This window comes from Heteronotia binoei, chromosome 15 (genome assembly GCF_032191835.1).
Source record: "Heteronotia binoei isolate CCM8104 ecotype False Entrance Well chromosome 15, APGP_CSIRO_Hbin_v1, whole genome shotgun sequence".
NCBI lineage: Eukaryota > Metazoa > Chordata > Lepidosauria > Squamata > Gekkonidae > Heteronotia > Heteronotia binoei.
In genome coordinates, this window is record NC_083237.1 from 50,914,484 (window position 1) to 51,057,012 (window position 142,529).

The 142,529-nt window shown below is 47.3% G+C and overlaps 4 protein-coding genes and 1 pseudogene across 4 annotated transcripts; 2 read left to right on the forward strand and 3 right to left on the reverse strand.

The window, feature by feature from the left end:
- Positions 1-4,653: 4,653 nt before the first annotated feature.
- On the reverse strand, positions 4,654-40,235 carry CDK5RAP3 (CDK5 regulatory subunit associated protein 3). Its single transcript, XM_060255914.1, has 14 exons — positions 40,148-40,235; positions 38,444-38,489; positions 38,106-38,237; positions 37,834-37,934; positions 37,712-37,760; positions 31,920-32,098; positions 29,195-29,331; positions 27,886-28,030; positions 25,093-25,215; positions 22,310-22,394; positions 12,786-12,874; positions 10,771-10,976; positions 7,576-7,747; positions 4,654-4,960 (listed from the first exon to the last, which is right to left on the reverse strand). The coding sequence occupies exons 1-14, from the start codon at positions 40,151-40,153 to the stop codon at positions 4,895-4,897; spliced, it is 1,536 nt and encodes a 511-aa protein (XP_060111897.1). The 5' UTR covers positions 40,154-40,235; the 3' UTR covers positions 4,654-4,894.
- Positions 40,236-40,415: 180 nt separating this feature from the next.
- On the forward strand, positions 40,416-66,636 carry PRR15L (proline rich 15 like). The gene is made up of 3 exons (XM_060255756.1): positions 40,416-40,498; positions 46,059-46,155; positions 65,967-66,636. Exons 1-3 carry the CDS (start codon positions 40,426-40,428, stop codon positions 66,316-66,318), a joined length of 522 nt encoding a protein of 173 aa, XP_060111739.1. The 5' UTR covers positions 40,416-40,425; the 3' UTR covers positions 66,319-66,636.
- Positions 66,637-80,758: 14,122 nt separating this feature from the next.
- Positions 80,759-81,525, forward strand: LOC132583617 (large ribosomal subunit protein eL29-like; annotated as a pseudogene).
- Positions 81,526-84,997: 3,472 nt separating this feature from the next.
- Positions 84,998-97,367, reverse strand: PNPO (pyridoxamine 5'-phosphate oxidase). Its single transcript, XM_060256144.1, has 7 exons — positions 97,087-97,367; positions 95,777-95,901; positions 95,564-95,663; positions 94,045-94,098; positions 90,705-90,833; positions 89,863-89,933; positions 84,998-87,607 (listed from the first exon to the last, which is right to left on the reverse strand). The coding sequence occupies exons 1-7, from the start codon at positions 97,219-97,221 to the stop codon at positions 87,442-87,444; spliced, it is 780 nt and encodes a 259-aa protein (XP_060112127.1). The 5' UTR covers positions 97,222-97,367; the 3' UTR covers positions 84,998-87,441.
- A 10,795-nt stretch (positions 97,368-108,162) lies between these two features.
- SP2 (Sp2 transcription factor) lies at positions 108,163-130,312 on the reverse strand. Its single transcript, XM_060255510.1, has 7 exons — positions 130,194-130,312; positions 120,512-120,588; positions 117,866-118,831; positions 115,516-115,831; positions 113,384-113,558; positions 112,020-112,213; positions 108,163-109,873 (listed from the first exon to the last, which is right to left on the reverse strand). Exons 2-7 carry the CDS (start codon positions 120,572-120,574, stop codon positions 109,773-109,775), a joined length of 1,815 nt encoding a protein of 604 aa, XP_060111493.1. The 5' UTR covers positions 120,575-120,588; positions 130,194-130,312; the 3' UTR covers positions 108,163-109,772.
- Positions 130,313-142,529: the final 12,217 nt, after the last annotated feature.

Sequence of the window (142,529 nt, forward strand, 5' to 3'; positions counted from 1 at the left end):
ATCAGGGGTGCGTGGCCTAATTCGCAAAGGAGTTCCTGCTAAAATTCCACCCCTGGTGACATGAACATGTGAGGCACATGGAAACTGATGTATCAGCACTGGCCAAGATATATTGTGGAGGACTAAACCCAATGTGCGTGTGGTGCGGAAAACAGAATTTGCAGTTTTGGCCACTGCAATGCCAACTTACCAAGCACATTAAAGATGTTGTGATGTTGTTAGCCGCCCTGAGCCTGCCTCTGCGGGGAGGGCGGGATATAAATAAAATGTATTAGTATTATTATAAAGAGGTGTAATGTTAAGAATGTTTATGTAGTAATTGGGATACCCAGGTTCAAATCCCTACTCCAACATAAAAGTATAAGAAGAGTTCTGCTGGTTCAGACCAGTGGCCATCCAGTCTAGCAGCCTGTCTCACACATTGGCCAACCATTTCTTCTGGAGAACCAACAACAGGACATAGAGGCCGAGGCTTTTCCCGATGTTGCCTCTTTGGCCCTGTGATTCAGAGGTTTAGTGCCTGTGAATATTCTCCTCAGTCACCATGGCTAATAGCCACTGATACTTATCCACAAATGAATCTATCTAATCGCCTTTTAAAGCTGTTTATTCCTCTGGTCCTCGCAACATCCTATGGCAGCAAATTCCACATTTTAATCACTCTTTGTATAAAAAGTATTCCACATTTTAATCACTCTCTGTGTAAAAAAGTATTTCTTTTTGTCTGTTACCTCAGATGATCACTGAGTGACCTTGGGCAAGTCTCATGCTGTCAGCCTAACATAACTCACAGGCTGGTTGTGAGAATAAAATGAAGAGAAGAATAATGTTGTAAGCTACCTTAAGTCTCCCCAGTGGGGAGAAAAGTGAAGTGTAAAGGAAATAAAAATGTTGTGGAATAGATGGAACATAGAAGGGAAATACACTTTCAGAAATGTAGCAAGAATTAGAAATGGTAATCAAGCAAGCAGGAACTTTGAAAGCGATTGATCACCAGGTTTCGGACTTTGTTTTTTTTGGAACAGATTGATAAGACATCAGGAAACACCTTAAGTTCTTTGCACAGCCATAATAATTATTACTAGTCTCTCATGGCAGTGGATGTAGACCCAAAGGTTGTGGCAGCCTGAAACTCCAGCTCTTTCTGTGGTGAGCTAGGTTTAATTTGGGGGCTGAGAGAATTATGACTGGCACAAGGTCATCCAGCTAGCTTTAAGTGAAGGACTGGGGAATCAAACCTAATTCTCCAAATTAGAATCTGCTACGCTACTACACCAAACTGCCATATATGATGGGAAACTGATAATTAAAACAGGAGGGCTTGAAGAACAAGAAATTTGCAAGTATGCATATATTCAGGTGGGTAGCCACGTTAGTCTGAAGCAGCAGAACAAAGATTGAATCCAACGGCACCTTTATCTGAAGAAATATGCATGTACACTAAAGTTTATACCCATATATCATATTGTTATGGCAGCCCCGTGGCAAAGAGTAGTAAAGCTGCAGTACTGCAGTCCAAGCTCTCTGCTCATGACCTGAGTTTGATCCCGGTGGAAGCTGGGTTCAGATAGCTGGCTCAAGATTGACTCAGCTTTCCATTCTTTCCGATGTCAGTAAAATGAGTACCCAGCTTGCTGGGGGAAAAGTGTAGATGACTGGGGAAGGCAATGGCAAACCACCCCGTAAAAAAGTCTGCCGTTAAAACATTGTGATGCGGAAACAACTGGTGCTTGCACAGGGGACTACCTTTACTTTTTATAATATTGTTCCTTAACAGGCAATTTTTTCAATGGTTAAAATATGAAGCTTTAAAGGCTGACATTCTATATGGTATGGGAAATCACTGTTCTTTTATCGTCCTCTGGAATACATCCTACATTTTTTACATTTTGGGATGGTCATGTGGGAGAGCCAAACAGGTAAAAAGCTAAGGACGCCTCCTTTCCTTTCCCTCATGGAAACCTCTCTCTTCTGTTACTGACTCATAAGCAGGGCTCTTTTTTCTTGTAGCAGGAACTTCTTTGCATATTAGGCCACACACCCCTGGTGTAACCAATCCTCCTGACGCATACAGTAGGCTCTGTACCAAGAGCCTTGTAAACTCATGGAGGATTGGCTGCATCAGGGGTGTGTGGCCTAGTATGCAAAGCAGCTCCTGATACAAAAAAAGCCCTGCTCATAAGAAATTTTTTCAATCCTCTGGCAAGCGGAATGGTCCACTGGAGGAAAAACTGACTGCTTGCCTGCTCTTGGTGCATGCAAATTAGAAGACCACGGCAATCTCTGGTCTATCCTTTTTAAAGCCCGAGTATTAAGAGCATTTGATGGTCATGACCTTAAACTGTTAAGCAGGTCTCCTTCCCCAGGAAAACTTGGGAACTGTAGTTCTGCAGAGAGGAGACAGGCAACCGCTGACAAAGAGTTCTCAATCACATCACTAAATCGACATCCGCAGGATTCTTTGGGAATGTCCTATGAAACAACAGGGGTGGAATTCTAGCAGGAACTCCTTTGCATATTAGGCCACACACCCCTGATGTAGCCAATCCTCCAAGAGCATTTTTGTAAGCTCTTGGAAGATTGGCTACATCAGAAGGGTGTGGCCTAATATGCAAAGGAGCTCCTGCTAGAATTCCACCGCTGTTATTATATATGAAATAACTGGGAGGGAAATAACTTGAGGGTTTCCAAAGTTTTCAAGGGGTATGTCTAAAAAATGGGTTTGGAATAGGGCCTATGTTGAGAAGGAACTGAATATTGCTCCCTTTGGTGGTGGCACCAATCACATGATGAGGTTCGGCTCATCTCGTCCCCTCCCAGAAGGCACTGGCTTTGAAGTCAGAGGCCAAGCCCTGCAAAGATTCCAGCCAACGATCCCAGGGCGCGTCCGTGGAACCGCAGTCTCCGGTTGCTTTCTCTCTCCTTGAGCCTGCCTCCGCCCCACCAGAAGAGATGTCCACCTCTGGAACCACAAGAGGGTGAAAGCGGAGAACGAAGGAGGGGCCGAAGAGTCCCGCTTGACATTAATTGATTGGAGCGGCTGTTGGTGCCTTATCTCTCTCCCCTTCTCTGCCGGGTAGCGTGTGTCCGCCAGAGTCCGCGGGGTCGGTGATTAATAGGGCCCATCACTCACTGTCCGGGATGGCTGAAAGGCGGCATGGGGGGGAGGGGGCGGCCCTCCCCCCGCCGCTGAGATAACAAGCAGCAGGAATAATGAACGCTGTCATTCCACTTTTCATTTTGATGGAAAGTCATTACGAGAGTCAACACCACCGACAAAGAGCAATGAATCAACTGCTCTCCTATGAAATTAAAATCGAATCACCTCCCTACCACCACCCCAAACTGATCACCCTCTCTTTGCCCCCCCAAATGGCAGGAAAGTGTGTGTGGGGGGGCGGTTTGAGGCTACTGTGGCATCCTCTTGCCAGGATAAGAGAAAATGGGTGCAAACCCCGGGCCAGACAACAGCCTAGCCATCACCTTTGGTGTTCCCCCTCGCCTGTCATCTGTCGCTGCCCGTCGACTCAATCCAACTACTTCCTGGCGGCCAGCAGCAGCTGGGTGGGGCTGGATCTGCCAAACATCTGGCTACGTTAGAGCTTGCTTGGTCTTCCAACAGCTAGGCTTGCTGGCAGGGCAAAATGGAAATGCGATGTTTAGGAAAGGAACATCCCCTGCCTTCCCCCTCCTATATGGGAGAAAATGCTGCTAATATGTCATGCACTGGGTAAGAGATATCTCAGCAGGGATCCGTTGTCTCAAGCCTATGGGACAGCTTTAAAGGGGCATATGTCTGAAAATGGGTTTGGAATAGGACCTGTGTCCAGAAGAAACCGCATTTTGGAGAAATACTGCATACCCAAAGTGTGAAGGCAGCATGCACGTTATCAAACATGCGGCCTCGTTTGTTCGGGGTCCAGGCTTGAGCTCTGGTTCCTTGTAAAAGTACACTGGGACAAAGAAGAAAGAAAAACATTAAGGTCTGCCCTGTATGATGAGTGAAAGAGCCCACAAATTTTGATTCCCATGTGTGGGGGGGAAACAGAGCCAGTGCCCCACCAAGAAAAAAACTTGGGCTTGATCTTGGGCTGAGGATGCAGCCGTGATATCAGAAACCGGTAACAGGAGACAGGTCCTAAAAACAAATGGGAGAAGAACATACCCTGGTGGGACCTTTCCACCTCAGGAAGGTCAGGAGCTGAATCCCAAAAACAGACAGAGGGACTATTTGTTTCCCAGAGGCAAGCCTCGGATTCAGCAGCTCACAGGAGCAGAGCTCCTGAACCTTTCTGAGGGTTCCACCTCCTCCTTCCCACCCTGTCCATTGAATAGTAGGCGCAGCTACATCACAATCCCTGGATGAGCTCCATCACCTATTTTTCTACAAAACGACCCCTGCCCAGAGGTATTAATAAATAGTGGAGCGCCCCAATAATTGGGCTGGCAATTGCAGCTTCTACTCTGGTTGGAATATTTGTCTTAAGACAAAACCGAGAACTAATAGTCCAGCGCTCCCCAGAAGGGTCTCTGCCACCAGGTGAAGAAAGTGCACCCGGGGAGGCAAGAACAAGTTTCATAAGACATCAGAGGCAGAGCTCTTACACCTTCATTGGCCAAAGAATATGGCTGTGAAAAAATGTACAGAGGAGCTCATGGTGGACGAGGCAGATTTATTCAGCCCTCGGGGATTTGCTAACACGCTTCTGGCTCTATGTGGAAAGGAGGTGGTGGAATCCTTTGCGCTAGCTGCTTCCCACTCCCGGGTTTGGCAGGTCCGTTCTCCTCAGCTCTTACAGTCCTTGGTTCTTCCCCCTTAGCCTTGGTTGAGGATGGGATTCATGCTGTGCTGCTTCAATCCCAGAAGGGGTGTCGGCGTGGGGAGGAGAGGGGCTCAGAGGGAGGTACCCATCAGGTTCACTGGTCGGCCACTGTATCTTTTAGAAATGTCGGCTTCAATCTGAAAAGACAGGAGCACCCATTGGCAGGAATGGATCAGCAAAACCTCAGCTCTTAAAGTGTCCACAGAACATGCCTGTTTTTTTCTGGAAGGGCCAAGAGCCTAGAATTGCTGCTGAGTGTTCCAACTGACTCCCTTTGCAAGACTTTCTGATTGGCTGGAGGCCACAATTCAAACTGCTTTCTTAAATATGGCTTGGCTGTCCACGACGCCAGTCTTTTACGTGGAAAATTGCAGTGCCAGCTTTCCCATCTGCCAGTAATTAAAACACTTCTCTAAGGTGTTTCCCTGAGCAAGTCCCACTGAAATATCTAGGGAGTGTGGGAGGGTCCCTCTTATCTAAAATACAGGTCTTGCTTTCATTCCTCTTTGGACCTTGGTGAAAAGTCATGGCTTGGTGGACACACAATAACATGAAACCATGGTTTATGTAACCACAGTTTGGGAAATTAGGATTTGGTTCAGAGACAATCATCAAAATTCTGGTTTATCTGGGTTCGCTCTTTCCCCTGTCGCTTCAACAGACACCTGCAATGTAGGGGAACGATCCAGGATTCAGCCCAGATGTCTGTGTTCGTATGTTGTATGAAACCATAGTTAAGGTTTCCTATGGTAAATAAACCAACTTTAAACCAAGGTTTCAGATCTTGGTTTTCATGGACCCTAGCTAATCATAGTTAGTGAAGTGTGCTGAGTTTGGATGATCGCACTAACTGTACTTAGTGGTTTAATTAAACCAGAGTTTCAGGGGACATCTGAACTAAGCCTGAGACTTGAAAGTAGGGCTTGAAACTTGTTTCAGATCCCAGCAAGCAGCAAACCTGGTTACTGTCAGCCATGGTTAAAGTTAGCAAGGGCAAAATAAGGGATAAAGCGTGAAGAGTGAGAACAGGCCACAGTTCTGCAGGGCCTGTAAGGCCAAACTGTTCAAACCCACTTTCAACGGTTAAGGGAAGGTGGCTACTATACCACAGCACCGACAATCTCACTGAACCAATATAACCAGAAACATCAGAATAATCAGAAACATCAACGTGCACCTTGGATTTTTAATAATTGTCAAATGTATGGAAATGATTTTATTGCATATTCTGTTTTTTTAATATTCTATGTCGTTTTTAACTGTTGTTAGCTGCCCTGAGCCCACCAGGAGAGGGTGGGATATAAATTTGATAAAATAAAATAAATAAACTAGGCAGAGGCAGTGTACAGCTCTGATCCCTGATGCTTTAACCATGGTTAGGAGAAGCGTCGTAAAGTTACAACTGGCACAACTCCACTCCCAGCAACCCCCCCGAGAATTCTATGAAGAGTCAGGCTGTTAAGCCCTGACTTGGTTAGCCGAACAAGCCTGATCTTGTCGAATACTGGAATACCGGAAGCTAAGCCAGGTCAGCCCTGGCTAGTATTTGGAAGGACAACCTCCAAGGAATACCAGGGTTGTGATGCGGAGGCAGGAAATGGCAAACCACCCCTGAAATGTCTCTTGCCTCCAAACCTCACTAGGGGTCGTCTGAAGTCAGCTTGACTTGATGGCTGTTAGTCCACAGAGTTCAGCCTTTTCTACTACAACGGGCGGCACCCAAATCTCAGACAGAGGTCCTTTCTTTGCTCAGCTACCAAGGTGCCTTCCATTTGACTTGCTAGGAATTCCACTTGGGACCTTCAGCATACAAGAAATGGGTCTGCCTTATTTCAGTCATCTGTATTAACTGCGCAAAGTAGCCAAATTTTGTTTATTCCGCTTCTGCTAATCATGGGCTGACACAGAGATACGGACAGCACCAAAACTTTTTGAAGTGTATCTTCACAGTCTAAGAAACTTGCCACAGAAAGCAAGCGGAACTGTGCACTCGGTACTAGAATCCATAATGGTAGTGAAATGTTACGGAACTGTGAAAACACGAAGAGTTTCGGGGAGATCAGCGAAGCCACAAGCTGCATCTGAACATCGCAATAAGCTAATTGGTTGTAATGCTGATTCGTCTACCAGGCCAATTGTGCGCTGCCTGGCCTTACAAAGTCCCCAAATCTGATGTGGTTTAATTAAATTAGTCCTTAGTCTAAACAAGTTATTGGGAGGGGACTGAATACCAAGACCTATTTCTCTGCCTGCTACCTTCCTGCTCACTGACTCCATTACTTCCCAGGTTACCTGTCTACTAAGCTTCACCTGGCCCTCCAAGTAGGGTTGCCAAGTCCCTCTGCCGCTGTGGTACCATAGTTTTACCGCAAATCCTAGAGTGTACCCGGTGCAATGATGTCCTTTCTGGCTGACGTCATCACGCAGGGCACGTCGCACAATGATGAGGCTCTCTGGGGGCAGGGATCCCCCGGGCAACCTGTTCCGCTCAGAGCCGGCAAATTGGGGACCCCCCCAAACTGAGGGATCCCCCCGCCATGAGCTTGGCAGCCCTACCTCCAAGGTCTGATGGGAAACCACTCAGGACTTTCCTGAAAGCTCCTTGTGTTGGGTGTTCCACTCTGGGCAGAGAATGTACACTGGGCTCAGAGAAGCATGGCTGAAACAGAACTGAACTCTGGACTTTTAAGACTGGGCAGAGATGGGATCTCCCCCCACCCTTTCCCGCTTTGTGCCCTCCCCCTGCACTCACCAGTTTCTGCAGCTCCTTCGTTTTCTGCACAAGAAGGTCGAGTTTCGGCTCCAGGGCAGCCTGCTCTTCCAGGGCTTCCTGCCGTTTCTGGATCATCAGGTCTTTCTTTAGGAGCAGCAAATCTGCCTGCTTTAGCTTTTGGCGGAGGAGTTCCGTCACACGGTCCACGTACCTAAACCGACAAGAGTCACCAGGTCAAACATGCCAGCGAGTTCCTCTCCCCTGTAATTCCTAAACTGCTGTAATTTCTGATCACTCTCCTGAGATCCCAAAATTGTAAGATGTATAGGTGTTGGGGGAAAAAGACAATCCACTCTGAGGGTCCCCAACCTTTTTGAGCCTCTGGTGGGCACATCTGGAATTCTGACAAGGCACGGTGGGTTCGGCAACAAAATGGCTGTCACAAAATGGTCGCCGTCAACACCACAAATTTTTAACTTTGGTTGGAGGAAGTGACTTTACAGGAAGGGGTGGAGTTGGACGTACTGACCTTTGACCTGAGACAGAACGTGCCATCAGATCACCAAACTCTGTCTTGCCCAAGTACTGCCTGCAAATCTGTGGAAATTTTTCAAGATGGAGGTAACAACCCTACGTATAAGGTTAGGGGTCTCCAATATATTGGCTCAAGCTTTGTACCCATGTGACCTTTCACCTTTGACTCCAGAGTGGGATCACACAGCAACAAAATGGCTGCCATAGGCGGCAGCACCAGCCACAAAATGATCGCCACAGTTTAACTGCAGTAACACCATACAGATCCTTGTGCTGCAGTGGCAGCTGCCGCCAAAGCAACGTTTTTTTTTAAATGTGCACAGCCAATCAAATCTCTAATAGCTCATTGGAAGCGCTACCGGGTAAAAGCCCTACCTGGTTCCACCCACTTCCTAAAAATAATTGGAAGGTGCCAGAAAAGGTGTCAGAGGGCACCACATTGGGGACCCCTTTCCTACACAAAGCAAAATCATCCCTTTCCACTCATGAGTGCTCTCCGATTGACTGCTTGATTTGCAGAAACCTGGAAGTTTTGTTTGTTGTAAGCAACTGTGTGGCAGCAGGAGAAAAGGTAGGGAATGGGATGAGAGGTGTTTACACCTGGAATGGGCTCATCAGCAGAACAACAGCACAGGCAGAACAGGATTCAACTGTAAGTCACATCTTACTGCCACTGGTCCTTTCCCTCAATACTCTAAAACAGAGTTGGCCAAACTGGCTCGGGAGCGACATCTGGCTCTTTCACACATACTGTGTGGCTCTTGAAGGCCTCACTGCCCCATCAGCCAGCTTAGAAAAGGCATTTCTCTCTTTAAATCGCTTCTCCAAGCCGAGCCAGCCAGTGGCTTGAAGAATGCATTTAAAGTTGCTTTCTTTCCACCTCTCCCTCTCTCCTCCCACCTCCATCTATTTGCCTTCCTTCCTTCCTGTCTTGCAGCTCTCAATCATCTGATGTTCATTCTGTGTGGCTCTTTTGTTAAGCAAGTTTGACCACCTCTGCTCTAAAAGCAATGCCTTAGGTACTGCAGTATATAAACATATTTAAATTCAACACAGATTAAATTGATTGGTTAAGTGGTTACTGTTTTTCTTTTGCTTTCTTTCTTTTCTTTTTTAAAAAAACCCCTTTAAATTAGTTGGCAGTTATAATTAAGGTACATCGACACAAGTTTTTTTTCAGCTTGCACTTTAACAGATAACCGGAATTGTAGGAAACTGTGCCAAGGAAAAGAGTGTACGCTGCAATGCAGGGATATTTCCACAAATACTGCATTCTCCTTTATCAGGAATGCAGCAGACAGTCTGAGGTGTTCGGCATCTGCAATGCAAATATCCCAGAAAGGGGTTCGGACAGCCTGTTTGTGGAGGCTGTTCAGGGTCTTGGGTGCACTGAGTGAGCACATCTGATAAACTACCCTGAAGCCCTCTCTGTGGCAGAAGAAAGGCCTTCAGAAGACTTGGAGAATGACGCCACAAAGGACACAGACTCTTTAGGCCTGAGATTTTGGTATTTTTTTGTATTTGTGTGTGTGTGTGCGCGCGTGTGCAAGCCTGGAAGTCATGGCAACCTCTAGCTGACTGACCCTACTGGGGACATGGAAGATATTCAGAGAGGTGGCTGAATAAAGCCTGCCCCTGCCTCTGGTATTTTAAGGAGGTCTCCCATCAAAATACTTGCCAGAGTCGACCCTGCTTAGCTTTCAAGATCTGGGCTATCCAGGTCAGGGCTAGAATGTTAGAGCCCTGATGGGGTTGGACCCAACCAGGTTTTCCACAGGTGAAAAACAAGGGCTCCCTGTTTATCACCCCAAAAGCCTATATCGAGAATCATGGGACCTGTATGTGGAATGGGGGGGGGGGGGGTGGGAACTGAGTGAGATCAGATGACAGCTGGTGGGATACAACCTTTAAGTTTCCAATAATGAGGGCCAGAAATGCGTGTTTCCCTGTAATCAAAAGTGGAGATCCTTCACCACATCTAAACGCTGTGCCAAATTCTGGAGCCTGGGTGGCCAATAAAATCCATGTTCTTCCTACCGAACCATCCCTCATTTCCCCTCAGTAGGGATTTAAACCTTGGCCTACCTCTACTAACTGATGCTGTAACCTGGGGTTGTTTTGTAGAAAATAGGGGGTGGAGCTCATTAGCATAACTCAGCATGCGCCGCCGCCGCCCCCACCAGCCAAAAGCAAACCGCCGCAAGAAAAGAGAGTCCTGGGAGAGCGAGGCCTGCTTGGGTTGGCTAAAGATCCAGCCGGCCCAAGCAGGCCTCGCTCACCTGGGGCTCTCCTTGTCCACCCCCCTCCCCACAGTCAAAAGGCCAGCAAGCCACCCGCTGCTCAGAATCACATAAGAAGTGGAGAGAGGGTGGCGTGGGCTTCTGCAGGGGTTATTGAGGGCTGCTGGGGGTGTGGCAAAGCTCCTGGTGACTGGCTGGCAGCCCGCTGTTCTAATCCAGGGACTGTTATGCAGCTGTACCTACTATTCAATGGGCAAGGTAGGTGGGGAGGAAGAGGTGGAGTCCTCAGAAAGGTTCAGGAGCTGTGCTCTTGTGAGCTCCTGCTGAATTCAAGGCCTGGCTGTAACGATCAGGAGTGCAAAGATTAAAGGGAGGGGGGCTTTTGTTTTGCAGCAAAGCTAAAGGAGGGGCCCTGATTTTGAAGGGAAGGATTAAGTGTAGGAAGGGAAACTGCACCAACCTTGGGGAGGCTAGGATCATGAAAAGATGCTGCATTCTCAAGCTAGTCATCCGGCCGATCAGGTCTTGGAGGGCTGCGACCCTGGCTTCTAATTTCTCTTTGGTCTGGTCCTGCAGGATGGGCGGGGCTAGCTGGAACTGGCTGACGGACAAAATGTCTGCCTCTTCGCTTGTCTCGACAATGCGCTGGGTCAGGAAGATCTCTAGCTGGGGGAGAGAAACAAGAAGTGTGAAGGCAGAGCCCCAGTCATCAGCCAGCCAAGGAGCCCTCTTCTTTTAGGCCGGATCTGGTTTACAGGAAGGCAGTGAGGTCACAGTAGAGACCAGCTTCAGTGATTCATATGATTTGGAGTTGTACTACGCTGTTCTATCCCAGATCTTGTTTTCAGCGCCGGAACAATTCCAGAATATTTAGTGCAATTGAAAGGTATACCTCTGAGCATATGCAGGACATTTTAACAAGGCAGGATAGGGATAAATATGCAGTACACAGAAATATGCAGATTGTAATGATCTCTGTATGGCACTGGAAACATCCTCCCTTCTGCCCCTTGAAACTATAATTGCTTGAAGGGTGGGGTGTAGGAAGACAGAGAAGATTTATAGAGGACACTTGAAAAGGGCATCTCAGTCTGTGTATGAAGACAGACAGGAGGGGTAGCAGTAGCACCCTTCCTCTTTACACAAGCACCCTTAACTGCAGCTTGTTTCAAAAAGCAACCAAAAATGGTGGTTGTATGGGGGCTCCACAGCTCATGGGTTGAAGCCCACTGTTCTGAAGCATAGGGCAGAGATGGTGTCTCAGTGGTAGAGCATCTGCTTGGTTAGTAGAAGGTCCCCGGTTCAATCCCTGGCATCTCCAATAAAAAAGGGTCCGGGCAAACAGGTGTGAAAAACCTCAGCTTGAGACCCTGGAGAGCCGCTGCCAGTCTGAGTAGACAATACTGACTTTGATGGACTGAGGGTCTGATTCAGTATAAGACAGCTTCATATGTTCATAACAGTGACTGAAAACATGGAATGTTTTAATCCAGTGGCACTTTTTAAGACCAACAAAGTTGAATGCCGGGTGCAACCTTTTGTGGGCATCCACACTTCTTCTGAAAGCTTGCACCCAGAATTAAACTGCAATGGTCTTCAAGTGCTGCCAAATTCCAACTTTGTTCTATTGTTTCAGACCAACACCTGTTCTACTGCTTCAGACCCACCTGAGTCTATGCAAATATGGAGACAGAGAGTTGGTTGCCTCCTTGGGTTCACTAAGGGCCAAACTTGATGTCAGGGCTGCTGCCATTTTAAAGCCTAAAACAGGCAACTTTAAAATGCTTCCTGTCTCAGGTGTTACGTATCAGGTGTGGCCAGGGGGTGCAAGCCCTCAGATCTTAGTTTGCGGCTTCTGCCCTGTGGCCTCAGGTAGCCGGTTTACTGGATTCTGGCTTGGCCACAAGGTGTTTGTTCCTGTCGTCTTTTTCTATAACCTGGAATTTTTTTTTAAATACTGGCCACCCAAGGAAGGGACTTCTTGGTCACAGCACCAAAATTATGAAATCTCCTCCTACAGAGATTCATCTGTCCCGCTCTATTCGTTGTGTTCCGCCAGTGGGTAAAAAACCTGTCTGTTTCATTTGGTGTTGCCTCACTGATCCTCTCTCCTGTTTTATTATTCAGTTGTTTTAAATTCCGTTTGGTGTTCCCTCACTGATCCTCCTTCCGGTTTTGTGTTTTTTGTTCAGCTGTTTTAAACCGTCGGGTGCGTTTGTGTGTGTATATTTAGAAGCTCGTTTCCTGATTGTTTGCTGCCTTGGAGATCCTACGTTGGGTGGAAAGGATGTTTTAAATAAATAAATAACTTGGGAATGGAGCTTTTTGGGGAAACGGATCCCCAGAATTTAGGCCTGGTGAAAGAGAAATACATGGGAAGTTTTTCATAATACTGAGAAGCCCAGCAGAGGGAGTTAACCATGTTTTTTTTTTTTTAAATCTCTTTAAAACGAGTACAGTGTGATCTCCCATTACCTCCATCAATTCATCAACGAACTGGTTACGAGTGTCCAGGGTCTCCAGCAGGCTGAGAGCATCAGGTCCTCGAGCAATTCCTTCTGGGGCTGGATACAGAAAAGAGATGGGGGAAGATATAGAAAATGATACAGACACAGAAGACAATGGGGGAAGGAGAATTAATTTGTTATCACACATGCCAAAAGTTCTGATGCAACTGCTTAGCCCTGCTTCCTCACCCTAGTCCACCCCACCCCCACACACAGACACAAAATAAGAGGGAAGAGGCCCCATTCTGCCTGATTCTTATGGTCCCACTGCATCATCAGCTTTTGTTTTTAAGCCCAGGTAAATGCTCTAACCTTAGAGATTCTGTCCATGAGGAAGAGCAGATACTGAATCATTGGGTTTTTCCGCATTCTCATTTTAAGCGCTGTTAAGTTCCTGTTTCTTGGGGGGGGGGGGGAACGGTTTCTTGTGTATGTGTTTTGCTCCCTCTAGTGGTCAATTGGGGGGTGGTGGGGGGTGGGCTCCCTCTGGGAATCCTACCCCCCCAGGGAAAGTGCATGCGCAATACATAGCCTCTCCTCTCCCGGTGTAGTGAACGCCGCGTGGTCACTGTCTGGCTATGCCTGGCAGATGGTCACTGCAATGGCCTCTCCTGCATTACTGCATCCGTAGCAACACCTTCTCGCTGGTCCCCCCCGTTTTCACAGAGTTTGCTACGTCATGGTGCGACCGAATTGTCCGGCGGTATAACCGGATGGGCAGGCTGGGCCCACCAACCTCGTCAGCCTAAGAGAAGGAAAACTCTAACATCAAACCCGGGCAGATAGAGCTCGTTAATGTAACACCTACCACCTGGAGGACTCACTGCCGGCGTCCCGGCTTACTGGGCCATGGCAGATGACCCCCAGGTGAAAGGGTGGAGCCAGTACCGCGCACACTGCGCTTCACCTAAAAAATTCCTCTGCGCAGGCCTGAAGGGCATATCCACACACACAACTCACAACGCATCAAGTCCTGCAGCGATAGGCAAGGGGCGAAACGGCAGGTGGAAGGTGCCACTGGAAGCCGCAGTCCCGATCCTGCATGTAGGCGGTTCAGAATATTGGTCGCCTGATGCTAACCCGGAGACGAAAGCATCTTTCGGCAGCACCCTGAACGACCAAGCAGCCTTATCTAGGGACAGCACTGCTTGCTCCACACGGAGAGGGGCCTAGAAAAGGTGGCCTAAACAAAGCTCGTCTCCCCCACCCCAGTTGGCTAGCCGCGGTCAACGGGCATCCTTACTTGCGGTCGAAAAATAACAACGAAGAAAAGGCATGCACCTGCCTCACAAAGTGTGCAAAGACTAAAGCTTGCGTGTTGGAACATCAGAACCATGCTTGACACAGTAGGCAGTGGTCGCCCTGAACGACGCTCTGCTCTAGTTGCCCACGAACTTCTCAGGTTGAATATCGACATAGCAGCTCTCAATGAGGTCCGTTTCCCTGAGGAAGGTAGTCTTCAAGAACACGGTGCTGGCTATACCCTCTACTGGTCGGGTAAGTCAAAGGCTGAGAGCCGCCTTTCTGGCGTTGGCTTCATGGTCAGGAACTCCATTGCCTCCAAACTCGAAAACCTTCCAACAGGTCACTCAGATCGCATCATGTCCATGCGCCTCCCACTTCAAAACAAGCAGCATGCAACACTCTTCAGTGTGTATGCCCCAACCCTTCAAGCAGATCCTGCAGAAAAGAACAAGTTCTATGCTGATCTACGCAACCTCGTACGGAAAACCCCTACAGAGGACAAGGTGATCATCCTTGGCGACTTCAATGCCAGAGTAGGTAAAGACTCGGAAGCCTGGAAAGGAGTACTTGGCAAACACGGCATTGGCAACTGCAATGACAACGGGCGCCTCCTGCTAGAATTCTGCATGGAGCACCAGCTCACCATCACCAACACTATCTTCCAGCAGAAGAACAGTCTGAAGACAACCTGGATGCACCCACGGTCCAAGCATTGGCACCTTATCGACTACATTCTGGTGCGCCAGAGAGACCTTCGAGATGTCTTACACACCCGAGTAATGCCCAGCGCAGAATGTCATACGGATCATCGTCTTGTACGCTGCAATCTCCGTCTTCACTTTAAACCCACACCCAGGAGAGGAGGTATCCCTCGGAGGAAGTTTCAGGTTGGCAGCCTCCAGTCAGCCGAAGTTAAAGCTGCCTTCCAGGCAAAACTCCAGTCAAGAATTGAGGACCTCAGTTGCCCCACAGACCCTTCTCCAGAAGCACTCTGGGAACACCTAAAAACTACCGTCCTGCAGATCTCTGAAGAAGTCCTCGGGTTCTCCACAAGGAAGAACAAGGACTGGTTTGATGAGAACAATCAAGAGATCCAAGAATTACTGGCAAAAAAGAGATCTGCCTACCAAGCACATCTTGCTCAGCCCTCCTGTCCTGGGAAAAAAGCAACCTTTCGCGCTGCATGTAGCAACCTCCAGCGCAAGCTTCGAGACATTCAGAACGAGTGGTGGACCAAGCTTGCAGAGAGAACCCAGCTGTGTGCAGACACTGGTGATTTAAGAGGGTTCTACGAAGCCCTGAAGGCAGTATATGGTCCATCATATCAGGCTCAGAGTCCCTTGCATAGTGCAGACGGCCAAGTGCTCCTCACAGACAAGGCATCCATACTGAACCGGTGGTCAGAGTATTTTCAGGTTCTCTTCAGTGCCAACCGCGTAGTTCAAGATTCAGCAATCCACCTCACCCCACTTCAACCGGTGAAAACAGAGTTGGATGAGATCCCCACCCTAGAAGAGACTGTTAAAGCCATCAAGCAACTGAAAAGTGGCAAGGCAGCAGGAGTTGATGGAATTCCACCAGAGATCTGGAAGCATGGGGGCACAGTACTACATAGCTCACTTCACAAAGTACTTGTCACCTGCTGGGAACAAGGCAAATTACCACAGGACTTTCGCGATGCAATCATCATTACCCTATACAAGAACAAAGGGGAAAAGTCAGACTGCTCCAACTACCGGGGGATAACCCTGCTCTCCATCGCAGGCAAAATCCTTGCCAGAATACTCCTGAACAGACTGGTGCCCACCATTGCAGAAGAACTCCTCCCAGAGAGCCAGTGCGGCTTCAGAGCTAACAGGAGCACCACCGACATGGTATTTGTTCTCAGGCAGCTCCAAGAGAAATGCAGGGAACAGAACAAGGGTCTGTATGTGACTTTTGTCGACCTTACCAAAGCTTTCGATACCGTTAGCAGGAAAGGCCTGTGGCAAATCTTGGAACGTTTAGGATGTCCCCCAAGGTTCCTCAGCATGATCATCCAGCTACACGAAGACCAGCGAGGCCAAGTCAGACACTGCAACGACCTCTCGGAGCCCTTCCCAATAGGCACAGGTGTAAAGCAAGGCTGCGTTCTCGCGCCAACTCTCTTTACGATCTTCTTTAGCATGATGCTTCAAAGAGCCGCAGTAGATCTAGATGAGGACGATGGTGTCTACATCCGCTATCGCACCGATGGCAGCCTGTTCAACCTGAGGCGACTAAAGGCACACTCCAAGACAATGGAAAAACTCATCCGAGAGCTACTGTTTGCTGATGATGCTGCACTCGTCTCCCACTCGGTATCAGCTCTGCAGCATATGACGTCCTGCTTTGCAGAGGCTGCCAAGCTATTCGGCCTAGAAGTTAGTCTGAAGAAGACAGAAGTTCTCCACCAGCCTGCACCCCAGGAAGATTATCACCCTCCCTGCATCACTGTGGGTGAATCAGTTCTGAAGACAGTCCAGCAGTTCAGCTACCTGGGGTGCATCATCTCCTCAGATGCCAAGATCGACAAGGAGATTGACAACAGGCTGGCAAAGGCAAACCGTGCATTTGGCCGACTGCACAAAAGAGTGTGGAGCAACAAGCATCTGAAAAAAGGCACAAAGATCAATGTTTACAAAGCGGTTGTGATGACAACCCTCATCTATGGCTCCGAATCGTGGGTTTTATACCGTCATCACCTGCGACTCCTTGAGCGCTTTCATCAGCGCTGCCTTCGCACCATCCTCAACATCCACTGGAGTGACTTTGTGACCAACACTGAAGTCCTCAAGCGGGTAGAGGTTACCAGCATCGAGGCACTGCTGTTGAAGACGCAGCTGCGCTGGGCAGGGCATATTTCTAGGATGGAAAACCAACGCCTTCCCAAGATTGCCCTGTATGGCGAACTCTCCACCGGCCATCGAAATAGAGGGGCACCAAAGAAGAGGTACAAGGACTCCTTGAAGAAATCCCTTAGCACCTGTCACATCAACCATCACCAGTGGTCTGACCTAGCCTCAGATCGCAAAGCATGGAGGCACACCATCCACCAGGCTGTCTCTTCCTTTGAGAACACACGCATAGCTGGTCTTGAGGACAAAAGGAGATTGAGGAAGAATCGCACTGCTACAGGACCAACCCTAAATCAGACTTTTCCCTGCAGCCGCTGTGGCCGGACCTGCCTGTCCCACATTGGTCTTGTCAGCCACCAGCGAGCCTGCAGCAAACGTGGACTATTGCACCCTTCTTAAATCTTCGTTCGCGAAGCCAAGCCGAGAGAGAGAGTGGTCAATTTGACATACAACAGGTTTATTTCCAATTTATTTCCCTGCCGTTCCAGGGAAATGAACTAGAAATAAACCTAGATTCAGGTGTGTAGTCATGTTGGTATGAAGCAGTAGAACAAAGTACGAGTCCAGTGGCACCTTGATTAAAACTCTGTTGGTCTTAACTGTGCCACTGGACTCAAATTTTATTCTGGAAATAAACCTGTTTGATGTCAAACTGACCACAGGGAGGGAGCAAAAACATGTGCAGAACAGGAAAAAGCCAAACGAGTAAAATGAGAATGCGGAAAAGACTATTGGCTCATTTTTTCTTTAGTTGTAGTTTGGTGTAATGGTGAGAGCCAGTTTAATGTAGTGCTTGAGTGTGTGGACTCTTATCTGAGAGCACCAGATTTGATTCCCCACTCCTCCACATGCAACTGCTAGAGTGACCTTGGGTCAGTCATAACTCTGTCAGAGCTGTTCTGGAAAAAGCAGTTTCTGTCAGAGCTCTCTCAGCCCCACCTACCTCACAGGGTGCCTGTTGGGGGGAGGAGAAGGGAAAGGAGATTGTAAGGTGCTCTGAGACTCCTTTGGGTGGTGATGAGCAGGGTATAAATCCAATATTTTCTTCTTATATTCCACTCAAAGGGCTTGCTCTATAACCTCCCTTGTTGCCAAGTTTCCTGTCCCCACAAAATTTTCACTTCCTGTTTCTTTTGACTGGCAGGGAAAGGGAAACCACATTATCTGCAGTGAAATTTATTCTTTTTGCTCTTAAAATCAGGAGCTTGTATTTATCATCTAAGCCCAAAGATTTAATTTTTTTCACTATTTAATGATTTGGGACTTCTTTTTTTTAATTCCCCCATGTGCTATGGCACAAAGATGCTCAAATTTCTGAACAGGCACAAGAAAAGACCATCACTTGGCACCCTGTTTTACAGGACAAGATAGGACAGGCAGGCAAGTTGTGCTGCAGAGAGACGGGATACTGCTGAACGCAGAAGTCAACATTCTGAGAATATCTACGTTCATTTTGGTTTTAAAACCCTACATGTTTCTAGATCCAGAAGAACAGACATAGATGTTTTCATAAGCCCTTTTTTTCTCATGTTTCAAGAAACATGTCTGAAACTAGAGCAGTCTCTTACCTGACCCTGTTTGCAACTCCTGATCAGAACTCAACTTCCAAATTTTATTCTGGGGAAGCCTGTGTGTGTGAGAGTGTGTGAAGTGCTGTCAAGCCACAGCCGACTTAAGGCAAACCAGAGCAGGGTTTTCAAGGCAAGAGACATTCAGAGGTGGTTTTGCCACTGCCTGCCTGTGTGTCATGACCCTGGTATTCCTTGGAGGTCTCCCATACAAACACCTGCCAAATAATTTAGAATCCTAGAGTTGAAAGGGACCTCCGGGGTCATTTAGTCCAACCTCCTGACCAAAGCAGGAAACTCACAAAAAAGCTCCCCCTACATTCACAGGATCTTCATTGCTGTCAGATGGCCATCTAGCCTCTGTTTAAAAACCTCCAAGGAAGGAGAGCCCATCACTTGCTAAGTCTCTGAGCTCTGGTGAGACTGGGCTAGCCTGAGCCATCCAGGTCAGGGCAAGGGGAACTCTGTGCCTCAGTAAAATGGCAACCTTTTCAAGCAATGTCTTTCATGATACACACTAGGGATGGCAGGGGGGAGACGGTTCTTCCTCACCTTGCCACATGAAATAACAGCCAACCCCCAAATAAGATCATTTCCAAGTGTGCTGTTTCAAGAAGCAAACCTGCAGTCCCACCCCCAGTCTCTGGGCGAACACCATTTTATTTAACAAATAACAGGGCTTTTTTGTAGCAGGAACTCCTTTGCATATTAGGCCACACACCCCTGATGTAGTCAATCCTCGGGGAGTTTACAGTAGGCCCTGTACTAAGAGCCCTGTAAGCTCTTGGAGGATTGGCTACATCAGGGGTGTGTGGCCTAATATGCAAGGGAGTTCCTGCTACAAAAAAAGCCCTGACTTATAATATTCCACATAAGAAGGCTGTCCCTGGGTCTGCTGATGGCCCCGTTTTGCTTATGAGTATGTCAATGCAGAAAGGTACATAAGAATGCAAGAGTGGCCATGCTGGATCAGACCACTGTTCCACCTGGTCCAGCATCCTGCTTCACAAAGGGGACAATTGGCTGCACCCAGAAGACCTGTGCAGCACAGAAGAAAAAGCTCGTCCTTGCTGTTGCATTCCAGCACTGATTCAGAGGGTTACTGCTCATAAACATGCAGCTAATAACCATCGATGGGCTTAATTCTCTCCTTTCTGTGCCTTCTTTACAACAACTAAGAGTCCTGATGGAACAATATAGGGCTGATTTCACAAAGATATGGATCTTTTGCTTTGCTGCAAAAATTAAGTCAAGATCTTACTAACCTCCACTGATATGCCTAATTCCCTTTTAAAGCCAACTAAACTAGCAGCCCCCACTATATCATGGGGCAGCAAATTCCACACGTTCATTATTCTTTTCATGAAGAAGTACCTCTTTTTGTCTTGCCTTGAATATGCAGCACGTCAGATTAATTGCATTCTATGAATTCTATATTGCATGACAGAGGGATCAGTTTTCTCTCAGCTATGAGTTGGGACATTTTTGCATGTTTGGGAGTGGAGCCTGGGTAGGGACTTCAGCAGCATATAATTGCATGGAGTCCACCCACCAAAGCATCCGTTTTCTGCAGAGGAACTGATTTCTGCAGCCTGGAAACCAGCTGTAATTCCAGGAGATCTCCAGGCCGCACTTGGAGGCTGGCAAAAGCTATTCTACACATTTTCTTCAAACCTTCCCTAGCACAGATCCAAGTGAGCAGCCGAGTTGGTGTGAAACAGCTGAACAAAGCAGGAGTCAAGGTGCACCTTTAAGACCAACAAAGCTTTATTCAGAATGTAAGCTTTCGTGTGCTAAAAGCACACTTCTTCAGACGAGGGAATAGGGTAAGAGAGCTTACGTTCTGAATAAAGCTTTGTTGGTCTTAAAGGTGCCACTTGACTCCTGCTTTGGTCAACTTCCCTAGCATAACTTTATAGACCTGCATCAAGCTCCACTTGACTTCGCTTTTCTCTGAACACCCCAAATCTCGAAGCGTACATATGTACCACCAAGGCAGCACAGGAATGAACAGTGTAAGAAGCAGGACAATCTCAACACACAAAACCGGTTTATAGGAAGTCAGCTATGGATCCATCTAGTTCAGTTCTGACCAGCGATGGCTTTCTGAAGCTCACACAGAGAAAAGCCTACCCTAACACTTGGCTACTTGAGATTCTTTTAACTGGGGATACAAGCAACTGAACCTGGGACGTTCTGCCTGCAAAACAGGGCTCTAACACTGAGCCACAGCCCTATGAACAAACAGAGGAGAAATAAAATATAAATAAAATAAATGCGTCAAGGCAAACCGGAACGAGCTTGTCTTGCAGACAAGGACACCAGGCAGCAAGGGGAAACCATGTGTACAACAGCACCCTCGTGTGGTCTGATTCTTTCCTGTTTCTCCTCCAATTTAAGCACCAGAAAGGAAGACGTGTGCATACGCATGAAAGCGGATATCCAGAATTAAAACGTTGTTGGTGTTAAAAGTGCCGCTGGACTCAAACTTTGTTCCAGGACTTCAGGGTAGAATGACATGCCATCATAGGAATCACCTGTTTCCTACGGTAACATGAATTCAGGGGCAGAGAGAAGGAAATGAAACACCTGGAAGAAATATTTTCCCTTGCTTTCACCACATTCAGACAGGCAACCTGCTAAGAATCACAAGTCCTAAGCACTCCACTTCTTCCATCTTCCAGCCACAATGCAAATCAACCCAGGCTGCGCCAGCTGAAACATTCCATTTGCAGGCTGCATTCATTGGGGAGATTTAAAGAACGATTAAGAAACAACCAGGAATGAGCCAAAGCACAGACTTCTGGAGCAGCAAGAGAAGGGGATGGCCTTTGGGTATGTACAGAATGCAGGCACATATCACTGCATAAGAACAGCCAACACGTGCACAGCAAAGATTAATCAAACCTTCCAGGCAGACTAGAACCTCTCTTTTTAACAAAAACAACTGGTTAGTGGCCTTACCAGCATCTTGAACAGCCCAGACTAGCCTAGTCTTATCAGCGATTGGAAGCTGGGTTAGCCATGGTTTGTATTTGAATGGGAGACCACCAAGGAAGACTGGGGTTGCTATGCAGAGGAAGAAAACTGCAAAGGAAGACTTGGGTTGTCATGCAGAAGATGGCAATGACAAAGAAGGACTTGGGTTGCCATACAGAGCAAGGCAATGGCAAAGGAGGACTTGGGTTGCCAAGCAGAGCAAGGCAATGGCAAAGGAGGACTTGGGCTGCTATGGAGAGAAGGCAATGGCAAAGGAGGACTTGGGTTGTTATGCAGAGCAAGGCAACGACAAAGGAGGACTTGGGCTGCTATGCAGAGCAAGGCAATGGCAAAGGAGGACTTGGGCTGCTATGCAGAGCAAGGCAATAACAAAGGAGGACTTGGGTTGCTATGCAGAGGAAGGCAATGGCAAAGGAGGACTTAGGTTGCTATGCAGAGGAAGAGAATGGCAAAGGAGGACTTGAGTTGCTATGCAGAGGAAAGCAATGGCAAAGAAAGACTTGGATTGCTATACAGATGATGGCAATGGCAAACCGCCACTGATCATCTCCTTCCCTGAAAACTCCGTCATGGGGTGGCCATGAGCCTGTTGCAACTTGATGGCACACAATAAAATAAAGTGGCCTCACCACACTCTTCCAACAGAAGGAGACCAATTCAGCCTTTCCCACTGCCGTGAAATCGTTTTCAGTTTATCCATAAGTTTTCAACTTCCCTCTTTCTCCCCAAAATGTCTTTCACCCCACCATGCGGTTATTCTCCTCTTAGAAACAAGAAGCCACAGGGTGGGTGTGGGGGCTTACCCTCGCTGCCACCATCCAGCACCACAATCTGCGCTGCGTCTGCTACACTCCTGTCTCCCTCGTCTAGGCTGCTGGTACCGTTCTCCTGCAGAAAGGGAAACCCAGAACCCTTCAGTGACTGGTACCTGTATGGATGTCGGCAAAGCAGCATTAACAGTAGTCCCCAGTATCTCAGTCTTTATTTACTATACACAAAGTCATTAATGTGGAACATTTTATAGGCATTGTAACACGGCCGCACATAGGCCTTTGTTTAAACCAGGGGTAAGTAGCACCTATCTCTTTTGATCATGGGAAGATGGCTGCCAGGTGTGTAAGATCCAGGTTGAACTCCTGTTTCTCCCCTGCTGCAGGTACTTTAAAGCCTGGGCATGGCCAAAGGTGTGCGATTTTGGATATGAAATAATGGGCAAGAGATCACAGGCTCTTTGCCCATTGCAAGCAGCTTGTGGCCTTGATGAAACAACCCAACAGATCTCATAAGAATGTAAAAGAAGCCATGTTGGATCAGGGCAATGGCCCATCCAGTCCAGCACTCTGTGGTCATAACCCAGATTCCATCAGGAGGTCCACCAGAAGGGACAGAACTCCAGAAGCCCTCCCACTGCACCCCGCCCAAGCACCAAGTATACAGAGCTTCACTGACTCAGACATAGGGTTTCCATCTATATCTTGTTTGAGCCAGTTTGGTGTAGTGGTTATCTGGGAGAACGGGGTTGATTCCCCACTCCTCCACTTGCAGCTGCTGGAATGGCCTTGGGTCAGCCACAGCTCTTGCAAGAGTTGTCCTTGAAAGGACAGCTTCTGTGAGAGCTCTCGGAGCTCCACCCACCTCACAGGGTGTCTATTATGGGGGAGGAAGATACAGGAGATTGTAAGCCACTCTGTGTTTGATTCAAAGAAAAGGGTGGGATATAAGTCTGCAGTCTTCTTCTAATCTCAGACCAGATCAGGATGCTACCTTTATTGTTTGTTCATACTGCATTCTATTTAAATTGGTATTGTTTCGTAAGCCACTCAGGGTTCCTCTTGGAGAAAAACAAGGCTACGAGAGCGGGCAGCTCCACTGCCTGCTGCCACTTCAAGCAGCAACCAGGGGAAAAAATAATTTTAAAAGACTGCATTGACTGTGCTGCAATGTCACTTCCGAGCACAACCCAGAAATGGCAATGGAAAGTTCTAGGAATGGCAGAAGCTCTGTGGGTTTATCACAGAGTTTCCAGCAATTCCTAGAGCCACCCGAAGTTGCTTCTATGTTTTCCCAGAAGAGACATCATGGAGCAGATGCTGCTGTTGCCTCCCCCCATGTCCCTGCCCCTGAAGCTCCCACCAACTGAGGCATGGCCTAGGAACCCTAAGAAAAGTGAAACTGCAAATGTCCTAGATCAGGCGTGGCTAAATTTGCTTAGCATAAGAGCCACATAGAATAAACATCAGATGTTTGAGGGCCACAAGACGAGGGAGGGAGGGAGGGAGGGAGGGAGGGAGGGAGGGAGGAAGGAAGGAAGGAAGGAAGGAAGGAAGGAAGGAAGGAAGGAAGGAAGGAAGGAAGGAAGGAAGGAAGGAAGGAAGGGAGGGAGGGAGGGAGGGAGGGAGGGAGGGGAGGAAAGAAGGATTGCAGATTTATACCCCGCCCTTCTATCTGAATCAGACTCAGAGCAGCTTACAATCTCCTAGATCTTCTCCCCCCACAACAGACACCCTGTGAGGTGGGTGGGACTGAGAGGGCTCTCACAGCAGCTGCCCTTTCAAGGACAACTCTGCGAGAGCTATGGCTAACCTAAGGCCATTCCAGCAGGTGCAAGTGGAGGAGTGGGGAATCAAATCCAGTTCCCCAGATAAGAGTCCACGCACTTAACCACTAACCAAACTGGCTCTCCAGAGGAAGGAAGGAAGGTTAATAGAGGGAGGAAGAGGTGGAAAGAAAGTAATTTTAACTTTAAATTTATTCACCAAGCCGCTTGCTGGGATGGAGAAGTGATTTAAAGAGACAAATGCCTTCTGCAAGCTGGCCAACGGGTGGTGGGGGAGAGCCACACAATAATGTGTGGAAAAGCCACATGTGGCTCCCAAGCCACAATTTGGCCACCCCTGTCCTAGATAAACTAATCTGTGAGATTTCAGTATGCTAGTGATGAAAAGAAAACATGAAGGTTGTGCTGGCTACAAAGGAAGCTCTGCTTGTGGTGTGGGGTAGACAGCAAGCAATCTCCCACACCCACCTCATGATCTGAGCGCAGGCACTGACAAGAGGTACACAGTACAGCACCAATCACTAGGGTGGGGCTGATGGAACTTGAGTGGGAGCAGAAAGAGCTCTAGTGGATGACATCACCACTTCTTCCCCACCCCATCCCCAAGTCCCAAAGTTGTGCTCCAGTCCCACCTGATTCAACGACACTTTTTTTCTTGGGGGAAGAGGAGATAGCTGCTAAAGTCGCCTGCCCCCAGTTTGGATAAACATATGGAGCAGAGGTCCACCAGTGGCTATTAGCCATGGTGTATTGTTGGAACTATCTGTCTGGTGCAAGTGATGCTCTGTATTCTTGGTGCTTGGGAGGGGCAACAGTGTGAGGACTTCTAGTGTCCCGGCCCACTGATGGACCTCCTGATGGCACCTGGGTTTTTTTGGCCACTCTATGACACAGAGTGTTGGACTGGATGGGCCAGATCCAACATGGCTTCTTTTATGTTCTTAAAGGGTCTCCCTGAAACCAGAAGAGATGTCCATGCAAAGTGGGGGGGACCAAAGACACGGGCAGGCAGCTAGAGAAACTACCCACCTGTGCATTCGACTCCAGAGAAATCCCCCAATCTATCTCTTCACTGGCTTCTTCAACGGAGATGCTGTAATCAACCATCTCAGGAACGGACCCTGACTCTGTTCCAAAGTCGCCCCAGTCGATCTGCAACCAGAAAAGGGGAAATGTTAACCAGGCCCTTTGGAAATTCAGTGTGGTCTCAGCAAAGATCATTTGGGAAGAGTCACTTGAGATTCCCCTGCCCTGACTCAGGATATATATACATACCTGCCCCCCCGGTTCGAATTTACAGTCACTATCAGATTTTTAAATCCTGTGATCGTGCATGAATCCGCCTTCTACTGAATCAGACCCTTGGACCGTCATATTGTGTGTTGTCTACTTAGACTGGCAGTGGGTCTCCAGAGTCTCAGGCTGTGGTCTTTCGTATCACCTACAGCCAGGTCCTTTTAACTGGAGATGTCAGGATTTTTTTTTTATGGCTTTTGGAAGTACCTCTTCCTAAGCTGCATGGGTAGAGAGCAGGGCTTTTTTTGTAGCAGGGCTTTTTTTTTTTTACATATTAGGCCACACGCCCCTGATGTAACCAATCCTCTGACAGCTGACAAGGCTCTTATTACATGCAAAGGAGTTTCTGCTACAAAAAAAAGCCCTGAATAGGGCCATACCTCTTGCCTCACTTTTAAAGCAAACTGACAGCTGTAGCAGGATAGCAAGATGAGGCAATTGCAGAGGTGGAGAGAACTTTTCCATTACTTCAACCCTTAGGCTTGCTCCTGGCTATGCTACACTTCCTGGTGCTCAGCCTGTGCTTCTTGTCCCTTCCTTTCTTCCTCTGCTGCCCACAGCTCCAGCCTCAGCACTAGAGAAGTGGTCACTCTGGCTCCTCCTTTTCCTGCCTCATGACCTTAATGCCATGTGCTTGCTGTTCCATGCCGCTGCCCAAGAGTTAAAGGTGGGTTCTGGGTCCGGAAAGGCGGAAGGCCACTGATGCAGAGGAGGGAAACGTCTCTTCTCTTTCCCGTAACAGAACTTGAGGAGGGTCGCTCAAGGAAAGCGATCGGCAAGCTCAAGAAGCACTTCTTCACAAAATACATCATTGGCTTGGGAAATTCAGCACCGTAAGATGTGAGAAGAGCCGCTGGCCAAGACGCCTTTTAAAAGGATTAGACAAATTTGTGAAGGGTAGGTCTTGTCAAAAGCTACTTGACGCAATGGTTTAATGCACATTTCCCCTCTGAGCTTCAGCTGCTCGGTGCCCGACAATAGCGGGTTGCTCTTTCTCTCCCTCCCTCTCTCTCCCCCTTGCTTTCTTACTTCCCAGGAACCCTGGATTGTCTGCTGTTGCATGAAGACCGTTAGATTAGGCTGACCTCCAACAAGGCAATTCTTATGCTCTGATGCTCAAATGCCAGATGAGAAGGGAGAAGATTAAACTATTCAATACCAAGGGGGATGCATGCTTGCAGACACAGTGGCACTGCAATCAATCCAATATTATTATTGTTGTTGCTGTTATTGTCGTTATTATTACATTCCACTCCTTACGCGCTAACAGCACATAAAATACACCGGTAAATACAATACAAAATACATTAAAAAAATAGAAAATAATTACAAATCTATCCCCATTCAAATCTACCCACTGTCAAGCAGGGTAGGATCCGTGAATGATGAAGATGCAGCTGAAGCTGCCCGGTGGATCACCATCGGCCAAAGGCTGCCCGAAAAGCAGCAGCCTTGCATGCCTTGAGGAACTAGGGAGGTCCCCCAAGGCACACACCTCTTCAGGATGCTGATTGCACAGGACGGGGGCCACTACAGAAAAGGCCATTGCCCTTGTTGATGCAAGGTGGACAGTTCACGGACCAGGGATCTTCAGTCAATGCTGAGATGAAGATCAGAGAAGATCACCCCATGCAGGTTCTGCCCCCACCTCCCTCCAACCTGCAGGATCACTGTCTCACCAACAAAGCGACAATGTGTGTAGGAAATGTCCATACTGATGGTTCCTCCCTGTGACTTCCATGGGGATCTGAGTCCAGAAGGTGGAAGACCACTGATGCAGAGGAGGGAAATGTCTCTTCTCTTCCTCATCCAAGCACTGGCCACAGCTGACCCCGCTTAGCTTCCAGGCTCTGACACTCAAGCTGCTCTGGGCTATCTAAGTTGCTCCAACATAGTATACAATCCAAAAAAGTTGCCACACCGTTCTTGAGCAGAGAGAGCCGATGCCCTTTGATTTGTGTTTTCTGCATGTTTAAATGAAGGAAGTGGCTGAAGAGACCATTTGTTTCCAAACTTTAAGAACGGGGGAGGGACGGTGGCTCAGTGGTAGAGCATCTGCTTGGGAAGCAGAAGGTCCCAGGTTCAATCCCTGGCATCTCCAAAAAAGGGTCCAGGCAAATAGGTGTGAAAAACCTCAGCTTGAGACCCTGGAGAGCCGCTGCCAGTCTGAGAAGACAATACTGACTTTGATGGACCAAGGGTCTGATTCAGTATAAGGCAGCTTCATATGTTCATATGTTCAAGAACATCTTACCTTTCGATATTCCTCCATGCGAGGAACCATGCTCAAGAGCCACTGATGTGGAGATTGGCCACAGAGCTCTATGCTCAGTGATAAAACACGTGAACAGATTGTGTGTAAAGGAGCCTGGATTTTTTTTTTCTGGTCATCCTAAATGAGAACGGGGCTGACCCCTGGCTTGGATGAAGCCCTGAATGAATCTACACACAACCACACACCCCGCATGACAAATAATTTACATCTCTTAACACCCATTTCCAACCCTTTCGTAGAAGTGGACGTACAGCCTCCTGGTCTATCGGCTCCTTTGTTTCCTCCATCTCAGGCCGTTCCACCAAGGTTGGCTTGACCCCCCGCCTCCACTCATAGATGGTGGTGTTGCCCCGAGCCTGCATGTGCCTCAGTAATGGGACTACTTGTTCTGTGGAACTGGAACAAAAACAACAAGGCCCAAAATCAGCACAGAGGTGGGGCATTGAGAAGCTTGCCTTTAGATCAAAACCTCCTGATTGCATCTGGCTACAGGTATCTGTTCCTTCCTAGGCAGACACCAGCACTTATACCAGTCCAAAGCAGGTAGAAACAGACTGACCACCCTGTTCACTGTCCCCTCTCTCAGAGAGCCAGTTTGGTGTAGTGATTAAGTGTGCGGCCTCTTATCTGGGAGAACCGGGTTTGATTCCCCACTCCTCCACTTGCAGCTGCTGGAATGGCCTTGGGTCAGCCATAGCTCTGGCAGGAGTTGTCCTTGAAAGGGAAACTTCTGTGAGAGCTCTCTCAGCCCGTCCTACCTCACAGGGTGTTTGTTGTGGGGGAGGAAGGTAAAGGAGATTGTGACCACTCTGAGTCTCTGATTCAGAGAGAAGGGCAGGGTATAAATCTGCAGTCGTCTTCTTCTGGGTCTTCTATGGCATCCTAACACACAAATGCACCATGGAAAGCTTTTCTCATCATATCCCTCACCCCCCAAAGCCTCTCTTGCTTAATGTTTGTGAGTGTATTTATACTACATTAGTGGCTATGAGCAACAACATATATATCAAGGGTGGCCAAACTTGTTTAACATAAGAACCACACAGAGTAAATGCTTGAGAGCCACAAGGAAGGCAGGAAGGCAAATAGATAGAGGAAGGGAGAGAGAGGCAGAAAGAAAGCAACTTTAACTTTAAATGCAAGTCAAGCATCTAGCCACAGCATTCTGTAACAAAGGCAGATTCTGTACCAGCTGTAGTCCACAAGGGCAGCCCTGCATAGAGCACAATGCAGTAATCTAATCTAGATGTTACTGCAGCATGCACCTTTGCTGCCCAGGAAGGGCTTTATGCTGAGCTTGACTACTGCTTCATCCACTGTCTGCTACTAACTTTGACTGGCAGTGGCTCTCTGGTGTCTCAGGCAGAGAAACGCCCTTCCCAACAAGAACTGCTAAAGAGAATTTCACGCAGGGATTGAACTCAGGACTTTCTGCCTGCAAGGCGTGCCCTCTGTTCACCACCAATTCACATGGCCCATTCCCAGCTGCATCAGCTGACTGTGCGGAGGAATCTTTGTAGACAAGAAGGCTATTGAAACAGGACATTAGGAGCCACCAACCTCTCACATACAAACTGCACACAGGCTTGGTAGAGATCGATGGCTTCTGAAAGCTCCTTGGCGCCAGCCCCGATCTTGTCCAGTTGCGACGGCAGGTCTTTTACCAAAGCCAGAAGCTCCCGTCGCACGTCATCGCCCTGCAAAGACAGGCAAGGAGCAGTAGAACCACCTGTGACACGGTCTGAGAGAAGGTCTACTCAAGCCCTTAGGACAGTTTCAAACAAGTAGCTGTACTGCTCTGCAGCAGTAGAACAACATTTAAGTCCAGTAGCACCTTAAAAGACTAAACAAATTCCCCTGGGTATAAGATGTTGTGAGTCTGATGAAGTGAGCAGTGACTCACAAAACCTCATATCATGGAACATAAGAGAAGCCATGTTGCATCAGGCCAATAGCCCATCCAGTCCAACACTCTGCGTCACACAGTGGCCATAAAACCCAGGTGCCATCAGGTCCATCAGTGGGGCCAGGACACAAGAAGTTTAGTCGGTCTTTAAGGTGCTACTGGACATGAATTCTGTCCAGGTCCTTAAGGTATCTTCAGAGGAGTACCCAAGTTCATCTACAGTAGCAAACAAACCTATTTAATCAACCCCCTATGTAGAGTTTGGAGCTTTCTGCTGAAACGGTGCATTTCTGGAATATTCTTCGTCCCCACCCCACTCCAACACATACCTGAGGTTTCTTATCAGATACACTGGAAACTAAATATTAATTATGAAAAAGGATGAGTACCTAATAAAGTAACACAAGAAAATGAGTTACAAATTAGCTGTTAACTTGGTAAATTTATGAGATCCCTGAGAGGGTGTGGAGGGAGAGTAGCTCTTCTTGATGAAAACTGAATTTCTCCATAGACTTAAATTAGAGGAAACTTGGCTGACTGAAAATCTAGATAAATGAACCAAAGGCATTCATATAAAATTGCGTGACAGTCCTTTAAAGAAGCTGATACAGCACACCACAGAGCACACACACCTTGTCTGAAAATGGGTCAATCTTTAATTCAGATAGTTTCAGTCATCCCTTGGAAATTTAAGCAAACATAAATGTTAACCTCCGTGCTGCAACAGAAGTACTATCAGCACTGCAATAGAAAAGATTAAAGGGATTTCCCCTTTAACTTTTATCCCAACCCCCAAAAGGTATGCATTTGTACGTTCAGGAAAAGAATTTTTTTGAGGGGGGAGAAGAATCAACTACATGGAAGAGAAAGAGCAAATATCATTTAGTTTAATGCGCCATACAGATATTTTGCATGGTCACATTTCCCATGCAGCATGATGTGTTTTTCTACTTTATGTGGTGTGCACTCTGGCTATACTTTAATATTCTGCTATGATTACTGCTGGACATGGTGATGCGCTCCCAATTAATTTCTAGTTTTATGGAAAAGGAAAGGTCCCTGTGCAAGCACCAGTCGTTTCCGACTCTGGGGTGACGTTGCTTTCACAACATTTTCATGGCAGACTTTTTTTTACGGGGTGGTTTGCCGTTGCCTTCCCCAGTCATCTACACTTTCCCCCCAGCAAGCTGGGTATTCATTTTACTGACCTCGGAAGGATGGAAGGCTGAGTCAACCTTGAGCCGGCTACCTGAAAACCCAGCTACCACCGGGGATCGAACTCAGGTCATGAGCAGAGCTTTAACACTCTGTGCCATGGGGCTATGGCCTGCAGCTAAATAATTCCCTTCTCCTGGAAACCTGCCAAAGCCCTGAGTTATATACATTTTCCAAAAATTGTTAAGAACTTTGATGACCTAAGCTGGCTTTTGCCAGTCAAGAACAGAACAATATTTGACTATACTAATGCTCGCTGCACAGATATAACTACAGTCCAGAAGTGATATCAGGTCGCAAAGAGCTAGAGTGATGCCAATTCCACACTAGATCTTTAATCCTGGTTCGGCCCTGTCCCCAAACTAATGTTGAATCATGGAATCATAGAAATCAACTCTATAAATTTATGATTCTAATGCAGAAAATCAGCTGAACCAGGGCTGAACCCCTGGAGGGTTCCTATAAGGTGTCCGAGCAACTGGCTGTCATCTGCTTCCTTCTCTCTATATCTTGCTTCCTTCTGCATAACAGCTTGCTTTGCAAGGCTTGCTCAATTGCACAGGAGCTACAGAGCAAAGCGTCTCTTTCCCCATTGACTGAGGCTCCCCCCTTGGGTAGGAGTGAGGAACAGTTTGCTTTGCCAGGCTCTCTCAATTGCACAGCAGAGCTGCTGAGCCAAGCCTCTCTTCCTTCTATTGGCTGAGACTTCCTCCCCACAGTCCCCTGGGGAAGGAGGGAAAGAACCAGAGCTTCCTTTGCCCATTTTCCTGGATCCCACGGGAGAAATACAAAGAAAGCATCTTTAAGAACAATGAGTGCTAACATTTTAAGCATGTTTTTAAGTTTTGAGAAAATATATATTTGTGTTTGTCTGTGTTCTTTATAAAATTTGTATCTCTGTTACCTAATCTTATATAGGTACACACATGGCCCAACCCAACATGGCCCAACCCAACGAGGTCTCATTTATGTCAGATCTGGCCCTCATAACAAATGAGTTCGACACTCCTGGTCTAGTGGCCTGAAAGGAAAGTCTGCAGGCATCAGCCACCCATCCGAATTAGGTTTTGCTATAATAGAAGACCGGCCGCAGAGGGTTAGCATCCTGCCACCATTTTTAAAGTGGCCAGGGGGTGGAGTGAGGGAGGCAGCAGCATTTCATACCGTGATGCCATATTGCTTGCAAGAACTGTAGAAACGCTCCCTCATCTCAGCAGCTGCTAACTGGTACTCCTCCTCCTTGCGGCTGTATTCCTGTTGCAGCTGCTGGCACTTGCTGATCTGCTTTTTGAGGGAGGGGATCTCGTAGCTGACATTCCGCACCAGAAGGCTGGCCAGTTCCGCTGGGGAGGAAAGACACAGAGAAATTCATTTGTGTGCTCAGCTATCTTTTGGCTAACCCTCAACTTGCCTCTTACAGAATTGCCCTGCTATACTGTAACAGAGTGGTGGGTGGGGGGTGGGGGGTGGGCTCCCTCTGGGAATCCTACCCCCCCAGGGAAAGTGCATGCGCAATACATAGCCTCTCCTCTCCCGGTGTAGTGAACGCCGCGTGGTCACTGTCTGGCTATGCCTGGCAGATGGTCACTGCAATGGCCTCTCCTGCATTACTGCATCCGTAGCAACACCTTCTCGCTGGTCCCCCCCGTTTTCACAGAGTTTGCTACGTCATGGTGCGACCGAATGTCCGTCGGTATAACCGGATGGGCAGGCTGGGCCCACCAACCTCGCCAGCCTAAGAGAAGGAAAACTCTAACATCAAACCCGGGCAGATAGAGCTCGTTAATGTAACACCTACCACCTGGAGGACTCGCTGCCGGCGTCCCGGCTTACTGGGCCATGGCAGATGACCCCCAGGTGAAAGGGTGGAGCCAGTACCGCGCACACTGCGCTTCACCTAAAAAATTCCTCTGTGCAGGCCTGAAGGGCATATCCACACACACAACACACAACGCATCAAGTCCTGCAGCGATGGGCAAGGGGCGAAACGGCAGGTGGAAGGTGCCACTGGAAGCCGCAGTCCCGATCCTGCATGTAGGCGGTTCAGGGTATTGGTCGCCTAATGCTAACCCGGAGACGAAAGCATTTTTCGGCAGCACCCTGAACGACCAAGCAGCCTTATCTAGGGACAGCACTGCTTGCTCCACACGGAGAGGGGCCTAGAAAAGGTGGCCTAAACAAAGCTCGTCTCCCCCACCCCAGTTGGCTAGCCGCGGTCAACGGGCATCCTTACTTGCGGTCGAAAAATAACAACAAAGAAAAGGCATGCACCTGCCTCACAAAGTGTGCAAAGACTAAAGCTTGCGTGTTGGAACATCAGAACCATGCTTGACACAGTAGGCAGTGGTCGCCCTGAACGACGCTCTGCTCTAGTTGCCCACGAACTTCTCAGGTTGAATATCGACATAGCAGCTCTCAGTGAGGTCCGTTTCCCTGAGGAAGGTAGTCTTCAAGAACACGGTGCTGGCTATACCCTCTACTGGTCGGGTAAGTCAAAGGCTGAGAGCCGCCTTTCTGGCGTTGGCTTCATGGTCAGGAACTCCATTACCTCCAAACTCGAAAACCTGCCAACAGGTCACTCAGATCGCATCATGTCCATGCGCCTCCCACTTCAAAACAAGCAGCATGCAACACTCTTCAGTGTGTATGCCCCAACCCTTCAAGCAGATCCTGCAGAAAAGAACAAGTTCTATGCTGATCTACGCAACCTCGTACGGAAGACCCCTACAGAGGACAAGGTGATCATCCTTGGCGACTTCAATGCCAGAGTAGGTAAAGACTCGGAAGCCTGGAAAGGAGTACTTGGCAAACACGGCATTGGCAACTGCAATGACAACGGCGCCTCCTACTAGAATTCTGCATGGAGCACCAGCTCACCATCACCAACACTATCTTCCAGCAGAAGAACAGTCTGAAGACAACCTGGATGCACCCACGGTCCAAGCATTGGCACCTTATCGACTACATTCTGGTGCGCCAGAGAGACCTTCGAGATGTCTTACACACCCGAGTAATGCCCAGCGCAGAATGTCATACGGATCATCGTCTTGTACGCTGCAATCTCCGTCTTCACTTTAAACCCACACCCAGGAGAGGAGGTATCCCTCGGAGGAAGTTTCAGGTTGGCAGCCTCCAGTCAGCTGAAGTTAAAGCTGCCTTCCAGGCAAAACTCCAGTCAAGAATTGAGGACCCCAGTTGCCCCACAGACCCTTCTCCAGAAGCACTCTGGGAACACCTAAAAACTACTGTCCTGCAGATCTCTGAAGAAGTCCTCGGGTTCTCCACAAGGAAGAACAAGGACTGGTTTGATGAGAACAATCAAGAGATCCAAGAATTACTGGCAAAAAAGAGATCTGCCTACCAAGCACATCTTGCTCAGCCCTCCTGTCCTGGGAAAAAAGCAACCTTTCGCGCTGCACGTAGCAACCTCCAGCGCAAGCTTCGAGACATTCAGAACGAGTGGTGGACCAAGCTTGCAGAGAGAACCCAGCTGTGTGCAGACACTGGTGATTTAAGAGGGTTCTACGAAGCCCTGAAGGCAGTATATGGTCCATCATATCAGGCTCAGAGTCCCTTGCATAGTGCAGACGGCCAAGTGCTCCTCACAGACAAGGCATCCATACTGAACCGGTGGTCGGAGTATTTTCAGGTTCTCTTCAGTGCCAACCGTGTAGTTCAAGATTCAGCAATCCACCTCACCCCACTTCAACCGGTGAAAACAGAGTTGGATGAGATCCCCACCCTAGAAGAGACTGTTAAAGCCATCAAGCAACTGAAAAGTGGCAAGGCAGCGGGAGTTGATGGAATTCCACCAGAGATCTGGAAGCATGGGGGCACAGTACTACATAGCTCACTTCACAAAGTACTTGTCACCTGCTGGGAACAAGGCAAATTACCACAGGACTTTCGCGATGCAATCATCATCACCCTATACAAGAACAAAGGGGAAAAGTCAGACTGCTCCAACTACCGGGGGATAACCCTGCTCTCCATCGCAGGCAAAATCCTTGCCAGAATACTCCTGAACAGACTGGTGCCCGCCATTGCAGAAGAACTCCTCCCAGAGAGCCAGTGCGGCTTCAGAGCTAACAGGAGCACCACCGACATGGTATTTGTTCTCAGGCAGCTCCAAGAGAAATGCAGGGAACAGAACAAGGCTCTGTATGTGACTTTTGTCGACCTTACCAAAGCTTTCGATACCGTTAGCAGGAAAGGCCTGTGGCAAATCTTGGAATGTTTAGGATGTCCCCTAAGGTTCCTCAGCATGATCATCCAGCTACACGAAGACCAGCGAGGCCAAGTCAGACACTGCAACGACCTCTCAGAGCGCTTCCCAATAGGCACAGGTGTAAAGCAAGGCTGCGTTCTCGCGCCAACTCTCTTTACGATCTTCTTTAGCATGATGCTTCAAAGAGCCGCAGTAGATCTAGATGACGACGACGGTGTATACATCCGCTATCGCACCGATGGCAGCCTGTTCAACCTGAGGCGACTAAAGGCACACTCCAAGACAATGGAAAAACTCATCCGAGAGCTACTGTTTGCTGATGATGCTGCACTCGTCTCCCACTCGGTATCAGCTCTGCAGCATATGACGTCCTGCTTTGCAGAGGCTGCCAAGCTATTCGGCCTAGAAGTTAGTCTGAAGAAGACAGAAGTTCTCCACCAGCCTGCACCCCAGGAAGATTATCACCCCCCCTGCATCACTGTGGGTGAATCAGTTCTGAAGACAGTCCAGCAGTTCAGCTACCTGGGGTGCATCATCTCCTCAGATGCCAAGATCGACAAGGAGATTGACAACAGGCTGGCAAAGGCAAACCGTGCATTTGGCCGACTGCACAAAAGAGTGTGGAGCAACAAGCATCTGAAAAAAGGCACAAAGATCAATGTTTACAAAGCGGTTGTGATGACAACCCTCATCTACGGCTCCGAATCGTGGGTTTTATACCGTCATCACCTGCGACTCCTTGAGCGCTTTCATCAGCGCTGCCTTCGCACCATCCTCAACATCCACTGGAGTGACTTTGTGACCAACACTGAAGTCCTCAAGCGGGCGGAGGTTACCAGCATTGAGGCACTGCTGTTGAAGACGCAGCTGCGCTGGGCAGGGCATATTTCTAGGATGGAAAACCACCGCCTTCCCAAGATTGCCTTGTATGGCGAACTCTCCACCGGTCATCGAAATAGAGGGGCACCGAAGAAGAGGTACAAGGACTCCTTGAAGAAATCCCTTAGCACCTGTCACATCAACCATCACCAGTGGTCTGACCTAGCCTCAGATCGCAAAGCATGGAGGCACACCATCCACCAGGCTGTCTCTTCCTTTGAGAACGCACGCATAGCTGGTCTTGAGGACAAAAGGAGATTGAGGAAGAATCGCACTGCTACAGGACCAACCCTAAATCAGACTTTTCCCTGCAGCCGCTGTGGCCGGACCTGCCTGTCCCACATTGGTCTTGTCAGCCACCAGCGAGCCTGCAGCAAACGTGGACTATTGAACCCTTCTTAAATCTTCGTTCGCGAAGCCAAGCCGAGAGACTGTAACAGAGAAGCTGTATTTACCATGCATGGACATGTTGGAATTGTTTGCTGTCTCTAGAAGAGACTGGATGTGGACTAACTTGTCCGCTCGTGCCAGGCACTTCTGTCACTGGAATAAAATGCTCCTGCCTCTCCCCTCCCACTGCAGCCCCTTGTGTCTCCCCAAAATGGTGCTCCTTGGAGATGAGAGATCCTCAGGAACAGCATCGGAGGCAAATTGGCTGGCTTGGCTTGGAGAAGAACCAGTTTGGTATAGATAAGTGCCCAGACTCTTATCTGGGAAAACCAGGGTTGATTCTCCACTCCTCCACATGCACCTGCTGATGTGACCTTGAGTCAGTCATAAGTTTTCACAGAGCCGTTCCTCTCAAGAGCAGTTTCTGTTAGAGCTCTCTCAATTCCACCCATGTCACAGGGTGTCTGTTGTGGGGAGGGGAAGGGAAAGGAAATTGTAAGCCGCTTTGAGACTTCTTCGAGTAGTGAAGAATGGGGTATAAATCCAATCTCTTCTTCTAAAGAGAGAAATGCCCTCTTCAAGCCAGTCAATGGGGTATTGCAGGCTTTGAGGGCCACATAATATGTATGCAAGAGCCACGTGTGGCTCCCAAGCCAGTTTGGCTACGCCTGGACTGATCTATGCATTCCGTGTGTCCTTACCACAGATCTTGGCTGCAATTACGAAACAGTGGCTTGCCATGCAAAGAGGAGTTGGTTTTTATACCCCACCTTTCACTACCCAAAGGTGTATCAAAAGTGGCTTACATTTGCCTTACCTTCCTTTCCTCATAATAGACCCATAGTGCGGGAGGTGGGGCTGAGAGAGCTTTTGAGAGAACAGCTCTGAGAGAAGTCTGACTAACCCAAGGTCACCCAGCTGGCCGCATATGGAGGAGTAGGGAACCAAACCCGGTTCTCCAGATTAGAATCTGCCACTCTTAACCACTACAGCAAGCTGGTGTGAACCTTTCCCATGCGTGAACACTTCCCACACCAGTGATAGGTGCTTTAAGGAATGTAAGCAAGCTACAGCATACAATTGGTTCAGCATGTGGAAGCAACTTCCCATGACCATCACTGATCTTCCCATTTATTTGTCTATCTGTGTTTTGCTATATTTATCACACACACATTTTTTTAAACTCCATTTTAGTCTCTTGACTGTTCACCACCTTGGGGCCAGTGAACTGGGAGCAAGAGCGGTGTAAAAATGTTTATGTTAAAAATGATACAAATAATGCTAGTACTAATACTTGGCTATATGAAGTCTTGGTCTGATCATGCAAGGAGTCTTGGAGCTGAAAACGCTTCAGCTGCAGAGTTCACAGAGTTCTACTTGCAAAAACCTTTGCAAGAAACATCTCTGTTCTCGCTACCGTTACGGCATGTCTCCCCATCACATCCGGAAGGTGCCTTACCCAAGTAAGTGTTCTCTTTTTCATAAAGCAACACAACTTCTTGCCAGTCCTGCAAAAAGAAAGAGATGATGAGAATACCACAGCAACAACCAAAATGCACCTTCCTTTCCACAGTCACTCACCTTCATCCGCTGAGAAGAGTAACGTCCAAATATGTTTTTCGTGGAGGCCTCAGTCCCTTTAAGGAGCTCCACAATCCTCAGGCAGTGAAAATAGTGAATATCTGGAATCAAAGAGAGAGAAAACTGTTAGATTCTGATCACCCATGTGTGAATCCCATTCTCTTCTCCCTGTCTAAAACGGGAAAATCCCAGGGACTTGGTGAACTTGGAACCTAGAAACCCAATGTGGAATGTTTTATCCTCAACAAAGTCTTGCTTCCACAAAGACTTACAGGAACCAGCAAGAAGTCTTTTGATCTCCTCATTCTCTGGCATGTCTTGGATGGCCACGGCAATCTTCTCTCGGACGGTGCGGACTTGGCCCTGCCATTTCAGACTGCAGTGTCGCCTGTCTACCAGCCAGTCTGCAGAAGGAAAGTAGTTATGTTAAAATATGGTGCCAGGGAGACACATTTCCTATCCAAGGCAATATGTACAATGCAAGGGGAAGGCAATTCATTTTTTTCACAATAAAGGGGCATCACTTTAAAATAAAAAGTCTACTTTTAAAATAACTGGCAAAACCACCCTTTCTTCCCAACTGGTGGGGAAAACCAAGAAAGGTACCTACCAAGTAGCTTGCTAGTCTGTATGTCAATTGGCAAATTGCGATAGTCCTGTCGAAAAATAAATTATGTTGTGTGACAAAGAGAAAATGACTGCCTCCCTCCACTGACCCCAAAAGATTTATTGATTTATGAAATGATTTATTGGATTCCCATAACATCATGGCAGAGTAGAGATGGCAGCGGTATTAAGGACACAGCCAAGTAACCTTTTACAGTAAGGCAAAATACAATCCAGGGATACCTTAAATACTAACAATACTTTATTTCAATATGAGATTTCATGAGTTACAGCCCACACACAAACACTCATAGCAAAATAAATTTCATTAGTCTTTGCCACTGAACAGCTACCCCATTGCAATCACAATAAGATACCAACTAAAATATGATACTGAACTAAAATTACTATGTATCTCCTAAGTGCCACCTTCAGTGTAAGCTGACAAGACAACATCTGCCAAAACGGACACTGTAAATATTTGTCTATATTCAACCACAGAAAGATGAGAAAAATTAATATATTGGTGAATCTGACTGAACTGACACCTCAGAATGGAGGCAGAACTTCTGGTATGTAGTGCCCTGAAAAATTACATTTTGATTGGTCAAAATCAACAGCCTGAATTAGATTCTATCAACCCTTGCCATCTGGAACTTCTCCAGATTTTACTCCCTCCCCAGTTTATTATAAAAGTCAGATAAACAAAAATAGGTGAGTTGTCATGAATACTCTCAAGTTCACCAACGCATATAAACAATTCTCCATGGCAGACATGTCCACAAAGAATTCTGTATCATCGGGAAGGAAGCCACATCTGGATATGCACATTTGACTGTAAGTTTACAGTTAACACCAAAAGTCATCCACCAGGGTGAAGTATTAGTTGTGTTGGAAGTATGATCCCACAATGGATGGAAACTCACTGGGTGACCTTTGGCCATTAACTCACTCTCTATTTAACCTACATCACGGGGTGGTTGTTTCAAGGAGAACGATGCTGGAAGTCTCTTTGGGCCCCCACTGGGGAGAAAAAGAGGATATTGAAATCCGCAGAAAATATTCATCCTACACATCTGACAAAGCAAGCTGTAGCTCACAAAAACCACAAGAAAGTTTCAGAACAAACTTTGAGTCCAGTGACACCTTTAAAACCAACAAAGATTTATTCAAGATACAGTATAATCTTTTGTGTGCAAGCACATTTCTTCAGATACAATGAAATAGACTTCCTTCAACCGTTAAATACTGGAAAGGGGGGGCGGAGTAAAGTTTGTTAGCCTTCAACTTGCCGCTGGACTCATCGTTTTTACTCTTTCTGAAGTGGCTTGAGACAAGACGCAGCTCTACGGCTCCCTGAAGACACTTTTGAAAGTAAAGTGGGCACTCTGAGCTGGTGCAGAGTGCCGCAATCAGCACGTGCCTAGAGGCACATTCTTTTCCCTCCTCCAAAACCACCACCTGGCCTAACAATAGGTGGAAGGCCTTCCAAGGCAAAAGGTGTGCCTTTGGTTTCAGGAAACTAAGGTCTGGGGAGTTGGGAGGTCGTGGCTGTGCCCTGCAAAAGGGAATCTCCTAGGAAGGGAAGAGCCAAGAAGCTCCGGGCCTAAGAAGGAAAAAGAATCCTAGCAACCAAAGGGAAAGGATATTGCCTAGCAACGCGAGGGGTCCACACCCTCCCCTCCTATTTTTAAAAAATCTCGCCCACCTGCATGGTCTCTATCGCGTCCGGCGGCAAAAAGAACTCATCATCACTTTGGGGTCCCGCCCCCTCTCATAGTTAGCCAATCATCGGAAACGCAGGTTCGAGGACGTCTCTCCGCAGCCATTCAGGAACAGGCTGTGTTCTGTCCAATGCCCGCCCGTTTTACAAAGCTCTGAAGAAAGCCACGTCTCCCGCTTTCTAATTGGCTAGAGAGGGAGAGGGCAGACGAAGTGGCAGGGCTAAGTAGAAGCTACGAGGAAAGGAAGGAAGGAGTGCTGGCGATGACTGGCCAGTGGGTGGCGCTCAAAAGCTGCAGGCGCACGATCTTCCCTTTTCTGCTTTCGGTGAGCGCAAGTTAGATTCTCCGTCTAAAAATGCTTTCTTGGGAGAAAGCCACGTTGACTAAAACGGGACTCATTACTGAATGGACCTGATTAAGAGTGCTCCTGTAACCTATATACCAGGTGTGACCAAACTTAACGTAAGAGCCACATAGAATAAATGTCAGGTGTTTGAGAGCTGCAAAACTCTCAGGTGTTGGAGGGAGGGAGGGAGGAAGGAAGTAGATGGGGAGAATCGGAAAGAAAGCAACTTTAAATGCATACTCCAAGCTAACAGCTGGCTTGGCTTAGAAGAGTGATTTTATGAGACAAACGCCTTCTCAATGCTGGCCAACGGGGCAGTGGGGGCTTCAGGTGCCACACAATAAGAACATAAGAGAACGCATGTTGGATCAGGCCAATGGCCCATCCAGTCCAACACTCTGTGTCACTCAGTGGCAAAAAAAAATTATATATATATATACACACACACACACACACACTGTGGCTAATAGCCACTGATGGACCTCTGCTCCATATTTTTATCTAACCCCTCTTGAAGCTGTCTATGCTTGTAGCCGCCACCACCTCCTGTGGCAGTGAATTCCACATGTTAATCACCCTTTGGGTGAAGAAGTACTTCCTTTTATCCATTTTAACCTGACTGCTCAGCAATTTCATTGAATGCCTACGAGTTCTTGTATTGTGAGAAAGGGAGAAAAGTACTTCTTTCTCTACTTTCTCCATCCCATGCATTATCTTGTAAACCTCTATCATGTCACCCCGCAGTCGACGCTTCTCCAAGCTAAAGAGTCCCAAGCGTTTCGACCTTTCTTCATAGGGAAAGTGTTCCAACCCTTTAATCATTCTAGTTGCCCTTTTCTGGACTTTTTCCAGTGCTATAATATCCTTTTTGAGGTGCAGTGACCAGAATTGCACACAGTATTCCAAATGAGACCGCACCATCAATTTATACAGGGGCATTATAATACTGGCTGATTTGTTTTCAGTTCCCTTCCTAATAATTCCCAGCATGGTGTTGGCCCTTTTTATTGCAATCGCACACTGTCTTGACCTTTTTAGTGAGTTATCTACCACGACCCCAAGATCTCTCTCTTGGTCAGTCTCTGCCAGTTCACACCCCATCAACTTGTATAATATATGTGAAAGTCAATAAGCCACGGTTTGGCCACCCCTGACCTTTACAATAGTAAGAGTAGTGTAGTGCTTAGGGTGTTGGATTATTGCTTTGAACAAAGTTAGTCCACTACCAGTTTGGTGTAGTGGTTAAGTGTGCGGACTCTTATCTGGGAGAACCGGGTTTGATTCCCCACTCCTCCACTTGCACCTGCTAGCATGGCCTTGGGTCAGCCATAGCTCTGGCAGAGGTTGTCCTTGAAAGGGCAGCTGCTGTGAGAGCCCTCTCCAGCCCCACCCACCTCACAGGGTGTCTGTTGTGGGGGAGGAAGGTAAAGGAGATTGTGAGCCGCTCTGAGACTCTTCGGAGTGGAGGGCGGGATATAAATCCAATATCTTCTATCTTCTTCTTCTAGCACCTTTAAGACCAACAAAGTTTTATTCAAGGTATAAGCTTTCGGGTGCATGCACACTTCCTCAGATACATAGAAATGGAAGATAACTGTTCGGATTTACAGACTGAACAGTAAATTAACATGTCACATGATAAATATATTTTAAGATATGTGGAGTCCAGCTTTCTCACTTGATCATAAGTGAGTCGGTCTATCGACAGTCACAGGGGTTGCCAGCTCCAGGTCGGGAAATTTGGGGTGTGAAGCTGGTGGGGTTTGGGGAGGAGAAGGACTTCAGTAGGGTAAAATATCATAGGATGCACATTCCAAAGTGGACATTTTCTCCAGGTGAACTGATATCTGCTCCCCTGGAGATCAGTGGTAATAATCAGAGATCTCCAGCCATCACCTGGAGGTTAGCAGCTCCAGACAGATGGGACATTGAATAAACAGTGCGTTAGGATTAGGGTTGTAGACCCAATCAGAAGGGAAAAACCAAACTGAAGCAAAGCATTAATATGACTCATGATGCAAAATTCCATAGTAGTTTCAACAAACTTTTTAGGATTAGGGTTTAAGATGGAATTTATAGAATCAGAGCTGGAAGGAGCCATATAGGCCATCTGGTCCAACCCCCTGCTCAATGCAAGATCAACCTAGAGCAGGGATGGCCAAACTTGCTTAACATAAGAGCCACATAGAATAAATGTCAGATGTTTGAGAGCCGCAAGACAGGAAGGAAGGAATAGATGGGGCGGGAGGGAGGTGAAGGTGGAAAGAAAGCAACTTTAATTTTAAATGCATTCTCCAAGCTGCTGGCTGGCTTGACTTGGAGAAGTGATTTAAAGAAACAAGCGCCTGTTCCAAGCCAGCCAATGGGGCAGTGGGAGCTTCAAGAGCCACACAATATGTGTGAAAGAGCCACAGTTTGGCCACCCCTGACCTAGAGAATCCCTGACAAGTATTTGTCCAGCCTGAGCCACTGCTTCAAGACTGCTATTATTATTAATGCTGCTTGAAGACTGCAGTCTTAAGAACACTTTCTTGAGAGTAAGCTCCGTTGACTAAACTGGGATTTTTAGGCTTGGCTCTGGAATTGCTTTTCCAGGCCCTCTTTTGCTGATGTTGTGGGCATGCGAAGAACAGGCAGCCTTCAAGGCTCTTGAAGCTCATGTGAAAAACAGGCCCTAGAAAACGGGCTTGTATCAGCTTTCTGAATCTCTTTAACGGCCATGCAAGAATGCTGAGCTGACGGACGATTGCATTCCAGTCTCCTTGCACTTTACAATGCGTGTGCGATTTGAGTCCTGGAGACGTGGCCAGAGAAAAACATCTGATTCAACCTTTCACCCTCTCCTCCAGCAAGGAGATTCCTCCAGCAGTCCTCAAAGAGAGGCACTTTACATTTGAATTCACGCAGAAAGTCTTGCCGCATCCATTCAGTATTTTGTAAAATTGCCAGATCAGAATTTTCAGAAGTTTATTGTTAAGTTTGCTTTTGATTTCCCTTTGGGGGGAGGGGGATGAAATCTGGACTAATTTTACAGTGGCTGCTTTCCAGTCTGCAGGTGAGAGTTAATTTATTTGTTCAAACACACGGTCATAGCGAAACAGGGCTGGCCAAATCACAGGTACTGTAAAGAAGAAAAGCTTTCATTACGCATAGAGAATGCCTATATTAGAGTTGTAAGACACGTATGCGAGCCATCCAAATTATCTGACAATCTCCCTGCTGTTCTATATCTGGTGGCCCCCTTGGCAAGGGCTGCCAATTGTTTGAATAAATTTACAGCTTCTGGGCAGCACTTGTGAATTATAATGCTATCCAGAGGTCATTTCGTAGAAAAAAGAGGTGCCAGAGCTCATTAGCACAACTGATTTGCAGAACTCATTTGCACATGCCATACAACTCTGACATCACCAGAAGGTGTACTAAATTATAGCAGCATCTACCTTAAAATGCTTCTTGAATTATCATTGTCATAAATATAATTATACAATTATCATTGTATAAATCGAAAATTAAATAATAAAACCTTACACCCATCATACTTTTAAAATGACTTTGTCCTATGTGGCCACAGTGGCATGAGGAAGATTTCCATCCGTCTGTTTTACATGTTTTGGTTATTTCCCCATCTTCTGTGGGGGAAAATATGAGAAAGTTTGTCAAATCTTAGAGTTCAGCAAAATTCTCACAGGGGGTTTAAACAATGGAGCCCAGAAGCAAGTATTTTGGGTGGGGGTGGGGGTAAGAAGGAAAGAGCACAATAAAATTCAGAGATTCTGGAGCTCAACTCCTGTGAGCTCCTGCCCAAAATGAGGCCTGATGCTATCGGGGATTTGTCTTTGCTCACCAGAAAGCAGAAAATCTTTTCAAAACTGGACATCACGGTGGGTCTACTGAAGTTTGCCTGATTCTTTTATACTTTTGCTCAATCCAGGGGAAAGCTAGATAGGCTTAAGACTTGCTAAACTCCAGGTAATACCTGGAGATCTCTCGCTATTACAGTTGCTCTCCAGCCAACGAAGATCAGTTCCCCTGAAGAAAATGGCTGCTTTGGAGGGTGGACTCTGTGGCATTGTACCCTGCTAGGTTTGCTAGCCTCCAGTGGAGGACCTGGAGAGTCCTCACAGAATTACCCCTGATCTCCAGACTATAGAGATCAGTTCCCCTGGAGCAGGGGTGGCCATCGGTAGTTCTCCAGATGTTTTTTGCCTACAACTCCCATCAGCCCCAGCCATTGGCCATGCTGGCTGGGGCTGATGGGAGTTGTAGGCAAAAAAACATCTGGAGAGCTACCGTTGGCCACCCCTGCCCTATATCTTCTCTCCCCATAACAGACACCCTGTGAGGTGGGTGGGGCTGTGAGGGCTCTCACAGCAGCTGCCCTTTCAAAGATAACTCCTGTAATAGCTATGGCTGACTCAAAGTCATTCCAGCAGCTGCAAGTGGAGGAGCGGAGAATCAAACCTGGTTCTCCCAGAGTCCACACACTTAACCACTACACCAAACTGAAGGGGAATCTTGTAATCTTCAACATCCTGTGAGGCTCCTAGCCTTGGGAAGATCTGTTGAGGCAAGAGCGTACAGTGTGTAGGGTTGCCAGATGTGTTTTGGAAAATATCTGGAGATATCTGGATCCCAAGTGGATCCAGGAGAGGGCGGGGTTTGGAGAGGGGCCTCAGGACGGCACAATGCCCTAGAGTCCACCCTTCTCCAGGGGAGCTGACCTATGCCAGCTGGAGATCAGTTGTACAAGCAGGAGATCTCCAGGCCCCACCCGGAGTCTGGCAACCCTCACACAATTGAACAGTCCTTTCTTCAAATAGAGACCCGTAAAGCGAGGGAGAGGCGCAGTCTCCCACCGAAACGGACTAGGTATCTGGTAGGCAGGTCAAAAGGCAAGAAGGCAGGCAGGGAGAGAGCTAGAGAAAGAGAAGGAGGAACCGGTCTGACAAGTGGCCGGGCCACAATCTGCTTTGATTAATTCTTTAGAAGGAAAGAATAGATGTTAAAGGACAATAGTCCTAACCGGCAGCTGGAGGCCTTAACCCTTTCATGGCAAAGTGGACTCCTAGGGAGGCTTTTTGCCCAATGATGGGAACCTCTTTCAGCCCAAGACTTCTATTCCGAACCAACCCCTGACCTTTGCAAGCAGGGAGTTCCAAAGGCTACTGCTGAAACTGCGTCATTTCTCAAGTGTAACAGGACTCAACTCTACCTGGGAGGTGTTTGTTTATGTATTTGGATACTGATGCTCTGCTCTGCTCCCCAGCAGGGACCCGAAGCAGTTTACAACATCATTCTACTGTTGCCCAAGCAATTGTGAGGATCTCCCACAATTATGACAGACACTTTGGAGGAAATGGCATTTGCAGAGAGTGGGCTCTCTGGTGTCTTACCCCACTGAAGTCCTTCCCTTCCTAAAACTCCACCCTCTCCAGTCTCTACCCCCTCCACCTTGGGCCTAAGGTAGTCAGTCCAATGATCTTCTATCCATATCAGAGAGAAGATTCTCCCAAGACCCCATCTGACACTCTTTGCCTTTCTTTTTACAGATCTGCGCACACTTGGGCGCACACCTCGATGGCGCAGGAAATGCTTTCGACTCAGCAGTTTATATGGGTCTGCAAGAAGTGCTTGCAAAGAACATGGGTCAGTGATGATGATATTGGATTTATATCCCGCCCTATACTCTGAATCTCTGAGTCTCAGAGCGGTCATAGTCTCCTTTACCTCCCCCCCCCCTCACAACATACACCCTGTGAGGTGGGTGGGTCTGAGAGAGCTCTTACAGCTGCTGCCCTTTCAAGGACAACTCCTGCGAGAGCTATGGCGGACCCAAGGCCATTCCAGCAGGTGCAAGTGGAGGAGTGGGGAATCAAACCCGGTTCTCCCAGATAAGTGTCTGTGCACTTAACCACTACACCAAACTGGCTCAGTGTGCTGAGTCCCTTTCTCCATCCCTCACCCCACTGCCAAGAAATCCAATTCTGTACCCAGAACAGATTAATTATGTAGCTGACACATAAGGTTGCCAGCCTCCAGGTGGGGCCTGGGGATCTCTTGCTTTTACAACTGTTCTCCAGCTGGCAGAGATCAGCTCTCCTGGAGGAAATGGCTGCTTTGAAGGGTGGACTCTACAGCATTGTGCCATGCTGAGGCCCCTCCCCTCCCCGAACTCTGCCCTCTCCCGGATCCACCCCCAAAGCCTCCAGGTATTTTCCAACACAGACCTGGCAACCCTACGATATGCAAATCGGCATGATTTTGCATGATTTTAGTCTGCTATTCATAGAGAGGGGTCATCCCATCCGCTGTCTGGAAACAAGTCTGTTGAAACCAGCAGGATCATTTCGTAGAAAAAGAGGTGCCAGAGCTAATTACCACGGCTCATTTGCATATGCCACATGCCCTTCATATCACCGGAAGATGTACTAAATTAATATCAGCTCAGCATCTACCTTACTTTTTAAATTACTTTCTCCTACATGGCCACAGTGGCATGATGAAGATTTCCATCTGTCTGCTTCATATGTTATTTGCCCCCCCTTTTTTTGTGGGGAAAAATATTAGAAAGTTTTTCAAATCTTAGAGTTCAGCAAAATTCTCACAGGGGGTTTGAACAGTGGAGCCAAGAAGCAAGGTGGGGAGGTAAGAAAGAAAGAGCACAATAAAATTTAGCGGTTCCAGAACTTCACTCCTACCCAAATGAGGCCTGCCAACAAACAAGTTGAGTCCAGGAACCAGGAAATAGATCCTCTGCTGCTTTCCCTATTCTGGGGAGACTGGTGGGTAAACCTCCAGGCGGTGGCTAGAGCTCTCCAGGCAACAGAGAAAATGGCCGCTATAGAAGGTGGATTCTGTTGCATCATGCCCGTTGAAGCCTCTCTCCTGCCCTCTTTAGGCTCCATACCCCAAATCTCAAGGTATTTCTCAACCCAGGGCTGGCAGCTCTACTAGTGGGGTGGATGCCTGTCTCTCCCACCTCCCACAAGCACATTAGAGGCTTGGGTAGGGTTATCAACCTCCAGGTAGGGCCTGGAGATCTGGAATGACATCTGATCTCCTGAATACAGAAAAAAAAATGGCAGCTTCAGAGGGTGGATAGTATGATAAAGCACAGAGTCTAGAAGAAACTGAAGTCCTAGAGAGATATCATGTCCCTACTGAGCTCCCTCTTCTCCCCAAAAAGTGACCTCCCTAGATACTCTCCCCAAATCTCCAGGAATTTTCCAAACATGAGTTTTGAACCTTGTCAGTCTTGCTGCTGAAACTTTGCGAAGGGCTGTGCAAGCTGATGAAAGCTAATGAAATTATTTTTTAAAAAAAACAATGAAAGCTATGCAAACATAGTATCACAGCTGGTGGGCACAGGCAGGTTTGGTAGTCTACGGAAACCTCTGTCATGCCCTGCCCAGTGTTAGGCTACAGATATGAACTGGGTGCATGGGTATCTCTTACCCAGATGCTCTTTGCCTGCTTTGTGTTTTGCCCCTATTTTGAAAAGATAAGATGCCAAGCAATGTGATGGGGAAGAAGAGTAGGCTAGAATGGTGATATGCCTCTGGTGTCAGCTGTACCATCACTTGCCACAAAGTCTTGTAGGTTTTTAAATAAGCAAAGCAGGCTGATCTGTACTGGATAAGAATAGACACAAAGCTGGCATTAACAGTACTACTCTAAGCAGGTCTTCTCGGAATAAGTCTACCAAATTAGTATCTCTGCCAGGAAAGTGGTTTTAGAACTACACTGTAAACAGTGGGAAGGTGCAGAAACCACTATGGCATAAGAGTACCATCTCCCCAAGTCACTGTGTCATTGGCCTCCAGGTTACATAACGGTGCCCCTTATCCATTTCCAGTGGGAGGGCTTCCATGGATCCTCCCCGTCTGCTTGAGGCTGCTCAAATGAGTGGTGGGAGGAAATGACAATGTGGAAATGGCATTGCACAACACCACAAGAGCATTTCTTGTTGAAAAGCCAGAAGTGATGTGACGCTCTAGGAATCCCTCAAATCTCTATGGTAACGACCATAGAGATCAAAGAGATTCCTAGAGCGTCACTGTGATGCAGTGACCTCACTTCTGGCTTTGGCCAGAAATGACAGCATACAATGCTATTTCTGCCTATTTGCCTAACGAGACCCTCTTGCCAGTTGTAACTGGCTGGCTACTCTCAAGTCACTACTCTCAAGGGTGTGTTCACACAATGAAGTTGGTCACTTGGATTTCGAAAACATCACACAGTAATTTGCATGTGCAAAAATGCTGTCAGAGGTCAAACGCTGCTGATAAACATTTCATATCACCTGTCATTTTTTTTACTCGTTGAGAGCCAGGGCAGATGACCCAATTAAAAGAACACACCGTATAATTCATATAACAAGCAACGCAATAAAACAAGATTACAAAATTGGAGGAAAATGCAACAAAAATAGTATTCAATACACAGAAAAGAGCATACAATATACAGTAACAAAGCTGGGTTACAAGCTTAGGAAACAATGCCATCAAAAATTGTGAAAAACATGGAATAAACAATAAAATGAAAACTCCTCTAAAATTTTCACAGAGGTAAGTTTAAATAACTTTTAAAATAACTTTAAACAGATGGAGTTCTGCACAATGTGGTGTTGTGGTCAGAGCATTCAAAGTTGATAATAGGGAGTCCAGATTCAAACCTTGGCTCAGCCATAAGGAAAAAGGCTAACCACAGGGAGTAGGGTGGCCAGGTCTGTGGTGGAAAATACCTGGAGACTTTGGGGGTGGATCTGGGAGAGGGCAGGGTTTGGGGAGGGGAAGGGAAGGGCCTCAGCATGTTCCAATGCCCTAGAATCCACACTTCAAAGCAGCCATTTTCTCCAGGGGAGCTGATCTCCACCAGCTGGAGATCAGTTGTAAAAGCGGGAGCTCTCCAGTCCCCACCTGGAGGCTGGCAACCCTAATTAGGGAGTAAGGGCCATACTAGGTGTTCCCTTTTTGGATGAACTGGATCCAGGTTCTCCTGATTGGAGGGGAGCTAATTTTTCAAGTTCCATAGGAGCCTAACTTGGATTGGGACCATTATGTGGGCAGCTTCCCTCCCTACGGTGTTTTCCTGACCCCAGATGGCCTTATGTGGGCGTTGTTTGTCCTGCTTGGAAGCTGTATGTGTAGGGTTGCCACCTCTGGGTTGGGAAACACCTGGAGATTTGGGGGATGGAGCCTGGGGAGGGCGAGATACAGCAGAGCATAATGCATTAGAGTCCACCTTCCAAAGCAGTCATTTCTCCATGGGAATGGATCTTCCTTGTCTGGAGATCAGTTGCAACAGGAGATCTCCAGGTGCTGTCTGGAGGTTGGAAACCCTGTGCGTGTGTCCTATTCTGCGCATGTGCAGCAGCTCCAGAATGAGCAAGAAACTTTCCCCCAGGTATGTTTTGGCTCAGGAAAACACAGGCAAGGCAAAAGACCTCTTCCCCTCGCACTGCATTCCTGAGCTGAATTGGCCCCTGTGGTCTTTTGAAAAGCGGTTGATCTCAGGCCACTGTGTGAAAGTTACTTATTAAGAAACATATTATTTGGCCCTAGCAGCGCAGTCCTTAACAAAGATACACCCTTCTCAACCAGTGAGCTCAGAAGAATCTGATTCTGCTTAGAATTGCATTATACCTGCCAGGGGACTGAACTTTTCTTTGCAAGAGAGACATTTGCTGTTCTGGAATTTGGCCCCTGGTGTCTTGAGGGGCGGGGGGGGGGGTGTTTCTCTTTCTTTCAGGCGACATCAAAAGAAGCAGCTTGGGGGCAGCAAAAAACCATACCTTGGTTCGGATTCCTCCCCCCATGAATATTCAAAACTCTCTCCGGCCCAGCCTCTGTTGGCTCTTGTTTATTTTAGGCGGGAGCGGCCAGCTCTCAGGTTAACCTTGACATACAGAAGGAGAGGGAGAGAGAGGCGCAGCACAGCCAGGTATGTGGCGTCTGGGCACACCTGTGTCCCAAGCCCCTGAGATGTGAGAAGCGCGCTGCTCTGGGCTGCAGGGAGCCAAACCTGCCAGGTTGGCCCCAGAGATCTGCCCCCCACCGTCTGCCCCCCTCTTTGCTTCATGTCGCTGTTGGCCAAGAACAACTGAACTGGGAGACCCAAGTGTGGGAAGGAGTGGCGAAGAAGACCGACAGAGAACAGGTACGTTGCCGGGAGGGAGGGAGGGAGGGGAAGGAAAGCTGAACCACTCAAGAGGACCTGGTGCCTCCACAAATGTTTAATTGATCACCGCAGCAGATGGGAGACCTGAAGACAGAGTTTTGACTCTGTGGATCTATATGAGACGCCAGTCCTCGTCCTTGCAAGCACCCCACCTGAGCCAGGTAGACTGGGACAGGACACAGTCGCTCCACTTCCTCGACCTCCCTGTGTTGCCCTGGGGGAATAAAGCGAGATAAAGGACAATCTGTAGCTCGCCTTTGAGATAAGATAGGAAGGCAAATGAAAAACATGGGCAATGCCAGGGAACCCCTTTCAGAGGTTGTAGGCTGGCAGATCAGGGGTTTTCTCCTGAAAGTCTCCTCCATTTGAAGTGCTGGTTTATATATGGTATATGGAAATTTAAGATATAGCATATACTTTAAAAACATATTATTGTTGTTTTCTGTACACAAATAGAAAAGAGTTTAAAAGGGGGGAAGAAAAAGAAGAAAAAGGGGGGGACAGTCAATAGAAAAAAATCAGAGAAACATCTCTTTAAAAATTTCAAAAATTTTCTTGGCAACAAAACCAAATATACTCACTTATTATTACTATTACAGTAGATACATGATAACTTACTCATTACCAATTCATCAGTCATCCTAGTTTTCAAAATTTTAAAGTTTTCTTTACTCCACAGATCATCAATTCACTTTTTTCATTTGCATGCAGAAAGTCTGGAAGGGGCTTCCAATTGCATACGTTTGGATATACAAACAGATGTGTTGAGGTCCATCAGTAGCTATTAGCCACAAGGTATAGATGGAACATTCTGTCTGGGGCAGTGATGCTCTGTATTCTTGGTGCTCAGGGAGGGGGGGCAACAGTGGGAGGGTTTCTGGAGATCTGGCCCTGCTGGTGGACCTCCTGATGGTGCCTGCCTTTTTTGGCCACTTTGCGACACAGAATGTTGGACTGAATGGACCATTGGCCTGATCCAACATGGCTTCTCTTATGTTCTTAAGTTTTTCCACTCTTTTCATTAAGAAAATCTTTTAGACGTATTGTGAAGAACAGAGGTGGCCAAACGTGCTTTACGTAAGAGCCACAAAGAGTAAACATCAGATGCTTGAGAGACACAAGACATGAACGTCAGATAGAGGAAGGAAGGAAGGAAGGAAGGAAGGAAGGAAGGAAGGAAGGAAGGAAGGAAGGAAGGAAGGAAGGAAGGAAGATGGGGAGGGAAAGCTGGAAAGAAAGCAACTTTAACTTTAAATGCATTCTCCAAGCTGCTGGCTGGCTTGACTTGGAGATTTAGAGAAACAAATGTCCAAGCTGGACAATAGGGCAGTGGGGGCTTCGAGAGCCACACAATAAGTGTGAGAGAGTCACATGTGACTCCCGAGCTACTATTTGGTCACCCCTGGTGTAGAACTACATGAAGCTGCTGTCTACTGAGTCAGACCCCTGGTTCATCAAGGTATTGCCTGCTCTTACAGGCAGCTCTCCAGGGTCTCAGATGGAGGTCTTGCACATCGTCAAGACATCGCACCTGCTTCCAGATCCTTTAAACTCAGAGATGCCGGAGATTTATGCAATTTGGAGATGCCGGGGATTCTGTATGGAAATCAGGTGCCCTGCCTCTGAGCTAGAACCCCTCCTAACTCTTTGGGTTTTGCTGTACCGTCTTTTAATTTTTTGCACATTAAAAACACAGGAGCTCCTAAACCCAAGATCATCTCTTGAGGTAGTGCTTTTGCAGCAAGGAGATTACATTTTCTGACCAAAGTGCAATTCTTGTGTATTGCGGGCAGTGTTACACTCCTCCCCCCACCAACAGTGGGTGTGAAAAGCCCATGCGGAAAATGGCTGGTCTGCCATCTCTGTGTGTAAAAGTGCCATCAAGTCACACCCGACTTACGGCAACCTTGGAAGGTTTTCAAGGCAATTTACATTCAGAGGTGACTTGCCATTGCCTGCCTCTGCGTAGCAACCCTGGACCTCCTTGGTGGTCTCTCATCCAAGTACTAACCAGGACAAGGACAGACCCTGCTTAGTTTCTGAGATCTGACTAGATCAGGCTTGCCTTGGCCATCCAGGTCAGGGCAGATCGAGTGTTGCATTGTTATTCACAGGTTTGTTATGTTTATTTCTGTCATGCTTTTGAGACTGTGCTCCTTTGAGCCCAGGATGAAAAGAAGGCTATGCGTTCTTTGGCTGCTTCCTGAGCCCTTCTTTGATCCGGGGAAAGGCGTACAGGAGATCAGGTCAGCACAGCCCAGAAAATTCAAAGGCATTTGCAACCTCTCAGCCGTTGAATCCTAGAGACTGCGTTTCTCTGAATGACCGGGATTTCTGAGCTATGACCGCATGTCCTCGGTGTATGCCCACAAGGACAATTTGTGTAGTTTGTTGGGGAAACAATGAGGGTGAAAACCATAGATTTAGTGTAGACATTGCCCAAGACAAGACTGTGCTTAAAAGGAAGAGCCTTCATTTCTTTCTTTTTTTTACCACCTCCACTTTCTGCCAGTGTGGATGATAGCAATGGGAGAATATAAGAACATAAGATCAGGCTACTGGCCCATCCAGTCCAACACTCTGTCACAGACAGGTCAAAATCCAGGCACCATCAGGAGGTCCCCCAGTGGGGCCAGAAGCCCTCCCACTGTTGCCTCTCAAGCCCTAAGAATACAGAGTATCATTGTCCCAGACAGAGTGTTCCGTCTGTACCTTGTGGCTAATAGCCGCTAACAGACCTATGCTCCATATAAGAGCATAAGAGATGCCATGTTGGATCAGGGGAGTGGCCCAGCCTGTTATCACAAAGTGGCCAAAACCCACATGCCATCAAGAGGTCCACCAGCGGAGCCAGAACTCCAGAAATCCTCCCACTCTTGTCTCCAGCGGAGCCAGAACTCCAGAAATCCTCCCACTCTTGTCTCCAACGGAGCCAGAACTCCAGAAATCCCCCCACTCTTGTCTCCCCAAGCCCCCCAAGAATACAGAGCATCACTGCCGCAGACCTAGTGTTTCAGCCACTGATGGACCCCTGCTCCATATGTTTATCCAGTCCCCTCTTGAAGCTGTGTATGCCTATATCATAGAATCATAGAGCTGGAAGGGACTTCCAGGGTCATCTAGTCTAACGCCCTGCACAATGCAGGAAATTAAAAAAATATCTCCCCCTAAATTCACAGGATCTGCATTGTAGCCACCATCACTTCCTGCAGAGGATCTGTAGTCTGTTTCTTCAGAACGGCTTGCCACTAAATCTATTTCTTGCCCAGGGCCCTGGGCCCTGAAAGCACTGCTGTCAATTTTTTTTTTTTTTTTGGGGGGGGGGGTGAAGAGGGACTCACTTCTAAGCATGTTCCCATTTTTGGCACCTTCTTGCAAAAAAATTCTACAGTATGTTTCCCCTCCCCAACATTATACGCAAGAGCTCGGATCCTATGAATGAGTCCTGTCCATGCTAGATAGCCTTGCCGCAGAGCACACCTCCCCTTCTGTTACCTCTCCCATTTCCCCAAGATCAGTGTTTTTCAATGAGTCCTTGCACACGTGGAAGTGCTGGCAGAAGCTGACGCATGCGCCAAAGCAGTCTAGTGCGTGCAGAACTCGCACACCGGATCCAAGCCAAGAATCCCATATCAGTTAACAGTGTACACATTTAAATATTATTTGTGATATTTTTGTTTAAGCAGCATTACTGAGCAATGCATTGTACTTCGTATCCGTTTCGCGCCTTGTGCAGAGGCAAACCCAAATTGGCCACTGGAGAGACAGTCACAAGCCTCCAGGGAGGGGCAGCTGTGTTCCCGGCATAACAACCAATCTCCTGGTTAGAGAGATCAGTTCCCTAGGAAGAAATGATCTCTTCAGAGGGTAGGCTGTATGGTATGGCATGCAGTTCACCCTCGAAAGCTAGGACGTACCATAGTCTAGGACAGGGGTGGCCAAACTAACATCAGATGTTTGAGAGCCACAAATGGCAGATGTTTGAGAGCCGCAAGATTTCAGGAGGGGAGGGAAGCAAATAGATGGGGCAAGGAGGTGGAAAGACAGTAACTTTAACTTTAAATGCATTTTCCAAGCTGCCTGCTGGCTTGGCTTGGCGAAGTGATTTAAAGAGAGAAATGACTTTTCCAAGTCAGCTGATGGGGGGGGGGGGCTTTGAGAGCTGCACGATATGCGTGAAAGAGTCACATGTGGCTTCCAAGTCGCAGTTTGGCCACCCCAGGTCTAGGAGAATAAAGCAACTTTAACTTTAAATGCATTCGCCAAGCTGCCAGCTGGCTTGGTAGTGATTTAAAGAGACAAATGCCTTCTCCAAGTTGGCCAGTGGAGCAGTGGGGGCTTCAAGAGCCAAATATGTGTGAAAGAGCCACATGTGGCTCCCGAGCCACAGTTTGGCTACCCCTGCTTTCTATTTTCCACCTCTCCCTCCCCATCTGTTTTCCTTCCTTCCTTCCATTCATGTCTTGTGGTTCTTAAACATCTGACATTTATGTATGTGTCTCTTAGGTTAAGCAAGTTTGGTCATCCCTGTTCCAACATGACATTGCTCCCTTGCTGTGGCTCCCTTCCCAGGCACTGACCCCAAATCTCCAGGAATTTTCCAAATCAGAGTTGGCAACCTTACAGAACATCCTCCTCTAGATCACTCTGCCACCTTGTCCCTCTGGGCCTCATGACCCACTGGCCTAATGACCCACTTTTGGGCACTGGCCCATCGTTTGAGAGCTATGCATGTTTACATAGATACTTCCTAGATCAGTGTTTCAACAGGATGTTGAAGATCTTACATAGCTGAAGAAGACCTTACATCAAAACAGTTTATGGTTTTGTGGGCATGGTAGATCTGCTGTTACTAGAATTGCCAGATTGAGGTTGGGAAATTTCTGGAAATTTTGGGCTAGAACATGGGAAGGGCAAGGTCTGGGGAGAGAAGGGATCTCAGCAGGGTATAATGCCATAGAGCAGCCATTTCCTCCAAGAGAACTGCTCAGTAATCTGGAGAGCAGTTGTAATTCTGGGAGAGGTTAGTAATCCTATTGAAATGGGTAGAGTTGCCAGCCTCCAAGTGGGACCTGGGGATCCTCTGGAATTACAGCTACAGTTGCCAGGTCTTACCTGGCTGTTGGCGGGGGATGAGTCTCTATGGTGCCATAGAGTTTCTACCCAAATGCTAGAGCATCCCTCATGCGATATGCCTGGTGACAAAGCTTTTCAGGGGTGAGGATTCCTCCACCAGCCAGCTCTGGACTGGTGGGATGGAGGTCTCGAAACCTGGGGAATCCCTGCCCCCAGTGGGAGGTTGGGAACCCTAATTACAGCTCATTGCCAGACTAGAGAGATCAGTTTCCCTGGAGAACATGGCTGGTTTGAGGGTGGACTCTGAGGCATTGTACTCCACTGAAGTCCCTGCCCTGTTGCTGGCTGTCCAGAGGAACTGGTGGGCCACTGTGTGAAAGATAGATTATTGGTCTGATCCAGCAAGGCTCTTCTTATGTTCAACCCAGGCTCCGTCCCCCACATCTGAGGACTTTCGCAACCTGCTTCTGGCAATCCTACCCCCCCATCCCCTGCTGGTGGCTGGGGTGGGGGAACCTGGTAATCCTGGAAACAGGGCCAAAGATCGGGAATAAAATGTGTACACTTTTCTAAAGCCCAGCCTGACCTCCAAACCCATTATCAAGAAGCGGTTTATTTAGGTCATGTCAGAAATGAGACAGCTTTTCTCCCCATGACTCATGAGACTGTACATACGAGAGAGTGTGGAGGTGTGCATACTGGAAGTTTGTACCGGGCCTGGAAAAGTGTGCCTGGCCTCTGCTTTGAGAAGGCTTTTCCTAGGATGCATCTTATTTATTTAGGAGGTTTTTATACTCCTTTTCCAGAGTCCTGCACAAGACCATGTACACTAAAATGACATAAAATAGCACAAAACTCTCCATAAAACATTCTAAGACCAGAAACATGCTGTAAAAGAGCTGGAAAATAAAACCTCTTATTAAAAAATAAAGTAGTTGATTTTTCACCATATCAGGCTTTTTGATCCAGCAAGAAGATCCTTGCTGGATCAAACAATAGTCCATCTTGTAGGCTTGCCAGGTCCGTGTTGGAAAATACCTGGAGACTTTGGGGGTGGATCCGGGAGACAGTGGGGTTTGGGGAGGGGAGGGGCCTCAGCATGGCACAGTGCCCTAGAGTCCACCCTTCAAAGCAGCCATTTTCTCCAGGGGAGCTGATCTCTGCCAGCTGGAGGTCAGTTGCAAAAGCAGGAGATCTCCAGGCCCCTCCTGGAGGCTGGCAACCCTACCATCTAGTTCAGCATCCTGACTCACACAGTGGCCAATCTGTTCCTCTGGCGGGCCAACAACAGGGCACAGAAACCAAAGCCTTCCCCTGATGTTGCCTCCTAGCTCTGGGATTCACAGGATTACTGCCTCTGAATATGGATTCTCCCCTCAGTCACCATGGCCTGTAGCCACCGATAGACCTGTCCTCCATGAATCTATCTAATCGCCTTTTAAATCTGTTTATTCCTGTGACCATCACAACATTCTCTGGCAGCAAATTCCACATTTTAATCAGTCTCTGTGTCAAGTAGTGTTTCCTTTTGTCTGTCCTGAATCTACTGCACATCAGTTTCAATGGATGCCCTCAAGTTCTAGTATTCTGGGAGAGGGAGAAAAAGTTATCTTTGTCCACTCTCTCCACCCCATGTATAATTATATAAACCTCTATCATGTCTCCCCTTAGAAGAGATCTCTTAGAAGAGACCTTCTGTAGTTAGATTCAGCAAAATGTGCAGAGGAAGGGTGGTGGCTCAGTGGTAGAGCAATCTGCTGGGCACGCAGAAGGTCCCAGGTTCAATCCCCGCCATCTCCAGTTAAATGGAGCAGGGAGTAGATGATGGGAAAGGCCTCTGCCTGAGACCCTGGAGAGCTGCTGCCAGACTGAGCAGACCTTGATAGGCCATGGCTTTGGCTCGTTATAAAGTACCTTCACATGTGTTCATGTGCAAAGTAGGTCTGTTTCAATGGGACTTTATCTGCTATTGCTAATTTGGCTGCGGTGGCCTTAGGGTTGCCAAGTCCAATGGAAGAAATAGCTGGGGACTTTGGGGGTGGAGCCAGGAGACTTTGGGGGTGGAGCCAGGAGATGTTAGGGGTGGAGCCAATATCTAGGCTGTGACAAGCGCCGGAGGTTCCCGCGCCGCAGCCGCACTGTCCCTCCCTCCTCCTCCCGCTCGTTCTCCCCGCCCCTCGGCGGCCGCCTGAGGATGAAGGCCTGGGTGAAGCAGGTGGCGCGGGCATGGAGAGTGGGGCTGGGGGCTCGGGGCCTCCTCCTCGGCCACCAGCGCTGCCGCGCGTGGAGAAGCGGGGCTGTGCTGCAGAGCTCCCTCACCGCCCTGGGCCATGCCTGGCTCCACCGCCTCCGCCGCGCCCGCCCTCCTCACCGCGCTCCTTCTGCCCCTCTGCTGCGCCTCTGTGCGTGGAGAGCGGGGCTGCGCTGCGGAGCTCCCTCAGCGCCCTGGGCCGTGCCTGGCTCCGCCGCGCCCATCCTCCTCGCCACGCTCCTGCTGCGCCAACGCCGCCGGCCAGACCCTCGGCCGACAGCTCCTCCTCCGCCGCTGCCACCTCCTCCTGCTGCTGGGCGCCGGCGGGCCCGCCGCCTACGGCCTCACTGGGCGGGGAGGGGGCAGCAGCGGCGGCTCACCATTTCCCCCCTCTCCCCCGCTTCCATTTTTGGGGGGAGCGGGGGAAGAGGGGGGAAATCCTGGGGTCCCCCGCCAGGGCGGGAGGGTTGGGACCCCTAGGTGGCCTCTTGGAGGTTATTTTGTAAGTTCTGCTGAGTTTCGTTACAAAATGGAGATGACATTTTGTGAGCAGGTTTCATGTTGTTTTTACCTACTTGACTTCAGTCTTTCCTTTGTAACCAATGGAAGCTGCTTTGAGCACAGTTCAAAGCCAGGGCAAACGTTTTAAAAAGAGTAGGTAGGTAAAAGATTATTGTGTGTGGCCAAGAGCCATAACTATATAACAAAACAACTGCCCAAGCAATAATAAAAATAATGAGCAGTAGGCTAAGAACAGATCAAAGGAGGTCCTTCTTCACCCAAAAAGGAATTAACTTCACCCAAAGAGGAATTCACTGCCACAGGAGGTGGCGGCGGCTATAAGCATAGATGGCTTCAAGAGGGGATCGGAGAAACATATGGAGCAGAGGTCCACCAATGGCTGTCAGTTACTCTGTCTGGGGCAGTGATGCTCTATGTTCTTGGTGCTTGGAGGGCAGGGCAAGAGTGGGAGGGCTTCTGGAGTTCTTCTGGCCCCACTTGTGGACATCTTGATGGCACCTGGTTTTTGGCCACTGTGCGACATAGAGTGTTGGACTAAACAGACTGTTTTGATTACCAAAGCTCAATTGTGGAACACATAAAGTAAGAGGAGAGGGTTTTTGAGCTTGTGCAGAGTGTTTTTCCTTGCCATTGAACAACTACAGCTTTCACCAACAAGTCTGTGTTCAAGTGTGTACAGAATAGTCTTTCCAACTGGGTAACCAAAGCCATTCTCCCTAACTGGGATTAGGGGGGAGGTTTTTTTCTAATCAAGAACGCATGCCTTAAGGTAGACCTGGAACTCCAGGTCATAAGGGCATAAGAAAAGTGTCTCACACTAGAGTTGCCAGGTCTGACTCAGGAAATATCTGGGGACTTTTGGGGTGGAGCCAGGACTTTCCCATTCCCTTAATAAAATGACAATGCAACAGTCCAGACCAATAGTCCATCTAGTCCAGCATCCTGTTTCACACAGTGGCCAACCAGTTCCTCCGGACAGTCAACAACAGGGCATAGAAGCTGAGACCTTCCCCTGATGTTGCCTTCTGGCTCTTGGATTCAGAGGCTGACTGCCTCTGAACATGGAGGTTCTACTGCAAACACTTTGCATAGCTTTCTCCAGATACAGGGTTGAAACTGAGCCGTTCCTGCTTTGCTTTAGTGTGGAATTTTCCTCGTCAGCCTCTTTCTCCAGGAATTATTCGAATCATAGAGTTGGAAGGGATCTCCAGGGTCATCTAGTCCAACCCCCTGCACAATGCTGGAAATTCACAAATCCCCCCCCCCCCGGCCTAAATTCACAAGATCTGCATTGCTGTCAGATGGCCATCCAGCCTCTGTTTAAAAACCTCCAAGGAAGGAGAGCCCACCACCTCCTGAGGAAGCCTGTTCCACTGAGAAACTGCTCTGTCAGGAAGTTCCTCCTAATGTTGAGCCGGAGACTCTTTTGATTTAATTTCAACCCGTTGGTTCTGGTCCTGCCTTCTGGGGGCACAGAAACAATTCTGCACCATCCTCCATATGACAGCCCTTCAAGTACGTGAAGATGGTGATCATATCACCTCTCAGCCACCTCCTCCCCAGGCTAAACATGGCCAACTCCTTCAACCTTTCTTCTTAGTACTTGGTCTCCAGACCCTTCTTTGTCACCCTCCTGTGGACCTGTTCCAGCTTGTCTATATCCTTCTTAATATGTGGTGCCCAAAACTGAACACAATACTCGTTTTGGAATGGATACCCACAAACACACACACAGCCTTCCTTTAACCTTGTCCCCAATGTGTGCAACCCTGCACAGTTCCCGATGGCAGCACCGTTTGCTTACACACCAATCTTGAGAGAAATCACAGGGCGAGCGACACCTTCAGCAAACACGTGGGAGAGATCCTGATGGAGGCGGCTTTGGTCCGGGGAAGCAGCCAGGTTGAGAGAAACCAACCAGCTGCCATGATCGAGTGCAAACTGGCTTTTCTTGGAAAGATGATGCAAAGCAAAGGGCCCCTTTCCGGCCAGCTCTCGGATAACCGTTTTGCCTTCATAGCTTGTATTTCTGTGACATTTCAGGCCCAGCCAAATGTCTACCCTGACAGTTGTCAAGACAGGAAGTGGGTTGCTGCAGAACAATCAGAGGGTGTCCACTCCTGGGTCAGTCCAGAAATGGAACTTGCAGGAGACACAAGACGAAGTAGTGTACCTCCCCCTGATGTCAACATTTATCAACAATTGGGTCTGTGGTTCTGCGTGAGAGTAGAGCAAGGGCTGCCAGCTCTGAGTTGAGAAATACCTGGAGATTTGCACAGTGGTGACTGAGGAGGGTGGGGTTTGCGGATGAGAAGGACACTAATGGGGTATAATGCTATAGAGTCCTTCTTCCAAAAGCACCATTTTCTCCAGGGAGAGAGGGTGGTTCAGTGGTAGAGCATCTGTTTGGTAAGCAGAAGGTCCCAGGTTCAATCCCCGGCATCTCCAACTAAAAAGGGTCCAGGCAAGTAGGCATGAAAAACCCTGGAGAGCCACTGCCAGTCTGAGTAGACAATACTGACTTTGGTGGACCGATAGTCTGATTCAATAGAAGGCAGCTTCATATGTTCATATATCTCTGTCACCTGGAGATCAGTGGTAATCCCAGGATATCTTCAGCTGCTGCCTGGAGGCTGGCAACCCTAGCAGAGCTTTGCATGCAGGAGGTCCCTGGTTCAATTACCTGCAGCTCCAGGTAACAGGATCAGGTGGGAGGTGATGTGGAGGAGCTCAGATCTGAGACCCTGGAAAGCTGCTGTCAATCTGAGTAGAAGAAACTGCCCTTGACAGACCAAGGCTCTGACTCCTGTGTAGAAACAGGAAGGGAACCTGCAAGGACTTGCAGAGAATAAATCCTTCCCCCACATCATCAACCCCCATTTCTTTCCCTCTCAACAGAGGCACCGTTTCCTCTTGCCCAGTCCGATCTCCCTTTTTTCCTGCTCTTTGTCTGTCTGGGCAATTGTCCATTCGCCCCCTACATTCCTAGTCATTAGATTCTCCACCTCTTTTGCCACTGGCCCAACTAAAAGGGTTGCCAACCTTCAGATGGCACCTGGAGATCTCCCACTATTACAGTTGATCTCCAGGCAACCAACATCTTTCATTATAGCCAATTGCAATCACAGCGCTGTCCAAGATTTCAGGCTCTTTTGCTTGGTAATAGCAATGGTATCATTTCTGTTTATGGCTTTAGCTTTGGACTGACCTGGTTACTGACAATCGTACAGGTAATAAATATGCAAATTAGTAAATAAATGATAGCGATGGGTGATACACCTGTGCAGATAAAAAAACGCTGCAAGCAGTGTGACAACTAGAGTTGCCATTCTCCAGGTGTGTCCTGGGGATCTCCTGGAATTACAGTTGATCTCCAGACTACAAAAGTTAGTTCCTTTGGAGAAAATGGCTGCTTTGGAGGGTGGGCTCTAGAGCATTAGACCCTGCCGATGTCTCTCCTCCCCATACCCCACCCCACTCAGGCTCCACCCCCATAATCTCCAGGTATTTCCCAAATTACAAGTGGCACACCTATCCTTCAACCCACCCTACTCCAAGCTTCCCCTCTCTATAACACTTAGCCTTATAAGAACATAAGAGAAGCCATGTTGGATCAGGCCAATGGCCCATCCAGTCCAACACTCTGTGTCACATAAGAACATAAGAGAAGCCCTGTTGGATCAGGCCAATGGCCCATCCAGTCCAACACTCTGTGTCACATAAGAACATAAGAGAAGCCCTGTTGGATCAGGCCAATGGCCCATCCAGTCCAATACTCTGTGTCACATAAGAACATAAGAGAAGCCATGTTGGATCAGGCCAATGGCCCATCCAGTCCAACACTCTGTGTCACATAAGAACATAAGAGAAGCCATGTTGGATCAGGCCAATGGCTCGTCCAGTCCAACACTCTGTGTCACACAGTGGCCAAAAAACCCAGGTGCCATCAGGGGGGTCCATCAGTGGGGCCAGGACACTAGAAGCCCTCCCATTGTTGCCCCACCCAAGCACCAAGAATACAGAGCATCATTGCCCCAGAGAGTTCCAACAATACGCTGTGTCTAATAGCCACTGACGGACTTCTGCTCCATATGCTTATCCAATCCCCTCTTGAAGCCTCACAGTGTTTCTTCCCTCCCGTTTGCTCTCCTACCCCTCCTTTTTTTTTTTTACATCTTTGTACAGCATCTCAGGTTACCTGTTTTGTTTTTAGCCACAATGCCTGCGCATGTACAGATGTCACTGTTTTACTCTGGGGAGGGGACTAGCCGCTGTTTTTTTTTTTAAATAAATCCAGGTATTTGGTTTGCAGCAGTAGAACAAAGTTTGAGTCCAGTGGCACCTTTTAATATCAACATATTCAAGGCATGAGCTTTGTGTGCACTTCGGAGGAAGTGTGCATGCACACGAAAGCTTGTAACTTGAATAAAAGCTTGTTGGCCTTAAAGGCGCAGCTGGACTTTAACTTTGTCCCCCGGGTTTTACAAATTAGTTTCCATACTTCTTCTGCAAACTCCGTTTTGCAAAAAGATATACCCTGGCTGTGGGTTGTCACTAGGGGGGACAGGACCCGGCCCCTGGGCCACCAATGGGGGGTAGGATTGGCAGTTGCAGGCTGCAAAACTCCTGAAGATTTGGGGATGGAGCCTGGCGAGGACGGGGACTTCAGAGGGGTGCAATGCCATAGAGTCCACCCTCGAAAGCATCCATTTTCTCCAGAGGAACTGACTTTTGTAGTCTGGAGATAAACTGTAATTCCAGGGGATCCCCGAGGACATACCTGGAGGCTGGCATCCCTAGTTGTCACACTGCTTGCAGGGGTTTTTTTTTTTTATCTGCACAGGTGTATCACCCATTGCTATCATTTATTTATTAATCTGCATAGTTATTACCTGTACGATTGTCAACAAAGAGGTCAGTCCAAAGCTAAAGCCATAAACAGAAATGATATCTCAACTATTACCAGGCAAAAAAACCTTGACATCTTGGACAGCATTGTGATTTCAATTGGCTATAATGAAAGCTGTTTAACAGCTTTTGTTGTCAGCATTTGGGCTCAGAGTGCATTCTCCCTTCAGTCTCAGTAAACTGCATGAAAATATTTGTCCATGGGGAGGGATGGTAGTGGTGTACAAAGGGCTTTTTTGAACTCCTTTGCATATTAGGCTTTTTTGAGCTCCTTTGCATATTAGGCCACACATCCCTGATGTAGCCAATCCTCCTGGAGTTTATAGGGCTCTTAGCACTGGGCCTACTATAAACTCCAGGAAGACTGGCTACATCAGGGGACTGTGGCCTAATATGCAAAGGAGTTCCTGCTACAAAAAAAGCCCCGGGTGTAACAATTGCACCAATGTAGCGCATTTATCGATGGGAAATCCCAAAAAGATTTGTCTGGAACTGTGGCAGATACTGAAATCAAACAAAACCAGGCAAAGCAAACAACAACAACAAAACCCCCAAACAAGGGCCAATTTCCCATGAGTATGTTTCACTCGTTTTGGAAATGGCCATCTGGGGAACAGCTGAGGACTACATTCTGCATTCCATAAGCAGCAGCCAGAAGGTGCTTCCTGCATTCCCAGAACCTAGAAAAACTGGCCTCAAAGACAGTCAATTAAGTATCTGGTTTATCATTTACACCCTGAATGAAACCAGGTATTGCCCCATTGGGGGCTTACTACATGTTACAATTTTCCCTGGGTCAAAAGTTGAAGGCAGTAGCAGAAGAGGAAGATCCAATATCAGATGGACTGATTCAATAAAAGAAACCACATCCCTCAGTTTGCAAGACCTGAGCAAGGCAGTTAGGGTTATACCGTCATACCGTAGACCTTTATTGGCATTAATACAAGAAAGAATACAGTATACTATAAAGAATGCAGTATACTTTAAAACCAACAGTGACACTATAGAATATACAAACATTAGTTAGGGTTATAATGTTTGGGAGGACATTAATTCATAAGGTTGCCATAAGTTGGAAATGATTTAACATACACACACTCAACCCACATGAGCTTGCGAGTTCCCCACAGGGAACTGAGTCCTCAGATGCTTGTGGTCCAATTTTCACTGGGACTCTCTTGCCTAAAAACAAGTCTAGCTTGTCACCTAGTGGTACATAACAGTAAAAGTGTTCGAACTTCTGGCTGCCAGACAATTTTAGGTTCTCCTGGCTGTACTACACACAACCCAATACAGTGATTAATTGCACTGGCGCTCTAGCTGTGCAGGGAGAAAGGGCTTCAGCCCTCCCCACCCTTCTATTTTCCTGAACTGAAATCACCCTGGGCGGTATTATTTGCCATAGTAATGGGCTATAAATGTATTGAGAGGTACACAGTTTTCCCAGTGGGTAGAGCTGCCAACCCCCAGTTTGGATGCCCTCTGCCCACTTCAGGGTTATCAGAAAGCAGGTGGAGGAAGGAAATGACTGCTGGGCACTCCAATTATACTCTATGGAGACAGATTCCCATAGGGTATAATGGGGAATTGATTTGAGAATATCTGGGGGAATGACTTTTTTGAGGTAGAGGCACCAAATTTTCAGCATAGCATTTGGTGCCATGCCTCAAAACACCCCCCTCCCCAAGTTTCAAAATCATGGGACCAGAGGGTCCAATTTTATGAGCCCTAAAAGTAGGTGCCCATACCCTTCATTATTTCCAAACAGAGGGAAGGCATTTAAAAGGTGGGCAGTCCCTTTAAACGTGATGGCCAGAACGCCCATCAGAGTTCAATCATGCTTGTCACACCCTTGCTCCTGGCTCTACCCCCAATGTCCCCAAATATTTCTTGAGTTGGACCTGGCAACCCTACCTGCAGGGTAGACGGTACTCTTTAGGGCCAGCAAAATGGCTCAAGGGCAGCATTTAAGCACCCAGGCTCCATGATCCTGACTCTAATCAGGCTCCACAGATCTGGGAATTCAATTCTTGGTGGAGAAGTCCTGGCCAGACCCTGATCCAGCCAAGGACTCTACCACTTAAAAGGTTGCTAACCTCCAGGTGGGACCAGGAGATCCCCCAAGATTACCACTGATCTCTAGACTACAGAGATCTGTGTCCCAGGAGGAAAGGGAAGTGTTGCAGGACAAACTTCGTGGCATCATATCTCTGCTGAGCTCCCTCCCCTCCCCAAACTCCACTGTCCCAAGGCACCCTCCCCAAATCTCCAGGAATTTCCCAAGCCGACTTGGCAACCCAAGTTTCAAGTACTTAAACCCACAGATTAGGAAAGAAGTTTACCAACCCTGGCTCTTGCCTCAAAGGCCTTATGCTAAAAAAATCTTCAAAACTGGGATTTAGTGGAAGAGGCGTTACAGGATTTGGTATTTTTACCTCAGAATTCTAGACTTGTTCGATTGGGAAGAAGAACCGAGCAAAGAACCATCGCTAAACCCTGTGCTTTTCTTTTCTTACCCAAGGGTGCCGACGTTCCTCCAGACAGCCGCCATGGCAGAAAATAATTACAATTGGTGGAAACTGACTTTTCTTCGGAAGAAAAAATCCACCCCTAAAGTCTTGTATGAAAGCCCCGATATCTATGCTGTTGCCAGCAATGAGAACCAGCAAGAAGTTATGCTGGAGGACGGTGGCAGTGATGGAACTGGGGAACAGAAATTCAGCGCCCGGCTAGAGAAGATTGTTGACAAAAGCACCAAAGGCAAACATGTCAAGGTTTCCAACTCGGGACGCTTCAAGGAAAAGAAGAAAGTCAGGCCCATGTTATCGGAAAACCCCAATCTCTTTGTTGACGGTCCCAAGGATGAGAAATGACAGGGGTATGAAGGAGTGACATACCCTCGTACACCCTCAAATTTGAGGACCTTTCGCTGATCAGAAGGCGCCTCTGACGCATCCATGTCATTAATTCTGCCAATGCAGTTAACAAGGGGCTGTCTGCAGTCACAGATCCATGTCCCGATTTTCGCTGGAAAAGAAGAGAAATGAACTTTATTATTATCTTTTAATTTAAGGAATAAAGCGGATTGTATTTTTTAAAAAATGCAAGCTGGATGGGTAATTAACAGTGGGGAATGAAAAAATAAAACCAGTGGTCCAGCAGAATGCAAGACCAGTCGAGATGGCTTAAAACAGAGTCATTAATTTGTCCCAATCATCCTTTAGCCATTCTCATAATCAGATGTTTTGTTCCACCTTGGCGTCCTCGCTGCAATGCTGTCATGACTTTCAATGACTTCATCCATAATTTGTCCTGTTGTCTGTGTTTCCCCCCACTTTGCTGCAGTCTTTTCCAAACCTGGTTTGGTATTATCTTTCTGGAAAGATCACAATCAAAGAGCCTTTCAATGCCATGAGGGCAGGATGTGTGTTTTGCTCACACTGGCACTGTTTCCCTTGCCTTAGCCCCAGTGGCCATGCTCCTTTCTCCCCTAAATCTATAGCTCTTTTAGTTGCTGAGGATACACAGTCAGTGCCTTTCCCTTTATAATTCGGCAACAAAAAAGGGCTAGAAAGTTAGTTTTCTTCAGATGAAAGCTGGAACCTAGCACATTGTTTCAATAGATGAGTATATTGCTATAGCAATATAGCTATTAGCGAATTTTAAAAGTGGTAGGCATGGAAAGCAAAGGCAAGGCAAGCAGCCCTGGGTGGGAACAGACATCTTCAGCATCCCTTAAGAGCATGTGGTTATTTTAGGATTATAATTTGTGATCGTAATTGTACATACAGAACCAGACTGTGGTGTAGAATCTCTCTGGCTTGCCAAACCACACACAACCTTACAGCTATGTATTGCAGCCTGCCAGATTTTTGATAAACCTGCAGTTGTTCCAGGTTAGGTGCAACCAGGGCCTTTTTTGTATCAGGAACTCCTTTACATATTAGGCCACTCCACCCCCCCACCCCGATGTAGCCAATCCTCCAAGAGCTTACAGGGCTCTTCTTACAAGGCCTACTGTAAGCTCTGCAGGATTGGCTACATCAGGGGTGTGTGGTAGGGTTGCCAATCCCCAGGTGGGGGCAGGGGATCCCCCGGTTTGGAGCCCCCCCCCGCTTCAGGGTCATCAGAAAGCGGGGGAAGGGGAGGGAAATGTCTGCAGGGAACTCTATTATTCCCTATGGAGATTTATTCCAATAGAAAATCATGGAGAATTGATCCGTAGTTATCTGGGGCTCTGGGGGGCCTGTTTTTAGGGGTAGAGGCACCAAATTTTCAGTATAGCATCTAGTGCCTCTCCCCAAAATACCCCCGCAAGTTTCAAAAAGATTGGACCAGGGGGTCCAATTCTATGAGCCCCAAAAGAGGGTGCCCCTATCCTTCATGATTTCCTATGGAAGGAAGGCATTGAAAAGGTGTGCCGTCCCTTTAAATGTGATGGCCAGAACTCCCTTTGGAGTTCAATGATGCTTGTCACAGCCTTGATCTTGGCTCCACCCCTAATGTCTCCTGGCTCCACCCCCAAAGTCTCCTGACTCCACCCCCAAAGTCCCCAGATATTTCTTGAATTGGACTTGGCAACCCTAGTGTGTGGCCTAATATGCAAAGGAGTTCCTGCTACAAAAAGGGTCCTGGATGCAACCCAAAATACACAAGAGGCCAATCAGTGAAAGCCTCCTGTGGTAGTGATTGTTGATGAACCTGGAGTAAAACGACGTAAAATCATAACCATCTGGCATTGTTCTGAAGCTTTCATAGCATTCATGTCAGCATACTCATACTATGTAGGAGACCCCAACCAACATATAACCCCTGCTTGAAAATTCTTCCCTTCTTCCGAACACAAACCCGTCCTTGAGTTTTTCTTCTTTTTTCCCATCACTAGTAAGGCGAGATTTGCAACCCCAAAGCACGGTTCTCTAGTGCTGGGTTTCACTCATGCCAAAAGAGCTGACAGACAACTCCAACCAGGCATTGTAAGAAATTTTCCCCCAGCTCAGATTGTCTAGAAAGGAGACCCTTTCCCACACATGATGCAGTTTGGCTCACCCACTCCAATAATCAGTGGACATTTGCGGGCGAGGGGTGTGTGTGTGCTTGCAGCCTATTCCTTCCATGCAGAAGAAAAGTGCAGTGGCACCTTAAAGATTTAACAAAATTTGCGACAGGACAGGAGCTTTCGTGAGTCACTGCTCATTTCTTCAGATACAGCTATAACGGGCGTCCATCTGTCTTACATTTTGGAAAATGGAGTGATTTCAGAGACTGAATGACATTAGCAGGCCAATAACAGTAGCAGTTAATGAAGCAGAGTTGACATGCTTCTAAGTCCATTGACTTCGGTGGACTTAGAAGGGTATCACGCCGCTTGGAATGCTCATACTGCCAGTTGCGGAAGTCTGCAATTCAGCTTGGGAAAATATATGAAGCTTCCTTCTGCTGAGGCAGACGCTTGGTCCCTTTACCAGAGTCTTGTCTGTTCTCACTGACTGCAGCTCTCCAGAGTCTCAGGCAGAGAGACCTTTCTTACCACCCAAGGTCTTCAAACTGAACGTGCCAAGGGTATTTGTACACAAAACATGCATCATACTGGTGTGAGGAAGTCTTTGTTTCTACACCAGCTGCAGCTTGAATATATGAAATTGCCTTCTACTGAATCGGACCCTCGACGGTCCACCAAAGTTAGTACTGTCTACTTAGACCTGCATTGTACCATGCTGAGGCCCCTCCCCAAACCCCACCCTCTCCCAGCTCCATCTCTAAAGTCTCCAGGTATTTTCCAACACAGACTTGGCCGACCCTATGGTGCCAGGATGTGTGGCCTAATATGTAAATGAGTTCCTGCTAGGCTTTTGCTACAGAAAAGGCCCTGAAGCCTGCTATTTTCTCTCCTCCCCACCCCTGCAATTTCTTTCCCTTTATGTCATCTTATACCCAATAATGATACCCAGGATCAAGGTTGCCTATCCAAAGTTGTGCTCAAAAGGTGGCAAGCTTCCATTTCAATATTGACCCTTTAGGCCAGGGGATGGGGGAATATACGTCCGAAAGTGTTTGCTCCACAGACTGAATTCAAGGTTGTTCTTTTCCCACATTCAGTGCAACAGCCATAAGGTCATTCCCTGCCTCCTCTCTGCTTTGGCTGGGGCTGGCCTAGACGTGGACTTTAACTAGGAAGAAGGGTAGTAATAACTCACCCATCAAGCTCATTGTGGACTTGTAAAAACTGAGTTTTGTAGAACTTTGTACACAGCGTCTGGCTGAACTTTGTACCAGTTGGGCTTCCTTATCTGGCAAGAATTGCCCGTTGCAGCCTTTTCTCCCAAGGAGGTTAGTTAGATTACCAAAGAAAAACCTTATCAGCTTGCATATCGAGAGATCTGCCATGCCAGGAGTTCAAGTTGGGTTGCCAGCCTCCAGGGGGTAGCTAGAGGTCTCCCACTGATCTCTACCCCAAGAAAATGACCACTTCGGAATAGGGTTGCCAAGTCCAATTCAAGAAATATCTGGGGACTTTGGGGGTGGAGCCAGGAGACTTTGGGGGTGGAGCCAGGAGACACTAGGAGTGGAGCCAAGATCAAGGCTGTGACAAGCATAACTGAACTCCAAAGGGAGTTCTGGCCATCACATTTAAAGGGACGGCACACCTTTTCAATTCCTTCCTTCCATAGGAAATAATAAAGGATAGGGGCACCTTCTTTTGGGGCTCATAGAATTGGACCCCCTGGTCCAAACTTTTTGAAACTTGGTGGGTATTTTGGGGAGAGGCACTAGATGCTCTACTGAAAATTTGGTGCCTCTACCCCAAAAACAGCCCCCCCAGAGCCCCAGATACCCGCAGATCTATTCTCCATGATTTTCTATGGGAATAAATCTCCATAGGGAATAACAGAGTTCCCAGCAGACATTTCCCTCCCCTCCCCCGCTTTCTGACGACCCTGAAGCGGGGGGAGGGCCTCCAAACCGGGGGATCCTCTGCCCCCACCTGGGGATTGGCAACCCTACTTCGGAAGGTAGACTCTATGCCACAGGGTTGTCAAACTCATTTGTTAAGAGGGCCAAATCTGACATAAATGAGACCTTGTTGAGCTGGGCCATCCCGGCCATGTGTGTCATAAAATGTAATGCCAGGTAGTGCAGACATAAACTTTATGAAGGACCCAGACAAACACAATTAAAGATTAAAAAAAAACTTTAAATAAAACTTGCTTAAAAGATTACCACTCCTGCAATATTTTATTTAACAATCTCTGATAACTGAAGGAAGCAAGAGAGAGGGTGAAGGAAGCAGACTTGCTTGCAGGCCTGATAGGAGCCCTCCGTGGGCCTGATACGGCCCCCAGGCCACATGTTCAACACAACACCCCTGCTCTGCGGCATCGCACTCTATTGATGTCCTTCCCCAAACTCTGCCCTCCTCAAGCTCCCCCCCCCGCCCAAATCTCCAGGTATTTCCCAAGCCAAAGCTGGCAATCCTACATTTGTTGCACCAAAGCCCCACCTTTGACACGAAGAAACCCTTGCCTTAGAATCTACAGGTGCAAATTGCCAAACTAGGGTTGCCACCTGGATGGCACCTAGAGAGTTTCCACTATTACAGTTGATCTCCAGATGACAGAGCTCAGTTCCCCTGGAGAAAATGGCTGTTTAGAGTGGCACGAAAAGCCTGTTGAGGTCCCTCCCCTCCCTAAACACTGCCCTTTTGAGACTCCACCCCCAAATCTCCAGGTATTTTCCAACCCAGAGGTGGCAACTCTATCCCAAACTAGGTTGCTAAGTCCCCCTGGCCTCCGGCACTGGATGGGGGAAGGTATGGTTGCTTGCCAGCTCCAGGTTGTTAAACTCTTGAAGATTTGGGGATGGCACCAGGGGAGAACAGGGACCTTAGTGGGGTACAATGCCATACAGTTCACCCTTCTAAGCATCCATTTTTTTCTGGGGAACTGACCACTGTAGTCTATAGGTTATCTCTCTGAGAGATCCCTAGGCCCCACCTAGAGGTTCATATACCTATCCCAAACTCCAGCCCCCCCCTTCTTCTTGCACATCAGCAAAACAGCTGGGCTTGATTCCTCATGCAAAGTGGAAGGACTTTTAAATTATTTTAACAAAGCCAGAAGAATCGACCTTACACTGAGATTTCACAAATACAGTTTATTGCATTCTTAGCAGTGGCCACCAAGCTCAATCTGGTGACTAAGGTATCTATCAATCATATATTTCTCTCAGTCTCACCCTTCCTCCTTGGAGGTTCGGGCAACATTCCAAGTTCATCTCTGTCTCCAAAGTTCTTCAATCCATCATAACACTCCTGTGAGGTAGGAGAGCTGAGAAAGCACTTGGTTAGCCCACGCTGAAGTGACTCCTGGCTGAATGGGAATTTGAAATGATGTTGGCTCCAAATTATAACCATACTGTCTTTCAAGAACAAATAATAAAGTAATGCAATTATGGGCCATAGTCATGCAAAAAGATCACCGTTTCAAAGGGGAAAACATAATTACACCTGCCTTCCCTTACCCCAGCTTAGTTTATTAATTCGGTTGTTTATGTACCTTTCCATTATTTAATAATTATCAAATAATATTCCAATATTTTCCCATTATTTAAATATGCTGTTTTCAAAACGCTTTTAGTGTAGGCAGAATGTTGCCCCGAGATGTAGCCTCAGATCCTGTGGTCTAACAGAGCACCTCTGAACATGTGCAAAGGATCTCCCCAGCCAATGACTTAACTACAGCTGACTTGTAAACTACTGGAATTATGGGGAAATGCTTCTACATCCAAGTATAGTGGCCACACAGCTTAAACACTGGCCTCCATCTTGTTTTACAAATGAAACAATGGTTTGCTTCTAGGATGTGCTCCCAGAAACTGTTTTCCACTACACAGCTAAGTTCTGGAATATATGAAGTAAAAATTAAGTGCTCCCTGAACATGTACAGAGTGCTTTCCCATCACCACAGTTTGTTCCTACTCCTCTGAGGCAGAGAGGCAAGTTCAAAGGCAGAAGATGCAGCTAGCTAAGTTTCAACCTTCTCCACCTATCCTGCATTCTTAGCCCCCTTCTAGCTTGGTTAGGGTCTCCCACCGCCCCCGAACAAAACCAACCTTCTATTTCTTTTGCAGCAGCTCCACTTTTTCTAACACTCTATGATAGTACCCTCTCTCATGGATTGCTGCCTTGTTGTGGCGAGAGGGCTTGCATGGTTCAATGAGGCTATGGGCTATGCCATGCAGGGCTGTGGGCTATGCCATGTAGAGCCAGAGCTGAGAACCCAGACTAAATGTGATCCACTGGAGAAGGAAATGGCAAACCACTCCAGTATCCTTGCCAAGAAAACCCCATGAGCAGTAACAAAAGGCTAAAAGATATGGTGCTGGAAGATGAGCCCCTCAGGTCAGAAGGTGCCCAATATGCTACTGGGGAAGAGCGTTCAAGTAACCACAGAAAGAGTGAAGCGGTTGGGTCAAAGCCAAAAGGACGCTCAGCAGTGAATGTGTCTGATGATGAAAGAACAGTCCAATGCTGCAAAGAACAATACTGCATTGGAACGTGGAATGTAAGATCTATGAATCAAGGTAAGCTAGATGTGGTCAAACAAGAGACGGCAAAAATGAACAACGACATCTTGGGAATCAGTGAACTAAAATGGACGGGAATGGGTGAATTTAACTCAGAGGATCACTACATCTATTATTGTGGTCAAGAGTACCGTAGAAGAAATGGTGTGGCCTTTATAGTTAACAAGAGAGTGAGGAAGGCAGTAATGGGATACAATCTAAAAAATGACAGAATGATCTTGGTCCGTATCCAAGGCAAACCATTCAATATCACAGTAATCCAAGTCTATGCCCCAACCACTGATGCAGAAGAGGCTGAAGTGGACCAGTTCTATGAAGATCTTCAACACCTTCTAGAATTAACACCAAAAAAAGATGTCCTCCTCATCATAGGGGACTGAAATGCCAAAGTAGGAAGTCAAAAGGTAACAACTGACAAGTTTGGCCTTGGAGAACAAAATGAAGCCGTGCAAAGGCTAATAGAGTTTTGTCAAGAGAACAAGCTGGTCATAGTGAACACCCTCTTCCAACAACCTAAAACGTGACTCTACGCATGTTCATCTGATGGGCAACACAGAAATCAGATTGATTATATACTCTGCAGTCAAAGATGGAGAAGCTCCTTACAGTCAGCAAAAACAAGACCTGGAGCTGACTGGCTCAGATCATGAGCTACTCATCGCAAAATTCAGACTTAAACTGAAGAAAAATGGGGAAGCCGTTAGGCCATTCAGGTTTGACCTTGATCACGTCCTGTATGAATATACAGTGGAGGTGAAGAATAGGTTTAAGGAACAAGAGTTGATAGCCAGAGTGCCTGAAGAACTGTGGACGGAGGTTCGTGACATTGTACAGAAGGCAGCAATCAGCACCATCCCAAAGAAAAAGAAATGCAAGAAAGCAAAGTGGCTGTCTGATGAGGCTTTACAAATAGCTGAGGAAAGAAGGAAAGCGAAAGGCAAAGGTGAAAAGGAAAGATTCACCCAACTGAATGCAGATTTCCAGAGAACAGCAAGGAGAGGTAAGGAGGTTTTCCTGAAGGAACAATGCAAAGCAATGGAGGAAAATAACAGAATGGGAAGGACAAGAGATCTCTTCAAGAAAATTGGAGAAATCAAGGGAACGTTTCGGGCAAAGATGGTCATGATAAAGGACAAAAATGGTAGGGACCTAACAGAAGCAGAAGAGATCAGGAAGAGGTGGCAAGAATACACAGAAGAATTATACAAGAAGGATCTCAATGTCCCGGACAACCATGACAGTGAAATCGCTGACCTTGAGACAGACATCCTGGAGTGTGAAGTCAAATGGGTTTTAGAAAGCATTTCTAACAACAAAGCGAGCGGAGATGATGGTATCCCAGTTGAGCTATTCAAAGTCCTAAAAGATGATGCTGTTAAAGTGATGCACACATTATGTCAACAAATTTGGAAAACACAACAGTGGCCACAGAATTGGAAAAGATCAGTTTATATTCCAATCCCAAAGAGGGGTAATGCCAAGGAATGTTCAAACTATCGCACCATTGCACTCATTTCACATGCCAGCAAGGTCATGTTAAAGATCCTACAAGCTAGGCTTCAGCAGTATGTAAACCGGGAACTACCAAAAGTTCAAGCTGGGTTTTGGAGAGGTAGAGGAACTAGAGATCAAATTGCCAACATTCGATGGATTATGGAGAAAGCACGGGAGTATCAGAAAAACGTCTATTTCTGCTTCATTGACTATGCTAAAGCCTTTGATTGTGTGGATCACAACAAACTGTGGCAAGTCCTTAAAGAGATGGGAGTACCAGACCACCTAACATGTCTCCTGAGAAACCCATATAAGGGTGAAGAGGCAACTGTCAGAATGGGATATGGAGCAACTGATTGGTTTAGAATAGGAAAAGGAGTTCGACAAGGATGTATATTGTCACCCTGCTTATTTAATTTTATGCAGAGTACATCATGTGGAATGCTGGCCTGGATGAAGCACAAGCCGGAATTAAGATTGCCGGGAAAAATATCAACAACCTCAGATATGCAGATGACACTACTCTAATGGCAGAAAGTGAGGAGGACCTAAAGAACCTCTTGTTGAGGGTGAAAGAGGAGAGCACAAAAGTAGGCTTGAAACTCAACATAAAAAAAACTAAGATCATGGCATCTGGCCCTATCACACCTTGGCAAATAGAAGGGGAAGACATGGAAGTAGTGACAGACTTCACATTTCTGGGATCCAAGATCACTGCAGATGGTGACTGTAGCCATGAAATTAAAAGACGTTTGCTCCTTGGGAGGACAGCTATGGCGAACCTGGGCAGTTTAATAAAAAGTAGCGACATCACCCTGCCAACAGAAGTCCGTATAGTCAAAGCGATGGTATTCCCAGTAGTAATGTATGGTTGTGAGAGATGGACCATAAGGAAGGCCAAGTGCAGAAGAATAGATGCTTTTGAGCTGTGGTGCTGGAGAAGACTCTTGAGAGTCCCTCGGACTGCGAAAAGATCAAATCAGTCAGGCCTAAGGGAAATCAACCCAGACTGATCCCTGGAAGATCAGATGCTGAAGCTCAAATACTTTGGCCACCCAATGAGAAGGGAGCACTCCCTGGAGAAGATCCTGATGCTAAGAAAGACAGAAGGCAAAAGAAGAAAGGGACAGCAAAAGATGAGATGACTGGATAGTGTTACTGATGTGACAAACACCAATTTGAGCAGACTTCAGAGGATTGTGGAAGACAGGAGAGCCTGGCATCACTGTCCATGGGGTTACGAAAAGTCGGACTCGACTGTGCGACTGAACAACAACAAAGTGGTAGTACCTCGCCTTCTTGGAATATTTGCGATGATTCTGTAACAACCACAAGAAATTTGATCAAGAGCAGAAGGTGGATCAACAGAGCAAGTTCCCAGGGTCAGGCGGCGGCCAGTTTTTAGATATAAAGAAATCTTTCTCCCCCCCAAATAGGTCCTCTCCTCCATCATCCTCGCTCATCAAAAGAAGCTACTAGATGGGCTCACCTGGGGACAAAAAGAATTGACTGGATTTAATTGTGGTGGAGACTATAAAGACAGATAAAGGGGAAGGGGAAGAGAACGTAATCCCCTTTTTTCAAATTTGGGTAGGACTGTGTGAGAAACTGAGTCAAGGCATAAAGGCCAGACAAAAGCCTCTCTTTCTAACCCGTCTCCTATTTATGTCCCTTTAATTTCAAAGCTGACCACACCCAACTGTTAAAAGGGAGGGGGGGAGTTCTTTATAAAGCTATTATTGTTTTAGCTCAGGAGATACAAAAGGGTTTATTCAGTTACATCCAGGACAAATACACCACACCCCCTCATCCTCTGTTTAGGATCACAAAGAAGTATCTTCTGGGGGGGGGGAGCTGAATGAGGTGAACCCCCCACTCATGAATGCAGAGGGTTCCAGCTCCGCCTAGAAGCCTCCAATTTCCCTATGTGGGTCTATGAAAAATGCCACACCCATCTGTATGAATACTGCTTTGCACAAATCCTGAGGATGAATCCTGCCACTGAAGAGTTAGTTCCGGGATTAGGCCTTGGCAACAAATGAAGTCCTCAGGTTTGTTTACCCTGGCGCCCAGCACCGCACAGATTTCCCCTGCTTTCTGGCATACGGTTTCACCCCTGACTATTAACTACTGCCAGTCTAAAAACCAAGCACAGATGCTATGGTGTTACACTGGTGTAGCTTAAACATGTAACCAAATGGCGTTTCAAACTCAATTTCAAATGGAGATAGTGTTCGCTTTCTCCCATTGTGTGCCATTTAAATTTGGATGTCAGGCATTAGCAGCAGACTGTGATGGATTGGGATATCTGAATGTATACATTCAGGATAAACTCTGAGCCTACACAGAGGACTTCCTCTCAAGCTTCCCTTCCCTTGTTTGAGGCCTGGGGCAATCTTTCAATTATACCCTCTGTTTGAAAAAGAGAGAGAGAAAGAGAGAGAGAAAGACAGAGAGAGAAAGAGAGAGAGAGAAAGAGAGAGAGAAAGAGAGAGAGAAAGAGAGAGAAAGAGAGAGAGAGAAAGAGAGAGAAAGAGAGAGAAAGAGAGAGAAAGAGAGAGAAAGAGAAAAGAGAAAAGAGAAAAGAGAAAAAGAGAAAAAGAGAAAAAGAGAGAGAGAAAGAGAGAAAGAGAGAAAGAGAGAAAGAGAGAAAGAGAGAAAGAAAGAAAGAAAGAAAGAAAGAAAGAAAGAAAGAAAGAAAGAAAGAAAGAAAGAAAGAAAGAAAGAAAGAAAGAAAGAAAGAAAGAAAGAGATCCACAGACATAGCAGAGAAAGAAAGCTCCATCCCCTTCACCTTTCCTCCATTAGCAAACCCTCCAAAGCTTCACGTATGCTTAGCAACAGGCACAAAGGCTCAATACTTTGCTTACACACCATCAGTCAAAAAGCCTTATGCAAATTCTGCTGCAGAATTCAAATTTCTCTCCCGCCCATACTCTCCTATGACCATGTGAGGCCTAGTGGTCCATGGCAGACTCACTTGGCCTCTTTGCAGATTTCTGAAGTGGCTAATAGGGTTGCCAGCCTCCAGGTGAGGCCTGGAGATCTCCCGCTTTTACAACTGGTCTCCAGCTGGCAGAGATCAGCTCCCCTGGAGAAAATGGCTGCTTTGAAGGGGGGACTCTAGGCCATTGTATCATGCTGAGACCCCTCCTCTTCCCGTACCCTGCCCTCTCCTGGGTCCACTCCCAAAGTCTCCAGGTATTTTCCAACACAGACCTGGCTACTCTAAGCGGCTAATAGTTTTTTCTCCAGGCTGCCAACTGGGCAGGGAGGCTATTAAAGAGGTAGGGTTGCCAATCCCCAATTTGGGGCAGGGGATCCCCTGGTTTGGAGACCCTACCCCCGCTTCAGGTTTAGCAGAAAGTTGGGTGGCGGTGTTAAATACCTGCTAGCTACTCCATTAGAAAATGGGGAATCAATCTGCGGGTATCTGGGGCTCTGGGGGAGCTGAATTTTAAGGTAGAGGCACCAAATTTTCTGCATAGCACCTGGTGCCTCTCATTAACCCGCCCCCCCCCCAAGTTTCAAAAAGATTGGACCAGGGGGGATCGAATTCTATGAGCCACAAAAGAAGGTGCCCCTATCCTCCATTATTCCAATGGAAGGAAGACATTTAAAAGGAATGCAGTCCCTTTAAATGTGATGGCCAGAACTCCCTTGGAGTTCAATTATGCTTGTCACAACCTTGCTCCTGGCTCCACCCCCAAAGTCCCCAGATATTTCCTGAGTCAGACCTGGAGGCCACCTCCACTACCTCCAGTAAAATCAGTCATCTTTGTATCAGGCATCACACCATTATTTCCTTAACACATCCTTGGAGATAGAAATTAAAGCTATCTTGCTGAGCAGAGATTTGAAGTGGATCTCCCCCCATCAAAACCATCTGCCCACCATCAAAACCACCTGTCACTTGCATCAGATATAAGGCTACCAACTGTGGGCCAGGAAACTCCTGAAAAACTGGGGGAGGAGCCTGTGGAGGGAAGCAGCCATTTTGGATTGGTGTCCATCACCCTGTGTCAGAATTCGAAAGGTGCTCACAGGCTCAAAAAGTTGCGGGTCCTTGGGCTATAGCAACAAGCACAGTCCCTTCCAGAAAGATCCAAACAGGGCCAGCTGACTCGAACAAGTGTGTACACACTTCCCCAAGGTCACTAACCAATAGGACCTGCATTTCTATGAAGGAGAATGGTTCTTCAGGCTATTGTATTGTATATTGCCATTTATTATATTAGCTCCCTTTTTACTGCAATGTCCTTTACCTTTGTAACTCTCTTTCTTCATTATGGCATGTCATACAGTATTTACTGCCATAGACAGTTTTTCTTCGTCTTCTTAGCATTGTTTTTCAGTTCTGTAATCTTAGTCTTCCATCTTTCTGAGCTCAGTAAAATGAGTCCTCAGCTTGCTGGGGATAAAGTGTAGATGACTGGGGAAGGCAATGGCAAACCACCCCGTTTGCGATGAAAACGTTATGATACGACGTCACCCCAGAGTTGGAAAGGACTGGTGCTTGCACAGGGGACTCCCTTTAATCGTAGTCCTCTTGCACTGTTGATTAGTGTTCCTTCTTTCCATTTGTGTGTGTGCGTGTGCACATATGTCTGGAAGTCATGGCAACCTCTGGTGATTCCTAGTGGGGCATGGAGGACTTTCAGAGAAGTGGCTTGATAGCCTGCCTCTGCCTCCCGACCCTAGTATTCTTTGGAGGTCTCCCATCCAAGCATCTGCCAGAGTTGGCCCTGCTTAACTTCCGAGGTCTGACAAGGCTTGCCTGGGCTATTCAGGTCAGAGCTGGTGGTCCTTGCTTTCTGATTGAATTGCTTTTCATACTTTGTAATCCAACTTGAACCTCAATGAGAAAGATGGATTATAAATGAGGAGGAGGAAGATCTTCCCCAAACCTCAGCATGGTGCTAAATCAGTATCTAAGCGATACATTCACAGCTTCAGATTTTCTCTTGCTAAACCAGCAATTATCCTATACATTTGGGTTTGCAATGTACCAAAAGTAGGCACAAAGAAAACTTCAGAATTCTTTTGCCCACCTTGTGGTGGTTCATCTCTTTCCTACTCAATCCCCATCCCAATTTTTTTTTAGCATTTCATTTAAAAGTCATGGAATAAAATTACGGTGAATGAGGGAAAAATTCAGTAGTTGCCAATCTCCAGGTCTAGCTATAGAGTCCACCCTCCAAAGTATCCATTTGCTCCAGGGGAACTGCTCTCTGTAGTCTGGAGACGAGTTGTAATTCTGGGGTTCCCCAGGTCCCACCTGGAGGCTTCACATCCTTATTCTCACCTTGCCAGTCTCCAATCCGAGCTCAGGACCCGGATCTTAGGTCAGCACTCTGATCACTACACCATACAGTTCTCTCTTCCTAGCCATAAAATAGCACCTCTACATTGATGTGGGAGGTTAGCCGTTCTATAATGAGCTACACCTCCAGCCTTAGGTTGTCCAAAAGGAAGGTAACATTAAGAGTATGGGATAGGGTTGCCAAGTCCAATCCCAGAAATATCTGGGGACTTTGGGGGTGGAGCCAGGAGACACTGGGGTGGAGCTAGGGGGAGGGGGGAAACGGCGCCGGGGAGCGTGGCAAGCCGCCCCGTCTCGGAGCGGGCGACGCCACTACGCAGCTGCCGCCCCCCCCCCCCGCCCCACCGCAGCTGCTCCTCCGAGATGGGCTTAGCCTGAGCCCATCTCGGAGGAGCAGCTGCGGTGGGGCGGGGGGGGGGGGGGGCGGCAGCAGCACAGCAGCCTCGTCTGCTCCGCCTCTGGGGTGGATTCGGAGGGGGGGTGGAGGCGGGCCGGGGGCATGGCGAGCCGCAAGTCCAGGTGCTAGAAGGGCCCGGATTCGCGGCTCGCCATGCTCCTGGCCTGCCTCCGCCCTCCCCTTCTCGGGTTTTGCCTCGCTGGTTTTGCCTGTGCTGCTGCCGCCTCTTGGCTGCTCCTCCGAGATGGGCTCAGCCTGGGCCCATCTCGGAGGAGAAGCTGCGGTGGGCGGGGAGGAGGCGGCAGAGGCATGGCGGCCTCACCCACTCCGGGATGGGGCAGCTTGCCATGCTCCTTGGCGCTGTTTCCCCCCTCCCCCCGCTTCCGTTTTTTTGGGGAGCGGGGGAAGAGGCTGGAAATCCTGCGGTCCCCCGCCAGGGCGGGAGGGTTGGGAAGCCTAGTATGGGAATCATCTTCTTCTGGTTGTAGTCCAAGTGGCGGTGGAGGTTAAAGCTATGGCCAAGTCCCAGAACCACACCACTCACAGCCAGTCTGGCAAATGGCAGTGAAATTATTTATTTATTTATTTAAACTATTTATATTCCGCCCTATCCCAGAAAGGGCTCAGGGTGGACAACATTATAAAAACAGTATAAATAACAATTAAAACATATCAATAAAATAATACAATTTAATCATAAACAGTTATAGGTGGTGGCTCAGTTGGGCACATGTTATATAGATTAAGGATCTGACACAGTAAAGAGGTAGTTTAATATTACAGTAGAGATGGTACCCGCAGCATAGGGCTGGGTGATGGAATGGAACACCCGATAGAGTAGGATACCGGCTGCCTCAACTAAAGGCCTGGCGAAATAGTTCCGTTTTACAGGCCCTATGAAAAGGTAACAATTCAGCGAGGGCCCAGATCTCCAAGGGGAGCTGATTCCACCAGGCTGGGGCCAAGGCCGAAAAGGCCCCGGCCCTAGTTGAGGCAAGATGGACGTCCTTTGGGCCAAGGACAGTCACCAGATGTTGTGTGCCAGATCATAATGATCTCCGGGGCATATATGGGGAGATGCGGTCCCATAGGTATAGCATTAAGAAACCCAGGTCACAACGATATGAATCTCTGAAGGGGGTCGATCCCAAGTTCCCGAGGAACATGCACTTTGCGAAAAAATATAACAAGAAAGGGCTGGGGGGGGAAATGCAAGCAAACAATGCCAAGTAAGCTGCTTGCCTTTGGATGAGGAAAGGGACTGACTTGCTTGGAATCTGATCGACAGCTTTTCCTCTTACTTTTGTTTTTCACTCGAGGGATTTTGTATAAATAAAACTGAATGCAATGTGTAAAAAAAAAAAAGTCTGGGAACAGCAAAGGCAAAACTCCTCCAAGAAAGCAGCACCAGAAGGAAGGTCAGGGGGTCACCTCCAGGAAGGCAACACCTTTAGGAGAAAGCACCTGCTGAAGCAGCGTCAGGAAGATAACACCTTTGGGAAACAGGTAGCTGAAGGATTTGTTGTCAGTCTAATGGATAAGCAATGTAAACAACTATTTACCTCATGGGATTTACTTGATAAAGTTTAACTATCACGTTGGTTTTAAAATAGGCTTCCCAATCCCCAGGTCCCAGAGGGGGATCCCCCGGTTTTACAGGCTTCCCCCCTCCCCCAGCCAGCTGGCCGGCGGGGAAGCCCCTCCCCCAGAGCCATCATGCACCTCCATGAACGATTCCCATAGAGAATGATGGGTAATTGATCCATAGGTATCGGGGGCTCGGGGGGGCTGTTTTTTGAGATAGAGGCACCAAATTTTCAGTATAGCATCTAGTGCCTCTCCCCAAAATACCTCCCAAGTTTCAAAAAGATTGGACCAGGGGGTCCAATTCTATGAGCCCCAAAAGAAGGTGCCCCTATCATTATTCATTATTTCCTATGGAAGGAAGGCATTTAAAAGGTGTTCAGTCCCTTGAAATGTGATGGCCAGAACTCCCTTGGAGTTCAATTGTGCTTGTCACAACCTTGCTCCTGGCTCCACCCCCAAAGTCTCCTGGCTCCACCCCCCAAAGTCCCCAGATATTTCTTGAATTGGACTTGGCAACCCTATTTTAAAACTTTCTTTTCCTTGCAATATTGCACTCACGTATAGGCTTACGCACCTCTGTATTTCTGGAATACAGCACCCTTTCAACGATAGTACTTTTCATGTCCATATAAACACCGTGGCTGTTACTAACCATGTGGCTTCTTCTTGTTATTACTTTAGTAATTTAAGAATTGCTCCCCCCCCCCCACCGAACTGTAATGTGAAACTGACTTTGTGATGAAGGGCAGGGTTCAATATATAATCCCCGTACCTCATTAGCAAAGTCATTCTTCTAAGCAGGAGGGACTGTCCGGTGGGGGGGACGCTACTTTATCAATCACTAAAAACCCCCAAGGATTCCCAGATCAAATCTGAAAGCTTTTAATGGAATAAGAACCAATACAACTGCTTCCATTAAAGCCCATTCCTATGCGTGTTTATTCAAGGGGAAGTCTCACTTAATGCAGTGGAAACTACTCTGAAGTGAGTGCACAGCGTTGACTTCCTTTACAATGCCCCCACTTTCTGCTTAACAGGGATCCAAAGTTCCCTTTGCCATTTTATCCTAACAACAATCCTGTGAGGTAGGTTAGGCTGACTGTATGTGAATGGGCCAAGGTCACCCAGCAAGAACATCAGAAGAATCTTGGTGAGTCATCTAGTCCATCATCCTGTCTCACACAGTGGCCAACCAGTTCCTCTGGAGGGCCAACAACAGGGCACAGAGGCTGAGGCCTTTCCCTGATGTTGCCTTCTGGCTCTGGAATTCAGAGTTTGACTGCCTCTGAATGTGGCTAGTAGCCATTGATAAACTTATCCTCCATGAATCTATCTAATCCCCTTTTAAAGATGTTTATTCACGACATCCTCTGGCAGTGAGTAAAGTAAGATTTCCTTTTGACCATCCTGAAACTACGGCTTTCATGGCCCAGCAGGTATTCAAACCTGGGTCTCCCAGATCCTATTTTGACACTATGTGTGTCAAAATATATGTATGTTGTATATATGTACATATATGCCTTCATTTTGCCCCAGGCTTATAAACAATAGACTAGCAGACATTCTCACATTTTGGCATGTTACTGTTTTATTGGTTTCTCACGCTCATGCTACCCAAATCAAAGGTTTGCTCAATTTGTTAATTTTACTATTCTGTGATTGGATTTTAAAGTTGTACCATTTTGCATTCTAAACCACTGCCTACCAGCTATATGCAGCTCTGCTCACTATACCTGATTCATCTGAAGAAGTGTGCATGAACACACTAAAGTTTACATCCCGAATAAAACTTTGTTGGTCTTAAGGATACACTTGACTCCTACTTTGTTCAACTGCTTCAGACCAACACGGCTGCCCACTTGGGTCTATTTTGACACTGTAACCCCTACACCCTGTTGAATCTAATCTGACAGTCTCCAGCCACAAGGCATTATTGCTCAAATGGGGGATACTGGGGTACAGGTCTAACAGGAAGCCACACCTCCCAACTAGGAACCCTTCTCTCCGAACCAGGTTACTCTGCACACGGGCAGAGACACTGCTGCTCAGTTATTGCTTTGCATGTTACACTTCCTTCCAATCCAGGCTGGTGACACCACGAAGCCACACGTTAAAACAAAGAGCAGAGCATTCAGACGCATACCAGAACAGGGTGTTTTGGAGAAGCTTGCCAGGTGCTTTCCCACAGCCTTCGGGGAATCCCATCAGCATAAGTGAATTGCCCCAGGAGATTCTGACCCTGCTTCAGCAAGCAGTGACTGAGAAGGGAAATATGCAGCTGGGAACTGAGAAAGGGCAAAAGGTTATCAGGGTTGCAGTTTCACTGGGATGCAACCCAAGAAGGGAGCTGAGAACAGGCACCTGAGCTCCAGCAGGGAAGGTGCCACAACAGTGCCACCTGGTGGAAGGAAGGTGCAGAGCACAACTATCTGAGTCAGTCACAACTATCTGAGGAAGTGTGCATGCACATGAAAGCTTATACCCGGAATTAAACTTCGTTGGTCTTAAAGGTGCCACTGGACTCCAACTTTGTTCAGCTGCAGAAGTTATAATCCAAGTGAAAATCAAATAGAAATTCCACCATTCATAGGACCGTTTCTTTCTGCTGGTTTGGTGCAGAAAGGGCAGATGCACGAGCATTAACAGCATCTTCCCCACAACTGTGGCATTCCCTTGCACATCTCAAGCTCAAATCTCTTCTGGCAGTATTCCATTCAAAAGAGAAAGCTCATATTAACAGGTAAGATTGTGGACCGTAATGCTTTAATGTAAACTTGCTAGCAACTGAGCTGTCACAGGAAGGGGAAATCCTTGTTAGCTCTTTCTGCTAATTGTACTTCCCCAGGATTCTTTGTAGCAAACCACAGAAAAATTAAACTGGTATAAACTCAGAGAGGTCTGTAGGAGCTACCCAAAATTTCATTTCTGATGTCTCAAAAATGGGGGGAAACAGAAAACTGGATGCTCTTAACACTAGCTGCACCTGCTGAACTTGTCAGTTGTTAAAGATCACAAAAAGGAGAGCAGAACAGGGGGAGTGTGGCAGAATTAGAAGATGCCATCATGCTGGGAGGTTTGAAAAAAAATGGGGGAGGGGAGAATATCACACTTCTGAAAAAAAAAAAAGCAGGACAAAAGTTAATATTAAACCACAGTCACCTTCAAATCTCAGTCACCAGGTCAGACATTTATTTCCAAACGTTTGTACACAAGAGAGACTGAAACTTGACACATAGCAGCACACAGATGCCAGACTGGCCAGACCACAGCGACAACAGGAATTGCTAAGGACAATTTTGAGAATCTGAGTTTCTTTTACAAATAACATTAACACTGCATCTCACACACACACAGAAAACACATCTTGATCCATTAGGATCAGTTACTGATTTATTATTGCACTTCACGGTCTTGTGTGGAACAACTCACTACGGATTTTTAAACAAATTATTCCACGTAAAGCATATATAATAGCTGTCACCTTGGGAGATACATGGCAGAATGAATCAGGGAACCTTTATGAGTGGGCTTGATTGACTTCACGTCTTGTACGGTTTGAGACTGACACCCAATGGACCACCTACTCCCTTATGAGCCCACCCAATCATTATGGTCATCCTCTGAGGTTCTACTTTGGGTGGCCCAGCCTTCTGAGATTAGGCAGAGAGATTCATTCGTTCCCCTTCTGCTACCATCTTCTGCCAGCGGGTGAAGACTTTTGTTTCATTTGGCATTCCCTCAGGGATCTCTCTGTTCTGACCAATATTTTAATTGTTGTTCTGGTCCTTGTGTGTCAGGGTTTAATTGTTCAATGGTCTTTGTTGGGGGGGGGGAGGTTGGATTTAAAATGTGATTTTATTATTTATATCTTAATCTATTAGTCATCTTGGTGGCTCTCGTGAGGGTAGAAAGGCCAGGTATACATTTTCGAAAATAAAACAAATACGTCAATAAATATCCAGACTAGCAATTTAACATCCAGGCCAGGTTAGGAAGCTCAACTCCCATTTTTCTTTTTTTCTAAAAGCAAGTTTCTGGTTTTTACTGAAAAGCACAGATAGCAGTGGTAACTAAAATCAAAAGCAAAAATGAGGCAGAGGGAGCAGAACATCCAGCTTCCAGCCCCCTCCCCTGTGATTTTCTAGCTTCCGAGACTGTGGGTCATTCGCACACCCCATTCCTATGTACATGCCCAGTGCCTAATGCTGCATTAAGTGCTGGAGCACTGTTATGTCTAGGAATGGGTATCAACCGCATTTTTGCAGTTCAGTTCATGGCTGAACCACAAATGCATGCAAACTGGGAGGTTGGTTTACAAACGGACCTGGTCCGTACCTGTTCACGAACCATTTCAAGTTTAAACTCCTTTCTGCTCTCCGTCACTTTTCATAGGGAGCAGAAAGCAGTGGCTTAAATGGCTCCCAGCTGGTTTTTTGTGAACAGCAAAAAGCAAAATCCCTGCTTTTTGGTCTTCACGAACTGCATCAATATTCATGAAGTTTTGTGGTGGTTCTCCAATTCCCGAACATTGCTTTGCAAACCATGAACCAGCCAAAATTCATGAGGAACTTTAGTTAGATGGCCGGTTTGTGCACATCCCTAGTCAAGTCACCTTCCATTCCCAATTCTTGCCCTCTGAACTGCATTCTTTGCACTCATTAACCTCTCAAATAGTATCACACCAAGAGGCAACGCATGCTTACATGCTTCACTTTTTTTTTTAAACTACATCATTTGTGTTCTCTTAGGGCAAGGCAATCCTGCTCTTGACTACCTGATTTACTGATATTAAGGAGCCCCAAATATAAACCTACCTACTATGCTCCACCTGGAACAGTGATCTCCAACACACTGCCAATCCCCAACACAGCAGAGTGCCAAGACTGGCTCTTCCTCCATCTCACTGAACCAGAAAGTGCTTTAAAAGAGCTCAGGAAGTGTGACTCTTGGGCCTCCAGGGAAACGGCTGCCACCATTGCGGAAAGAAACTTCCAATATTTTGTGATTGGCCCCATTATTTTGTAATGGCACTCATTACCTACTCTCAAATTTCCAGAAGTGCCCACGGGCTCAACAAGTTCGGGGACCCTTAAACTGGACGATAGCATCCAAACCGTAAAATTAAGACCAATGGAAAAAGTCACAGCTTCCCAACCTTCAAAACCTTAAAAAGTATGATTTGAGGGTTTTAAGAATGCAAACTCCCTTAACAGAACTGCATATCTCACGGTTTCTTGGCACTGGAATATGTGATAGATTGGAGAGGGCTTTAAAATACACTATCAACCCATGTGCCAAATTAGCTTATTTCCATCACATTAGTGTGACTTATGTTCAGCCTGGAGCTCAGAGGAGTGTAGATGGGAACCAGCCCGGTTTTATCCTCACAACTCTGAGAGAAGTTAGGCTGAAAGTTAGGCCCAGGGTCATCGTAAGGGTCTTAAGCCAGGTCTCCCTGTCCAAGTCCAACACTCTGTCCACCATCTCTTTACCCATCTGCTCCATCCTGGGTGTGTAGGGAAGAGGGTGGGGAGAAAAACCTTTGGCACCAAAATCCCAAGTTTGGCATAAGCGGGGCAATACCCCTTCCCACCCCAGGCCACGAGTTTTTCAAGGCGCAAGCCTCTCGTACACCCAGTTGTCAGCCCCTTTCTGAGTCATGGACCCCAGGGGCGCGCTGTTGCTCTGGAGGTGCCTGAAGACAATGCGGTCGTGCAGACGGTTGGTTTGACCCTGCCAGAACTCTATGACTTCTGGCTTCAGGATGTAGCCTCCCCTGGGAAAGAAAGGAACACAGTTTAAAAGGCAGAATGAAACTGGATTTGGAAGACACTTTGGCCATCCCCTCACCCTGTAACCTGCATGAGAGTCCTAACATCAGAACTTGGGAAGGAAGCAAACTGTTCAATTAATACCTAACGCAAGGAATAAAGCTGAGTTCTCTCTGCTGCTCTTCAGGCCCAACAAAGCAATTAAAAAAGAAGAGGAAAAAATGAATGGCATACTGCCAGATGCAACACCTCACTCAGATGCGTCTGGAGTCTTGGAAGCTTGACTACCCTACATTCTCTTACAAACAGACCTTGAACTTGTTTGGTGGTTTTTGCAGCGGAGCATATACCCTTGCCCAAATAATGGTACACTCCTTCTGTCTGGGACAGTTGTCCTCTTCCAGCTTTGGGAGGGACGCACGTGGGAGTGGTGAGGGAGGTAGGGGGACACCTGCTTAGCCATCCAGATCAACCGAATCAACCCTGGTGATCAGTGAGGTGACAAATGTCACAGCCAGATCACCCTCACATCCAACAAAGGTATACAGATACAGGAAACCCTGTTCTCCTTAGTGAGGTCCCGAAGTGGCTTACAGTCAGGTTAGGCAGAAAGAGCAACTGGTCCAAAGTCACCCAAGTGAGCTTCTGCAGCAGAGCGGGGATTCAAACAGGGGTCTCCCAGCTCCTAGTTTGATGCTCTCACCACTGTGCCATGCTGGACATTACAGATACTACTTTCGGGCAGGAGGGCAGGAAGCACACTGCTTCTGCCTAGCAACCGCATGGTATGCTACTGGATCAATGGAGCACGTTAAACCGATGGCGCACCAGTCTCCTCCCTTGCCCTATACTTGGCAGGATAAACTTCAGGGTACCTGGAAAGTGCTAAAGAAACATTCCCCAGCCCTTTTCAATGGAAGACAATGTCCTTATTCCAAATTAAAATGAAACCATCTCACATTCGCAGTCCGTTACCCTTGTTTTTATCATGTCCCTCCAGTGCTGAAATTTATGTTGTTAACTCTTCTAGGACGGGAGTCTGCCTTGAAAATCTGACATAAATCATTGCAGTCATCGATGGCCCTACGAAACAAACTGACTGCGAGAAGCAGTGTCGCTCTGAAATCACACCTGCCATTGCAAAGCTCACGTGAAAGGGGGAGGCTGCATTTCTAGGGTGCAAGCTGACAGCACCGGAAGCTGAATCCCGGAAGAGATGTTCAAGGGAGGAAGGCAATAGCGGTTTGACTAAGCAGATTTGAGCAGAGAGGGAATTATCCTCCAAGTGAGGCAGAGGGCAGGTATATCGGTGTCTTAGGGTATGAAAGTGGTAGTGATAGGAAATCTTTATTACATGGGAGAAAAATGGCTTTTAGCACCTTAAACAGCAGGTTTTTATTCCAGTACATGTTGGCATGGACCAACAATTAAATATCAGAAGAGTAATACTAAGTAGGACATTATTTTATTCTATACTCTGCTGAAGGCCATTGCTTTTATGAGCAGATATAGACAGGCAGGCAGGCAGACAGACTGACCGACCAAAGGTCACTTTACCTAGCCCATAAAAGTTCAGGCTGGAGAATAAAAATCTGTCAGCCTGCGAGCTGCCACAAACATCTACTTGTTCTTTTTGCAACAAACTACATCTCTGGAGAAACTCTTCTCTGTATTATTATGAATCCTAAAATAGCACAGTGTATGGGTCCATTCAAGAATGAGGATGGTGGGAGGTGGAAATCGCCAAACCACCCTTTCATCTTCTCTATGCAGGCAAGTGCAGGAGGCTCTCCTGAATTCCCCATATCATAACGCTCCCAAAGCAAACGTATCAGACAGAATCAGATGGGAGTTTGCAGCCAAGGAATCCCAAAAGCTGCTCAGTGTCTCAGAACATAAGAGTCCAGCCTTTTCACACTCACCCTCTTAGTTAACTTTTGACTGGAATCTCAAGACTTTTAAGCATTTAACAAGAAAAAAAGGCAAGTTTCCAGTACCGTGTTGCTTCGGGGGAGAGGAGATCTGTTGTTTTTTGCCATGGCTGGGAATGTGATACAGGATTATCACTTCCTGGCCTTTTTGGCTAAGATCAAGCATAGTGTATGTAGTGATACAGGATTCAGCTCCCTAAGACTCTGAGTTGTTTTAGAAGGAAAACAAGTTTCTGGGTTAGGATTCTGAACAAGAATCTGACAGCTGCTGCAAGGGACGAAGGATAACATGCAGAGCCTAGCTCCCAAATGATCGAAGATCAACTCACCAGTACGCTGGCTTAGGCACAGGGGCTTCACGATACACTTCTTCCAGTTCTGCATTTTTCTTCCGCAAATACTAGCAAAGGGAGAAGAGCTGTGAAGGCCTCAGGCAGGGAGGCATGAACTAACAAGGCTATAAAGAAGCTTGGTTCTGCAATGCAGGGACTTGCAGGCTGCAGTGCACAATTAAAATCAAGCTTCCAGCTGCTAAGATCACTGCATGTTCAAGAGTAATAAGCAAACATACAGCCATATCAGGCCAGACACTTTTTTTTCTGTCTCCTAAAAAAGGATATTTAGAGTTATGATCTACCAAAAAGTGCTCCTCCTTTGGAAGAAGACCGTAGATTTATGCCCCGCCCTTCTCTCTGAATCAGTCTCAGAGCGGCTTACAATCTCCTTTATCTTTTCCCCCCACAACAAACACCCTGTGAGATGGGTGGGGCTGAGAGGGCTCTCACAAGAGCTGCTGTTTCAAGGACAACTCTTGCAAGAGCTATGGCTGACCCAAGGCCATTCCAGCAGCTGCAAGTGGAGGAGGGGGGAATCAAACCCAGTTCTCCCAGATAAGAGTCTGCACACTTAACCACTACACCAAACTGGCTGTGAAATGCTGGGACGTACAGTCTTTTAAAAAAAAGAATGGATACCTCCCTCGAATGACATGCATCCTTTTAACTCATCATGCAGAGGATAAGAAAGCACGGCCAAAGAATGCTGGGATACGTCATAAACTCACAGGACCTGACCAAGCATGCAGCTGGAAAGAAACGAGGTATACGTTCTCTCCTTTGTTCAGCTGACTAAGAGGGGATTCCCCAAGGAACCCAGTGCTGCAGTTCCTCACCTCTCTGTCAGAAATCACTGTACTTTGCCTGCTCACAACAGCCCCGATCTGGCTGCTCTTCGGCCGCATGTGGAAATATTTCTCAGATTCCTTCTCGGGGAGCCTCTCCACGGAGCCCTCGATCCGCACCTGCAAAAAAACCCCCAACCGGTTCTAAAGTGAGAAGGTGTCCCAGAGAAAGATGGAGCTTCTGTTAGCAAGTTTTATTATTATCTAGCTGAAACATGTCCTGCCCTGTTCACCGAACTCATGGTTGATTGGGAAAGGTAAAAATTAAGCGCATCTCATCCCAGTGGAATTCATTGTAGTGTAAAAAACCACTTTGGTTGACTTGCTTTGAGACTCTGCCCTCCAAAAGACTTTAATCTTTTCCAGGCACTGGCTCCTTCTTTTAGGAGACCTTATAAGAAAAAGCCCCTACTTTTCATATGCATGGACATCATGATCACCAGTATGGTTGCCAGGGTGCCTGGAGTTTTCACTCGCACACATCTGCTCTAAGAAGTGCACTTTGCCCACGGTTTCTAAGGCTTATGTGGATACTATAAGCCTCAGCTTTGCAGCAGCATTCTACATCTCTGGATGGGTGTTAGCCAGAACTACAGTCGAGCTTCCAGCTGCTCCTTGCGTGCCCAGTCGTGGCCGCTGCAGTGGAAGAAGCCATGCCGCCATGAACTGTACAGGCAAACAGTTTCCAGCCTGTTTCCATGAACCAAAGGCTAATACCACCAGAATCCATCTTGTTTTCCTGACTCCATTACAGCAAAGCAAGAAACTCACGTATCCAACAGCTGCTTCAACTTCTGCATAAGGCAATCAAGCTTTTCTTAGGTGTGGATCCTGCCAGACCGCCTAAGCCTTTGTCCAACGGAACTAAGGACAAAGACTGGTGTCAAGAAGAACTCTGAAGAAGAGGAAGACCATCTTCAGCCAGAGCCAAGTTCCTTTGTGTAAACCAGGTGTTACCTTAGGTAGCAAGTTGGCCATCTATTGTCACCTTTTTAGATAAGTTTAATAGTCTTAAGCACACCTCCACCCAGTAATTTCCCCCATTCTTTTCCCCAACAGTCATCCTGGAGCCTCCCCCTTGGCCCATTGTTACCTGGACAGCCAATTAGGTAACTAAGGCCAAGTCCGCTCATTGGCTAGCTATGAGCGTCCAATCAGGGGTTGCCAACAAACCAGCTATTGGCTATTGCACTAGTCCAGCCCTTATGGTCACTGCAGAGCCTCCCCTTTTCTGAGGTCACGTACCAGCTGACCACCTGTCATCCACCCCTGTACCTCCCATCCCCTAAGGGTTCAAGGTAGTCTATATAACCTGTAACACAGCTCCCCACGTGTGTGCATCTAGCAGTACCGCTGTCTAGATCCATCCCTGATTCTAAGGCCAAGTTTCGGGTCCCCTCTCCCACCTCCTCACTCGTCGCCCTGCTCATTCCATTTACGCCAACAGGTTGGATCCAGGCATCTACTCACACAGAGACTACAGATCTTCTTCACTTTCCCCTCTGACCCCAGAAATGTTGATTCTTGGGAATGGTGGGCTGGAGCAAGAAGAGGACAATTCCTTTCTCCTTCATTCACTACAGCCAACCAATCTGTGTGGCTGTTCCTCCACATGGATCACATGATCTGGGGAACCAACTTTCATAGTATCAGAGTTGGAACGTGCCTCCAGGGTCATCAAGTCCAACCCCCTGCACGGTGCAGGAACTTTGCAAATACCTCCCTCTACACACACACACACACACACACACACACACACACACACAGACCCAGCGACACCTGCTCCACACCCAGAAGATGAAATGAAATTTCCTGAGGTCAGAAGGGACTGCTGTGGGAGGGGAATGTGGGGAAGATCTATAACCATCACACCAGATTGCTGGTTCCAACCCAAGATCTTCGTACTGAATGTTCCCAACCTTTGCCCAGATGAACCTACAAAAAATCAATGATAAGAATTTTTTTTAAAGGAAGTGTTGTCCAGTGCTTAAAAGTGTTGCATTAGGGCCAGTGTTTGAATCTTCACTCGGCCACAGAAGCTCACTGGTTGAACTTGGGCCACCTACTCTCGCTCAGCCTCATTCACACACCATTACAGGGCTGGTGCGAGAATAAAATGAAGGTGAGAAGCTACTGATACAGTCCTGAGCTCTTTGGAGAAAGGACAGGATAGAAAGATCCTAGCTAACTAATTAGCTCTTTACCCTAAAACAGGGGTGACCAAACTGTGGCTCAGGAGCCACACGTGGCTCTTTCACACATATTGTGCAGCTCTCTAAGCCCCCACTGCCCCATTGGCTGACATGGAGAAGGCATTCCTCTCTTTAAATCACTTCTCCAAGCCAAGCCAACTGGCAGCTTAGAGAATGCATTTAAAATTAAATTGCTTTCTTTCCACCTCTCCCTCCCATCTATTTGCCCCCCTCCCTGTCTTGCGACTCTCAAACATCTGACATTTATTCTATCTGGCTTTTACATCAAGTAAGTTTGGCCACCCCTGCCCTAAAGGCCTTTCCTGGAAATCTGGTGCCAAATGGCGTTAAACAGGGCAACCCATCAATTTGTTTATTTGGAAGATTTCTCTCCATGGAACCAACCACATTCCGATTCCACTAGGTGGGATCGCGACTGAATTTCAGAACCTTTTAATTCTGAGGCAGCAACTCCTGCATCCACAGATTTCCCAGGAGACATTTCTGTATCACTGGAAGTAGTAAGGCCTGAAGCAAGCTCAAGGATCGAAACCTAAGCCCTCCCTCAAATACACATGCCTGTCTCAAACGCCTCTGATCCGGGAGAAGATACGCACAGGATAGGATCACAATCTGATTCTCTCCAGGATAGGTTAAGTTGAAGCAGCCAGCTCTCGGGTTCCCAGCAAATTTTTGAAGAAAATTATGATGTTGGGTTTATACCCCACCCTTCACCCTGAATCTCAGTGCAGCTTACAATCTCCTTTACCTTCCTCCCCCACAACAAAAATCCTATGAGGTAGGTGGGGCTGAGAGAGCTCTCACAGAAGCTGGCCATTCAAGGACAGCTCTTCAAGAGGTATGGCTGACCCAAGGCCATTCCAGCAGCTGCAAATGGAGGAGTGGGGAATCAAACCCGGTTTTCCCAGATAAGAGTCCGTGCATTTAACCACTACACCAAACTGGCTCTCATTTGCTCTTCAAGCCTTGCCCAGAAATAGTCAGGACTTGAAGCATAAAAATGACAGTTTGAAAGATTTGTGATAAAACTCCCCGAAAACCTGTCATTCCATATCTGCATTTCTACTATAGATGCTTCTTTGGCAGCCTTTTCATTAAAGGCAAAGAAAACAGGTTACCTGGCGATTGAGGGGCTCCCAGTAGAAGACAATGGAAGCAAACGGGTTGGAGTCCTGAACATGAACAATAAAACAACATGAACAACAACAAAAATATTCACCAACTATTTGAAGTATCAAGCTGTAAGAATCAAAACAAAGAATACAGAAAATTCAGCTCACTGAAAAACTACCGTTTCTGGGAAGGACTCAAATCAAATCGGTGGCCCCAGAAGTTTTATTGTGCACGCAGAGGACTCTTCTTCTCAACACAAATGCAACAACAGAACAGTAGTTCCAAGTCCTGAAGAAGCACCTTCTGTGACCCTGATGACAGTACTGCCAGGGAGGGTGGTGGCAACTCATTCACGGCCTCAGCAGATTGACTCCCACACCCTGCCCCAGCAAGGACGCGACTCTCAGCGAAAACCAGTGTCAACAACAAGCTGGCCCTGCTAACGCCATAACATACATTTTCCTTCAGGTCATCTAAGCAGGTCAATGTAATTACTAAGCAGAGATCAACTGAGGAGAGTGTGCACATGCACAACTCTCCAATTTCTGCAGGGCTGGGGCTATGAGAAGGCATAATAATAATAACAATAATAATAATAATCTGGCTGACTACGATTTGAACAAAAGAATTCACTTTATGGTATCTCTCTGCAACTAAATAGTAAAAGCAATGCAGATCAACGCTTTAAAAAAACCCCCCAAATTTTTAGAAAATATAGCCATGGAAACCAGTGAATAATTTCAGAGGGTAGTCTTGTTGGTCTGCAGTAAAACAGTTAGATTCGAGTCTGGTAGCACCTTAGAGACCAATAAAAGTTGCCCTGAAATGCTTCTTATTCTCTGGGGTCCTACTGGACTTGAATCTAATTGCTTTAGTTTGGTGGAGAACTAGATTCTCCGGTACACCATTTTCCGAGAAGGAAAAGAGGGCCTGGCACCATCTCCACTCACGGCAACTTACTGGAAAGCTCACCGTCATTCTTTGCCCACTTGCTGCGCTCACTGCCTTCACCCTCACTGCTTCTCCTCTCTACAGCGTCTGTCTCGGTTTCTGCTGATCCTTCTTTTTGCTTGAAGCATTTGACTATAGGCAGGGATATGAACTTGTCCTGGAAATGGGAGGGCCAGAGCCCTTCTGTTTGACAGGTTTTTACTGGCTCAGGGACCACCAGATGCTGATCTAGGGAGATTTCAGAAGCCACAGGGGGCCTCTGTGGGCCATCCACTGGGGCAAAGAGTTTCAGTATCTTCCAACTTGTCTTGTTGTTTTCCTATATGTCAGGGGTGGCCAACGGTAGCTCTCCAGATGTTTTTTGCCTACAACTCCCATCAGATGGAAGTTGTAGGCAAAAAACATCTGGAGAGCTACCGTTGGCCACCCCGCTATATGTTATGCATATGGAATGAAGCAAAATAAAACAGATCTCTCAGAGTGTTCTACATTTGTGCAATAGTCCTGACATGCAAATGAGACCACCAATCTATGAACTACAGGAATGGCCTTCATTCACATGGATGCACTCACCAGCTCCTTTCCTTTCCGGCTCTCATAGTTGGTGAAGAAGCGAAAGCCATCCTGGCTAAAACCCTTCAAAAGTACCATCCGTGCCGACGGCCTTCCATCCCTGGGAAGATAAGTAAAAACAGGAAGATGAACATAAAACATTTTAGTAGCCGGAACAAATCAGTAAGGAATTCATAAAGAAGGGACTCAAGCCGTTGGGGTGGCAATTCCTACCTCGTACAGGTGGCCAAACACATTGCGTTGACTTCCCCAATGGAGGGACACCTCAAAGCCTCTTCAAACCATACAGAGAACTGCTTGATGGGGTCAAGGGAAGACAGGTGCTTCTCCTCAAAAGCCTGAGGAAAGGAGCACGAAGCATCCTCAAAGAAGGCCAGGTTACACAAAGGACACCCACCATTTCATGTCCTGGCTATGCAGCAGTAACACACTCGGCACCAGCTTTCTCTTCTCCAAAATCTAGCCCATGTAGAACTATGGCTTCTTTCTCCGCCACATTTCCTTAGTCCGTCTTGCCTTCTCTTCCAGCACTCTTTGTCCCTTTGTACCCTTCCCTACCACCCACTGCTTCCCAGCAGTGCAACCCCCCCCAAGCAAGGCAACATTCCTTTAAAGCCACAGAAGTCAACAGGCTAATAAGAGCACAGCTCTGCTTGTGATTGCACTGGGAGTCTCCCACACATCGTCCCATAATTTCTCAAAACCCTCCCTCCTCAACATTAGGAGGGACAATCCAGCCATTTAAATTGCAGGGAAAGTTCCTAAAGGGCTACTGGCAGCCAGGAGCAAGCAAAACCAAGCTACAATAGCTCCCCATAGGTGAGTCTTACACACTGCCTTCTCCTGCACTGTCACCATGCCCATCATACCTTGTATGCCCCAACCGAGCAGCCTTTGCTGCACTGGTGTGGAGCACCACAAGGGGGAAACCTATCCCAGCTTGTTCCTGGGCCAGTTTTGCTTCCCAGCCCATTCCTCTTCATTACCAGATATTTTAGACCTTCCATCACACCTGCAGGATCTAACTCACGCGTGGCTAAACGGTGGCTCAGGAGCCACATGTGGCTCTTTCATACATATTCAGTGGCTCTCGAAGCCCCCACTGCCCTTGTTGGCCAGCTTTGAGAAGGTAGATCACTTCTCCAAGTCAAGTCAGCTGGCAGCTTGGAGAATGCATTTAAAGTTAAAGTTGCTTTCTTTCTACCTCTCTCCCTTTCCCATCTATTTGCTTTCTTTCTACCTTTTTTCTCTCCCTCCTTTCCTTCCTGTCTTGCAGCTCTCAGACATCTGACATTATTGTGAGTGGCTCTTACGTTATGCAAGTTTGGCCACCCCTGATCTAACTCTGCTTCGGCCATCTGGACTCCTTTTAGCTATCCATTCCAAAGGTCGACAGGTGCATCTCCAGCCTGGCTCCCAGTGAAGCCAGGGACTCCACGAGTTCTCAGGAGCTCCCTCACCTTGCAAAATCTTCCTCTCGTCCTTGCGAACTAAAACAGTAGAAAAAAGGCTTGCATGCTCACCTCCTCATCCCCCCTGTAGCTTTTCCGAAGGGACCGCAGGTCCATAGAACAAAACGATTTTCCCGCTTGACCTGACCTACGGAAAGCGAAAGGAACCAAGCCGCGCAACCCCAGACCCACCTGGCCACTAAACATAAGCTCACCTTTACCTACAATGCGCGCCTGCGCAGAGGTGACTGGAGGCGGGCCCCAAAAATCTCAACTCCCCTCCCTCTCTTTCCAGTCCTCTCAGAAGCCGAGAAGGGGGGCAGAGTCCAAAAGTCAAAGCACCCAATCAGGACAGTGGCAGAAAAAACCCCCGATCGTATTTACTTACTTTCCTCCTCTTTTCTCAGCCAATAGAGGGAGCGAAACCAAGGGGGCGGGGTTCTGTCGGAAAACTGCTCTCCTCGACCGTTGTGTTGTGATGTCATCGGTCCTCTCGAAAAGGCCATGGCGATTGTTGACCAATCAGAAACGACCGTTGGCTTCCTCAGCCAATGGGAAAGCGAAAGCCTTCCAATCAGGAGGTAGAGGTCAGAAGCGTGTAGCCAATGGAAAGGTAGCAAAAGAGGGCGGGGAGGAGGACCGGGAAGTGGTGCTTAAGGATGTAAGCAAGCACGTGGCGGTCTTGTTAAAGGTCGGAGGTCTCCGTAGGCTCTGGGAAGAACGTTCAAATTGCTGGGATGGGAAGGGCTTATTTAATTTGTATTTGACGTAGTTCTTAATTTCCAGAAATAGGATGCACAGTGGCACTTTTTACTCGTGTATAGTAGTGAACAAGAGCTCCGTGGTGCAGCGTGGTAAAGCTGTAGTACTGCAGCTCTGCTCACCTGAGTTCGATCCCGGCGGAAGCTGGGTTCAGGTAGCCGGCTCAAGGTTGATTCAGCCTTCCATCCTTCCGAGGTCGGTAAAATGAGTACCCAGCTTGCTGGGGGGTATGTGTAGATGACTGGGGAAGGCAATGGCAAACCACCCCATAAAGTCTGCTGTGAAAACGCTGTGAAAGGAATCCACAGGATCTTTGGCATTATTGGTCGTTTTAAGAGCTTGGAAATTGGGAGGAAAGATTGCCAGGACACTACTCCATGGTAGATTTCCACTGAAAAAGTGGCAGTGCTTAAAACTTTTCAGGGACAGTGACAAAAGAAAATTTTCTCCCTCTCCCCAAATACTAGCACTTGATTGCATCCAATGAAGCTGATGGACAGTAGGTTCAGGATGGACAAAAGGAAATACTTCTTTACACAGAGACTAGGGTGATTAAAATGTGGAATTGATAGCTACAGGAATAAACAGTTCTAAAGGAGGATTAGATAGATTTGTAGAGGATAATTCTATCAATGGCTACTTGTCATGGTGACAGGGGCACTTCCACATTCAGAGGCACTAATCCTCTGAATCCCAGAGCCATGCGGCCACATCAGGAGAAAGTCTAAGCCCCATGCCCTGTTTTTGGCTTTCCAGAGGAACTGACCACTGTATGAGACAAGATGCTAGACTAGATGGACTGATCCAGCAGATCTCTTCTTATGTTCCTTTGATCTGGAGCTCCAGATCTCATGTATGACATGCCTTCTTGATTAGACAAAACCTTCCCCCTAGTCCCAGTTATGTAGGGTAGCTTTGGTTACCCAATTGTAAAGACTCTATTTTGTACATGCTTGAACACAGACTAGTTGTCCAATGGCAAGGGAAGGCACTCCGCACAAGCTCAGAAACCTCTTCTTAGTTTATGTGTTCCATGCTTGTGCTTTAGTAATGAAAATTAATTCCTGTGCTAAGCTGTGAAAAAATCTAGCTCAGAGTAAGAGCTGAACTAAGACAGTTTCTGTTAGTGTCTGGATTCTGCAGAGATGTGGAACGAGGCCAGATAGCGTTACTGATCTGTCAAATCCCTGTCCCCAGTTTATGCAACAAGGGATGAATGGCAACCCACAGAAGAAGGGGCACCTACAGCTGAAGTTGCTGGAATGAAAGTTAACATTTCGGAGGCTCACTTTTCACCTGCCCCACAAGCTAGCTGCTGAAGGACAAGTTCCTGAAGAATGTGGCAAGTATGTGGAAAGCTGAAACAAAGTTCTGTGTCACTTGACTCGCTTTTCTGGTGCAATGTATTCATAACAACCTTCCTAAAGAGTACAAAATTGAGCTTGTAGTGATAACAGGGAAAAGGACCTTCACAGCAGTGGAAGAGCTGCCCCCAAATGCACCTCTGTGTCATGTCATGTGGATGATGCGTACAGAAGTTGCCTGAAGCAATTCTCCAAAGATGTTAGGTCTGAACCTCACCTATAACCTGATGAGACTGTATGCATCTTGGAGCTCCTTAGCAGAGGAGTGGGTTTTTTAAAAATTGACAAAAATACAAAAGTGAAAAGTTGTACATACAAATGTTTGATCATGGAGTGTGACAAAGGACATTTCATGCACTGAAAGGTGTTCAACTTTTGCTACCACTCTGACCTCGAGGGGTGCCAGCCTCCAGGTGGAACCTGGAGATCTCCTGCTGTTACAACTGATCTCCAGACAATAGAGATCAGTTCTCCTGGAGAAAATGGCTGCTCTAGAAGGTGGACTCTATGGCATTGCACCCTGCTGAGGTGCCCTCCCCAGAGTCCGCCCCCAAAATCATCTGGTATTTCCCCACTGTCCCAGAGCTGACAACCCTACTGACTTCTGAACTTAGATGGCCCTGTTTATTGACCACGGCAAGAGGGGATAATTTGGAGGGGCAATCGGTGAGTCAGGTAGCATATATGAAAAAGTTTCACTTTAGTGAGGCAATACGACTTTGAACAGGTTAGGGTGGGTCCTCCATGCAAGATAAGCCTTGTCATTTTTTTTCCCCAATCAGTGTTTACATTAACTCTGCACAGGGTGGATTTACACAACAAAGGTCACTAGCAGGTTCAGGTGGCCATTCAGCAAATGAACGCTCCATCATCGATTTTAATTGATTTTATGTTTTTGCCTGCTTTGCTTTGCACCGTACTGCCTTGTTTGAGGACAGCATTCGTTTGCGCTCTGTTGTCAGTGAAGTCATGTCCTTTCTGAATGTGCATGCACACCAAAGATCACACCTTGAGCAAAACTTTGTTGGCTTAAAGGTGTCACTGGACTCAACATTTGCTCCCCAGGTGTAAGAAAGTGAAGCATTACATGTTTAAATCATGAAGATGCATCTTCTGTTCGTATATTTCTGTAAATGTTTAAATCCATGATACTCTGAGGCTCAGGAGCTGTCTGTTGCTCTTTGCCATGCTGCCTGTGGCTCTTCTGAGCACCATTCCCCAGTGTGGCACCTGCCCCATGTTTAAGGAAAGCAGGCAAGGCCCTTGTTTGGTACTTAGCAAATGGCCTCCATCTTGAAACAGTCACCACTGGAGGAACAGGTAAGTTGCGAAACTCCATAAAGTGCAAGCCCCATGGCAAGGACAGAAGGAAATATGGCTCTTTTGGTCAAAGTTAATGGTGAATGTGGCTGTCCACAAGCCATGGAGCACTACTGGTTTAAACGTTTTTAAATGCTTTGGAAATTGGCAGAGAGTTCCTTGTGCATTCTAGGATCATCTTTGCCTGGGGAAAAGTGTGTTTTCCAATGCTGGCCTAAGTGTTAACACAAGACTGACACTGGAGCACATTAATGTTCCTTAATAAAAATCAATAGCAGAGCTAATAATATAGGAGCAGGGCTCTTGTAGAAAAAGCCCAGTAGGAGCTCATTTGCATATCAGGCCACATCCCCTGATGCCAAGCCTGCTGGAACTGAGTTCCTGCGCCCCCCCCCCCCAAAAAAAAGGGAAAGCTTATGCTTAATTTTGTCGTCAGGATCATTGTTACCTCCCAACCCCCCCAGCCCCCTTTTTTGTTTTTTGCTCAGTCATTAGAAGGAAAAGGAAACTTGTTCTACAGTTCTTGCTTTCCGGATTAGGTGTCTAGAATCGAAAGACGAAGGATGACTGTAGGTAGGTAGTGAGGAGAAACAAAACACACACACACACACAGTTTTTCTGCAGAAATACAGATCTCCTGCTGGTGGAGGAGAAAAACAAAGGTATCCTAGGTGAAAGTGTACTGAGAGGGTCATTGCAATGTTATTTCTGGAGGGTTGTTTTTGTTTTGTTTTTAGCTAGGTACAAACAGTAACATATCTTGCAAGAAAAGACTTTGGATCCCATTTACTGATGAGTCAACACTGAAATTCAAAGTCCAGTTTTATGACATCCAGTATGCAGTATTTCAGCCTTAAGTAACACCACAGATGTAACACCTGAATGTATCTTGCCTTCAAAGCCCTGTGGGGTCACCATAAGTCAGTTGTGATTTCATGGCACTTTCCACCATCACTGCCAATCCGGATGGGTCCAGCCTAGCCGGATTTTGGCAGGTCTCAGAAGCTAAGCAGAGTTGGCCCCGATTAGTATTTGGATGGGAGACCTCAGAGGAAGTCCAGGATTGCTATGCAGAGGCAGGCAATGGCAAGCCACCTCTGAAGTCTCTTGCCTTCAAAACCCCACGGGGGTCGCTGTACATCAGCTGTGACATCGACAGCAAAAATAAATGATTACATCAGTTGAACATATTTGCATGGCACATGTTGCTTTTCTTGCAGGTGGCTGTAAGAATTGACTGCAGTAATGCATTTTGACAGTATTAGAGTGCTCTGCAGGGCAATGACTTTCATCCAGCTTATCATCTGTGACAGGAGTGGCCAAATGTGCTTAATATGAGAGCCACATGGAATAAACGTCAGATGTTTGAGAGCCACGATACAGGAAGGAAAGTTGGTAGGTGAAAAGAAAGCAAATAGATGGTGGGAGGGAGGAAGGAGATGTGGAAAGAAAGCAACTTTTAACTTTAAATGCATTCACCAAGACTCTGGCTGGCTTGGCTCGGAGAAGTGATTTAAGGAGAAAAATGCCTTTTTTTAAGCTGGGTGGTGGAGGCTTTGAGAGCTACACAATATGTGTGAAAGAGCCACATGTGGCTCCCGAGCCACAGTTTGGCCACTCCTGATCTATGAGCTAGAAGATGCCACACATATACTACTAAGCCCCCCCCCCCCAAAAAAAAGAACACCAAAAAAAGATGAGAAAGTTGCATTTTAGAAAAAAAAAACCCTGCAAATTGAGCCTCTCCGCATTTTAACATAATGCAACAGATGTTTAGGTGGTATCACCGGCCATCAGAATGTTCGCAGCCCTACTCACTAGGAGACTCAGCACAGTTCTCAGGTTTGCTTAGCATTCTTAGCACTTGCAGAGGTGACGGCCTGGAATAGAAAGGAGCAATCTTTATCTTAGTTCTCCTTGGCATCCCAGGGACTTGCCTTTACAAATGGCAGCCCCTAGGACACAATGACAAAATTCCAGGGGATGGTGGTGGTGTTAGATTGCAGCCTAGGGGGACAGCTGCATGGTGGCATTCTGATTTCCCCCTCTAGCAGTTGTGGGCCATATTGGAGCCAGGTGAAGTCCTGGGGTGAAACAGCCATATTTCTCTAGACCATGCTTGCTTGTGCTTATTAAGTACGCTCTGGTCAAAGAGGGCTGTCGCTCCCTGCTCTAGATAACAACTATGGAAATGCAGGTTTTCTTTATCAGATGGTGTCTCTTCTCTACCATGTTTATTGCTAGGGGTTGCTCCAGTGCCATTCTCGCCAAATGTATTAAAGCCAATGGTGAAGCAGTGCTGTAGCGGCACCTAGTGGCAGAAACGAAACATTACAATACCAACAAAAAGACACGGAAACACCAACATGCAGCCATGTTTTGCAATCCAGAGAGGACATACATTTGGAAACAACCCAGAGATGCCAGTTGACAAACCTGGATGACAAGCCCTAAGAAGATAAGCTGCTGTTAAGTATATAGACCTTCCTTCCAACTTCTCCGAGAGTCCTGCTCAACGCTCACTTCTGTGACTGTCTGCAGATGTAAATGAAAGCAATTTTCAGTTCCTTGGAGAGCTGGTGGTGATATTGGAGAGCTTTGCAGCATCACAAGTAAGTTCCACACATGGCATAACATGGACTTTTCGCTCCTTACTTTTCTGGGGGAGGGGGAATTGTGAATAAACTCTTCTAGACTTCAGAATTTCCCCCAAAGAACTTTCATAATGGCATTTCTAGTTTAATTCTAAAATGCTGATTTGCAACCTGCGGGTCAAGACCAACCTGTAAGTGGCCAAATTGTTGTGGGTTGGTTGTATAAGCGTGAGCCAGTGTGCTATACCAGCTGGTGTAAGATCATGTTTGAATCCCTACTCTGCCACTGAAGCTCTGTGGGGCCTATTACAGATTCACAGGGCCTGCAAAACAGAGCTGTTCTGCCAGGCCTCTGGTTGAGGCAGCAGGCACCCAATTGTTTGGCCTCCCTTGCTGAAGTTTCTAGCTGCATTCTGCTCACATAAATGTAGACCTCACTGTTTTGATCACAGCCTAGCTCAGGGGTGGCCAAACTGTGGCTCCGGAGCCCCATGCAGCTCTTTCGCACATGTTGTGCGGCTCTCGAAGCCCCCAGTCCACCCCATCGATGAGCTTGGAGAAGGCAGTTGTCTCTTTAAATAACTTCTTCAAGCCAAGCCAGACAGTGGCTTGAAGAATGCATTTAAAGTTGTTTTCTTTACACCTTCCCTCCTCCTTCCCCCATCTACCTACCTTCCTTCCTTGTCTTGCAGCTCTCAAACATCTGACATTTATTCTGTGTGGCTCTCAAACATTTGACATTTATTCTATGTGGCTCTTATGTTTAGCAAGTTTGGCAAGCTCTGGCCTAGCTGCGTCCAGAGATTTTGGTTCACAAAATTTTATTACCTTCTGCGCTACTAATTTTTTAAATATTTGATTGTCTTATTTATATTGGTATAACTGTTTTAACGGTCTTGTAAAATTTGTTGTCTGTGATCCACCCTGAGCCCACTTGTGGGGAGGGTGGGATACAAATAAAAAAGAATAAAATCAATTGAGTGAAAAAGCTGGCTGGATCCAACCCATATTCTTCTGCATGCTTTTAAGGGGAGAGGTCGGTTTCCTGCAAGATGGTAAAAATGGGTGTACCAGTATAGAATCCATAGCGAGGAAGGTATTCTTGATTTTAGATCTTGTACTGATGGGGCCCCTGGTTAGTACTTGGATGGGAGGCCACCATGGGAGTCCAGAGTTGCTATGCAGAGGCAGGCTGGGGTTTTTTTGGAGGGGGGGATGCTGATGCCATGTGTCCCTTTGAGAGAAGCAGCTACTCACCCTATACCAGACTACCAGTCCCCAGTGAACCAAATGCTTTCTTCTCTGGCAACAGCTCTTCTTCAAGGTCTCAGACTGTCCTTGCAGAAGATACTTTTAATTTTTTAATTGTTTTCACACAAAAAGTTAACATAGCAAACAACAAGAAGAAGAAGATATTGGATTTATATCCCGCCCTCCACTTCGAAGAGTCTCAGAGCGGCTCACAATCTCCTTTACCTTCCTCCCCCACAACAGACACCCTGTGAGGTGGGTGGGGCTGAGAGGGCTCTCCCAGCAGCTGCCCTTTCAAGGACAACCTCTGCCAGAGCTATGGCTGACCCAAGGCCATTCCAGCAGGTGCAAGTGGAGGAGTGGGGAATCAAACCCGGTTCTCCCAGATAAGAGTCCGCACACTTAACCACTACACCAAACTGGCTCTCCCCAAACAAGCCCCATGTAGGCCACCCCCCCTTCCCAGAAGCAGGAATGAGAGAAAAAAGGTAGAGCAGGAGTGTAGGTTAGGAAAGTAAGGTGCAACATTCTGGATTCAATTAAACGGAATAAAAGTGAGGAAATATGGCTCAAATAAGTACAAGAATGGAGGTGAAGGTTCTGGGAGCTTGTTACCAGTTATATTTATTTATTTAGATTTCTATCCCACCCTCTCCACAAGCGGGCTCAGGGCCAGTTATTATTTATTTATTTATTTATATTCCGCCCATTCCCCATAGGGGCTCAAAGCGGAGCACAACATAAATGATAAAATCACGATAAAATCACAACAGCATAACAATAAAAACTAATCAACAATGTTCAGTCCAACAGAATGATTCAGTAGGGCCATATAGTAAGATGGTGTAACTATACAATACAGCGAAACAGTAGAATAGTACAGTAGGGGAGGCCAACCGAGCTAATGAATAGATGTCCGTCATTTCACCCCAAAACCTGGCGGAACAGCTCCATTTTACAGGCCCTACAAAAGGCTAACAAGTCAGGTTACAACGTAGGCTACAAGATCTAGCATGTCACTTACCCAGGGATCTTTAATTGGAGACACCAGGGGGATTCAGCATTTCTTACACATTACGCATATAGCCTCACAGGTCACAGCCTCGCTCCTTAAAATCCAACATTACACGAATGCCCTTTCAGCTATTTTTGTAAAATTAGTTACTGGCAGTCCACATGTATATTTGCTGGAGCTTGCAAGCTGTTCAGGCTTTCTTCCATCCGATAGCATGCGCCAAGCCGATGCAACGTGCTCATGGCCAGTTCCTGTAATTTTCTTGACTACAGGGATGAGAAACTTCGGAGGGCACCTATTGCAAATCACTGCTGTTTAGGTGACTGAGACCAGTTTCCCACTAAACTTACGCCGCTCTCACTCTCCTCTTCTCCGTGGGGCTGCTGCTGGATTTCGCACAAACTGCCCCGGACCAGCGAGTTGCTCCACCTCTCTTCAAGTCCCCTCTGCAGCAAGCAGGATCCTCTGAAAACTGGTTTCTGTCTGCTGTGGAGGGAACTTGAAAAGGGGCGGAGCAACTCGCTGGCTTGGGGCAGCTTGTGCGAAATCCAGCAGCAGCCCTGCAGGGAAAAGGAGCAATGAGACCGAAACAAGGTGAGTGGGAAATCAGTCTGAATGTCCAGCCATTTGTTCCACTGCCATCGTCTCCTAAAAGCTATAGTAGCTGTCCATCACATGCTGCCACAGCAAATACATCAGCTTCTTTAAAAGTACAGCATTTCTTGTATGTAAGACAAATCTCAAAACTTGAATATAACGGGTGGCCAACGGTAGCTCTCCAGATGTTTTTTGCCTACAACTCCCATCAGCCCCAGCCAGCATGGCCAATGGCTGGGGCTGATGGGAGTTGTAGGCAAAAAACATCTGGAGAGTTACCGTTGGCAGCCCTGGAATATAACAACACAGGATTCCTTTATTTTCCCCTACCTCTCTTAATGGCATAATTTCTCAGAGGGTGGAGAGATCTTGTGGGCTGTTAACTTGATAAAGGCAGTGAGACAGAGACTGGGGTCGGTGGATCCAACGGCATATTCTGCATCCACGGAGAGAAGAAAACGGACAGAGAAGTTGGCCGCTTGTCAGGTAACTCTGCACTCAATACTTAGGGCATGACCCAACAGGAAGTTTTCCTGTAATGCTGTTTCCTCCCCTTGAAATGACACTGTTAAGAGAGATCCCATTCATTTCTTCGGAATTGTGCAGGAGAATTTCCCCACTGCCTGGAAGAAATGCCTCTAAATGAACGAGGCCTGGAAGCTGAACCTAGTCAACTTTTCATGGCAAGCAAAGTTTGGTTTTACAGGTCCCATACACAGCCAGCTTGGAGCAGCAACCCCATGATGACTTGCAGCATGTAGAACTCACTATTTCATTCTTCACACGCACTGCATGTTGTTGTGTAATGTGTTGGTCCCCCAAAAATCTTAAGGGCGTTTTGACACATAACCTTAAATCAAGCTTTTTCCTGCTCTATTCTGTAAATGATGTTGATGTCATTCAGAAAGTGGGAGAAACCTTGAAAATTAGAATGTGCATATTCCAGTTAACCCATCCCCAAAAGTCCAGTCACACTTTAAAGGTGGCCAAGTGTTTATTCCAGCACAAACGTCTGTGAGATGCAGCTGTATGAAGTGTACATTTGTAACTGCTGTGGATATACATGCATCTGACGAAACACAGTTGGTAACAGGGCTTTTTTTGTAGCAGGAACTCCTTTGCATATTAGGCCACGCACCCCTGATGTAGCCAATCCTCTGAGAGCTTACGGGGTTCATTTTCCAGGGCCTACTGTAAGCTCTAGGAGGACTGGCTATATCAGGGGCGTATGACCTAATATGCAAAGAAGTTTCTGCTACAAAAAAAAAGCCCTGGACTGTGGCAACCATCAAGCACAGCCCCAAGGTGCTAAGAATCAGAGTAGCACAGTGGTAGGACCAAGGATATGGGAGATCCAGGTTCAAATTCTGCCATGAAAGCATGCAGAGTGACCTTAGTTCGGTCTCTCTTAGCCTGACCTTTCTTCTTGTAGGGTTCCTGCTACAAAAAAAGCTCTGGTTGGCAACAACCTGAAGGAATGTCTTCCCCCTTTAACACAAGCTTAATGTGCAGAAATGGGCAGATGAAAGCTTTTTAGGGCAGGATGGTAAAGACTACCAGCTGGTAAACAACATCCCATTAAGCCTGTTCTAGGGTCAGGGCTTCCCCCCCCACCCCACTTCAGGTTGTTGGCAACTGTGAGAAAGAAGAAGAATTGCAGATTTATACCCCGCCCTTCTCTCTGAATCAGAGACTCAGAGCGGCTTACAATCTCCTATATCTTCTCCCCCCACAACAGACACTCTGTGAGGTAGGTGGGGCTGAGAGAGCTCTGACAGAAACTGCCCTTTCAAGGACAACCTCTGCGAGAGCTATGGCTGACCCAAGGCCATTCCAGCAGGTGCAAGCGGAGGAGTGGGGAATCAAACCCGGTTCTCCCAGATAAGAGTCCGCACACTTCACCACTACACCAAACTGGCTCTCCACCTCTGATGCTGGACTAAATTTTGTTAGTCTAAAGGGGCCACTGGGCTTCCATTTAATTGTACAGCAACAGTCTAACATGGCTACCTCTCTGGATTTACCAAGTTCCCTTCTCCATCTGCATAACAATTCTGAGGGGGGGGAAGCAGTTTACATTTCTCATGAGAAACACCCCCCCTCCCACATCCAGGGTCTCAAATTCCCCTTCATGCAAACACACCTCCTCAAGACCCTCAGTGAGCCATCCCCAGTGAGTCCGTGCTTCCCATCTCCCCCACCTCTAAACAAAACAAAAGGATTCTTTGCTCCCAAACTAGTCAGGTTTGCTTTTGACAACTAAATTTATTTAATCAAGAAATGTGATTGTTTCTCCCCTAGGCTAGCCTCTCACATTGGCTGGCCAAGTTACATCGTTAATAAAAAAATAACAAGGATTTGACACTTATTCAAAGAAAAACAACATACTTCAAGCAATTACAACTAAAAAATAAAGTGGATTTTTTGTTTTAATTTAAAAGCTCAAAAATAACAAGCCGTATGTTTTTGAAACATGTAGGAAACACAATGCAATATATAGTCTATGATACAATATACACTATAATACAGAGAAAAGGGGCTGTTACCGGGAGACTGTTTCTAAAAGGGGGGAGGGGCAACAAAAACCAATAAAGAGATCGTCAGGAGAGAGAATGCCTATGTTTCAGTACGTGGAAACCAGGTGGCACTGGATCGCAGCATTCTCTTTCTACGTGCAGATCTGCAGAACCAGTTGGGCAAAAGCTGCCCACCCCAGCAGTGCAGAATCACATGCTATCGTGCTCCAGAGATTCCCCCTCCCCTCTGTGTGCCTTGGAGGTACCTTCTAACACAGCTGGGATTCTTTCGCTAGGCCATAGAACTGTCCTACGCAAGAGGAGTTCCCTTTTGCACAGGGGCTTCCTCCCACTCTCCTCCATGAGCAAAAGGCTGCTCCCATGCATACACCCCTGGGGGGAAAACATCCAAAACCCTGCTATGTGCACAGAGAAGGCTCTGATTCACAGACCAGTAAATGGAACTGTCTGGGTCCCGCGTTTGGTAACGATGAAAGGGCTTTGGATTGCACTTGCGCCATTCAATTCAAGCAAGGCTCTGTTTCTTTCGTTAAGGAAATTAATTATTTTTTTTAAGAAAAACAACAAACCTGTCCGCAATACATAATCTGGAAACTGGGTGGGAAGGGAGGAAGAATGTAAGGCAACGTTCTCTGTAGAAAAAACACGGGGCTTCCTAAGGAGGCTTTTTGTAATATATAGATATAGATATTTATAGATATTTATAATTTTAAATATAAAGTAGGAATGTGCTGGGGGGGGAAAGATGCAGTGAGTCCCCATTTTCAGGCAGCATCCCTATCCCCCATTAAAAAGCTTCACAAGCACGTGGGGGTGGGGAGGAGGAGCTGGGACTACAAGGGAGGGGTGCAGCTGGTTTTACTATCACTTACATACGGAGGCCCTTTGGTGCAATGGAGTAAAAAAATTATTTTGTGGGCTCCCAAGGATTGCTGGGCCGGGGGGCTCTGCCTTGCTACTGCCGCCCCCCCCCCCCATCTCTTTCCTGCCCGCTCCTGGACTTTGTGCTGATTTCAGCCAATTTGTTTGGAAGTGATGTTGCTCCTTCTCCACATCCCAGCCTGACACCACGCTGTCCAGTGCACCTTCTGAAAGGGTTCCAAGGAGCGCTTCGGGAGGCAGAGGCCAGCGATGGACCTTGGGACACAGTGGCCTTTACTCCCTTTTCCTGTCAAGAGACGACTGGGAAAGCTGACGTCCCCGATCAGGAGTGTAACTTGGGGTGTTTTTTTTCCCCCCTGTCCTTTGACCCCTCGTAGCAACAGGGTCACCAAAACCCCTGGGATGGCTCCCCCGTATCTTCTGGTTGCATCCAGCCCTACAAGTTCTTGGTGACCAGGTGGGTTTTATAGTGCTTCGTCAGGTGGTCACTTCTAATGAACCGCTTTTGGCACTGGGCACACTCAAAACGCTTGTCACCTGTTCAAAGGGAGGAAACAAAGAATAATAGAATCACAGGCCATCTAGTCCAACCCCCTGCTCCATGCAGGGTCAGCCTAGAGCATCCCTGACAAGTGTTTGTCGAGCTGGCTGCTTAAAGACTGCCAGTGATGGGGGCTCACTACCTCCACTGTTGAACAGCTCTCACTTTTCTAGTATCCAGCTGGCACCCTCCCCACCCTTCATTTAAACCCATTATTGTGAGTCCTCTCTTCTGCTGCCAATAGGAACAGCTCCCTGCCCTCCTCTATAAGTGACAGTCCTTCAAATACTTAAAGAGAGCAATCATGTTTCCCCCTCAACTTCCTCTTCTCCAGACTGAACATTCCCAAGTCCCTCAGCCTTTCCTCATAGAGCCTGGTCTCCAGGTCCTGATCATCCTCAATATCTGTGTTCGCAGCAAGAGGATATGCACAAGGTACAAGCAGCCCGTGGAGTTCAGTGCAGCACTGTGGCCCTGACAGTCATTAGCTTAGAGCAGGGGTCCCCAACACAGTGCTCATGGCGGCCACGGTGCCTGCAGGTTCCTTTCCTGGTGCCGGTCAAACATTTTTGAGAAAGCGAGCAGAGCTTCTGATTGACTCGTGGAGATTTGATTGGCTTTGCAGATTTTTTTAGAAAAATGTTACCTTGGCCACAGCTGCCGCCAGAGGACAAGGATCTCCACTGTGTGATTAAAGATAAGCTATGGCAACCATTTTGTGGCCGGCTCCACTTCCTGTGACAGCCATTATGTGTCTGCCCCCACCCTCCTGGGTCAGAATCCCCAAAGCGCCTGCAACCTCAAAATGGTTGACAACCCCCAGTTCAAAGGAAAGATTTATACATTAAAAAAAAAGAAGATAAGAACCTCATGGGAATAAACTGATCAATAATTAGCCAAAGAGGATGTTCATCCCTCTAGTGGAAAATCCCAAGGTCCAGATTTCTGGGAGTAGTTATATTGGTCTGCAGTAGAAGAGCAGGATTCGAGTCCAGTAGCATCCTAGAGACCCACAAGATTTCCAGGGTAGAAATTTTGGGAGAGTCAAGGCTTCTTCCTGAATATACAGAGTCTGGATACGGGATGCTGATATGTCACAGGGAGGATGGAGGTTGCCTTTCTACTCTCCTTTCAAGCTGCTCTGGGGGAACCTGGTGAACTGCTATTGGAGTCCGACCCCTGGACCAGCAGAACTTTGCTCCCACCAATAAGAATTGCCTTGCTGAATTCCCTCAATCAGGAGGTCCAGCATGGGAAGTATTTTGCACACCTTATGTAACAAAGCTTGAAATGACTCCTCGCATAGCGTTTGTTTAAACAGCTATCAGGTCACGGAAACTGATGGCGACCCCAGTGAGGGGCTTTCAAGGAGTGAGAGGAAGAGGTGGTTTGCCACTGCCTTCCTCTGCAGAGCCTTCTTTGGTGGTCTCCCTTCCAGGTACTGACCCTGTTTGGCTCCCAAGATCGGACTATTACCAGGGGTTGCCAATCTTACTAAATGTAACAGCCACACAGAATAAACGTCAGACGTTTGAGAGCTGCAAGACATCAATGTCAGATGCTTGACAGCAGGAAGGAAGCTGGGGGAGGGGGAGAGGTGGAAAGAAAGCAACTTTATATTTAAATGCATTCTCCAAGCTGCCAGTGGGCTCAGCTTGGCTTGGAGAAGTGATTTAAAGAAACAAATTCCTTCTCCAAGCTGGCTGATGGGGTGGTGGAGGCTTCAAGAGCCACATAATGTGTGTGAAAGATAATACCCCTGCACACAGAAATTACGCATGTGAGGAAGAAGCTAGGCAAGGGCATTCTTCCTACTGTGCTAGTACTCGACACAAAGGGAATTCCTTGTATGTAGCAGTGCTCTATAAGTGGAGCAGCCCAGACACAAGTGTACCACCTCAGTGGAAACTTGGCTATTTCTAAAATCACTGCTTTTTGCCTAAGACACAGCAATAGCAACACCAGGCTGCTGTACATTATTACTAGGACAACTGAGATATATTAATATATAAATATGTCATTAACGATGCATTTTGTACTGCTAGGGTTTTTATAGAGCATCCTCCACCCACTTATCCATCAGGGCAGTGCTGAAGAGAAAGGGGTGTGGCAGTGGAAAGCAGGAAGATGGTACCAACTCACCTGTGTGTGTCCGGGCATGCCGCTGCAGTTCATCGCTGCGTGTGAACCGCTTCCCGCAGAAGACCCAGTTGCAAATGAACGGACGCTCTCCTGTGTGCAGGCGCACGTGGGCCCGCAGCAGAGAGGTCTTGCGGAAGGTCTTCCCACATTCGGGCACATGGCAAATGTGCCTCTTCTTACCCTGATCCCCCAACCTGTGGGGAAAGAAAAGCAACGGTCACTGTGATGAAGATCTCAGAGCCCTTGATTGTAACAGGGTAGAATGATGATCTCCGGAGATCGCTCACTGTCAACATAAAAATGCAAGAACTGGCATCATTGCTAACCGATAAGCAACATGGAGTAATACGTCTGTAACTGAAAACACCTCATGGCTTCTCTTCCACCCCATTTCTAGCAATGCACCACAAGTCCTGCTGTTCTGCTTTGTGATAATATGCGAGATCCAAAAAACAACTGCCAAGAACACACTTAATACAAAAATTGTATCTATTATGAGTGCATAAGCATCCAAAAATTCATACATGAGTAATGAAGTAAATAGTCCTATACACAAAGTCCCATGCAGAATAAATCGGTTTCATAGGATACTTCAAGAAATTTACAAATCTTTGCTGAGTAATCCTACTCCAAAGTAATCCAAAAAGCGGAGTCCTTCCACTGATGTCGGCTTCCAAAGGAAAATTCACCTTCACGGGATCACCGGCTTGTTACCATGTTCCACTGCGTTGCAGCTTCTTCATAAGCCAACTTCAAGGAATCTGACTTCCTACTCAGCTGCACCCTGAAAGAATGGGCTGAAGAAATCCGAGTAGCACCACTAATCATCCTTGGAAAATCTTCCCAAAAAATGAATGGCAGGCAGAAGGCAGGGTCTGATAGGGATGACTGCTCTACTGGGGAGAGGCTGTGGCTCAGTGGCAGAGTATCTGCTTTGGATGCAGAAGGTTTCAGGTTCAAATCCTTGGCATCTCCAGTTTGAAGGATGAAGTATTATGAGATACAAAGGACCTCTAATTAGAGACCCTGGAGAGGTGCTGTCAGTTAAAGTAGACAATACTGACTTTGATAGACCAATGGTCTGATCTGGTATAAGGCAGCTTCATGTGTATTTGCAGCAGTGACTCAGTTTTAATGACAGCTTTGGGACTGCAATCCTCCAGTCATCTAGTTTTATATCACTGTTCCTGCTTTGGTTGGCCTGATTGTCCAACCCCATGGAGCATTAGCATGTCTGCGAAATGGCCCTGAGTTTCATCCCCATACTGCTTCTACCACCCTAACAGATGCAAGTCTCCAAGCAGCACTTTATCCAGAGTTGGTTTCGCTTCTCTCTCTGGAGGTCTGCAAGTCTCAGGCCTCACCTTTTTTCCCCATCCTTGCAGTTAGGGCAGGTGCACGCCATCCGCCGTCTCTTCTCCCCAGGCTGCAGGTCCCCCGAAAGTGCCTGCTCCATCTGTAGCTGGATCTGGGTGGGGCTCAGGCCGCTTATGGTCAGGTTGTTGCCGGAAACGTTTTGCACCGTCAGCTGCTGCTGGCCTGGAGGAAGAGAAACAATAAAGCCCTGCCTCAGTATCTGTTCAAATATGCCCAGGGGACAAGAAGATGATATTGGATTTATATCCCACCCTCCACTCCGAATCTCAGAGCGGTTCACAATCACCTTTACCTTCCTCTCCCACAACAGACACCCAGTGAGGTGGGTGGGGCTGAGAGAGCTCTCACAGAGAGCTGCCCTTTCAAGGACAACACTGCGGAAGCTATGGCTGACCCAAGGCCTTTCCAGCACTTGCAAGTGAAGGAGTGGGGAATCAAACCCCGTTCTCCCAGACAAGAGTCTGCGCACTTAACCACCACACCAAAACATAGTTGTTTATAAAGTTCCACCTTCTTCTAATACCTCCCCATCTCACAGTGCAACAGTGCTTCATGACCACTTACAGCTCCCAGAAGGAGACAGAAAATAGCCTTAAATGCAGACAAGATGCCACAACACTGTCATGGCTGCACACTCTGACAGTCTCAAAAACCCATGAGGGCTGCACACACAGATGGGGTGGAAAGGCGATGCCCCCATCTGTATTCCAGAAAGCATGAGGCAGTGCTATGATGCATACCGCTCCCAGCATTATATTGGCTTTTCTCCTACCTAGAGATATGAAGGTTTAGGGGGACGGGAGGAGGAAAAACAATATGGGGTTTGTTCTGTCCACTCCACCAGGGAACCACTGGGAAAAAAACTGTTTTTTTCTTTGAAAATGAGCCAAATGCTTAAGACAAGGTTTTACTCCCTCAAAATGTACAGCCATCAATTTTTCCAATGGAAAAACTGAGAGATTTTGAGGACCACTGAAAAAAAAGCTCATGTGAACTATTTATTTTGCAATGAGTAAAATATGTAAAGGCAGTGCAGGTGCAGCTGCCTGCAGCTCTCTTGTGTTATTTATTGTTGGGCGCATTTGTCCTTTTGCTTACAGAAAATGAAGACGTGAATACTTTTAAACTTCATAAATATGCCAATTAATACAATCCTATATGCTCAGTTATAAATGTTGCATTTCATGTTGTTAAAGCAGCAAAACAGTGTTAGGCTAGACAGGAAAAGTATTACACAGTCTTTTAAGTATTACATAGAATCAATTTCCCCCCCAAGCTTCCCATTTGGAAAATTTTATATCTCTATTCCTACTGCTCTGCTCTGCAAGATCTGAAACATTCCTCAAGACCAGGGGTTCTTCACTTGGGGCCCCTGGAAAGATTTCAGGTGATTCATGAACTTGGCTGGGGGGAAAAGATGACATCTTTATTTTCACTAACCTCTAACTGAAATTTAGCCCTTCTTTCAATTATGGATGTAGGAAACGAACCAGTTGTATGATCAGTACCTGTGACTTTATCTCCAACAGAAATTACAGATATTTTCACAGTTGTTGCAGATGCCTCACCAGACTGTCCATGGCACAAAAACAGTTAAGAACCTCTACTCCAGCCTTAGGAACTTTCCTCTTAAATGGCTGTTCTGCTGGATAAACAGCTCCTGAAGTTAGGGCACAACTCCTTATACCACAGGATGGGCATAAAACTCTGCTAAGTTGGTAGGTTACAGGACACCCAACGTTTGTGTGTACATATAGCTAGGAACTGTACAGGGCACAAAAATGATGCCCCTTTTGTATCCCGATTCCAAACAGGCTTACTTGGAAGTCTATTCCAAACAGTTTAACAGAAGGATGTCTTTGAGACTGCTGCCTTCCTGCAATGTTCTGTTTCCAAGCAACATCTTCTTAACATTCGCTAACATTGCCACTGTTTTGTCCTGCCCCTTTCTCTAGACCCTCTCCCACCCTCATGATCTCCATTGTCTTTTTGTCCTTTATCTTCCCTACTGGCTTTCGAATTTCAGGTAGCCTAAAGACAACCGGGGGGGGGGGAGAGGGGGAGTTACCTCACATCTTCATGGGGCCACCATATCACACATCTGACATCATGCACTCACCTCCGGTGTTGGTGATGGTGACAGGGACGCCCTGAACTTGCACCCCATTGATGCTGATGGTCTGCATGGCCTGAGCAGCGGCGGCAAGCTGAGCCGCATTGAGGCTGATGATGCCTCCGGCAGGGGCGATCTTTGGCAGGGCACGCTCCTTGCGAGCCCCCGTCTTTTTGGTACTTCCTCCTGCCTGGGAGACACGGGGGATGGGACTGCTGCAGGATGTGGCGGAGGAGGCAGTGGGGGAAGGGGCCACTGTAACAGCTGGGGCTTCTTGGAGCAGCACTGACTGTAGCTCACCAGAGGGAGTCTTGAAATAGACCTGGAAACACAGCACAGAAAAGGAAACGGTATGCATGGTGCATCTTCCCATGTCAGTGGTACCTACAGTTCAAACAACTAAGTATTATTAGAAAAAAAAAATTGCCGCTGCTCCAAGGAACCTGCCTGAGGCCGTTTATAAAATATAATAAAACAAAGTCTTATTGATTCTGATCCAGGATTAACAATCTAGCCCAGCATAAGAACAGAGCACTGACAGTTAAGCATTCAGACTACAATCGTGGTTTTTTTTAAATATCAACCCCTGAACGAAAAGCCTAGATGAACAGAAAGGGTTCAACCTGACACCTAAAACAGAGCAATGCAGATACGCCAGGCAAGCTTCATGGGGGAGGACATTCCAGGTGCCACTACTGAGTAAGCCCTGCTCTGGCTGCCACCTGCCTCAAGTCTAAAGGCAATGACAGCAGGGTTTGTGAACCAAATCTTAACTGGTAGGCTTATAAATATGGGAGGGAGAGGATATTTTCCCCACGTCAAGGCACAGAATCCAGTTGCAACTGAAAAGAGCAGGAGATAAAAGATCCCCTCCCCATTTTTCTAGGCTTCTAATCACAAGCAGACCACCTTGGATGTATAGCAGTGGCCTAGGAATATGGCCATGTGTCCTACCTTATGATGGAGAGATTTCCACCAGCTGAAGGAACTTCCCTCCCATTTAATTCACTCTTACTTTGGAGGAAGAGTCACCAGAGGTTGGAGGAAGGTCCTTAGGCTGCAGGAAAGCTTCAGACTTCACTGAATGGGGTGGCAGGATACAGGATGATTTGGAAATGAGAGCCCCACATGGCGGGGTTACCAGATTTCTGAAAGGATCTCTGTGTCCACTCCCTTGTGAAAATTCCAACTTTTTCTTCCCATGAAGTTAATCACAGAAACAGGATTATTCTTATAATACTGGTTTATCATTAGGACCAATGTTCCTCTAAGCAGCAGAATCTTGTGAGCAAAAATTCTACTTTGTAAACTACTGGTATTAAAGTTGTGAGCTACCGCATACATTATTGTGGTCTGGGGCAATACTCTCTCTAAGCTGTGGAGACTTGTGAGCAAAAATTCTACTTTGTGAGCTATTGGCATTAAAGTTGTGAGCTACTGCATAAACTAGGTTGTTCTGGGGCTATTTTTCCTGAGCTAAGAAAAAACATGTGAGCTGGAGGCTAAAAAATTTTGAGCTAGCTCACACTAACTCAGCTTAGAGGGAACACCCCTCTGGGGTCAATTTTCCTGAACTAAGACAAAAATGTGTGAGCTGGAGGCAAAAATCTGTGAGCTAGCTCACGCTAATTCAGCTTAGCGGGAACACTGATTAGGTCCTTAACAGTGCAAGCTGCAACAGAGTTAAACCCTTCTAACTCTATAAAAGTCAATGAGCTTAGCACTTTACTTAGGAGTAGTAAAGTAAGGGAAGAGATGATTAGAGATTTTTTTTGGGAAAAGTAACAATAATTACCAGGAGGCTACATATCAAAATGGATATTGATCCGAAGAAATACAGGAGTAGCAGAAAACCATGCAGAAGAAGAAAGAGAAAGATTTATCAGAAACTTGCAGAACGTGGGAATCCATGAGTTAGATTCAACCCCCTTTTTAATATTGAAAGGGAAGGGGGAGGTCTCCTTTGACCTCCAAAAAGGCTATGAAGGGGAATTATGGAACCTGCATGGACAAAAGCCATACAGAAAAGAGGTTGTAGTAAGGAGGTGAATTGGGGGGAACTTCAGCCCAATCTGCCCTATGATGTGTACACATATGTATTCTTCCCCCCCAGCATGGGAGATACTACTGGGGACCTTATCTTTAAGGACAGACTGCAGTCGCCAGATCAGGGTAAAGTAGTCTTCAACTCACCACAAATATTTTTCTTAATACATAGGAGATTCAAAAACATACAAGCAAATAAATAAAAACAATCTGCTTAAAGTGTAACATATAGAAGATTTTCCCTTAATCTCATTCCAGCCCAGAATTGCAGAAATGCCCCCCTCCCCGCCGCAACTGAAGCTCCACGTACCTGAGTGGGAGTTGGCTCAGTGGTCTGGATCTGGAAGTTCTGTGGTGACTTCTGGGGGACTGTAGGCAATGTGGCCGAGGCTGCCTGGACCACCCGCAGAGCTTGCTGCGGGATCTGAACGACCTGCGGCTCTTGCTTGGGTTGGACCACTTGGACTTGCTGGACCACTGCTGGCTGGCCAGAGCCGGGACTCTGCACGATCAACAGGTTGTTCCCCGCCTGAATGATGTTATCTGCCGTGGTCTCTATCAAGACCGTCTCCACTTGCTCCGCCACAGCCATGGCAGTCGTCTGAGCCGGCGACATCGCTTTCTTCCGGGATTTCTTGCTCGGTTTTGAGGGGCTCTCCGGGACGATCTGAGTCTGGGCTCCGGCGTCCCCGGCGCTCACCAGGTTACTCACAGGAAGAGTGAGTGTGACGTTACCACTGGTGCCAGTTAACTTGACAACGTTGCTTGCGTTGTGGACAGATGCTGGTGGGGTCTTGTGAGCGGGTGCTGGCTTGATTGGCACGGGCTTATGAGCGGAGGAGGAAGAGGAGGAGGAAGAGGGGGAAGACGTGATGGTACTGGGAATAATCTGTATTTGGTTGGCCAAGTTCTGCTGTACTTGGATGGTCTGCCCCGATGTTGTCTGGATCTGTGGAACTGCCTGGTACTGGATGTTGGCAGGTGAGCGAGCCCCTTTGTTGATCACAGTTGGATTCTGGATAGTAAACACAAGTTGCCCACCAGGATAGGATGTCCCCAACTGGGAGCCCTGGATCTGGAAGAGGTTCCCTTTTGATGACAAGATCCCGATGCTGTTCTTGTTGGAACTCAGTGGGAGGGGAGCGGGTTTGATGGGGACGAGCTTTCGAGGGGCAGGCTGAGGAGGAGCAGGAGAGGCTACAGCTGCTTCCACAGCTGGAGGGCCAATTTTGCTACATGTGGCAGCAAGCAGGGCTAGCGGAGATGGCTGAGAATCCTGCATGGAGGAAAAGAAGATAGGGGAAAGGAAAAGGAATTAGAGGTAAGCAGACAATAAGTAGATGGTTTCAGGGTCAGCATGGCTAGAGATGAAGAAAGGCCAACAATGCAAGCATGTAAGCTTAAACCACTCAGAGATGGGACTATGTTCAAGAGGCATGCAAAAGCACATCCTCAAACCAAGGGAGTATTAGCCCACTTTAAAAAGGATATCTAAATTGGGCCTTGATAAATTTCTTTGGCTCTAGAAGCCAGCCCCAAATTTTAGGAGCCAGATGCACATTTCAACCTTCAAGGTTGTATATGACCATATTTTCTAATTATTGCTACCACACACACACACACACACACAAAAGGTTCCACAGTGAAATTTTTAGGTGCCATGACAACTTGATGTCTGGGGTTCATCAAATTCTGGTTTACATTTCCATGCTTTCGACACCTCTCTTAGATCAGCTTCACACAAATAAAAACAATGTGCTCTATGGATTGTCTGACACCATGACACTTGGTGCTTGTGGGGGGGGGGGCAACAGTGGGAGGGCTTCTATTGTCCTGGCCCTACTGATGGACCTCCTGATACCTGCTTTTTTTGGCCACTGTGTGACACAGAGTATTGGACTGGATGGGCCATCGGCCTGATCCAACATGGCTTCTCTTATGTCCTTATGTTCCCCTGTGCTACTGCAAACCACCCGGCATTATGAAAACCACATAGCAAGGGTGGATCTGCACAATCAGCACAACCTACCAACAGTGGCAGCTACTAAACAGATACAATTTCAAGCTACCTCCATACTATTTGAAGCAGATGTTGGTGTGAATAGTACAAAAGTGTACTTGAGTTTTAATAAGCGTGCTCAATTCATATAGACTAAAATCGCAATTCATATAGACTAAAAGCTTTTGTTGTTGTCTGAAAGTAGACCTGGCAAAAGAACAGATTTTCCTTGTCCTAATGAATAGTTCTGTGTGATCTGAAAGCCTTTGTCTAGCATTTTAAACTTGATCTAAATAAAAGCACTGCTTAATTTGCTGTGGCTGTATGATGCCATGGAACCCAATGGCTTACTGAAACTGATCAAATACACAATTTCTAAAGCACAGAAATGAAAGGAGGGGTTTTGTGGAAATACTGATGTTTGGTTGTTATTTTTTCCCTGTTCATAACGCTAGCAAGCAATGCCAAATATTTTTCTAGCCATTTTCGAAGTTCATGAAACAAAAATAACTAAAACCACAAAAAAGAAGGTTCTGAGAAATGTATGGTTGTCTAGAGAAGGAGCCTCATGGCAAAGAGTAGTAAGCTGCAGTATTGCAGTCCAAGCTTTGCTCACGGCCTGAGTTCGATCTCAGTGGAAGCTGGGTTCAGGTAGCCGGCTCAAGGTTCACTCAGCCTTCCATCCTTCCAAGGTCAGTAAAATAAGAACCCAGCTTGCTGATGCTAGCTGCTTTTGAAAAATCAGCACAATCACCTGAGAATCTGAGATATTTCTCTAGTCCCGATAACAATCCCTTGAACTGGGGAATCTCAAGAATTAACAGGCCTCCACCCCCACCCCCCCGCAGCAAGACCAAGCTGTATACTGAACAAAAAACAAGTTTTTCCAAACTCCAGTCAGTTACAGCCTGCTTTTCACAGCAATATCCTGAAACTGCACTCATTTCAAAGACCTACCTGGGCTGTCGAAGCAGCAGGCTGCAAATACTCACTGGGGCTGACAGCAGCAGTAGCAGCCATACTGTTTTCTGAATCTGCAAGAAAGAGACAAGCTTCATTAACTGGAACGATTTTTTGATGTTTGTATCAACCCATCTTTATACCCAACCAACCTCTGTGTTGTTCATCATTGTGATGAACGGAGCCCCCAAGAGAATAAAAAGGAGCTGGTTCTAATATAATAATAATAACATTTTATTTATATCCCGCCCTCCCCGCCGAAGCAGGCTCAAGGCGGCTAACAGCATTTCATACAATAAGTTATACAATGGGTATTAAAAACAACATTAATCTTAAAACATTCTAATTATAAGTTAAAATCAACATTTCTGGTGCTATTTTATCAAATACGATGGCGAAGTCACTTTAAGCGAATCCATCTATCATTCAATCGGCAAAGGCCATCTTAAAAAGGATGGTCTTGCAGGCCCTGCGGAACTGTTCAAGGCTCCGCAGGGCCCACACTTCTTCCGGGAGCTGATTCCAAAGGTGTGCCGCTGCAATAGAGAAGGCCCGCGTACGAGTTTTGCCTCCTTAATACCCTTCCGAGTCTATGGACTTAGAACGTAACTTTCTTTAGGACTGCAGCACATACCGAAGATAAAGTTGACAAATCCCAAGAGCCAGGTCACCACAGAGCTCGGGAGTTTCATTTTGGCGCCTTATATTTTCAGCAACAATTTTATTGCAGTGTTTCTTTGTAATCCACAGTAAAACAATTAAGCTATCAGAATGCTTTTGCTGTATGACAAAAATGACCATGTATGATGTTCTTGTCATTGTTTTATTTAGATATGTTAACTTAATAAGAGGGCTTTTGTGCACAGTTAAGAGGGTTGTACTGTACAAAACAGATTTAAAAGCTTGCTTGAATAAATATTAGGGACTGTGGTCTATAGTGCTGTTACAGTGCTGTGTATAGCTCACTGTAAGTAGGATCCTATTTATGTAATTTCTATACCTCTTAATGTGACACGTGAATACTTATGCTTTAGTTCTCTCTCATGGTTCCAGACTTCTACAATCCTAATGCATTGTTCAATGAATGTCCAATTTTGTCAATTGTCCTGACTCATAATCCGCCTTGAGCCACTGTGAGGAAGGTGCATTATAAATAACTTTATACTGTTTAATGGTAGCGAATGAATCCCTTTTTTAACTGGCTCCAATAATCAATTAAATGGTTTGCAGCATGGAAGATTATTACCAGTGGTCTGGTATGAGGAGAAAATATGAATTGCAAAGGTGTTTGGCTACAAATATTTCCCAGAACCAATACAAAGATTTATTCGTAAAGCTCTACACTTTGGAAAGCAAGTCATTAGATCTTACCTCTCCAGTGACAAATTTGGAGAGGGGAAGCGACTGGTGACAATGCAGGCGGCAAAGCCCCCACCCGATTTTCAGCAGCAAAGAAAAGGGAAGGACTTTATGACCTTCAATGGGACTTCATCCATCCTCCATGGCATCTATTTCACACAACCCCTACATAGCTCACCTCCGTTGAGAAATGCATCCCACCTACTGTAAGCATGAAAATCTGGAACACTGAAGCTGAATGTATTAGACAAATCTTGCAAATAGTTGCAAACTTTGGTCTTAAAGGTGATACTGGACTCCAACATTGTTCTGTTGCTTCAGACCAACACAGCTGCCCACCTGGATCTATAAACAGCTTCAGTGAGTTGCTAAAAGTAGCTACATATTATAGACTAGGGGGGCACACAGGCTGAGAGAGAACTGAGAGAGAGAGAGCTCTCTGGGGCTACCAAGTGAGGTCATGTCTGAAGCATCATTTGAATAAGGGATCTCCAGGGCTTAGTCTCTTAGCCAGTGCAACTTACAAGCTCCTTCTTCATTGCGGTGGCATTGACACTGGCTGTTTCCCTCTTTTCCTAACATCAAAGGCTTACTTGCCTTTGGCAGATGGAAAAAGAAGACAATACCTCAGACCCCAAATATTTGTATTGGTGTTGAGATCCTCCTCAGGCCAAGTCCTGAGACTGGGAGAGGTAAGGGAGAGACCTCCATGCCATGACCCCAATGGTGCATCCAGCTAGGCGCTGGTGAGACAAGTGCATGCTTGGCAAGACAGGTGAAATTCATCACTCCCATGCTTGGCTAGAAGCAATGAATAATTGCTGCAGCTCAGCAGAAGACTATAGGCCTTTACTAAGAAGCGCTGTAACTCTTCTCGAGAGCCAGTTTGGTGTAGTGGTTAAGTGCATGGAATCTTATCTGGGAGAACTGGGTTTGATTCCCCACTCCTCCACTTGCAGCTGCTGGAATAGCCTTGGGTCAGCCATCGTTCTTGTAGGAGTTGTCCTTGAAAGGGCAACTGCTGTAAGAGCTCTCTCAGCCCCACCTACCTCATAGGGTGTTTGTTGTAGGGGGGTAGGAAGGGAAAGGAGATTGTGACCACTCTGAGACTCTAAGATTCAGAGTAAAGGGAGGGATATAAATCCAATATAATCTTTTTCTTCTCTTAGTACAATACAGAGGTTAAAGTTCCAGACTGTGGAAACTAAAGTTCAGATCTCCACGTAGAAACTCCCTGGGTTGGCCATAGGCCAGTTATTTAGCCTAACCCACTTTACAGGCTGTTATGAGGGTAAAATGTAGGAATAGAGAAACATATACATCACTCTGAACTCCAGAGACAAGGCAGCATGAAAATGTATGTGTGTAATTAAGGGACAATAATTCTATCTGTCATATAGGCTGGGCTGTTAGCAATTTGCTCAAAACAAGTGGAAAGGTAATAAATTCTCTTAGGACCAAATGCATGCTGGGAAAATGCATGAATGACAGGTTAGTCACTTAACTCATTCTAGGAATTACCCTAGTAAGCATCACAGCTGAACAAATCTCACAGCCCCACCAGGCCCAATAATAGCTCAGTGCAGTGACTAGCTCATTAACAAGTACCCAGCCTGGTACAACTGCTGCATTCTCCACAATGGCTTCTACATCAATGCAGATTATGTGTAAAGACCAGCTTGAATAGCTCTGCTCATAGCTTGCTCACAGAACTCAAGCGAGGTAACTCCCAATGGGGGAGGGGGACCTGGGCATCACTTGGATAATGGAAGCATTCACATGAACACCAACCAACACGGAGCAACCACAATGGTCAGGAATGGAGATCTTGCAAGGAAAATAAAAGTTGAAAAAGCATAGGAAAAAATAATGGTCTAAGACTAGGCAACCAAAATGCAGAGAGTCTTAACATACTCTTTTTCATTGCATAATCTATTGTGGTAATGTTGGAGTCACATCATGCGAGGAGACCATTTGTTTGGAGTAAGGATAGCACACTGTTTGTAACCCGCTGATCAGAGGAAACAGTATTTTGTTTGCACTGTGCTAACACTGCCATTCCTTTCAGAGTTACACCCTTCTAAGTTCATTCACATCAAATGACTTAGAAGGGTGTCAACTCTGCATTGGATGGCACATAGGAACATAGATTGGCGCTAGTAAGCTAAGCTAGCTCACAATTTTTTAGCCTCTGGCTCACACATTTTTGTCTCAGCTCAGGAAAAATGGCCCCAGAGCAAATTAATTTTCTCCGTAGCTCACAACTTTAATGCAAGTAGCTCATGAAGTAGAATTTTTGCTCACAAGACTCAACAGCTTAGAGGGAACACTGGCACATAAGAACATTGGATGGCACTGGAAGTGTCTGGAAGCAATCAGGTCTTGGTTGCAGCAGGAAGAAGGTGGGAGAGGATAAAACATTGCCAGCAGCAAGTTAGCCAAGGATATTATAATACCAACTTCCTAGCCAGAGGCAAACTAATCCCATTTCAGATAGGGTGCTAAGCGAACTGCAGATCTTTAAGAATACATGACCAGGGTTAGCATGCCTGCTTCTTGCCTCTGGCAAAAAAATTTAAGCCTTTGACTGGAAACCATCAAAGAAACTTGAGATCAACACAGAAAACAGTTGTGATGGATTGAAAGAGGACACACAGCTCTTCCTAATAGCATTTGAGCATGCAAGGCCATAGCAACAGCTCTCTTTGTTCGGCCTGAGCTACAGAAATAAACATGGGTCAGCAGATGCAAAAGTTCTCTTTTAAGTACTGCAGGAACCAGCCTCTATCTCCCTCCTCAACTATTTCAGACAGGGAAAAACTGAAATGAGGAGACTCTAGAAATGCTGTCAGCCAAGCCACTTCCAATGCACAGATTGGACCTATGCTTGTTAAGAGGCTCCCAAAACAAACACAGCTAATTTTTAGCTCCTAATAAATAAGCTCCCACAGAAAGATGGTCAGAGACACTTAACCAAGGGGGGAGGGGAGTTCTTTCTTGCTGCTGTTTTCCATTCCATTGTGTGTGCGCGCATTAAGTGCTATCAAGTCCGTTCTGGCTTATGGCAACCGTTATGAATCAATGATCTCCAATATGTCCTATCATTAACAGACTTGCTCAGGTCTTGCAAACTGAGGGCCATGGCTTCCTTTATAAAGTCAATCCATCTCATGCTGGGTCATCGTCTTCTCTTCCTGCCTTCACATTTTCCTCGCAATTATCTTTTCTAGTGACTCTTGTCTTCTCATAATGTAGCCTCAGTTTAGTCATTTTAGCTTCTAGGAAGAGTTCAGGCTTGATTTGATCTAGACCAAAGCCAGTGTCTGCATCTACCAAACTGATGTTCACTTAGAGGGGCCACATTCATTGTAGGGAAAAAAGCAAAGAAGTTCACTTGGGAACCCTCAGATAACAAGGGGCAGCCATCCTTTGAGAGAAGACCCAGTTCCTTGACTACAGTGCAGATCTGATTGTTCTTCCTCCAAATATACACCATTACATGTGGTGAAGCTGGGGGCAGTCAACGAGACCCTGATCTGGCACTCCACCCCCCCCCCCCCGCCCAAAGTTACATCCAAATTGGGTTGCTTGTTTGAATGCAGGATCATGAGATATCTCTAGTTTGGTTACCTTTTACATGTGATGGAGTGAACAGAGAAGATGGGTCCCAATTGCACAGCATGTGGGGTGGGGTGGAGTAGCAGGAATAACATCTGCGCTATAACATCTGCGCTATAACATCAGCCTGGAGCTTCCCCAGAATTACTACCAATTTCCAGATTACATAATTCAGCTCCACTGGAGAAACCATAAAGCCTGGAAGAAATGGAAGTCCTAGGGTGGTTACCAAAAGTGGATGCTCTGGGACTTGTAGTTCTATGGCACACCACAGACTCTACAGAACACCACAAAATCTGAAGAAAACTGACTGATAGTTGACTGTTAATAAGACTAAAGGATGGTTAGACACTGAGAGAGGAGAGGAAATGCTCTTGGCTGGAATCCTCCACTAGCTGATGTTCACTTAGAGGGGCCACATTCATTGTAGGGAAAAAAGCAAAGAAGTTCACTTGGGAACCCTCAGATAACAAGGGGCAGCCATCCTTTGAGAGAAGACCCAGTTCCTTGACTACAGTGCAGATCTGATTGTTCTTCCTCCAAATATACACCATTACATGGAGGATCCAATAAAGTGATTCTTCAAGGACTCTTGCCACTATTTAAATATGTAACAGCGCCCGGAACACCTCTGCTGCTGTTAAACTATAGAATAGATATACTATAGAGTATAGATGCTGGATTAGTGTTGTTTTAAAAAAATTTATGCTGTTTTATAATTTTAATGTGTCTATATGTTTAATGTACTTAATGTATTTAACTACTGTATTTATATCATGTTTTAGTGAATGTTGTTAGCCGCCCTGAGCCTGCCTAGGCGGGGAGGGCGGGATATAAATAAAATTAATAATAATAATAGCTCTTTTTTAAAAAAGGGAATCAAGGGAATTATAGGACAGTTGGCCTAACATCTGTTCCAAGTAAATTGCTCTTTTAAGATGCAATTATTATTATAGACAGAATTATTAAGCACACAGCTGAGGGAAAAATCAGCATGGCTTCAGCAAGGGGACGTTTCTGGAGTTTTTTGAGCAAGTTAACAAGCATATGGATAAAGGGGATCATGTAGACATTATATACTTGGTTTTCTAGGACTAACAAAGTGCCTCACCAAAGGCTCCTGAGAAAAGTTGTCAGATGTGGAATAAGAGGACAGGTCCTCTTACCAATTAAAAGTTGGTGAAATGGCAGGAAGTATAAAATGAACAATTCTTGCAATGGAAGCAAGTGAAGAGTATGGCCCCACAATGATTAATATTGGAACCAGTGTTATTTAATTTATTCATAAATTAGTCACAATTTGTTACTACACAGCCCAGTGTAGCAGCCAAGTTCAGAGATTACACCAAATTATTCAGAATGATGAAAAACATACTAGATTTCATTAAATGTTACAGGAAGTTGGCTCAAACATGGCAAATGAAGCTCAGTGGGAAAGATGATGCATGATAGAACAAAAAATTCAAGTTTCATATACAAGCTAATGGAGTCTAAAGTGGCTGAGATAGGCATTAAAAGAGATCTTGGGGTTGTAGTGGAAAGCTCAATGAAAATGCCAATCCAGTGTGCAGTAGCAGTGGAGAAAAAGGGAAAACGCCAAGCTGCAAATTATTAGGAAAGTGAGTGCAAATAAAAAGGCCAATATTGTAAACAATCGTCTATGCAGCAGTCTAATTTGGAACATTATGTACAGTTCTGGTCAACATTGCACAACAAGGACATCACAGAGTGATAAAAAGGGCAACCAAAATTATTAAAAGTGTTGGAGCACTTTTCCTGTGAGTAAAGTGTCGAGACTCTGGGGCTTTACCATATAGCAAAAAAACCCATCTAAGAGGTACATGGTAAAGGTTTCTAAAATTGTGTGTGAAGCGAAAGAATACAGCTCTCTCTCTCAGAATGCAGGGGCACCCAAATAAAGTTGATGGGCAATAAATTGAGGACAAGCAAAAGGAAATAATTTTTTACACAACAAGTAAATAAACTGTGAACTCTATTGCCAGAGGACATAACACAGGTAGCTTTAAATGAGATTTGTATAGATTCATACAGAATAGATCCATCAAAGGCATGGCAATCAAAAGGAACATCTATATGCAGAGAAAGCAAACCTCTGAATACCAGTATTAGGAGGCAGAATCAGGGCCTCTGTGCCCTGTTTGTTGGCTCTCTAGGGCAGGTGTGGCCAACGGTAGCTCTCCAGATGTGTTTTGCCTACAACTCCCGTCAGCCCCAGCCATCGACTATGCTGGCTGGGGCTGATGGGAGTTGTAGGCAAAAAACATCTGGAGAGCTACCATCGGTCACCCCTGCTCTAGGGCAACAGGTAGCTGCTGATGTGAAATTCCCCACGGGACTTTCACAGTTAGCGTTGCCAACAGGTCTGGAGAAAAATGCCATGCCTTTAACAGAGGTTTAATGAAAATGAACCACTGACACTTTTCTTGGCATAGTAATAAAATCCAGTAATAAAATGGCAGTCATAAATGTAAACAACACCTTGGTAGACCATTGGTAGACTCAGCATGAGTCTTTGGTGTATTTTCATAACCAGATACATACATGCTCATGCACCCACATATTACGTACAAAACAGTCAACTGACATCTTTCAATAATACAATGCAGTCATCAGAACAGAGAATTTATGGTATTTATAAAGGTTTCTTGCACCCCTCCTTCAGTTTTCAGCAGTCCCAGTGTGTATATTGTCCCGCTACTCTGAAGCTGCCTATACCTAACCTGATGCACTCCCCTAACTGTACCGTGCCCACTACAAAGCTCCACATTATAGGAATATGAGTCCTGCTGTATCAGCCCAGCAGTCCACCTAGTCCACACACTGAACAATCTGTCATCATGAAGAATCAACAAATGGGATATGGAGGCCAAGGCCATCCACCTACTCCTCCCTGCTCCACCGAGATAAATAAAGAATCCACCTCCTTCCTTACCCAGTGTCCTTAATTCCTCTTTACAGCCTGCTGTGTCCACAAGCAACCACTCACCATCACCTGAATGCATTTTAGTCAACTTCTCTATGTGTTTTTAGTCCCACAGACAAAGAAAAAGAAATTCCTCTAACGAATTCCTTTAGCCATCTTATTTATGTGTTTTTAATACCACAGACGAAGAAAAAGTAATTCCTCTAACAAATCCCTTACAGAACTATCAGAGCAGACATTAATCTTATTGAGCTCATTGCCCACCACTATTCTTCCTAATGGGGATCCAAAGCAGCTTACATTACCACCCCTCCCCCTTCATTTTGACCTCGCAACAACAATCCTGTGTACATTAGGCTGAGAATGTGGGACTGGCCCAAGATGAGCCAAGGAGCTTCCATGGCAGAAAGAAGATTCACACCTGGGTTTCCTGGCTGAACCCTCTAACGCAGGGGTGTCACACTCGTTTGTTATGAGGGCCGAATCTGACATAAATGTCGGCCGGGCCATGTCAGGACAAGCCATGTGTATACCTATTTAAGATTAGGTAGTGGAGATATAGGGAGCCCCGTGGTGCAGAGTGGTAAAGCTGCAGTACTGCAGTCCTAAGCTCTGCTCATGACCTGAGTTCAATCCTGGTGGAAGCTGGGTTCAAGTAGCCAGCTCAAGGTTGACTCACACTTCCATCCTTCTGAGGTTGGTAAAATGAGTACCCAGCTTGCTGGGGGGGAAAGTGTAGATGACTGGGAAAGGCAATGGCAAACCACCCTGTAAAAAAGTCTGCCATGAAAACGTCATGATGCGACGTCACCCCAGAGTCAGGAATGACTGGTGCTTGCACAAAGGACTAGCTTTACCTTTTATTTTTTTAGTGGTGATATAAACTTTATAAAGGACACAAACACAATTAAAGGTTTTCATTAAAAAAAACTTAAAACATTAGAACTCGTTCATCTTAAAGGTGCTTTCTTTGTATTTCTCCCATAGGGTCCTGGGAACTGAGCAAGGAAGCTCTGGCTCTTTCCTGCCTTCTCCAAGAGGCCAGAGGGGAGAGGAGCCTCAGCCAATAGAAGGGAAAGAGGCTTGGCTCAGTAGCTCTGCTGTGCGATTGTGATAGCCTGGCAAAGCAAGCTCTTCCTTCTCCCCCTTCCTTCCCAAGAAAACAGAGGCTTTGCTCTGTGGCTCTTGTGTGATCGAACAAACCTTGCAAAGCAAGCTGCTACACAGAAGGAAGCAAAAAAGAGGGTGAAGGAAGCAGATAACAGCCAGTTGCTCAGGGGCCCGAATTGGCCCCCAGGCCAGATGTTTAACACCTCTGCTTTAACGATTACAACCACACTAGCTCCATTTTCTGAGATATGGAAATCACTGGACCTTCCACCTTTTGCTCCCTGATTTTCACACCCGAGAGCCACCTCCACCCCCGGTTCTTCCCTCATGGGGTTCTCCCTCCTCCACAGGCCCTCTGAACCCAGGAAGCTGCGAACGAACATCACTCAGCGCCCCCTTCTCATACACCCATGCCTGCTTATTCTTATGGCTCCCCGGAGGAGGCGGGTTCACCTCTTAGCCCCGCCCCCTTCCGGTCCCAGTTGCTTCGGACCCGCTTGCGCGCATTCGGCCCCCCCTCTCTTGAGGTCCCCCCCCGTCCCGTCTCACAGACCCCTCCTCTTCCTTCCCTTTCCGCCCCGGTCCCATCTCCTAGTTTCTCCACCCACTTCGCCGCACCCTCAGACCCGCCCTGCCAGGCTTACTCACCGGCTGGGAAGCGGAGGCGGCAGCGGCTGGGACCCCCCTCACGGCGCCATCTTCCTCCTCAGCAGCCCGGGCACCGCCCTGTAAGGCCCGCCCCGCACCCTGTCGAAGCACCAATCCCTGTGCGGCCTTGATACCGTTTGCCCAATCAGCTTTCAGATTCTTGACTTTGGCATCCGCCCTCGGCTTGATAGATGTTGTCTCTTACCAATCGTCGCTATTTAGCGGGAGAGTTTGCCTCAGCCAATTAGGAAAAAAGAGTGGCTTTGACAATGACGGACATGACCCCCGCGTCCAATAGAGTGCGTGAATGTCGAGATTGACTTGAAATCTGGCCATTCATGTATTAAGAGGAGCGTCATTCCTACGATGACTTGATGGACAAGGGCCTGGGAGGGAGAAGAAACAAACAAACACAGAGACGCGCGCGCACACACAGAGCGCTTAACGAAGGGGGTGGGCTTTATTTTCAAAGACTGTGGTTGGCCGAAAGAGAGAAAAATGACTTGACACAAAACCAATAGGAAAACAGAGATGACCCCACTTTTTTTCTTTTCTGTTTGTTTTTTTACCGTGGACGTTCTACTTCGCGATGCTAGCTGGGAGGGACTATAAACTGAAGCGGCTGCAATTTGAGGTGGGATGAGGGGAGAATAAGGTGAAAGGTTTCAATTGAATCCTAGGTATATGCCGGGGTGGCCAAATTGTGGCTTGGGAGCCACGTATGTGGATCTTTCACACATATTGTTTGGCTCTTGAAGCCCCCACTACTTCATCAGCTGGCTTGGGAGAAGGCATATTGTCTCTTTGAGTCACTTCTCCAAGCCAAACCAGCGTGGAGAATACATTTTAAATTGTCCATTAGACCTTTATTGGCATTAATGTAAGAATACAGTATAGTTTAAAACCAACAGTAGCGCTATAGAATATAATAAAACCTTAAAAACCAGCAAAAGTTAAATGACATAAGGGCGGCAGACGTGCGGCTCTACAGCTCCGTAATGATAAGTCTATGATAAGCCTCTTAATTTAAAATTTTTGTTTTAAGCCTGTGGATTTTACCTTCTCCATCTTAACTCTCTCAACTGTAATCAGAGTTTTTTGGGAATGTAAACCTCCCCTGATTAACTGGATAATTGGCTACATTTTAAATTAAAGTTGCTTTCTTTCGACCTCTCCCCCCAAAAATCTATTTGCCTCCCTTCCTTCCTTGCAGCTCTTAAACATCTGTCGATCATATCTTGTGGCTCTTAAGCAACCCCTGCTGTATGCAGACCACATTCCCAAACCCTTTTGAGGACTAGAGGCGCTTTGAGGAACGTTCAGAACAGAAAGTGAGGGGGGCGCTCCATCTCTTCCATGCTTTTTTGCTAAGCCAGGGCCTGATGGCAAATCTTTTTCTTTATACCCCTGCTTTTATTTCAAGGTGGGGGCTCTTCTTCCCTCATTAATCTTGTCCTCAGCATCAACTTGGGTTACCAGCTTCCAGGTGGGACCTGGATATTTTTCCTGCTTTTACAACTGATCTCCAGCTGGCGGAGATCAGCTCCCCGGAGAAAATGGCTGCTTTGAAGGGTGGACTTTATGGCATTGTATCATTTTGTGGCCCCTCTCCTCCCCAAACTCTCCCCTCTCCCAGATCCACCCCCAAAGTCTCCAGGTATTTTCCAATACAGACCTGGGAACCCTAACATCAACATTATCATATGAAACAGACAGCGAGAGTGTGTGACTAGCCCAAGGTCACTTATAAGAACGCCAGGGTTGCCAACTTCCAGGTGGACTGGGGCCAATTGCTGAACGGTAGAAAGAGGCAGATGAGATTGCAACTGAATGCAGTCTTCTTATCAGAAGACTGCAAAAATAACAGAATTCCAAGAGGTCTTCATATACACAAACCCCCGGCAATGTTTGCTGAAGAGAATGAGTTTAGAACGCAGTGGGCAGTGATTCTGAATAAATACTCCATGGACTTAATGTTATTAATCATTGAAAGATCTAAAAAAAGGAAGTAGATTCGTTAAAAACGGAGCTAGCTGATATGGAAAAGACTCTTAAAGAGACATGCACTTCCAATACTTATGACAGGAAAATTAAGGAATTGGAGAACATTTTAAAGGATTTTGAAAGCAAAACCTGGAAAATTCAAATGAAAAAGTTTAACCGGGATGCAAAGGACTATACAGATGGGAACATTTATATTTGGATGTCTGAGCGGGATAGGGAGACAGCGTGTCTTCCCTCTTGGTGTGTGCAAGGAGAAGGGAGGAGAGGCAGTTTCCCTGAGATCTATCAGTCTACTTCAAAGGGACAGTGGCAGAAGAGTAAACACAGCAAGGGAGCTTAATCTGACTCTCTAGCTATCTGACTCTCTTGCCATAGAGGCTGAGACAGGGGACAGGGACCAGTCCTTCACTTCCATCACTTTCTCGCTGTGATTCAAGGCAGATTAGGAAATATAAACACGATTCAATCAGGCGACATAAGACATCTAAGAAACAATGCAGTGGGACTAGGATTCCAGAACTGGAAAACAAGGCCAAAATACCAAAACAAGGGTCAGGATGGAGAAAAGGAAATACTACATTACACAGAGAGTGAACAAAATGTGGAATTTGTGGCCAGAGGATGTCGTGATGACCACATAAATAAGCAGTTTTAAATAGGGGATTAGATAGATTCATGGAGGATAAGTCTGCCGGTGGCTACTAGCCATGGTGACTGAGGGGAACCTTCACATTCGAAGGCACTAAGCCACTGAATCCCAGAGCCAGGAGGCAACATGAGGGGATGGCCTTGGTCTCTGTGCTCGGTTGTTGGCTGTCCAGAGGAACTGCTTGGCCACTGTGTGAGATGGGATGGTGGACTAGATGGACCACTGGTCTGATCCAGCAGGGTTCTTCCCGTGTTCTGTCTAAGGCCTAACATACTATAAAGTGGGTTACAAAGGCAAAAAGACATGCTGTAAAAGCAATTTGCAATAGCTCTGAGATGCGTAGCCTAGGCTAGCCTGATCTCATCGGATCTCAGAAACTAAGCGGGGTTGGCCCAAGTCAGTAATGGGAGCCCTCCAAGGAATATCAGGGTCACTATGCAGAGGCAGGAAATGGCAAACCAACTCTGTTAGTCTATTGCCTTGATAACCCTACAGGGTTGTCAATAAGTCTTTTGTGACTCAATGGCAAAAAAAAAATACTATACAATAAACACTGTAATAATTACTATCGTATTCCCTTATAAAAGCTGTTTCTGAGTTGTCACACAGAGTGAACTGACAGTCCACGTTTGCATGACTACACTAACAGTGCTGTCCTAAATATATTGCATCCTTATAAGCCCGCTGGTTACCTAGTGGTACACTTAGTCATGGTACTTCATGCCAGGCTCTGAAGCCAGGATATGGAATCTGTTTGTTCATCACAATGTGAATGCTGGATCGGATCCAGTCAATTCTGATTGAGAAGAGTTTAGTTAGTTAGTTTATCAAATTTATATCCTGCTCCCTCTCCCCTGAACGGGACTCAGGGCGGCTGACGGCATATAAAACACCCGATAAAAACAATACAAAAGGTACAATAACCAATCTTTCAAAATATAAAACGATTAAAAATCTATCCACTATCAAGCAGGGTAGGAAGATGTTGAAGACGCAGCTGAAGCGTATCAGCTGCCTGGTAGATCACAATCACCGAAAGGCCATCCCCAAAAAGAGCAACCTTACATGCCCTGCAGAACCTAGGGAGGTCCCATCCTTTCAGGGAGCTGGTTCCACAAGACAGGGGCCATTACTGAGAAGGCCCTCACCTTTGTTAACACAAGGTGTACCGTTTGTGGACCAGAGACCTTCAGTAAATGCCGAGATAAAGATCAGAGAAGACTGGGAGGATCCTGCTGGGAGAAGCGCAGTCCAAAAGTTATGAGGGTCCCAGGCCACTTAGAGCTTTGCAGGTAAGTACCAGCACTTTAAATTGGCACGGGAAACTAATTGGGAGCCAGTGCAGCTGCCGTAGGATAGGTGTTTTATACGCTGACCAGGACATGCCTATCAGCAATCTGGCAGCTGTGTCCTGGACCATTTGTTGTTTCCAAGGCATCTTCAAAGGCAAAAAGCATGTTACAGTAGTCCAATCTCAATGTGACCATTTCATACATTTACTGTGGCAAGATCCTCCTGAAACAGATAGGGAACAAGTTGGCAGGCCCGGCATAAATGGGAAAACACAGTTTTTGTCACCAAGAACACATGTTTGCCTGTGGAGAGCAGACTGCCAAACTCCTGACAAAGTCAACCTGACAGCTTTTCCCTTAATCTCCTAATAGTCTACATGGAGGACGATGGGACTCCGGACAAAAACTGTGTAAAATAGGTGCTGTAGTGAAGAGAACTGAGTGAGATAGACCAACTAGCTGGCTGGATCCTATCCGTTTATTCTGTCTAGACTGAATGTACAAGATCGACAGACAGCCCATCAGAAGGATAAAGCAGGAGCCCAGTGTCACGTTCAAGACGAATGTATTCCAGAATAAGTTTCTCTGACCCAGAGCTCGCTTCATCAGAGGCAAAGAATAAAACTTTGTTGGTCTTCAAGGTGCCACCTGGACTCTAACTTTATTCTATTGCTTCAGACCAACACGGTGTCACGGCTGGGGCCGGGTCAGGCAAAGTCCAGAGGCAGTCCGAGGTCTGTAGCCAGTAAGCAGAAGGGTCCGAGGCGCCAAATCCGAATCAGTGTGCCAGTATCGCAGGTCCGAGGTCCAGAAGCCGAGGTCAGGGAGTCCAGAAGTCAAAAGCCAAAGTCAGGGAGTCAGGAACCAAAGTCAAGCCAGAGTGGATGCTAGGATGTCAGAGAGATGACTAGTTGCTTCCACAAAGCCTCCTCCCAAAGCCCACAGCTATATAGCCCTCTGCTGCCTGTTGCTCATTTGGGCTAATTGCTGTCTCAGAGCAGCAGCCAGGATCCTGCCGAAACTTAAGCATCCTCACACTTAGAAGGGCCAGAATCCTTTCACCACTCAGGGCTCAGGGAGCGTCTTGCTTGTGAGCGTGCCGCCCTCCTCCGATCCCTGAGGTCCTGACGAAGGCGGTCACGCACACGAACCACCCGAGAGGGCGAGGCAGGGGGGCTTGGATCTTCTTCAGCAGGAGGCAGGGGCACTGGTGCAGGTGGCAGGGGCACAGTTCCTTCTGCAGGCTCTGCAGGCTCGGTTTCTTCTGCAGGGTCCCCAGCACCCATGACACTATCCCCCCCCCCAGGGCCCCCCTCCGTCGAGGGGCCTGGGAGGTCGGGGTGGTCGCTGTGGAATCGTTGCACCAAGTCCGGGGCATGAAGATTGTCCACAGGTTCCCAGGACCGGTCTTCTGGGCCGTATCCCTCCCAGTCCACAAGGTACTGGAGGCCTCCACGATGGTACCGGGAGTCCAGAATCTGGCGCACCTCATATTCTTCCTCGTCATCCACCAACACCGGTGGTGGCGGCGGTGGGGAAGGAGGCCGAGCTGGGTCAGGGGGTGCAGCTGGAACAAGGAGGGAGCGATGGAACACAGGGTGAATGCGGAGGTGGGGTGGCAACTGGAGCCTGAAGGCGACGGGGTTTATTTGTTCTACGACGGGGTAGGGTCCAATGAACCGTGCATCCAGCTTGTGAGACCGACCAGGCCGGCGCAGGTAGCGAGTTGAGAGCCACACCTGATCCCCCGGCTGCACTGGAGGGCCTTCTTGCCTCTTTCGGTCCGCAGCCCGTTTATATGCCTCCTTGGCCTGCTGTAGCTGCTCTCGGAGCAAGTCTTGGCTGGCACGGAGTTCTTGCAGGTAGGCCGCGACGGCGGGGACATTCGTGGGTGGCAGGATCGCTGGGAAGAACCGCGGGTGGTACCCGTAGGTTGCAGCAAAAGGGGTCATTTGGGTGGACGAGTGGACCGCGTTGTTGTATGCAAACTCCGCTAGAGGCAACAGACTGGTCCAGTCGTCCTGCTGGTAGCAGGTGTAGCAGCGGAGATATTGCTCTAGCGTGGCATTGGTGCGCTCTGTCTGACCATCAGTCTGTGGGTGGTAGGCTGAGGACAGGTGCACTCGAGTACCCAGGCTGGAATGGAGGGCTTGCCAGAACCGAGAGGAGAACTGGGGGCCCCGGTCTGAGATCAGGTGGGCTGGGAGTCCGTGCAGACGAAAGATGTGTTGCAGGTAGAGCTGGGCTGTCTCGTGAGCTGTGGGAAGTTTCGGACACGGAATGAAGTGGGCCATCTTGGTAAATAGGTCGACGACCACCAAGATGCAAGTCTGACCTTTGGATCGTGGGAGTTCTGTAATGAAGTCCATCGAGATGGTGTCCCAGGGTCCTGAGGGTGCGGGCAAGGGCTGTAACAACCCCGAGGGTTTGGCCGGGACGTCTTTGGCCCGCCGACAGACATCACAGGAGCTGACATAGCGGGCAACATCGGAGCGAACTCGTGGCCACCAGAACTCTCGCGTCAGCAAGTGGGTGGTCTTATGCTGTCCAAAGTGCCCGGCGGGTAACGAGTCATGGGTCAGGCGAAGCACTTCTGCCCGCAAGGGCCCGGGAGGCACATAGAGGCGTTCGCGGTGTAGCAAGAGACCGCCTCGAGTCGTGAACTCGCCTGCCGAGTCGTCTTGGAGTGCCTGGAGGTGTTGCTGGACCCAGGGATCGTTGGCCTGGCTAGCACGAATGTCCTCCACGAGTGTGGGTGAAGTGGAGGTGGCTGCAAATACTGAGGGCGGCAGGATGGGAGCAGCGGGCGCGGCCTCAGTTGAAGCAGGGGCGTATTCTGGTTTCCGGGACAGCGCATCTGCTTTCCGGTTCTGGGTATGGGGGATGTAGGAGATCCGGAAGTCAAAGCGAGAGAAGAATAGGGACCACCGGATCTGGCGCTGGTTGAGACGGCGGGTGGTCTGGAGGTGCTCTAGGTTCCGGTGGTCAGTGAGCACTTGAACAGGGTGGCGAGCCCCTTCGAGGTAGTGCCTCCAAACCTCAAAAGCCGCCTTGATCGCGAGCAACTCCCTCTCCCAGATGGTATAGTTCCTTTCCGCAGCCGTGAGCTGGCGCGAGTAATAGGCGCAGGGCTGGAGTGGCTGAGACGGCTCCTCGCGCTGAGACAGCACTGCTCCCAGGGCCACGTTGTAGGCATCAGCTTCCACCGTAAAGGGAAGCTGGGGGTCAGGGTATCTCAGGAGTGGCCCGGTGGCAAAGCGAGTCTTCAGGGTGGAGAAGGCATTATCGGCCTCTGGGGACCAGCAGAAGGGTTCTTTGGGGCGGAGTAGTTGAGTCAGGGGTGTTGTCAGGGAGGCATAGGCCGGGATGAATTGCCGATAATAGTTGGCAAAACCAAGGCATCGCTGCAGGTCTTTGCGATTCTGAGGAGCCTGCCAGGTCAGGACCGCTTCTACTTTTTTCGGGTCCATGAGGATCCCTTGTGGGGACACAATGTGACCGAGGAACTCGACAGAGCGCAGGTCGAAGTCACACTTCTCCAGCTTGGCGTAGAGGCCATGGGCTCGTAGGCGCTGCAGGACCTGGCGGACGTGCTCGGCGTGCTGGGCAGGATTGCGGGAGTAGATTAGGATGTCATCCAGGTATATGATCGTGAAGCGGTCGAGCAGGTCCCGGAATACATCATTCATGAACCTCTGGAAGACAGCGGGGGCGTTGGTCAATCCGAAGGGCATCACCAGGTGCTCGTACTGCCCGTATCGGGTCCCAAACGCGGTCTTCCATTCGTCTCCGGGCCGTATGCGCACCAAATTGTACGCTCCGCGGAGGTCCAGCTTGGTGTAGATTTGGGCCCCCTTTAAACGATCCAAGAGTTCAGGGATCAGTGGTAGAGGGTACTGGTCGCGGATGGTGATCTTGTTCAGGGCCCGGTAGTCATTGCACAGCCGGAGCTCCCCACTTTTCTTCTTCACGAAGAGGACTGGGGCAGACAGGGGAGAAGTTGAGGGTCGGATGAATCCGCGTTTCAGGTTCTTGTCCAGGTAGTCTCGCAAAGCTGCCAACTCAGGCTCCGACATTGGGTACAGACGCCCCACCGGGAGTGGTGCCCCAGGTACCAAATCAATGGCACAGTCATAGGGTCGGTGAGGGGGAAGCTGATCCGCTCCTGTCTCCTCAAAGACATCGGCGAAATCCGCATACTTCTGAGGGAGCTGAGGACCACCACTCGGGATGCCGGCTGCTAGAGTGGTGGGAGGAGTCAGATGGGGGCATGGGTCTCGGAAGCGTAGTTCCTGCTGGGCCCAGTCCACGATGGGGTTGTGCAGCTTCAGCCAGGAAAGGCCTAGAATCAACGGGAAGCGAGGCATGCGGGCGACATCAAACTGCAGCTGTTCTTGGTGCTGCTGGACGTGGAAGGTGATGGGACAGGTCTCCTGGGTGACGGGGCCAGAACGGAGGAGGCGCCCGTCGATAGCCTCCACCAGTGTTGGAGTCTCTTTTGGCTGCACTGGAATCTGGTGCTGCTTTACAAAGGCGGCATCTGCGAAACAGTGGGCCGCTCCCGAGTCCAGCATGGCATATACAAACAGCCAGCGTTCATCAGGCAGACGGAGTTTGACTGGTAGCAGGAACGGGCCCGGGGTATCAGTCTGCTGTTCGGAGGACCCAGCTAGTCGCCCCAGGCTGGAGGGTCCACTTACGCCTGGGGCTGGCCTTTTGGCGGCGGTGGCAATGTAGGTCCGGGTATCCGATGTTTAGCAGGGCAGCCAGAGGCATAGTGGCCTGCCGTGCCGCAGTAGAGGCACAGGTTCTGCGTGCGGCGTCTGGCCTTCTCTTCTGGAGTCAGGCGGGGTCGAGCAGCTCCAAGCTGCATAGGCTCACCCTCGTCTCTGGTACTAGCTGGGGATGGGAGAGGAGCCAAGTGGCATGGCGCAGGGAGCTGGCGCCCTCGGGTCTTGGCTTGGCGGCGACTCTCTAGGCGGCCATCGATGCGGAGGCAGAGGGTGATAAGTTCCTGGAGCGTGGGGGGCCGCTCCACCCTGGCCAGTTCATCCAGGACTTCCTCTGCCAACCCCTCGGTAAACTGGTCCATCTGAGCAGCCTCATTCCACGCCACGTCTTGGGCCAGGAGCTTGAATTCGGTGGCATACTGAGCCACCGAGGACTGGCCTTGTTTCAGGGCCCTGATTTTCCGGTTGGCTGTGGCTGCTTGGACTGGGTTGGAGAAGGCAGCAGACAGGTGGGTCTCAAACCCCAGGTAATCAGTCAGTAGGGGAGAGGACCCAACCAGTAGGGGTGTGGCCCACTTGGCCGCCTGTCCCTTTAACAGACTAATAATAAAACACACCTTCGTCTTGTCATTGGGGAAGTCCCGTGCTCTTAGTTCAAAGTACAGCTGACACTGTGCCAGGAAAGCAGGAAATTCTTCCACGGCACCCCCAAATCTGTCAGGTGGGGGAACTGGGCACTTGGCTGGAGCACTGGCCACAGGTTGTTGCTGCAAGTGCACTACTGCCTGTGTTAGCTGCTGTACCTGGGCTTGGAGCGCAGCCAGTAGTTCGGTGGTTTCACTTGCTTCAGCCTCCATCCTGTGGAGTGGGTGTTTGTGGGTGGAAGCAATCTGTCACGGCTGGGGCCGGGTCAGGCAAAGTCCAGAGGCAGTCCGAGGTCTGTAGCCAGTAAGCAGAAGGGTCCGAGGCGCCAAATCCGAATCAGTGTGCCAGTATCGCAGGTCCGAGGTCCAGAAGCCGAGGTCAGGGAGTCCAGAAGTCAAAAGCCAAAGTCAGGGAGTCAGGAACCAAAGTCAAGCCAGAGTGGATGCTAGGATGTCAGAGAGATGACTAGTTGCTTCCACAAAGCCTCCTCCCAAAGCCCACAGCTATATAGCCCTCTGCTGCCTGTTGCTCATTTGGGCTAATTGCTGTCTCAGAGCAGCAGCCAGGATCCTGCCGAAACTTAAGCATCCTCACACTTAGAAGGGCCAGAATCCTTTCACCACTCAGGGCTCAGGGAGCGTCTTGCTTGTGAGCGTGCCGCCCTCCTCCGATCCCTGAGGTCCTGACGAAGGCGGTCACGCACACGAACCACCCGAGAGGGCGAGGCAGGGGGGCTTGGATCTTCTTCAGCAGGAGGCAGGGGCACTGGTGCAGGTGGCAGGGGCACAGTTCCTTCTGCAGGCTCTGCAGGCTCGGTTTCTTCTGCAGGGTCCCCAGCACCCATGACACACGGCTACCACCTGGATCTATTCATCAGAGGCAGTGAAGAGTACTTCTATATGCACTGAACTTCTTGAAACCCATCCTTTCGTCAAAAGCTCAGCCTGAGCAGCAAAATGTCAACTGCACACTACAGAAGATGTGCATTATTCAGATGCACATCAAAACAGATGTGCATTATTCAGCACCTACTCCTGTATCTACGCATACAAACATGCAGCAGCCATGCAGAAAGCAAGATTTGTACGTGTCAGTTTGCTTCATAACTCTAGAGGGCACCAAATACTTTGAGAATACGCAAAACAGCTTGTGCTCAGATTGCATGCCTTGTATTCTCCCAGGCTGGTGTTTGTTAACAGTTGTGGGTATTATTTAGAGCAGGGGTGTCGAACTCATTTGTTATGCGGGCCAGATCTGACATAAATGAGACCTTGTCGGGTTGGGCTATGTGTGTACCTACCTAAGGTTAGGTAGCAGAGGTATAAGTTTTATAAAGGAAAGGAAAGGTCCCCTGTGCAAGCACCAGTCATTTTTGACTCGGGTGACGCTGCTTTCACGTTTTCATGGCAGACCTTTTTATGGGCTGGTTTGCCATTGCCTTCCCCGGTCATTACACTTTCCCCACAGCAAGCTGGGTACTCATTTTACCAGCCTCGGAAAGATGGAAGGCTGAGTCAACCTCGAGCCGGCTACCTGAACCAGCTTCCGCTTGAATCGAACTCAGGTCATGAGCAGAGGGCTCCGACTGCAGTGCTGCAGCTTTACAACTCTGCCAATGGGAATCCTCAGCCAATGGGGGGAAAAAGAGGTTTTGCTCCGTAGCTCCTATGCAATTGAGCAAGCCTGGCAAAACAAGCTGTGATGCAGAAGGAAGCAAGAAAGAGAGAGAAGGAAGCAGATGACAGGCAATTGCTTGGGGGCCTGATAGGAGCCTTCTGGAGACCTGATTCGGCCCCCGGGATGCATGTTTGACACCCCTGATTTAGATCATTGCCCAAATGAATTGACACTGAATTGAGCTCGGAAAGCAGCATTCAGAAAGAAAAAAAGAGCCTAAGCTATGCCCCGAGTGTCAAGAGTGACACAAGTGACTGGAAATGGTGGTACTTCTACCCCAGAAGTCCTGTAGACCTGCCATAGCAAAGGTTTTGGTTTATGCCAAAGCACTGGGGAGCAGGGCAGACAGGACTCTGCCTGTACACTAGTTTGCACAACAGCATGGAGTACTCTCTAAGCTGTAGGGTTTTGTGAGCAAAAATTCTATTTCTTGAGCTACTGGCATTAAAGTTATGAGCTACTGCATAAATTAGTTTGCTCTGAGGCCAATTTTCCTGAGCTAAGACAAAAATGTGTGAGCCGGAGGCTAACAAACTGTAAGCTAACAAACTAACTCAGCTTAGAGGAAACACAGGCATGGACTGCAGTGGCACCATCTCGTTCTTTACTTGTGACACATTTGCCCGAGACCCTGCCAGCCTGAGTAGATAGGACCAGGGGTTTTTTTGTAGCAGGAGCTCCTTTGCGTATTAGGCCACGCACCCCTGATGTATCCAATCTTCCAGGAGCTTATAGGACCTTTGGAGGATTGGCTACATCAGGGTGTGTGTGGCCTAATATGCAAAGAAGTTCCTGCTACAAAAAAAGCCCTGGATAGAACTGACTGAAAGCCAGTTTGGTGTAGTGGTTAAGTGCATGAACTCTTATCTGGGAGAACCGGGTTTGATTCCCCACTCCTCCACATGCGCCTGCTGATGTGATCTTGAGCCAGTCACAAGTTCTTATGGAGCTGTTCCTCTCAAGAGCAGTTTCTGTTACTCTCTCAGCCCTGCCTACCTCACAAGCAGTATTCCCTCTAAGCTGAGTTAGCATGAGCTAGCTCACAGATTTTTAGCCTCCAGCTCACACGTTTTTGTCTTAGCTCAGGAAGGATGACCCCAGAACACACTAATTTATGCAGTAGCTCACAACTTCAATACCAGCAGCTCACAAAGTAGAATTTTTGCTCACAAGACTCTGCAGCTTAGAGGGAACATTACAAGGTGTCTATTGTGGAGAGGGGAAGGGAAAGGAGATTGCAAACTGCTCTGAGACTTCTGTGGGTAGTGAAGCGCGAGGTATAAATCCAATCTCTTCTTTTCTTCTTCTTAATGGACCAAGGGGGTCTGATTCAGGATAA

Excerpts from the sequence above, each read along its gene's own strand:
- PNPO (XM_060256144.1), bottom strand. The coding sequence starts at position 97,221 with ATGTTTAGTGGCCAGGTGGGTCTGGGGTTGCGCGGCTTGGTTCCTTTC. Across the intron at positions 89,934-90,704 it reads CAGTGATTTCTGACAGAGAG|TATTTGCGGAAGAAAAATGC; the intron begins GTGAGGAACTGC and ends TCCCTTTGCTAG. Across the intron at positions 87,608-89,862 it reads GTGCCTAAGCCAGCGTACTG|GGGAGGCTACATCCTGAAGC; the intron begins GTGAGTTGATCT and ends TTTCTTTCCCAG.
- SP2 (XM_060255510.1), bottom strand. The coding sequence starts at position 120,574 with ATGGCTGCTACTGCTGCTGTCAGCCCCAGTGAGTATTTGCAGCCTGCT. Across the intron at positions 112,214-113,383 it reads TGCAAGGATGGGGAAAAAAG|GTTGGGGGATCAGGGTAAGA; the intron begins GTGAGGCCTGAG and ends CTTTCCCCACAG. Across the intron at positions 109,874-112,019 it reads GCATGCCCGGACACACACAG|GTGACAAGCGTTTTGAGTGT; the intron begins GTGAGTTGGTAC and ends CCCTTTGAACAG.
- PRR15L (XM_060255756.1), top strand. The coding sequence starts at position 40,426 with ATGACTGGCCAGTGGGTGGCGCTCAAAAGCTGCAGGCGCACGATCTTC. Across the intron at positions 40,499-46,058 it reads TCTGCTTTCGGTGAGCGCAA|ATCTGCGCACACTTGGGCGC; the intron begins GTTAGATTCTCC and ends TTCTTTTTACAG. Across the intron at positions 46,156-65,966 it reads AGTGCTTGCAAAGAACATGG|GGTGCCGACGTTCCTCCAGA; the intron begins GTCAGTGATGAT and ends TTCTTACCCAAG.
- CDK5RAP3 (XM_060255914.1), bottom strand. Across the intron at positions 28,031-29,194 it reads GTGCAGTTTGTATGTGAGAG|TTCCACAGAACAAGTAGTCC; the intron begins GTTGGTGGCTCC and ends TTTTTGTTCCAG. Across the intron at positions 25,216-27,885 it reads AGCCGATAGACCAGGAGGCT|ATCGACTGGGGCGACTTTGG; the intron begins GTACGTCCACTT and ends TTCTGGTTGCAG.